This window comes from Pristis pectinata, chromosome 9 (assembly GCF_009764475.1).
Source record: "Pristis pectinata isolate sPriPec2 chromosome 9, sPriPec2.1.pri, whole genome shotgun sequence".
In the NCBI taxonomy this organism is placed as follows: domain Eukaryota; kingdom Metazoa; phylum Chordata; class Chondrichthyes; order Rhinopristiformes; family Pristidae; genus Pristis; species Pristis pectinata.
Window position 1 is genome coordinate 88,716,975 of NC_067413.1, and position 144,179 is coordinate 88,861,153.

The window sequence follows — 144,179 nt, forward strand, 5'->3', positions numbered from 1 at the left end:
TTCCGGCCACTGTCTGTAAAGAGTTTGTATGTTCTCCCTGTGTCTGTGTGGGTTTCCTCCGGGTGCTCCGGTTTCCTCCCACATTCCAAAGGTGTACGAGTTAGGAAGTTGTGGGTGTGCTATGCTGGTGCCGGAAGCGTGGCGACACTTGCAGGCTGTCCCTAGAACACTCTACGCAAGATACATTTCACTGTGTGTTTTGATGTACATGTGACTAATAGAGATATCTCATCTCATCAAGATCTGCAGTGACAAGAATTGACGAGAAAAGTGTTGTGAATACAGTGAGACTGTGCAATACAACAAGTTAAACCACCAGGAGTCAAAAGTGCCTTGATAAAATTGTATTGTATAAAACATCTATTTCACTTGCAGTCATCCTCTACACTCAATCTATATTATTTTTAACATAATGTAAGGGAAGGTGATTGTCAGTGACAGAGCTGTTTTGCACTGTGCTTTCTTGCAAGCCTCTATTGATTATTTTGGATTGCTAGGACTTTGTCACTACAGATGAAAGAGGGCTGGGAAATGATTAAATACCTGCAGTGTATGTTGCCTTGGTATTCCAGGTTGCGTGTTAAATTGTAAAAATATTACAAAAATGTCAGGAATGTTTTTGGGTAATGTGAATGATTGAGTCTGAGAATAGTTTATTTTCATTCCTGTGTGGATTCCTGGATTTGTTCAAACAATGGAAATTCACATGCAATTTGAATTACAGGAGGCATTAGTGGATGTTTACATTCCATTGTGCATATGAAAAACCTTTTCCTTTTGAATCCCCCTTTGAACCCTCATCTGTGAGGGAAGAGATCCTTCCCAGTGGAAATGGCAATCTGAAGACTGGCCCCAAAACACCATTTGGTTTCCTTTTCTGCCCATTGGTCTACATGCAGAATGAATGGTCAGCATTGAGAAATTCAGCTATTCACTCCATGGAGCAGCTTTGTCTTACAATAGCTGATCAGGTAGCACTCCACCTACTTGCCTACATGACAGAAAGATAAGTGAACTGAGGCTGCATTCTATCACCCAAGAGTACAGCAGGTCTCAGAAATTAGTGAGATAAAATATCCACCTCTGTCCTAATGATAGCTAGTCATCGTCACACAGTCCCACCACTCAGGGTAACACCGAGCACAAGAGGTGTATTTGCTTGAGGAGTTTTGACATCTATCAGGAAAACAAGGATTCAGTTGTCTGTCCAGTGCCAATTTTCCATTCCACCTATGATCTCTTACTTGCAGTCTACAGATGATGCAAATTTATACTTCACATTCTCCACCTGATACTGTTTACCTGGTGAATTCCTCCTTTCCAATACTAGAGAACTGCAGCTTGGCCAGGTGGTAGTACAAGACGTTTGGCCCCACACCTAAGGAAGGATATACAAGCCTTGAAGTCAGTGCAACCTAGACTCATGGGATTGTTTCTGGAATGAAGGGATTGCCCAATGTGATTAAGTAAAATTGGACTCTACTAACTTGAGATTAGAAGAATGGAAGGTGTCTCATTTCGGTCCAAGAAGTAAGTTAATAAAGAGATTTAGGATCGTGAGATGGGCTAACAAAATGTATACCAAGAGACTATTTTCTTAGGCTGGAGAATCTGGAACTAGTGGACATAGTCTCAAGATAAAGGGCCTGACAGAAAGTGGCAATTGAACATGTGTTCTTTTAGACCTAACATGAGGAAGAATTCCTTTACAAAGTGGATTGTACTTTGGATTTCTCTATCCCACTGAGCAGTGAATGCTCACTCATTTGGTGCACTCAAGGAAGAGATGAATAGATTTTTGTGTATTAAAAGGATATGAGCTTTAGCCAGGAAAGTGAGCTCGAAATCTAGAATCAATCATTATCTTTTTGAATGGCAGAGTAGGTTGGAGGGACCAAACGGCCTCCTCCTGCTCTTACATTATGTTCCTAAGAGTGAGACAGCCACGATGAAGAGACTCTCTCACTTGAGTTTGCACCCCTGGCTACCATCTGACTTGCAGGCACTGTGCATAATTTTAAGGGTCAGAGGCAGGATCTGTTTATGGTGAGACACAGTAGGATTGAAATGGTCCCAGGGTAAGGTTGTACATGAATTTAAAGGGCAGTCAAGAGGAAAAGGCATTTTGTATGCACAGTGGAATGTTCAGTCTGTTGTCTGGCTTGCCAAAGAGGAGCAAAGCTTGGAGCCCATCTTCTCCAGTTCTGAACTGAAGGGCCATTCCACTGCCACATTTCCCAACCAAGCCATCATATGGCTGATGTCCCTGCTTCCACTGCACTATGAGCAGAAGTCCTGCAGTGTCCGGTCTCTGCAGGGGAAACTCACGTTTATATCATGGAGCCCAGAATGCTGCCATGAAGATTCAGGTTTGTAGCTGTGGGCACCATTTTTCAAAGAGGTTTGTAAGCTCCTCCAGCAACCTGGCCTTCAGTAGATTACTGTGAGTTTGGATGCCCTGCCACAAAAATGTGGTAGCAGCTCCATGAAGCACAAATCTGCTCTCTGTTTTTGGAATGACCAAGTGAGATAGAGGAGCTTGTGAACAGAGCCCTTGATCTAGGTTATGGTCAAGGTTGAACTTCAAATTCTTTACCTTATCAATGTTCTTCCCATCTTTATCGTAGTCTCCTTATCAATTTTAATTCCCATATTTTCCACTCCTCCCCTTCCCTGTTATTACTTCTTTGGTCTGGTCTTTCCCTAACATCCATTATTATGATGGATTAGCAAGAAAGGAAGTTTTTTGTTATTAACATTTAAGCACAAACTGTTTATTGATTGAATAGTGAGACAAAGAAGGAGAAAAAGTGTGATTCACTAATCAGCTACCACCATGCCATCTTTTACAGCAGCTAACTGCATCACTGATGTTTGGTGTATTTAGAAGTATTCATGCCTAGTGTAAACACAATAATCAGATTGACACTGGAGCATTACCTCTGGCAGAGTTTATTTCCAGATTTCATTTATGTTTATGATAGAGACCCATTAATAAGTGTTTGCTATTTATCATTGGTATTGAGTGCAAATGCATTCCTTTAAAACTTTACTCTAGGGTCAAGCATTCTACAAGTGGGGAGTGGGGGTTGGGAGGGAAATTAATAAGACCTCCCACCTTGCTGTTAAGTGGCCAGTAAAAGAGGAAAAGCCCAAGTAGTCAGAAATGTAATCAATAACAAGGAAGTGTGGTGAACTGACAAAGATCAATAAAAAGAGGTTAATGTTCCTGTTATTAAAACCTCTGTAAAATGTCACATAGCAATTCCGCCACATTAAGTGAACAATATTGTAATGCTAAACCAGAGCACAAGGTCTTCATTAGAATATTCAGCATTAAAGTTCAACCATAACAAAGTTCTGAATATTTAATAATCTTATCAGGGAAAGTCTCAGTGATAACAAAGTGTCTGTAGCTGAATTTTCATGATGGTGTAGCAGGCGGGGGGGGGGGGGGGGGTGTGGGTCTTCTCATCATGGTCAGCAATAGAATAACTGCACAAAATCCTAAACAAACAATGATAAAGAGCCCCTGAGAAAATTAACCCCTAATATATTCAGCAAATTCTTAATACAAGGCAGAAAATAGAGAAGTTAACATGTGACTCTTCATCCAAATGACCATTCTCCCCACAGATGTTCATTGATCTGTTGAATATCTGTAGTAAATTATGTTTTTGTTTCTGATTTAGACCCATCGTAGTATTTTGCTTTGTAACTAGGTAGATTTACATCTTTTGCAAAGAGCAAAATTTTAATTACTTGCATTCATTTTGGAAATAACTAAAGCAAAAATATTGATTTAACATCCTTGCACTGATTAAGTATACTTATGTGAGAATTTGTGATTAATCTTTTACAGGAGATTAGTAAAATAAATCGTGTATATTAATTTTTTCTGGCACAGTACTGGACACAACTGAAGATATTACCGCCTAAAAATTCCAATGCAAATGCAATAGCAGTCCTTTGGTAGTGCCTTTCATCTCAGTCCATTGGCCAGGATGAGGTATTCAAGTTCTTCAGTTATTCACTGAAACCACTCATGCTGGTGAATGCATACAGGTTGGGGAAGGGGTAATGGGGTGGTGGAGAGTGTGACGGGAGTGAAGGGAAAGGGTAGCTGCTGAGGATGATAAATTTCCAAGGTGACTGAGTAGGTCTGTGTTTTAAGTCCTTAAAAAAAAACAAATGCTTGCCTCTTTTAAAATGAGGCAGATTTCCTAATGCAGTTGGACACATGGTGATTGATAAGGGAAACTGTCTGTTTAAAATGTAACTATTCCCCTTTGCAGGCCATAACAATACAAGATATGAGTGACACTGTGACATGCCTTGCAGCCTGTGTCACCAGGATTCATGTGATGGAGAATATGTTATGTTACATATCCACATCATTTGCTTCTCATTTCATTATTCCTGCCATACTTAGGCAGTCATATTATTCTGACAAGATAGCTTTCTACTTAAAGTTTCTTCTGCTGCATATCTAGACAAGCCTCATTTAACTAACCAATAACAGTCTACAGTGTTTTTTGGAAGCTTCCTCAATTTTTTTTTCCCCAATATTTCTACAGACCTTCTCCTGTCTGAGTAATCCTTCAGGCACTCAGTTTTCTGCCCATGTGGCTAGTTCTTTAAGTTGTGCTAGACATCTGAATCCCGCTCTGCTCTGGGACTTGCACGTATAAACTTCCCTGCAGGAGTATTTGGACAATGATTATGAATAGAAACATCGGCTAATTTCCTACCACTTCCTACAATCTCAATGAAGGTTACTGTGTTTCTATGGTCATCCCATTTATTATCAATTTGTTCAGTACAGATAGAGGACTGGAATTTATTTATAGTGTGTGGTTCTACATTGGGTAGTTCCCCAGACTTACTGTGGTTCTTGGTTCTTTGTGTAGCATTTGGAGTGAGAAACACTCAGACCTCAATACAACATGACTGTTCCTTCCAAAGGCCTCCCTGGATGAGTTCAGCAAACCTCTACAGACAATGGTGACAACCATAAGACCATAAGATATGGGAGCAGAATTAGGTCAGTCAGCCCAATGGGTCTGCTCCACTATTCAATATGGCTGATTTTTTTAACCCCATACACCCGCCTTCTCCCTGTAACTCTTATCCCCCTTACCAATCAACAACCTATCAATCTCTGCCTAAAATACCCCCAATGATTTGGCCTCCACAGTCTTCTGTGGCAATGAATTCCATAGATTCACCAGCTTCTGGCTGAAGAAATTCTTCCTCATCTCAGTTTTAAAGGGACATCCCTTTATCCTGAGGCTGTGCCATCAGATCCTAGGCTCTCCTACTAATGGAAACATCCTCTCTACGTCCACTCTATCCGGGCCTTTCAGTATCCGGTAGGTTTCAATGAGAAACCGGACAGCAGTCAGTCATAGATTTGAAGACACAGTCATCCTGATACTAAATATGTTGTATTTATTTAACCAAAGAGAGAATCTGCCAGAAGCACTCAGCTTGACCTGCTGAGTGCTTCCAGCATTTCCTATTTTTGTTTTAAATTTTCAGCATCCATAATTCTTTGCTACATTTACTAAGCCACAGGACAAATTCAAATGACTTCAATTCAATTAACAATTAACTCAAATGACTTTAATTAATCTTAAATACGATTAGAAGTTTACAGCTTATTCTGAATTGTACATCAGCTAAAGCCTACATTATTTAATTAGTAATAGTAGACATGGTAAAAGGCTCATCTTAAGTGCAGATGTTGTGGGCCTTCTATACATTTATCCTGTAAAATGTTTTGAAAGAGTGAGGATCACCCTCTTTAAATAATTACTCATCCAACACAGGGTAATTACATTATGATTCGTACCTAGTTTGTAAAGGTCAATATAATTTAACCTCCATGGATTTTAACATCACCTGTTGCCAGATGGCACCTCAAGAAAATATTAGTTACATAATAAAAACGGATAGTGCTGGAAACACTTAGCAAGGCAGGAAACACATAATATTAACACAATCCATCTCAAGGACACCACAGGAGAGGGTTCTGGAGGAATACACTACAGTTACCAGCATTCCCAGTAATACATGGGTAATTTACAAATATGTGGATCTGTGGATGGTAGGTTAGCAGATAATGAGGACTTGGTGTATGCAAAATTTATTATATTGCTTCTATCACCCACAAAAGTAATAAATGTTAAGGAGCAAATTTGATGCTCGAGGAATATTATGTTTGCAGTGCAGTCTCTGTATATTGCCACCAGATGTCCTTCCTGCTCCATTTTTTAACCAATAGGCATGTTGATTATTTCTTCTTTTGCAGACCATGCAAATCGTTAAAATGCTGTAAAGACAGTCCACCTGTAACTGAGAGGCAATCAGAATTTGCACAAAAATACAAATTTTAGCATTTGAAAATGCAGTCCCATGAGAATTGGCCTCTAATATGAAATAGCAACTGCGAATTTGAACTATGAGATCAATTAAAGACCTGTTGTCTTAAAGAAAGAACCAAGACCCCTGTTTTGTGTGGGATAGCCCACTATTTGCAAGGATAAGTTGCTTTCTCTGTATTTCTGAGAATAAACTACAAGAAAATTGGGTTGCCAATTTAAGTGCATTGCGATTTTTCATGATAATTATTTTTGGGTTCCTAAAAGGAAAATTATTTGTAGCTGAAACTGAAGTTGAAATCCTAAAGGATAGTGAATCAGGGTTAATATACTTTTGCCAGCAAATTACATTCAAATTTAGTATGAACATTTGAAAGGCAGTAGTTATTATTCATTATTTCTGTGCTTGTGAATTTATAATAACTACAAATTCATTTTCTGCAGAACATGCCCTTTCTGGGTAATGAACTCTTTACTAGATGATTCAGGAATGGTCATGCACTTTATTTGCCTTATGTCCTTCTTCCTTGGACTGACAGAAATCAGATGAACTTTCTACCAAAATTTACTCTTCTATCATGACATCTTCCAAATGACATGATCCAAACATTCCCAAAGCAAAATACTACAGATGCTGGAAATCCAAAATAAAAACAACATGGAAATACTTGGCAGATCAGATTGCATCTGTGGAGAGAGAAATAGAGCTAAAATTTCAGGTTGGTGACCTATCATCAGATTAGTCATTTTATTGTCTCTCTCCATAGATGCAGCCTGGTACAACCACTGCTGTGAACACAGGAACATTTGTTTATAAATACACAAGGAGACAGTATAGCCTCTCATGCATATGCATTAGGGCTGAAATTACTCAGCTCTCATTGTGCATCCTTTGGAAATCTTGGCATGCATTTGGCAGATGTGACTGACACATGCTTGGAATCTGGACAACATGAAGGCTTGAGCTAAGTGTGACTGCTAAGTGTTCTGTTACTGAAGTGACAAATAATGACCATCTGCCACAAGAGCAAGGCCAGCCATCATCCTGTGGTCTTCAGCCCCACCACTATCCCTGAGCTCACTGTCATTTACGCTTTGAGATCACTACTGACCAGGAACTTAACTAGATCTGACAAACCAATTCTAAGGCTACAAGAGCAGGACAGTCACTGGATATTCTGAGGCAAGTGGCTCATTTCCTCTTCCTTTGAAGGCTCCACTGTTTAGAAGGCTCAATTTATCACTTGGAACTCAAGAACATGGGAGAACTTTGACATTGTCCACTAATCTTCTTGCCTGGTGCCACTGTCAATATCCATCTCCCCACCAACCACTTACAGTGGCTGTGATGTGTAATGCAGCAAGACTATTTTGTTAATATCTCCCAGACTTGTACCTCTACTACTGAGAAGGTCAAATGCAGCAAAACCAAGGGAAAACTGAACAAATAAATTATTCTCCAAGTCACTGACTGATCCTTTTCCTTTGCCATTCCTTCATTGCTACCATGTTAACAACCTGGTTGAATTATCCTATTGTGGAAACACCCTCAGCACAATTAGTCAACTGTCAAGGAGGAACCTCATTACAGCCTGTCTATAGTAATATTAGCAGTCTCTAGTATATAGTATATACAGTCTCTACAGAATCTCCGCTGATCTGCTGGTGAAGTTGCAGTAGGAGATAAGGATTTCGCTGCAGAAATTCATGGTAAGATGATTTTCTTTTATGTCAGGCATTTCAACCTATCCTGTCCCTCAAACACTTGGTTACTTGAGAATTTTATATCAGCCATTTGGTTTCTTCCTATTGCTGACTGTCTGATTCAAAGGGAATTTGAAAACAATCGCAATTGGTTGAAATTTGAAAGCAGAAATATCTATAAGTACACAGCGGGCACCTCAGTTTTAGGGTGCTGACTTTTACACAGAAATAGAAATAGAAGATTTTTTTTAAAAAAGAAACTTAGTTAGCGATGAGCAAGTTAATTCAGAGAAGAAAATTGAAAAAGATTTCACTGAGCTAATGTATAGAAAAACGGACTGATCCTTAAAATTCTCAACAATCCTCCTGTTCAGCTATCACAACATCACAGAGGGATCAAAGAGAAATGGGATAAACTATGGTTTGATGGCAAAAAGATATTTACTTAGTTTCTCTGGGGCATCCTGCTGAAGATACATGAAATTTCAAGGCTACCTTGAGTTGATGTGCTTATAAATTTGTTACACATAGACTGCAGAGGAATCTCTTCCCAGAATTCTGGTACTAATTTAGCCGACAGTGCCGATTACTACCTTGTGTCTCACTAGAACAATAAGCCTATGCCTGGAGTGAAATACAGGAATCAAAAGAGACACTGACCATTACTATACAATCTCTTACTTTCATTTTCAGTTGTAATTCGTGGCAGACTGCGCAGTTGATGCCCCTGCAGTCTTTTCCATCTCTGATTAGCTTTATCTCTCAGGTGCTTGTAGTTTAATTTAACTAAAAGGCACCAAGAGTGATATTGCTGACTGCAATTATTTTTACCGCCTTTGATGCAAAGCTTGATACTGAAAACATTCTCATTAAAACTCACACAGGTCCTTGTATCTTACATGGTCTGCAGTGCAATAATGGTCATGCTCTATACTCTCCTCAGTAGTATACAATATGGCTGCAGAGACTAGTGTTGGCCAACTGAATTGATCTTTGTCTTCTGCTAAATATAATCCTGAAATTCGTTGGTCTCTAGTAATATGTACATTTTATCCTTGTTTAAAAATGTTACAGATAATCTTTGTTATTTAGTGGAAAAAATAACATTCTAGAGATAAGCTGAACTGAGAAAAAGATTTTAAACCTACTTACGTTGAGGTAAATTATAAGCAATCCTTTTGAAAGGAATCCTACACAGCTGGAGCATTTAGAACAGAATGATCATTGTGAATGACACATGAATGATAGAGAAATGGGGGGCTATGTGGGACAGAAGAGTTAGATAGATCTTAGAGCAGGATAAAATGTCGGCACAACATCGTTGGCCGAAGGGCCTGTACTGCGCTGTAATGTTCTATGTTCTATGAAAATGATCAACAGCAAAATATACACAGTGACAAAGTTAAAGAAAATGATTAGCTTCAGTTTCTTGTTATATAACATTACAGGACATTCATTGACTCTAGAAGTCAACCCCAAAATTTAACATCATAGTAAAATTCCAGCTTTTGCTTGTAATCTTATGAAGCTCTCATCTTCTTCAAAGTCTTTCTCATTTGTCCTCCAACCATTGAATTTGGATATTCCAAATGGAATATAGTAAAGATTTACAGTATTTTGTGGGTTCACTCCCGAATTACAGAATTACAGAATACACTCATGTAGAGGGCAGCTGATTGTCCTTTCTCACCTGTCACTTGTCACCACTCTTTGAAACAGCTCTCCAATTGGTTTCATTTTCCTGCTCTTTTCCCATATCTCTGTCGAAGTGAAAGATACTTCCTAATTTCACATCTAAGTGGCCTGGTTTCACTTTCAAGATGGTGATACCCTGTTCTGGATTCTTTGCTTCCAACCCATGAGAATAGTTTCTCTTTGTTTCCCCTATCAAGTTCCTTTGGAGGCAGCGTACAGCGAACAACCAGTATTGTATCGGATATTTAATGCTACTGACTCAGCTCAAGTTGCTAAATATTTAATTTTATCACCTTACCAGAATCATACAGCACGAATACAGGCCATTTGGTCCAACTTGTCCATGCCAACCAGTGGGGTCCCTTTTATATTAATGCCATTGCCCAGCACTTGTTCCATTGCCCTCTATGCCTAAGTGATTCATCTGTTCACCTAGATACTTCTTAAATGCTGTCAGCAACCCAGATTCAATTGCTTTTGCAGGCAGAGCATTCCAGGTACTTAGCACTCTCTTGGTGAAGAAGATTCCCCTTATATCCCCTCTGAATCTTTTCCTCGTACCCGAAACCTATATCTACTTCTGATATGGGAAAAGTTTCCTGCAGTCTGTCCTATCCAGACCCCTCATAATTTTATATAACTCAATCACGTCCCCTCTTAACATCCTCCACTTGGAGAGAAAAGACCCAGCTTCTCTGCTGTCTCCTCATAACTGCTCCATTCCGGGCAACATCTTGGCGAATCTCCTCTGCACCATCTCCAACACTAACGCATCCTTCCTATACCTTGGTGACCAGAACTGCACGCAGTACTCCACCTGAGGTCTGACCAAGAGTTAATAAAGTTGGAGTATAACCTCCTTATTCTATATTCAATGTTCCAACCAATGAAGGCCAGTATCCTAAATGCCTACTGAACCACATTATCTACCTGCATTGCCATCTTCAAGGATCTAAGGACTTGTTCTCTGAGGTCTCTCTATTCTTCAATTCTCCAACGACAAAGTCTGCTTCTTTTGTGAATACTGATGAAAAGTATTTGTTTAGGAGCTTCTCTGTTACTTCTAACTCCATGAACAGGTTGCCCTTGTTGTCTCGAATGGGCCATACTTTTTTTCTAGTTATTCTTCTGCCCCTAATATACTTAAAGAATGCCTTCAAATTTGCTTTAATCATGTCTGCCAATGATTTCTCATGATCCCTCTTTGCCTTCCTAATTTCCTTTTTAAAAGTTCCCTACACTTTTTATACTCTTGACAGGCCTCCCTGCATTAGTTCCCTATACCTATCATGTGCTTCCTTTTTTCTCTTTATTCAACCCTTAATATCCCTCAACATATAGGGTTCCCTATATTTGTTACTTCTGGGTTTTACCCTTACAGGAACATATTCACCTTGAACTCCTGCAATTTCTCCTTTGAATGCTTCCCACTGTGTAGAAGTAGAATTACCCACAAGTAGATGCTCCCAATCTACCTTTGCCAGGTTCTCCCTGATGATAATGAAATTGGCTTTACCCCAATTTAAGACTGTAATTACTTGTCTATCCCTATCCTTTCCGTAACTACTTTAAAATACATGGAATTATGGTCACTATCTTCAAAATGTTCTCCTACCAACATTAACTACGTACATTCCCCAAGGTAAGGTTCAGTACTGCTCCTTCCCTCATTGGTCTATCTACATATTGCATGAAAAAGCTCTCCTGAACATACCTCAACAATCCCACCATTTAAATTTAGGCAATCCCAGTTAATATTTGGGAGACTGAAATCCCCCAGTATTATAACCCTATTTTTATTGCATCTCTCTGATATCTGTCTACATATCTGTTCCTCTATCTTCTGTTGACTGTTTGGAGGCCTGTATATCACCCTCAGCAAAGTGACAACACCCTTTTTGTTTCTAATCTCTAACTCTATGACCTCGTTTGAGGAGCCTTTCAGGATATCCTCCCTTAATACTGAAGTAATCCTCCCCTTTACTCCCCCCTTTGTCTCGTCTGTAAATTCTGTGGTCTGAGACATTGAGTTGCCAGTCCTGCCCATTCTTCAACCATGTCTCAGTGATAGCAACAATATCATAGACCCCTGTGTTCATTAAAACTTTGAGTTCATTTACTTTACTAGTTATACTTCTTGCTTTAAAATAGATGCAATGTAACTTTGAATTCCCTTGATGTTCACTTACTCCTTCTTCTGCCTACTGGACTTACTAACTATTTTTCCTCTAGGTGATTGTACCTCTCCATCTGAACAACTACTCTGAGCCCACTTCCCCTGCCAACTCAGTTTAAACCTTCCCCAACAGCACTAGCAAACCTCCCAGCAAGGATGTTGGTCCCACTCTGATTGAGGTGCAACCCATCTGGCTTGTACAGGTCCCACCTTCCCCAGAAACAGTCCCAGTGATCCTGGAAGCCTAAAGCCCACCCTCCTGCACCATCGCATCGGCCATGCATTCATCTGACCTATTCCTATACTCACTAGCTTGTGGCACTGGAAGTAATCCAAAGTACGACATTTGAGGTTCTGCTCTTCAAATGGCTACTTAGCTCCCAACACTTATGCTGCAGGACTTCACCCCCACCTCCTACCTGTTAACACCCTGAACTCACAGGAACATACACTATGTTTACACGTGACACAAGAAACTGCAGATGCTGGAATCTGGAGCAACACACACAAAAAGCTGGAGGAACTCAGCAGGTCAGTCAGCAGCTATGGAGGGAAATGGAGATGACAGAAGTTGATAGGAGAGGAAGGTGGGTCATGCAATCAGGGGAGGGATATAGGGAGGGCAATGTTCATGCTGTCGGTTTGTAGGCTACCCAGGCGGAATATGAGCTGCTGTTCCTCTAGTTCATGAATGCATGAACATTGAATTCTCCAAATTCCAGTAAACTGCTCCCTCTGTCCCTTTTCTCTCCTCTTGATCCACCCAGTTCTTCCTACACTCACCCCATCACCCTGTTTCTTTCCCCTCCTCCATCTGCCCATCACCAACACCCTCCTCCCACTGGTTCCCCTCCCCAACTACTCCCATCTTCCTTCCCCACCTCCCTTATTTGATTCCAGACTCCACCTTCCTCTCCCATCAGATTCCATCGTCTTCAGCCCTTTGTCACCTCCACCTATCGCCTCCCAGTTTCTGTCGCTACTTCCACTCTCTCTATCACCCCTCCTCACCTGGATCCACCTGTCACCTGCCAGTTTCTGTCGCTACTTCCACTCTCTTTATCACCCCTCCTCACCTGGATCCACCTATCACCTCCCAGTTTCTGTCGCTACTTCCACTCTCTCTATCACCCCTCCTCACCAAATCCACCTATCACCTGCCAGCTCCTGCTCCACACTTTCCCCCGCCTTTTTATATCGGCTATCTCCCCTCTATCTTTCAGTCCAGATGAAGGGTCTCAACCTGAAACTTTGACTGTAGATGCACAATATTTACACCACCTGAATACTTAATCCCTTAGTCCTCAATACAATTTTGCACTGTAACCTCACTCACCTACCTGATGTCTGGTGTCCTGATCTGAACTCAATGGTCTAGAGTGGGGTTGTTGGTGTCCTATATAAATGAAGCAGCTCAACTTCAGTTTTGTATTTCAATCCCATTGGGATAAGAGCTAATGATCTATTAGCATTTTTATTACTTTTTGTACCTGTGTAATTGATATTAATGATTTGTGTATATGGGAGCTTAAATGCATTTCCTTCTCCAGAGGCTCTAAGTCGTCACCATTAAGGCAACATACTGATTTGTTTTTCTCTAAATCAACAAATGTATGCTTTGCCAGACTGAAAAAAATCATGGTTGCTGTATCTTTCCATGCCTTGTTGTAATTTTCTGTTATTAACTCCACCACTTGTGCTGCTTCCCAACATTGAAACACCTGACAGAAAATGATCCTGCCAACTGTTTTCATAATTGTGATACAGTGATCCTGGAGAATTAAGGATCATGGGGGTCCATCCTCTGTCATTTGAAGTGTGGGAATTTTCCCACTGAACATTTTGTGTTGCTCCCACATGTTAGGAAGTCAGAGGATGTATAGTTCATATAGGAATCACTGATACAAGCAAGAACCATCCTTAAAATTACTTCCACTGAATGTCTATATTGTATTCTTGAACCACAATCCTCTGTTGAAACTTACAAGAAGGAATCAAGTTTGAAGTCACATGGTGTAGCACTGTAAACAGGGAACTCTTACTGTTAGAATTGTAGCTGTAATGTTTACACAGAAGGCAGCCATCCAACACAAGTAGAATCTAATTGCCATATTTTGTGCAGACAATGGTTGGTTCCTCAACATATGCATGTATGACGATATATTTGAAAAACACGATGATGCTGGAGGAACTCAGCAGGCCAGGCAGCATCCGTGGAGAAAAGCAGGTGGTCAATGTTTCGGGTCAGCACCCTTCCTCAGGACTGAAGATAGGAAAAGGGAAAGCCCAATATCTAGGAGAGCAGTGATAGGTGGACAAAAGAGGGGAGGCAGGTTGGGCACAAGGTGGTGATTGATAGATGCCGGTAGGCAGGTGCGGGGGAGGAGGGGAGAGAAGATCCACTGGGGGGTGGGTCAAAGGTAAGGAGATAAAGGAAAAAAAGGGGTCGAAATAAGAGTGATAGGCTAGGAAAGGGAAGAAGAGAAGAAGCATGGTGGGGGGGCAGGGTTGTGGGGAAGGGGGAGTGGGGATTACATAAAGTGAGAAAATTCAATGTTCATGCCGTTAGGCTGCAAGGTTCTAAGGTCCCAGCCTCCCCCCTTTTGACCACTTATCACTGCTCTCCTATTTCCCCCTATATATTGGGCTTCCCCTGTCCTGAGGAAGAGTTCTGACCCGAAACGTTGACCGCCTGCTTTTCTCCACAGATGCTACCTGGCCTGCTGAGTTCCTCCAGCATCACCGTGTTTTTCATCTGGATTCCAGCATCTGCAGTCCTTTGTTTCTCTATGACAATATATTTGTTCAATATTATGACAGAACAAATATGACATGACCATGACCTGAGATGCTTGTGCAGATGTGTGGGGAACATAATGAGCCACAATGAGACAGAATGGTGAGAAGAATGTGTTGATTGGATTCCAATCAAACCCTTGAGAGCCCAATTTATACTCCAAGCTATTATGAGATCAGGATAAAGAAAACTATAGACAAATGTCCTGTAAAGTTGAGTGTATTATACTAGATAGCTGAAAAAAGCCATCCATAGAAAACAGGCAAGAAATGAATGATCTGGGCACTTGGACCACGATACATTTCAGAGTTAAGGCATATGGCACCTTTGTAGAGGAGTACCCAGAGGGGTACTGTTTCAAAATGGCCACCTGGCCTCAGCAACAATAGTCATGGCCACATCTGATGGGATAAAAATCACCTCTCGTGTGAAATACTTTTACCTAAAAGGTGTAAAACTCAATGTACTTTGATTGTCAGGGAAACACTGCCATGCTTGTACTGAGATTGATTGAATAAAGACTTGTTTCATCCAAGGCTCTGGTCTTTGGGTGAATCCTTGAGTTAGGAATGATGCCCCCAAGTTACCAGAATATTTAACTGAACCCATGGGACACATAAAACCACTATTATATCCGCAAACAGGACAACAAAGGCATTAAAGGGGAGATAATCACTATCCGATATAACTCACACAGGTTGGATATAGAACTTAACATGGATTTGGTTTGTCTCCTACATCTCTGTAATCAATCAGTTAGTTATAATTATATGCCTCCTTTACAATAACTGCACCATAAGAATGTATGGGATAGTACAGAACACAATAAGGGTATAACAGAGAGCTAAGACAGATGGAGGTTTGTATATGGACAAACTGTTTTAGAGCTGAGGGATGGGTGAAATTTACTGAGGGTCATTGTAGCCGTATTCAACCAGAACTGAATGGAAAACACATGTATGGGGGCAGCAATTCCAAACTGGTGCCCAGTATTTGTCCTCCTTGGGACAGATTCTGTCCAGAGAGCCAAGAGGAGGGTAATGTTAGGAGTAAAGAGACATAGTGAGTGGGTAATACAGTTAATATAGACAAGCAAGAACCAACCTTCAAGATATTTCTATTGAATGTCTATATTGCATTATTGAAACACAATCTTTCACTGATACTTACATGCAGGGACAAGCTTGGAAAACTAAAGGTGCAGAAGTATAAATAAGGACAGTTTTCTGTTAGAAATGCAGCTGCAATGTTTATGCAGAGGGCTGCCACTTAACACACGTGGCCTTGGAAACTTGCCATTTATACAGACCATGATTGGTTCCTCGACATGTACATCTATGTTCAAAGTTGGAACATCTGTGACATTACAATGAAGCATTCCGGAAGGCTTGGCCATATGTACAGAGAACATAATGGGTCACAACTCAGCAGAAAGGCCAAATTAATTGGATTCCAATCAATCACTTAAGAGGCCCATTGAAACTCTAAGCCATGCTCCAAGCCATGGCACACTGAAAATAGCCATCTATAGGAATGCACCAGGCATTTTAAATTTATAGAATATGGCACCAATGAAATGCAAATACCAAAAGGGGCAGTCGGTCTTAAACGTATGCATAAGAGCATGGCAGATTCCGAATAGCTCTCTTGTCATCTGGCCTCACCAAAATTAGTCATGACCTGTCAATCGCCTGTCATTAAAATATCTTTGCATCTAAGTCATATAAAATTCATTCTGCTTTGATTCTTGGGGAAACCCTGTCACCTGATTGCCTCTGCACATATCCTAGTACTGGGAATGATTGAATAAAGGCTTGTTATATCCACAGCTCCAGTCCCCATATGGCTCTTCAACCATAATGGCAGTGATTATTGATCTTTCCCAATGTTCCAGATATATACATAGAAGATAGAAGATAGAACATAGAACAGTACAGCACAGAACAGGTCCTTCGGCCCACAATGTTGTGCCGACAGAGCTAATCCCTCCTACCGACAGAATGCCCATATCCCTCCATTTTCCTCTCATTCATGTGCCCATCCAAGCCCCTCTTAAAAGCCCCCAATGCATTTGCCTCCACCACCCTATCAGGCATCGCATTCCAGGCATCCATCACTCTCTGAGTAAAAAATGTACCCCTAACATCTGTTCTGAACCTACCCCCTCTCACCTTAAATGCATGTCCTCTGGTGTTGGATCGCTCAATGGTGGGAAAAAGATATTGCTTATCCACCCTATCTATGCCCCTCATAATTTTATACACTTCCAACAGATCACCCCTCAGCCTCTGCCACTCCAGAGAAAAGAGCCCAGGTTCGTCCAGCCTCTCCTGATAGCACATGCCCTCTAATCCAGGCAGCTTCCTAGTAAACCTCCTCTGCACCCTCTCTAAAGCCCTGACATCTTTCTTTTGGTGAGGTGACCAGAATTGCAAGCAACACTCTAAATGAAGCCTAACCAGAGTTCTATAGCACAACGTTAACAATAGGGTCACCTCAGTTTCTTTAAACTTTCAAAAGGGATATTTAACAGTTGGCTATTGTGCATTTCACCCAATCTCCCAAAGTCAAAATTATGCCCCTTATCTTAGTTCAGCTGAAAGAACCAGCTTACAAGAAAGTATTTTTAAATTTGTTATTCTACTTTGAACTAGCTACTTCAAGCACGCAAATTTAAACAGATGTCAGAGTGCCATTTTTCATCATGGACTGGCGGAACATGCAAGTCAAATATGTTTTCTGATACATTGCTGACATCCAATGTTATATTACCAACCAGCCTGGGGCAAATTTCTACATCATCATTCACTGAGCAAGTGACCTGCATGAACTGGGTCTTTCTTGTCTGTAACAAAAAATATCAAAGTGATCTGCATCCAACAAAGTTAAAATTAAGGGAGGTTTCCTTGACAAGTCTGTGATTCATTACTGGTTACAAAGGTGGGTTGTTCAGATATATCAAATCAGAATTCATAAGCGTTGTCCAACATGGTTTTTATATAACAATGAAAATTTTTTTTTGACTACATATAATAAGTTTAAAAATGTCCATTTCATTTTAATATCCATTCAGGCACATGAGGAAACACCACCTAGTGGTGTTTGCAAGTCACACTCCATCCTGTCTTGGAAACACATCACCAATTCTTCATCATCCTTGCGTCCAAGTAAAAGGACTTTTTATCCAACAAAGAATGCTAACAATTTAGAAGGCGATGCATCACCTCTTTCTCAAGGGCAATTAAGGATGGACAATAAATACTGGCCTTGCCTGCTAAGCTCATATTCCATAAGTGAAAGGAAGAAGCCTAACACTCTATTGGATATTTCTTGAAGACTCCTTGAGGGATTGAATTGAACTGTTTTAAGTTCTCATTTATTAATATTATTTTTACAAGATAGATTGCAGTTAGCACTAGAATAATTAATGTGTGAGGTGGGAGGCTATGGACTGGGCTGGTGTGGGGTGAACTCAATGACAGAAACTGAATTGAAACACTATTTCCAACATGGAACCTGCCGTCTGTGTCCAGGATAAAATCTGTCATCCGAGAGGTGGGGGAATGGGGTGGCAGTCACTGGGAGGTGGTGTCAGACATTGGGAGTTTGAATCAGAAACCTCAAGAATTTGGATGAGAGCAGATTAGTCGTTGCAGGGGTTGTGACCACAAAAATATTAGGATTGTTTGGACATTGGGAGAGAGGGACAGATCGTGAGAGGCCAGGGATTCACAGGCACCAGGAATGGCTGTCAGTTGGAGTGTCAGTTGGGGTGGAAGGCAGGGTTGATGGAGGTAAATTCAGTCAGATTTTGGATGGGTGGTTTATACATATCACAGCAAAATGGCTTTATAAGGTGTTGGTTAGACCACATTTGGAGTATTGAGAGCAGTTTTGGGCTACATATAGAACCATAGAACAATACAGCACAATACAAGCCCTTCGGCCCACCATGTTGATCCGACATTCAATCCACTCTTAAGACTATCTAACCCTTCCTCCCACATATCCCTCTATCTTAAACTCCTCCATATGCTAATCTAACAATCTCTTGAACTTGACCAACGTATCAGCCTCCACCACCACCCCAGGCAGTGTATTCCATGCACCAACCACTCTCTGGGTGAAAAACCTCCTTCTGACATCTCCCTTGAACTTCCACCCCCCCCCCCCCCATTACCTTAAAGCCATGCCCTCTTGTATTGAGCATTGGCGCCCTGGGAAAGAGGCGCTGGCTATTCCTCTTAATATTTTGTATACCTCTATCATGTCTCCCCTCATCCTCCTTCTCTCCAATGAGTAAAGCCCTAGCTCCTTTAGTCGCTCCTCATATTACATACGCTCTAATCCAGGCAGCATCCTGGTAAATCTCCTCTGCACCCTTTCCAATGCCTCCACATCCTTCCTATAATGAGGCGACCAGAACTGGACAAAGTACTCCAAGTGTGGCCTAACCAGAGTTTTGTAAAGCTGCATCATTACTTCGCGGCTCTTAAACTCGATCCCACTACTTATGAAAGCTAACATCCCATAAGCTTTCTTAACTACCCTATCCATCTGTGTGGCAACTTTCAGTGATCTGTGGATATGAACCTCCAGATCCCTCTGCTCCTCTACACTGCCCAGAATCCTGCCATTTACCTTGTACTCCACCTTGGAGTTTGTCCTTCCAAAGTGTACCACCTCACACTTCTCTGGATTGAACTCCATCTGCCACTTGTCAGCCCAGCTCTGCATCCTATCAATATCCCTCTGTAAGCTTTGACAGCCCTCCAACTATCCACAACACCACCGATCTTTGTGTCATCTGCAAACTTGCTAACCCACCCTTCCACCCCCTCATCTAGGTCATTAATAAATATCACAAAAAGTAGAGATCCCAGAACCAATCCCTGTGGGACACCACTAGTCACAGCCCTCCAATCTGAATGCACTCCCTCCACCACAACCCTCTGCTTTCTACAGGCAAGCCAATTCTGAATCCACACGGCCAAGCCTCCCTGGATCCCTTGGTCTCTGACCTTCTGAAGAAGCCTACCATGTGGAACCTTGTCAAACGCCTTACTAAAATCCATGTAGACCACATCAACTGCACTACCCTCTTCAATCTTCCTGGTCACCTCCTCAAAGAACCCTATCAGGCTACTGAGACAAGATCTTCCCTTCACGAATCCATGCTGGCTGTCCCTAATCAGTCCATGATTCTCTAAATGATCATAGATCATTCTAAGAGATATCTCTTAGAATCCTTTCTAGCAGCTTACCCACCACAGACGTAAGGCTCACTGGTTTGTAATTCCCTGGACTATCCCTACTACCTTTTTAGAATAAGGGGACAACATTTGCCACCCTCCAATCCTCCGGTACCATCCCCGTGGACAACGAGGACTCAAAGATCCTAGCCAATGGTTCAGCAATCTCCTCCATCGCCTCATGAAGCAGCCTGGGGAATATTCTGTCAGGCCCTGGGGACTTATCTGTCCTAATATTTTCTAACAGCTCCGACACCTCCTCTCTCTTGATACCTACATACTCTAGAACATTACCCTTACCAACACTGTCCTCAGCGTCATCAAGACCCCTGTCCCTGGTGAATACTGAAGAGAAGTATTCATACCTAAGCAAGGATGTGCTGACATTGGAGAGGGTCCAGAGGAGGTTTACGAGAATGATCCTGGAAATGAAAGGATTAATACACAAGGAGCATTTGATGGCTCTGGGCCTACACTCGAGCTTAGAAGAATGAGGGGGCATCTCATTGAAACCTGGCGAATATTGAAAGACCTGGATAAAGTGGAGAGAGTCTGGGACCAGAGGGCACAGCCTCAGAATAGAAGAACATCTCTTTAGAACAGACATGAGGAGGAATTCCTTTAGCCCGAGGGTGGTGAATCTGTAGAATTCATTGCCACAGATGGCTGTGGATGCCAAGTCATTGGGTATATTTAAAGTGGAGGTTGATAGGTTCTTGATTAGTAAGGTTGTCAAAGGTTACGGGAAGAAGGCAGGAGAATGGGGTTGAGAGGGAAAAAGAAATCAGCCATGATTGAGTGGTGGAGCAGACTCGAAGGCCCAAATGGCCTAATTTTGCTCCGATGTCTTATGATCTTATGGTATGACCAGATTGAGGGAGAGTGGATGGGTTTCTGGGATCACCAGCAAGATGGGTGTTGAACAGATTTGCACAGATCATGAGCAGATTAAACACACAGATTTAATAACGGTGGACTGGATGGATTGATGGGAGCAAGTGCACTTGGGGAGATTGCAGGGAGGCATGGGTCAGAATGCAGATGGGGTTGGTAGGGGTCATTGCAGACATTGTTTGGGGAGGTTGGTGGATGGCAGATGAGGTTGAAAATATTTTGTGAGTGCTCCAGTTCTTTGTGGAGTGGTGCACGGTGCCAGGAGCATGGTCGGAAAGATTGTGAGTGGAAATGTTGGACAGATTGTGGGATTTTACAACTTTGCAAGAAACTCCTCGTCTTCCTGGCCTTCAGGTGGAACCCTGAAAGTACTCACTGTGCTGATCAGACCTTTCATAAGTCACATGCAACATGTCCCTGGGAGCAGAATGATCACTCGTCCTCCTTATCTACATCCCTTTACACTAGAAGCGGACTGGATTGGAGATGGATTGAGCCTAATTGCCAAGTTTAACATTTTTAAAGGTTCACTTTCTCTGAGAGAGCAGGGCTGTGAGTGAAAACCATTTCCACTGTTTTTCAGAGTTTGGAAAGAACATGACTAATTAATTTGATCTTACATTTAAATTGTCATATGTTTTCTCAGCTAATTAGTTTTTTTGCCTTGGTGTCTAATCGTGTGATGAAATAAAATTTAATACACTATAGAAGTGGTTAATATGTCATTAAATTCATTATTTTCCTGTTATAACTTACTCAGCAATAATTACTAAAAAAAAATCCACTTTAAAATCAAAAGAGAGAATATTTTGAACTAACTCTGTTGTGAAAGTTAGTCCAAACATGTGGAAACATATATTTTTGATGGATTCTGAATTCAGCTAGCTTGTGCTAAGAATAATTAGATCAATTGGAGATTTACAATATCTGTAAATCATAGTGTTCCAAAGTCAGTTTAGGAAAAATATTTAATAAAATATTTTTAAATCATTTGCAAGGCAACATTTTTTTTAATCATCGAAAAAGACTTATTCAATATTTTCACATGATATAGATCCCCTTTCAATAACTTTCCAACTTAGAGGAACGGAGTTGACGACATAATATTGCTCTGTTTCTACTGAGAAATTTTAGTCCAGTCTTTTTTTTATTTGTTTTTTTTTGAAATTTTTCTGTTTAGCTTAGTTTGGTTTGATATATTGTTTATAATTTTTCTTATTGACTTGGGTTTTTTTTCTCTTTTTTTATATAATAAATCTTTTTCTTTCCTTTCTTTTATATTATATTCATTTACTAAGGGATCGTGGGATCTACAGATTTTTTTATATTTTGTTGTTCTTTATGATTATCTATGCCATGACTGTTCTCCTGATCTCTTTGTATTACATGTACAAACAATGATGTTATATATTAATCTGTATTAATTTGAAAACTAATAAAAAGATTGAAAAAGAAAGAAAGAAAGACTAATAATCCATTTATTGGCTGAAGTCATCTTTTTTTGGGGAAGTTGTGGCCACATATTGATGATGCCTGAAAGTAAAATAACATCTTGGAAGTGAGTTCTGAGCTGGTTAGAACCACAGGGGAGCAGAAACTGCATTTTATGTTCAGATCAAAATAGAAACCCCACTAAGTATCCCACTCAGAATTTATATTGTTTTCCTTGAAGTGGCAGTTTGGTTGAAGCATTAATAAGATCTGTGTTGTAATATATAAGTCGAAAAACTAATGGGATACTAAGCTCAGACGTGTTTCCGTCAATGGCATCTCTGGCAACCAGTGTGGGAAGGTGATATGTTTCAATGACTGTGCCCTCCTTTCATTTTCCCAAACTATGACCACTATACCTTATACAAGTTCTTGTAGAGGATGAAGGGTTGGAAGAATGCCAGTACTACAGTTTGACAGCTCCTGGCAGGTGGAAAATTAAGTTAATCAGAGATTTATGAATACGATAAACCTGTACTTTGAAAAATAGCAGCTTCAGAAAATCCAGGGGCTGCGTCAGCATTATTGAAGAACTCATTGAAACATGATTAGATGGCAGCAAATTGTTGTATTGCCGATGACCTTAATGTCTAAACAGAAATTGTGGCACAAAGTTAGAAGCAGAGAAAGCAGTGGGCTCACTGTTCCTGCTGGAAACAGAAGGCTGCTCCAAAAGCAGGATTTGGACCCATCATTATAACTCTAATGGACCCCCTTACACACAACTGGGCAAATGGATCCAGCCTGGGAAGGTGGGTGTGGGAGAGATAAATGGAGTAGAGTGATAATTGGAGAAGCCTGGCATGGTGCTGTAGAAACAGATAGAGCACCATGCCTCTATATTAGTTGAAATACAGAAACTTGCAGTTTCAGTGGTGGTCTCTAACAATTAACGAGGACTTTGCAATGTTCATGACTGCAAGTGAAAGCTGTGGCTCACTGCAGGCAGCCACTCCCGTCCTCCCACCCACTTTCCCAGACTTTCCTCATCTAAGTCAACCGATCTTACTTAGCATGACCTGAGAACTGAATCCTGGGTTACACCCGGCACACACAGATCACAGGTCCTATTCTAGTGAGGCCTGCCGTCAACCTTAAAAACTGCATGCAACGTGTACTGCATTATTTCAGACCAGCCCAATTAGAGGCCCAGATGTTTTCTGTCAGCAAGGCAGGCAGCCAAGTTTTTGGAAAATTTTCTACCTTTAAATTGGAAAACAAAAACTGCTGTATAAACAGAATGTGACACAAAATAGGAATAGTAAATACAGCATGAAAATATTTAATAATGCACAGTGTGGCTGAAATGTAACATTAATTAACTCAAGGAATAATATTTACATGTATATTCATGGATTTATATATATTTTCCAATGACTTTAAGGGGAAAAATCATCCTTTACATCACCCACTGTGGTGTCAAAATTGTCTTTCTGTAAACATGAAAATAGGAATTCAACTGGATCAACTGATAAATTGAAGCACAACTTGACCTGCAGAAACAATTTTTTTAACAGCCCATGCAAGTGATAAATATCTGAAAATTGTTTTGTGCTCAAACTGCTGATTCGGTCATTTTCATACAGGGACTGGAGACCTTACAATCTGAAATTTGTGCCTTTCACTACTTACCCTGCTGGGAAGAAACACCAGATGAAGGGAAGTATTTCTCATTATAATAATTTGCCAAATTAAATTTACAAAGAATTTCCACTTCCACTTTTGTCAATCAAAAAGCAGAACGTAAGAGAAATGCAGTTGTACATATAATTGTAAGTTTATTGCGCATAAATTGTATTAACAAAGAACTTGCCCCATATCAATGACAATGCATTATTGACAAATGATTGTGAACTGCAATCCCTTCTGTTAAAAATGTGAAAACAGTATGGTGAGAGGATAATAAGCAGATAATTGATTATTTGATGTCATCGTAAATATAAACATTTGTCAGTACTCATACCTCTCTTTCAAGGGTGCCACAGGATCTTTTACATTCACTTGAGGGACACATGGGGCCTTACTTTAATGCCTTATCAAAAAGCAGCATCTCACAAACTGCAGTACTCTCTCAGTACTACAATGAAGTATTAGCCTAAGTTATGCACTCAGGTCCTGAATTGGGATGACAAAGTTGCCAGAAAACTAAATATTATAAGAATGAATACAGATCTAATATGGCTACTTGAAAATCCACTGACTGTCTTTGCAGCTGAAATCATACTTCATATTAAGGCTTTACATTTTGAACGCTTCACTTCAGGTATTTTGCTACTTCTGTATCAGAACACAAGAGATCTCCACTGTCCCATGAATTAAATTCTTAAATTCATTTAATTTTATGAATGTTAAGGGCATGTCATTTTTGTCCTGGGAATCCTGCTGTGCAGCATATTTGACACAATGACAGCGTTGTGTGCCTTTGGATACTAAGAGATCTCCTGTAGTTTTTAGCAGCAGGAGGTGCATTTCATGCTGTATTATCTGACTTCTGGCTGTGATTTATATAACTGTTGTTTCATTCTGAATTGAATTTTTCCATCTTACACTATACTTGTATTGGTTCTATATTTTGTTATTTTATCTGACCTGAATTTAACTTTTTCTCCTTTACCATTCAAGGTAGCTTACCTGACATATAGGGAATAGCACTGAAATTCCTTTGGGAATTCACCTAATCCTTAATAAGATGAAGGAGAAGGAGGGACTTACAGCCAGGCCCAGAAACAGATGCATGTCGATCACCTCTGTATTTCTCTCCAGTGACACCAAATCCAGTAGCTTTTCTTTGGCTCATGTTCAATGCTTTGAATCTATTGTCCCCCTCCTATTACGTAAAAGGTCCTTACATTGTGGAATTAGCTTGGCTGCAATAAGGTGGATGATGAAGTGCTTATCATTCTCTCAGGCCTTCCATAGTTACATAATTAACTGTTGTACCTTCTAAAATAAAAGTGTATTATTATCCTCAGGATGCCAGTTGGATATTGGGATTTAATAGCCCTGCCAAGTAGAGGAGAAAAATTGCTTAAAAGCTGAAGATTATGCATTGCATGCATATGTTTGCCTTTTGCTCAAGTCAGGCAGGTTTAGGCTGTGTAAAGATTAAAAATGCATCCATGTGAGTAAACATTTGATTGTGTGTGTGTGTGTGTGTGTGTGTGTGTGTGTGTGTGTGTGTGTGTGCGTGTGTGTGCGTGTGTGTGTGTGCGTGCGCGCATGCGTGCACGCGCGTACTCAAGTACAGAACTCTTGTTAAAATAAAAGTGGTGGATGAAGTTTTTGATGGGGTTTGAATTTCTTCCTCATTCAGAAGGATGACCTCCTGGTGCTTATTTTAATTTAGTACATTTTATTGCTGCTGCTGATGCATTCTCCTTCACAGTGAGGAAACCAAATTGTAATTATATGACTACTTTGCTAACACCTCCATAGAATCAACAAATGGGACCCTGAGCCTCTATGTGCCTGTCCCTTGGATCCTCTGTCCCACTTCCACTTGGTTTTTGACTTTTTTTTAAACAACCTAAGCTTTAGGAAGAACACCTCATTTATCAGTCAGGCACATTACAGCCTTCTGCACTCAAGAATGAGTTGAACTATTTCATTTAATAATTCTGCCACTCCCATTTCCAGTGATCCACCTTTACTTTCCCATTATACTTACTATAGCTTTGCCTTAACATACCCTTTGTCATTAAATCTCTCCTGTTTTCCCTCACAATAAACCTTTCCTTCCTCCCCTCCCTACTTTCTCAACATTTAAAATGCATTTTAATTCTAACTTCAGTCCATCTGGTGCTAAATTTGTTAATTTAATCTCTGTTCTAATTCTTCAGTTATTAGAGTGCTGTCCATGTTACATATTGCGTAATACACATTACAGTCATTGAGTCACACGGCATGGAAACAATTCTTTGGGTCCACCGAGTCTGTACCAACTATTAAGCATCCATTTACGCTAATCCTAAAATAATCCCAGTTTATTCTTCCTACATTCCCATCAATTCATCCTAGGTACTACCAGTCACCTGCACATTGGGGGCAATTGACAGTGGCCAATTAATCCAGCAACCCAAATGCCATTGGGATATAGGAGGAAACAGAAGCACCCGAAAGAAACTTGCGTGATTATAAGGGGGAACATGCACATTCCACACAGATAGTACCAAAGGTTAGGATTGAACCTGGGTCACTGGAGCTGTGAGACTGCCCTTTACTAGCTGCATCACTGTGTCACACTGTAACATGAAACACAAATATTCTTACAACTACAATTCATTTGCTTTCATGTGACTATAAAATAATGTTCTGCTCAACATCTTTCCAACATACCACTGTAGGGTAATTTGTTTGTGCACAGTTTAAAGCAAATTAGGACCAAAAAATTAGGTGCCCATAAATGATTCTTCCACTTAAAAGTTGTTGTGGTCAGACAATTAATTATCTCCAATGATTTCCAAAGAAGAGATGCATCAACCCATCAAAAGAATGTGTGATTGGAGAAGACCAAATAAATACAAAAAACATTTATGTGAATAGCTTCCCTGTGATGTATTGCTAAGCCTTAGAAAGCAATACCTTATGAGGACACTTCTTCCATAATTCCAGTGAAGAGGCACATATCAGGCAGAGGGTGTAGACACTATACTATCAATACTAAGATGGTGCCATATCATTCAGCAGAGTCAATTTACACTTGTATATTAAACGTTATGTACTGGTTCAACTTTGTTTCTGGACAGTATAATGGGTAATATTTTGCAATATTATGAAATCTGATTGTCACAACATAGGACCTGAATGATCACAGTAAGGCACATTTTCTGGAGAATCCCTCAGCCACTCACTACCTTTAGATCTTACTATTCAGACCAACACTTAAACAGACGAAGGGAATTTTGGAAAGTCAGCCAATGGTAGTGTAGATTCCTCTCAAACTTCACTAAACATACAATATGAAATCTGTACATATAAAAAATCTGCACCACGTAATTAATAAGGTATTGATGTTACATATGTTATTGCTTAGCTACCTAAATAAACATGGAAGTACTGGGCCAGATCGAAATGATTGTTGCTGAGGTTTCTGTAGGGAACCATTGGTTTCCAGCCCTTTGGGCTTCTGTATGCCTCAAACTTCCACGTCTGCTCAGACAAGCACAGAATACTGAGGTAAGTGGGAGGCAAAGTGCTGCTAATTACAACTGATCCCTCAGAGCTTTATGCCAGAGATGGCTGACACGCAAAAGATAAACTTGTTTATGTGAAGGAGGGTCACCAAAACTGTGGAAAAATATACATGATGATAAGTGCTGAAGTATGTTGGTTTAATTATTTTAATAAGGTGTTTTTAATTAATTTTACCTCAATTTTCAGGAACTTTTATAAATACTTAAATGTCCATCAATAGTTTTTAGATGTCTTTACCGAGCAGTCGAGGACTGTCAGGGTGATCTAGGGATGAGGCCCTCTCTTAAATTGGGGATCAGTTCATTTGTCTCCTCACATTTGGAAAAGGGAAGTCTAGGTGGCTGGGACTCCAGGTAGTAAATTCAGGCAGGGGATCATTGGTCCCACCCTTAACTCCCACTCATCCTCATCCTCATCCAATTTCATGCTTCTCCTAATATTTATACAGTTGAATCTTAACATTTTATAAAGCAAGGCTACATTCCATGTAACCAGCCATGTTTTTCTATTTATGAAGATCATAACATAATTTCCTTTTACCTTTGAAATAAAAACAGAAAATACTGTGAACACTCAGCAGGTAAAGCAGGATTGAAAAGTTGTTGTACTGAAACATTGGCTTTATTTCTCTATCCGCAGATGCTGTCTGAGCTGCTATTTCTACCATTTTCTATTTTTATATCAGAATTTTAGCATCTGCAGTACTTTACTACTGAATTTCTTATACAATCTAAATAAAGTTATCTTAAATAGGCAGTATTGTTTGATTTGAGTTTAATTTTTTTCTTGTGTTTCAGTTTGGTATGATAGTTTTTCGTTTATATTTACTCTAAAGTTTGTGCTTGAACTTTAAGATTGCAGCAGCTATACAGACTGTTTTGTAGTTCTGTCTTGATTCCTAGCTTTATTATATATTAATGTAGAGGTTGTTATGAATTTTGAAAGCACATTTTTTGCAGATGCTCTTAATACAACATAATAACATTAACGGTTTACAGTATAAAAAATTTAGACATTCACAACATACACAGGAGCTTTTGGTTTATCAACATACTGTAAGTGCCTTCAGTGGGAATGAGTTTCATAATGCATTGTATTATGAATATATTATACTCCTATGCACAAGTCATCTGCCTTTCACTTTATGGATAGTGAAATGTATTTTGAGTAGGCTGGATTTCAGTCAAAGTGCCTTTAATCATAATGAAGACTCAGCCAACTGAAGATCTGATTGAACCTGAAACTTAATACCTGGCCCCATAACATTTTTTTCAAGGCAATGTGGAAAACCATTCTCAGTTCCACATGGCTAATCTGGACTTGTTGTGCCTCATAGTCACTGGAGACATGTTGGGAATGGGGTAGTGGATTGGGAGGAGAGGGGGTGAAGATGATGCGAAATGATATGGGAAGCCTGGAAGTAAGCTTCACCATCTATCTGTGGCAGTTTAACACAGCCAGTAATGGGCATTTTATTTCCAGGTTGGGCATTGATTGGACAGCTGAGGGAGCGCCAAGGTTATGAGACTCAAAAGACCCAAGTCCAGTAGTGAAACTGCAACATGAGGATGACACTTTGAGAAAGTAGAAGGGCTGTCACAGAGGCAACAATATTACAAAAGGGCAAGATATCAAAATCTGCTGCATCCCATGCCCCCACACCTCTCTCAACCAACACCCCCCCCCCCCCCCCCCCACCTTTCACAATGCTTCCCTTGGCATCCCGTTTCGAGCAGTGAGGTGTTGGAGAGAACGTAGAACATAGAACATTACAGCACAGTACAGGCCCTTCGGTCCACGATGTTGTGCCGACATTTTATCCTGCTCTAAGATCTATCTAACCCTTCCCTCCCACATAGCCCTCCATTTCTCTATCATTCATGTGGCTATCTAAGAGTCCCTGAAATATCCCTAATGTATCTGCCCCCGCAACCTCTGCCGGCAGTTCACTCCACACACCCACCATTCTCTGTGTAAAAAACTTACCCCTGACATCCCCCTTCTATCTTCCTGAATCACCTTAAAATTATGTCCCCTCATGTTAGCCATTGTTGCCTTGGGAAAATGTACCTGACTGTCCACTCGACCTATGCCTCTTTTGACCTTGTAGACCTCTATCAAGTCAAATCCAATAGAGATCCTGTAAAAATCTACCGCTACTGTAAAGAAGACATGGTTGAAAGAGGTGCAGGGGATTAGAAGTAAGACCACCGCAAAACATTTCTGGATTCAGAGCATAAAAAGTTTTAATAACCCAACCAGCTCAGGAAAGGTGTGTACAGTACCACATGCACCTAAATTCCACCATGCACATCATTCTCCCTCTGCCTCACCAGCCCTACTCCATCTCATCAGTTATCAAAGTCAAAGTCAAAGTCAAGTTTATTGTTATATGCACAAGTACATGGATGCACAGGTGTAATTAAAAACTTACTTGCAGCAGCATCACAAACACATAACATCAGATTAGCAGCATTCACAAGAAAAACATAAACTAAACATAAATTATACACAATTTTACTAAAAAGGAACACAATTAGAACAAACAAGGACAAAGTCCATTGCAGTGCAAGGTGATGAAAGTGTTGCTGTACTGGGTAGTGACTTGTGCAGGTTGGTTCAAGAACTGAATGGTTGAAGGGAAGTAGCTGTTCCTGAACCTGGTGGTGTGGGACTTCAGGCTTCTGTACCTCCTTTTTCTCTTTTGAAGAAGAGACTATACATGACACACAAAGAAAACATGGCTCACCACAGATTCATAACTGCAGAGGAGAAAGCACTGGAGATTGGCATCGTTTGGTACACGAGATGGTTTTACAGGGATTTACCAGACACCTGGCGACCAAGTTAAGCATCAGTGATCAATATTTCATGCACACCCTGTTAGAAAGATGTTATCAACCGTGAACGAAATATGAAAAGACTGTCATTTATGCATCACCCTTTATATCACTTTCAGAATATTTTGAAGTGTTTTATAGACAGCTAAGTTCTTTTTAAAGAAGAATCATTGTTGTAAAGTTGGATATGAGCAGGGCAGCTAAATTGGAAGCTCAGCAAAATCCTTCAAACTGCAATTTGATAAAGACCAGATCATCTAAGTGATATCGATTGAGAGATAAATATTGGCCAGGACGGTCTCTCTGCTCCTATCTGACCCAAATAGAGTCACAGCTTAACATAGCATCTGAAAGTCAATACTTTTGCCAGTGTATCAGTGTTGCACTCAAGTTCTCAAGCTTGACCTTGTGTTGATTATCATCATAAGGATAACTGGAAATATTCTTATATTGTCTGTACTAATCATACCTTTTCCCTCAAGCAGCCATTCCTCATGTGCGACAGGGCCAGTGACCCTCGACCCTGCAGGTCTACAGAAAGGTTGAAGAAACATCTTCTGTGGGTACAACATCACAACTGTCCAGTTAACTGTGTGCATCTCATACACCTACACCAGTTGGATTTTCACTTTACAATTCATATTTCACATGTGAGAATACCAGAGGATGGTGATGGAGACAGAGATGGAGAGTTCAAAATGGAGTCATACACTCCTTCACTCATCTGCTTAGCTGGACATAGATGTTATACCCCGGAGGCTATTGATATCCTCTTACCTATTGAGGGGTACGTTTTTTACTCAGAGAGTGGTGGATGCCTGGAATGCATTGCCTGATAGGGTGGTGAGGCAAATTCATTGGGGGCTTTTAAGAGAGGCTTGGCTGGGCACATGAATGAGAGGAAGATATAGGGATATGGGCATTCTGTAGGTGGGAGGGATTAGCTATGTCAGCACAACATTGTGGGCCGAAGGACCTGTTCTATGCTGTACTGTTCTATGTTCTATGTTCCATATCCTGAAGAATCAGTGATGAGCTCCAGTAAGTTTGCAGACAGGACCTTCATCCACACTAACCATGCTCACAAAAAAAATGGAAGAGTCTGCCACAAGTGTGACTGAGTGGAACAATTGTGACCATCAAGTGAGTTCAAGTAGCCTGAGCATGGTTTACACACTTTGGATGTCAACATGCCTGCTGCCTTAAACTTAACAACAAACACCTCAGCTTCAACTTTACAGAGCATCAAAATGGTCTTCATCAGTGTGGTGGCTGTGAAGTATGACTGGTTCAGGACAAGGATAACACTGAGGGTGAGCATGGAAGAGAAACTAAGGACTGCAGATGCTGGAATCTAGATGAAAAACATGATGATGCTGGAGGAACTCAGCAGGCCAGGTAGCATCTGTGGAGACAAGCAGGTGGTCAAAGTTTTGGGTCAGGATCCTTCTTCAGGACTAGAGCATGGAAACTTGAACCCCACTCCCAATTTCCACTACCCACCTGTTGTCCTGCCTCAGTCTCTTACCCACATGCTGTCTCCTCTCCTGATTTTGAGGCTTCCCCTGCATAGATGCAGCTGAAGCATAATACTAAGCAGAGTGGAGGCTGATGCGGCCATTCTGGAGACCCTGTCTGGTGTGTGCTGAAGGGCATTTTGACATCTATCTCAGTGCCTGAACACATCATCATGGCATGTCCAATGATACTCTGGTGTTCGTATGGCATCAGGTGTGATGCCTTTGAGTTTCATGGTTTGGGTCCCTGACAGACATCATTCACCAAATGTGAAGTGGGTACCACTTGCCTCTGAGCAGCCAGCTCTAAAGAATATCTTCAGGGTCCAAGGACAGGGAATTTAGACAGCAGCAAGACCACAACTTCATGGTAAATTCCCAGATACATGCAGATGCAGCTGAGAAAATGGTTGATGGTTGCACGCTAGCTGCATTATTAGTGTGCCAGTCCTTGCAGTTTACACATACCTCTGGATTGCCGTGTGCGTGCATCTGATGACCCTGCACCTGAGAAGGAGAAAAATCTAAATGCATTTTCATTCAGATCAGTCCCACTGCGGGCAAAGTTCACACACTTACTGGGCCCAACAAAGAAACCACCTCTCTAGTGTAACTGTGGACAGCTGACTGGGAGAACTTGTGCCCTATATCCCTTATGCGTTTCCTACATTGATTCTAAATCGATATGGTAATCCATTTAAACAAGATCATTTTTCATCACAGCACTGATCTTTTCCCTTTTTAATAATATTGCATCACCTTCTTTTCTTGTTGCCTGTTCTCCTTAAATGTCAAATATCATAACCAGAACTGGTTGTTCAGTTCCTTGGGAATTAAACACCCAGGTTGGGTTAACCAAGTGAATGGGTAAGAGCTAATTGCCACGCTTCAGTAATGGTTATTAATTCATATCCATTTACTTCTGTTTGGACCAATAATTCATTAACCTTCATTTCAGTTACACAGGTAACATGACCACGTCAGGCCCCTGAAACAGGGCCACAAGATTCAGAGCAGGAGGAAGAAGTTAAGATAAGATCTTTATTAGTCACATGTACATCGAAACACACAGTGAAATGCATCTTTTGCATAGAATGTTCTGGGGGCAGCCTGCAAGTGTCGCCATGTTTCCTGTGTCAACATAGCATGCCCACAACTTCCTAACCCGTACGTCTTTGGAATGTGGGAGGAAACTGAAGCACCCAGAGGAAACCCACACAGTCACAGGGAGAACGTACAAAGTCCTTGCAGACAGTGGTGGGAATTGAACCCGGGTCGCTGGTGCTGTAAAGCGTTACACTAACTGCTACACCACCGTGCCTGCCCGTGCACTGCCATAGCATTCTTTACTCCCATCCACCTACTGTCACATTGTGTACGGTGGGCAGTGCCCTGAATACATGTCCAGGGAGGTCCTTTCTTTATTGTCCAGTGGCACCAGCATTCTTTCCTCTGCTGATGTTGTAGATTGCACAACAGTGATTATATGGCATACAGCATGTGACGGCAAGGTGTGAGACCCTTTGTAGAGAATACTGCAGAGCACTGTCCGATAGTCCAGGCTGTGGAGCCTTAAGGAGGATCCTGATGACACTCTCCATTAACGTAGCAGCCCTACAGCCTTCATTGTAATGCGTGCTTCTCAGTGCAACCAGGACCCCATAGAAACATTTAGAATGTTGAAAGGACTAGACAGAGTAGATGTGGTTAAGCTGTTTCCCTTGGTGGGTGAGTCCAGGACTAGAGGGCACAATCTTAGAATTAGAGGGTACCGGTTTAAAACAGAAATGAGGAGAAATTTCTTTAGCCAAAGGGTAGTGAAATTATGGAATTCTTTGCCACGTACAGCTGTGGAGGCCCAGTCATTGGGGGCGTTTAAGGAGGAGATTGATAGGTATCTAATTAGTCAAGGTATCAAGGGATATGGGGATAAGACCAAAAAATGGGGGCTAGATAGGAATAGTTTTAGTTTAGCTCATGGAGCAGACTCAGTGGACTGAATAGCCTACTTCTTTCCTATTCATGCTCGTATTGCATGGTTTGATGGGTGTGGGGTCAGGGGGTGGGGGTGAGGTACTTCAATTACAAGCAGAAAAAGAAGCTAACTTCAGTTCACCCAGACTCCTGTATGACTTCTAACTCGAATCTTGAGTCCCTTGGAATGAAATGGGCTCTGTCCCAACCGACTCCACAGAAATCCTGCATGCAATTCATGGTCTCTTTATGCAGCACAGGTACAAGTCTTGTCCCTGCTTCAAAGACTTGCTTTCATGTAAGTAGTCTACACTCGGCATTAATTACAAATTTATGATGCAATCTCACAGGGGAGCACACAATTGGATTGATGGCTGGTGGACGTGCTCCTTGGTTTCCATACTTAAGCACTTCAAGCAAATGGGAGCAGCTAATCAAAGGCCCAACATTGTGTTAGAAGCACAAGACTTGAGGTGATGAAAATCACTGAAAAAACATTTCTGTGATGCTTAATAAACAGGAGGTACACAATGAACTTCTCAGACATTGTTTTGCCCATCAGGGGCACATTTGTGGCTATGCAATTTGTTTTTACCATACATTAGAAAAATATTAAATGAATCTTTTAATCTCTGACTTTTGTATTAAGGTAAAATTGCTTCTATCGTTCATTGCTCATTTCCAAAGCCATGGACATTCTCCTGGATATACTGACCCCAGATTAGTTTCATTTACTGTTATAATACTTAGCAGCTTTAGTATTTTAGCTCTCATAATTAAATGGCCTGCGGGACTAATTATGAAGTTTGATAGTATTAATTATGCATCAATGATAGAAAAGAAGGTGACCACTGTGTGCGCATTAAATCCTAGGTTAATGAGAAATGGACACAAACACACCTGTGCTGAAGTGTGTCAGTGATGTTATAATTCTAATGTTCACCCATTAATCAACGTGAAAAAAACTGTAATATTGCCATGTCATCCAGCAAAACAACTACTTGGAAAGGATATTGTGTTGACCTCTGTTAGATAGATCAGACAATTACACTGCAATGTGGTTTTTAAAGTTTCAGGTGTGACTTCTCAGTTTTAGACTGTTGTCAGAAAGAAGGAGGATCCAGAAAATTTGCTCCTTGGAAATAAGACAAACAGTCTGGTAATGTAGAGACAGAGGTTGAGAGAGTTGGTGTTGAGGTAGTGCTGAAACTGGTCAATTTATGTACGGAAATGGACAAGTTTTACAGATGCTCTCACCACGGAAAAGATCTTGCAGCTCTAAACTGGGCATCTATGAGGTTTGTTGAATCATTGGCAGCAGTAGAAATGTACACTACCACAATCTGTGTCGTCAGTCTCCAATATATCCCTCTAGCCAGAGGATCTGTCAGGAACATCGCCTGATTTACCTAAAAATGAGGTGCACCTGGCAAAACTGCAGCACAAGACCACAGGTGTGCTAAAGAGCAAAAATAGCTTGCAATAGGCAGAACTAATTGATCTCACAACCAACAAATCAGATCAAAGCTCAGCAGTTCTCCCTCATCTGATCATGAATGACACTGGACAATTAAACGCCTAATGGCAGCAGGAGACTCCAAAAACATCTGCATCCTTGGTGTTGGGAGGGCTCAACATGTGACTGCAAAAGACACGGTCAAAGCATTCCCAACCATCTTCATCCCAAAGTGCCGAGTGGACGGTAATGATACATCTCAACCTTCCCTCGAGGTCCCCACAATCACAAAAGCCAGTTTTCCACATGATGTCAAGAAATGGCTGAAATCTGTGGATAGAATTTAGGACCAGACAACATCAGGGCTGTGGTACTGATCACTTGTCATGCTGAATAAGCCATACCTCCAATCAAGATGTTCCATTAGAGTTACAAGAGCTACACTTACCTGACAATGTTGAAAAGTGCCTTGAGATATCCAATCCTCAACAGCAAAACAAATCAAATCTGCCAAATTACTGCCCAGTCAGTCTATTCTCAATCAACAGCAAAGGTGTTACTGCCAACAACACTCCACAAGCATGACTTAGCGATCTAGACCATCAAGACCATCGGATAAAGCAGTCCACTCGATTGACACTTCACGTATTACCCAAAACATTCAATCCCTCCACCACCAAAGCATCTTGATTGCAAATGTGTCCCATCTATTAAATGCACTGCACTTATTTGCCCAGGCGTTATCTTGACTGGGTTATCGCAAAAGCACCTGCAAAACCCATCACCAAGAAGGATAAAGGCAACAGCCACAGTGTCTCTGGGTCTAAATAATGGAACCCCCCCATCTAATATTCGTTGGAGTACAATCATCAGTAGAATTGGAAAGGTTCAAGAAAGTGGCTCAACATCTTTTTCTGAAGGACAATTAGGGATGGGCCTAGGCCACATTCCCCACATGTTATTAGAGAATAAATAAAGCATGTAATTGAGAAATGGAGGGTTGAAGGGTAAATTATTGTACCACTCGTACATACCTCAAGGTCGAATTCTCAATTCAAATAATAGGAAAAGCATAAGGTTTTTAATCTAAAAAACAAAGAAAAATGACATAAAGTTGCCTCTATTTCAACTTCTATTTAAAGAATAATTAATTTACTTTCTGACCCGATGTTAGTTTCTTAGAGTTTTCATTGAGCTTCCCACGACAACAAAAGTTTCTGAGCTCAGCATTATTCTTTAAAGAAAGGGGGTGAAAATGAAGCAATGTTTTTCACAGAACATACACCTAAAATATTGAGACCAATCTGTCATCCTTTATGTCAGTGAAAATTAATATGAAACTTTATGATGAAAGGACAGAGGAATGGGATTATTGCCATTAGTTTCAATTGAACCTTTGGGAGAAACACAAGTATGACTGTCAAATGATTCTGGTCATGACATTTTAACATAATGTGGATAAAAAAATACAATTAAATGAGTGAAATTATCAGTAAGTGAGACAGCCTCAAATTTTCTCATGGTCACTTGGAGGTTATTGGATTGAGAGGGTTGTGGATGTGTGGGCAAGAGGCCTGGAAGGAAGAGACAATGTAAATGGATATGTAAACACAAATCTCCATCCGGAAGATATCTATGAGAAAATCCCTCTGGGGGAGAGAGAATATTTCCCATGATATCAGAAGAGGTGGGATAATCAGGTAAAGCTCCCCAACCCAAAATTTCTTATTCTTCTATCTCCTTTCTATTCAGCAGTCTGGAGCAACCCAGTATCCAGGTCAGCTTGCTGACCTTCACCTGAAGATGGTCAAAGTGCAGACAAATAAGGGGACTGACTGCGGTGATACCCAGCCAGTGAATCTGCAGGGAACTTCTGGCGAGCTGCAGGGATGCATCAGCATGTTCTGGACTTCTGTGCCTGCTTGCTGTTCACTACAATACTGAATACACAGGAAGTCAGATGAAGGCATATCTAACCTCCCAATTTGCCCTGGACTCACCACCCAACACTCTTGAATGGGATCAATGGTTTTCATTAAAATGTTAGTAAGAGTATTTACTCAGGCACGGTAGTGTAGTGGTTAGTGTAATGCTATTACAGTGCCAGTGACCTGGGTTCAATACCGGCCACTGTCTGTAAGGAGTTTGTACGTTGTCCCCGTGACTGCATGGGTTTGCTCCGGGTGCTCCGGTTTCCACCCACATTCCAAAGACGTACGGGTTAGCAAGTAATGGCCATGCTATGTTGGCGTCGGAAGCGTGGTGGCACTTGCGGGCTGCCCCCAGAACACTTGACGCAAAAAAGATGCATTTCACTGTGTGTTTCGATGTACATGTGACTAATAAAGATATTTTATCTTATCTTATCTAATATTTAAATTAATTTACAATAGTTAATTGTGTTTTTAAGTGAATTCGTTATTTTTATTTTTTAACGTGCCTTCCCAGTGAGCTAATAGGCCTTAACACATTTACCAATCTTGAATCCATTTCTTTTCATCCAGTTTTTTTCTTATTCACCTAACCAATCAAATCATAAAGGCTGAAGTTGCCATATGTAATAATGTTCCCCTGCACACTGTTGTAAATCTCTCACATCTAATGTGGCACTGATGGTTCCTCATTCTGGACTCCTGAGCTGTTGAAGGTAATTTGTTTTATCACGTTGCCTCATTTTCTGCATTATTCCACTGATTAAAATGTCCAACTTTATCAAGCATTTTAACTTAGTTATGGTTCCCCATACCCGACAGCATTGTAGTGCACCAGATAAATCTAGTTCCTGTCCACACCCAGTGGGTACACATTTACATCCAGCAGCATTCAATGCATTGGAAATATGTCTTCAGTTTATACTCATATTGCATTGATCGGACTTCAAAATTCAGCAGAGTTCAATGCACATATTTTTACATTGCAAATTTACCATATGTATGTTGGAGGAAAGAAATTCTTCCTCACTGATTGTCAGAAAAGTACAAGCACCCAGAGCTGTTAAAGCTAGTTGTAATGCTGAATCCTGTTAACTCAAGTCAGTACCTGCTCTGACAGCTCCTCTAAAACCCATGCCTTCTACTACTAAGAAGGGAACTCCACCACCTACATGTTCCCCTCCAAGTCACACACCAGCCTGATTTAGAAATGCATCCCTGGCACTTCATCTTCACTGGGTCTAAATTCTGTTCCTCCCAACCCAAGAGCAGTGTGGGAATACCTTCACCAGATCTCCAGCACTCAGGAAGCTGGCTCACTGCCAGATTTTGAAGGGCAATATGGAAAGGACAATAAATGCTGGCCTTGCCTTCAATGCCCAGATACTAGAAAATGAATAAATATGTTCAAATTCAAATTTCATCCAAACACCTCCCTGCTCGATGTCTAACCTATCTGAACTATTGATTAGAAAATAAAAGTGTTTTAACCAAACTGTCATACCATTTAATAACTGTAATTCAAAGGAAGAAAAGAAATAAATAGAGTAAGTGACTTTTGTGTAATAATTTTAAATTTTCATCTTAAATTTATGAAAAAAGCACACTGTTTGGATATAAGACAGATTCTTTCAACCTATCTGCTTTTGAAAGTAAACTATCAAATGTTTAAAAGAAAATAGTAGTAACGATTTAATAACATTGTAATTTATCTCTGTGTGTTTAATTTTGCATGTAAATATATTTCTTAGCTGAAGATGAATAGGCTACTCTGTATACATTAAAATAGCACAATAAAATACTTAAGACGTCCTGCAGTTATTGCAAATTTATTTTTTCCTGACATAAGAAGAAATTAGATAGTGCAACTCATCAAAGCATGTTGACGTTGATAGAGTGCCGACTCTATGGATTGTGTGTAATGGATCAGAGGAAGAAACAATTCAACGTTTCTGAGGTAATGACCCTTCATTCTTTTCCCATGGCTAGGGAAAAGATTTATTGGAATCTGTGCTTATAGGCTGGTAGTACTTCTAAATAGGTCAGTGATCTTACTTCCCTATTGAGGGCAACACACCAAGTTATGAGTGGAAGGAGGGGGTGATGGGTTTACAACCATGGAGGAGCTGAGCCCAAGCAGAGTTAGTGTCTTTCTCATTTATTTTTGACAATTTATGCTTTGAAGTAGCAGAGGAAGATATAGCATCAAGAGACAACAACAAACATCAGCTTCTTTGAATCCTTGAAAGAAAGAATTTTAGTTTTTTTTCTTATTCATTTTTTGGGATCTGGGTGTCACTGACAGTGCCAGCATTTATTGCTCATCCTTAATTTCCCTTGAGAACTTGGCTGTGAACCATCAGTTTGACTGCTGCAGTGGTACTGTGATAAGGAGTCCCAAGATTCAGACACAACGATGAAAGACAAGGCATGTAATACATATTTATTTAGTTTATTCATGGCGAACCTACAGGTAGTGGTGTTCCCATGTACATGTGGCCTTTGTTCTTCTTGGTGGTAGATATTATGGATTTGGGAGATGTTATTGGAGTAGTCTAGGTGAGTAACTGTAGTGTATTTGTAGATGATGCATAGTGTAGCCATTGTGTGCTGATGCTGTAGGAGTGAATGTTTAGGATGGGGAATGGGGTGCCAATCAATCAGGCTGCCCTTTTCTGGATGGTGCCAAGCTTCTTGAGAGTTATTGGAGCTGCCCTTAGCCAGCCAAGAATAGAATATTTCGTCATCTCTGAGCTCATGACTTGCAGATGGTGGACAGGCTTTGGGGAATGGAAGAGGATACCCAACTACAGTAGTCCAGTATTGTCTATCAAAGGTGGGTGGCTGGTTATCTGTTGGAAATGGCCATTACCTAACATTTTGGTGGCTCAGATGTTACTCGCCACTCATCATCCCATGCCTGAATGTTATTTAGATCTTGTTGCATGGAGTGGTTCATTTGCTGAGGTGTTGTGAAGGGAACTGAGCAGTTATCAGCAGACATCACTACTCTGACCTTACGACTGAAGTAAGATCATTGCTGAAGCTGCTGAAGATGATTGAGATAAGGATGCTAGAGAAACCGAGGGCTACAGATGCTGGAATCTAGATGAAAAACACGATGATGCTGGAGGAACTCAGCAGGCCAGGCAGCATCCGTGGAGAAAATCAGGCAGTCAACATTTTGGGTCAGGGCCCTTCTTCAGGAGATAAGGATGCTTTCCTGCAGAATTACAGCAGTGATTTTCTGGGAGTGGAATGACTGATCTCCAACAACCACAACCATCATCTTTGTGCAAGTTATGATTCTAATCATTGGTGTGTTTTCCCATTGATGTCCATTGACTTGCCATCAGTTTTACCAGCATGCCTTGCTGCTACACTTGGTCAAATGTTGCCTTGATGTCAAAGACAGTCACTCTTAACCCACCTTCAGAAATCAACTCTTTGGTTCATGTTTGGACTTGCACTGTGATGAGGTCTGGAGTTGATGCCCTGGTGAAACCCAACCTAGGCATGGGTGAGCAGGTTATTGCTGAGTAAGTGTCACTTGATAGCACTGTCAACAACAACATTCATCACTTTGCTGATGATTGTAAGTGGAATGATTGGGTGGTAATTAGCTGCATTGGATTTGAACGGGACAAACTTGGATAATTTTCCACATAATTGGGTCGCTATCATTGCTATTATTGCACCGGGACAGATTGACTCGAGATGCAACTAAGTTCTGGAACGCAAATCTCAAAAAGCAATACAACAGGGATTGTCCTGTTGTGTAGCAAAAGAATTTCTCAAACAAATCTATTCTCAGATCAAAAAGAAATGGACTTATTTGACCTATCTGTAGGAAGGAGAGGAGCCTGATTACCTTATAGGTGCAGCCCACATACTGTCCCTGGTTGTACAAAGCATAGCTTTTTTATACATATTTTGAAGCTAGGGTACAATGATTCTATCAATATACAGAGTTTCCTTAATCACAAGATCACAAGACAAGGGAGCAGAAGCAGGCCATTCGGCCTATCGAGTCTGCTCCAAGGAAAAGGGAAAAAATGAGAAATGAGAAATGGGGGGAGGAAGAAGAAGAAAAAAAAACTAATCCCAATTTCCAGCCTTATCCCCATATCCCTTGATACCCCAACTATTTAGATATCTATCTATCTCTTCCTTAAACACCCCCAATGATCTGGCCTCCACTGCTGTACCTGGCAAGGAATTCCACAATTTAACCACCCTCTGGCTAAAGAGGCTAATCATCTCTCAACTAATCCAAACTGAATTACTGGAAGGATTAGCTTCAGGCACCTCACCCAAGGATCTGGATGATCATCATCACAGTAAGGTGGAAAATAGAATTTATGTCCTCCTAATTTGTAGCGTGTACTCAGCACTTACCAGTGTACCCATTGTTTGCCTATCATTCCTAAATTCAATCCTGTCATTGTCCCAAGTTCACAAACAAAAATGGGAATTATCTTGCTGTTTCTGCACCGTCATTAAAATCTTTATGGAAGGGCACTGGATAGCTTATTTATCACGCATAAACATGGGTTGAGTGCTAACAGTTACAGCGGCAGAGGGGGTCCAGATGGGAATCACAGAAGTCTGGGATACCCCATAATTTGTGGAGTTTCAACTCCACAGTGTGTTTCATTGGCCCTGGTGGGCTCCCTGCCTGGAAGTCAACCCAATGAGAGTCTCAGCTACTCAAGTCAATGGTAGTTCTTGCAACATGGTAACATGCAGATTCAGAGCAAATATCAAGATTTGTTCAAGTGCATTGTGGCAAATTGTAACTGTGCCAACTGCAGTCAGATAACTTCTGTTAGCATAATTATGGCAGTGAAAAACCAAGAGACATCGAGAAAAAAATATACATCTCGCTGAAATATACATCTTTGCCAAGTGCAATATCATCATTTTAGAATTTGTTGCAGTTTCAGCTCACCAAACATGTGCTCTGCAATTTAGAAGTCATCAATATTCTGTTTATGACTTGAAGTAAAGGGAATCTAAATGGACAAATATATAACAGCTATTATGCTGCCATATTCCTTATTACTTTAGAATGACTCTAACCTCTCCCGTATTATCCTAATCATTATAAATTAAAGCTTTCGACTGGTCTCAATTGCTAGCATTAATATGGCTTTGAGAAAAAAGACACAGAGAGATGGCAACCTGAAAACACACATGAATAAACTAAATAAATGGGTATTATTTCCAAAGAGACAATTTGAAAACAAACACAAGAACAATTTTAACTGTCATAACCAGTTTAGATTAATAATTTAAATGTTAGTTCAAAAAGATAGAAAACTAATTTTATTGGAGGGTTCTTTCCTTGCAATAAGTGAATTTTATCTGTGCTGCCAAGAAGAAAAATCTGTGGTATGTTTATTACCGCAATAATAAACTTAAATAATTTTAACTTTATTATGTTCTTCCACTGAACTATTGCATTGTTCCCCACATTCCTCCCTCCCACATTCTGCTTCCCACATCCCCACAAAACAGTGGAGAGTAGGAAAGCTGCTGGACATTCTTATTTTGAAGTACATTTAAATTAATGGCTTGGCTCTGGAAATGAACTGTGCCACAGTTTTAAAGGTGGAACAAATTCAGCCCAGTTTCCTGCTATAAGAACAATTCAGTGACGTCTGTTGGAAAAATATGTATCAAGGTAGGGTTTTCCACTCACATAGCGATCATGGGCAATTGACCCTTCTAAATGTGAGAAGTTTAATGTACACTGTGTCTATTAACAACACTGCATTAACAATGAGACGGAGGAGAGAATTGTGTGCTGTATGAGTGGGCTCAGTGCAGTGAGGTCACTAGGTTTGATTGACAAGGGAATTACTTAATTGTCCCCTGTCTTGCTGGATTGGCATCACTTGGGCTCACCATATATGGCATGGCACCTCATTTGCTGGAGACAGAATGTCAGGAAACTGAACACTTGCTGTGCACATTTTTTGTTTAATGATGTTTCATACCTTACAAAATATGTGTCCAAGAATATGAAAAACCTTTAACCCTCTTCACATTTACACCTCACAACAGATGTTGTGGATTCCAAATCTAGAAGTGAGTGAGTGATGCCTGTGTTAGGCTCATTGCATTATTTTGCATTAATCAATTTGGACTCAGGTTAAATTTGCCAACTCTCAGTTGGGGTACCCAAACATTACTGAGAGAATGAATTAATTCTTTCTTCCTAATTTATATAAAAAAAGTTGGACAAATAGATAAGCAATTTATTAATGTCAAAAGTATGATTACCATTACCTAAGTATAAACACTGAATTAAGATAAGATTTCTTTATTAGTCACATGTACATCGAAACACATAGTGAAATGCATCTTCTGTGAAGAGTTTTCTGGGGGCAGCCTACACGTGTTGCCACACTTCCGGCGCCAACATAGCATGGCCACAACTTCCTAACCCGTACGTCTTTGGAATGTGGGAGAAAACTGGAGCACCCAAAGGAAACCCATGCAGTCACATGGAGAATGTACAAACTCCTTACAGACAGAGGCACAGAGTTGTACCAGGGTCGCTAATGTTGTACTAGTGTTACGCTAACTGCTGCAAGGGATTTTGTAGCGATAACAAAAAAATAGTAGATTTACATCTATTCCTTGAAATTCTTAGACACCACAAAAAAGTCAGGAGATTGATTGAACTAGAAAGGTCTTTGATATTTTTCTTCCTTTTATTCAGTTATTCATGTGGACGTCTCTGGCATTTATTGTCTATTTGTAATTGTCCTTCAGGGGAAAGAGGTGAGATGCTTTCTTCAACTGCTCAGTCTATCGAGTGAAGGTAGCCCCACAGTACTCTTGGGTAGGAGATTCCGGGATTTAGATCTTGTGACAGTGAAGGAATGGTGATGCGTTACAAGGCTTGCTTGTCTTGTTTGAGGCTGTTGCAATGATGAGGTTTGAAGATGCTGTTAAGGAATCTTTGGGGGAGTTGCTGCATTGCATTTTCAAGATGATAGTGTTTTGCCAGTGGTAGAGGGAATGAATGTATAGGGAAGAGTGTTGCTTGCCAAACAATCAGGCTGGATTGTCAACCTTCTTGGTTGCTGGAATTTCACCTATTCAGGTAAGTGGAAAGCATTTTATCACTTTTCTCATTTGTGCTTTGTCAATGGTGGAAAGGCTTCGGGTGTCAGGAGGTGAGTGACACACCTCAGGATGCACATCCCTTGGTCTTATGTCAACTGCATTTATATGGCTGGACCTGTCACTGATCACACGTGGATATTGATGATAATGCTGTTAAATGTCAAATAAAATGGTGAGGCTTTATCTTGTTGGAGATGGTCATTACCTGGCACAATTGTTACTGACCACTCATCTGTTTGTGCTTGGATGCCATCCAGGTCTTGTTGCATGCAGCCATGACTATTTCATTATCTGAGGAGTTGCAAATAGAATTAAATCTTGCAGCAGTCCGCATTTCCACTTCTGAGCTAGCAATGGAAGAAAAGTTATTGACGAAGCCGGTGAAGAGCATTGGCCTTAGGACTCTGCCCAGAAGATCACCAGCAGTGGTTTGCAGGGATGATTGGCCTCCAACAAAAATGACTGTCCTCCTTTGTCTCAGCTATGACACCAATTTTCCTCTTGATTTCCAATGACTTCAGCTTACAAGGATGTGACACTCAGTCATACCTCACCTTGATGCATGTAGTAAGACCTGGAGAGCATTCAGGCTCAGGCTGAAAAGTGGTTAGTAACATTTGTGTCAGGCAATAACCATCTCTAAAAGGACAGAGTCCAATCAATTTCTTTGACATTTAATGGCACACCATCACTGAGTCACTTATCAACATCCATTTGTTATCTGGAATTCAGCTCTTTTATTTGTATTTGGACCTTTGTGTGCTCCTGATGGAACCCAAGCTGAATGTAGGTAAAGGAGATTATTGGTAGATGCTGTTGGGCAGCACTGTCAGTGACATCTTCCATAATGATTCTGGCTGATGACTGACAGTGGGTGATAGGAATCAGTAATTAGTAGGCTGCTGGATTGGATTTGTCTTGCATTTTGTGCACAGGATTTCCCAATGGAATTTTCCATGCTGTAGTGTTTCCCATGCACTGGGAGAAGTTGGCTAGAAACAAGGGCAGTTCTGGAGCGCAATTGTTCAACATCTCACTCAGTGAGTATGATGTTGGGAAGTGGCTCTTGATAGCATTGTTGGTGACACCTTCCATAACTTTGCTTATGATTGAGGTAATAATTTGTAATGGCTATGTCCTACATTTTATGAGAAGGACGTACATGGACAACTTTTTTGCAGTGCCAAGTAAACAATAGTGTTTTAGCCATGCTTGGTTAGAGGCATAGCTATTTCTGAAGATGTTTTTAGCATTACAAACCAGGATGTTGTTTTATCCATTTCTCTCTACCATTTCCTATGGTCATGTGGAAAAAATCAAATTGATTCAGATGTAGCTTCTGTGATGGTGTGATGGACCAAATGGTAGGAGGTAGACTGGAGCAGCTGAGCACCATGATCAACAGTCACGAGACAGCGCACACTGATGCCTTCCCGATCGCCATGGGGGACTTCAACCAGGCCAGCTTGAAGAAGTCTCTGACAAACTACCACCAACATGTCACCTGTAGAACCAGAGGAGCCAACACACTCAATCACTGCTACACCACTATCAAGAACACTTACAGTGCCAGCCCGCGCCTGCACTTTGGCAAGTCCAATCACCTGGCTGTACTTCTACTCCTGACATACAGACAGAGACTTGGGGACCACAGCACCAGTGGTGAGGACCGTGAAGGTCTGGTCAAGGGAAGTGGAGGAGCATTTATAGGACTGCTTTGAATCGGTGGACTGGACCATATTCAGGGATTCATCTTTGGATCTGAATGAATATGCCACGGCCGTCACCATCTTCATCAAGATCTGCATAGATAAGTGCATGCCATCGAGAACATAGCGAGTTTTCCCAAACCAGAAGCCCTGGATGAACCAGGAGATTCACAGTCTGCTGAGGGCTAGATCTGTGGTGTTCAAGACCAGCGATCCAGAATCCTACAAGAAGTCCAGGTATGACCTACAGTAGGCCATCATGAAAGCGAAAAGGCAATTCCATGTGAAATTAGAGACGCAATCGGATGCATGACAGCTGTGGCAGTGTTTGCATGCCATTACTTCCCATAAGGCAGAATCTAACAGCATAAATGGCAGTGATGTTTCACACCCTGATGAGCTCAATGCTTTTTATGTACACATTGAAAGGGAGAATAACACTACACCTGTGCAAATCCCCACAGCATCTGGCGAACCTGTGATCTCTGTCTTGGAGGCTGATGTCAGAACATCCTTCAAAAGGGTGAACCCTCACAAGACATCAGGCCCCGACGGTGTACCTGGCTGGGTACTGAAAATCTGTGCCGACCAACTGGCTGGAATGTTCAAGGACATCTTCAACCTCTCACTGCTGCAGTCAGAGTTTCCCACCTGCTTCAAAAGGGCAGCAATCATTCCAGTGCCCAAGAAGAGCAGGGTGAGCTGCCTCAACGACTGTCACCTGGTAGCACATACAGCAACCATAATAAAGTGCTTTGAGAGGTTGGTCATGGCTAGAATTAACTCTTGCCTGAGCAAGGACCTGGACCTGCTGCAATTCGCCTACCACTACAACAGGTCTACAGCAGATGCAATCTCACTGGCTCTTCAATTTGATTTGGAGCACCTAGACAACAGTAAAACATATGTCAGGCCTCTGTTTATTGATTACAGCTCAGCGTTCAACACCATCATCCCCTCAGTACTAATCAACAAGCTTCAAAACCTGGGCGTCTGTACCTCTCCCTGAAACTGGATCCTCGACTTCCTCGTCAGTACAGTCAGTATGGATCAGTGATAACGTCTCCTCCTTGCTGACAATCAACACAGGCGCACCTCAAGGATGCGTGCTTAGCCCACAGCTCTACTCTCTCTACACTCATGACTGTGTGGCTAAGCACAGCTCAAACACTATTTATAAATTTGCTGATGACACCACTGTTGTTGGTAAAAGCTTAGATGACAATGAGGAGGTGTACAGGTGTGAGATAGATCAATTGGTTGTGTGGTGTCTCAACAACAAACTTGCACTCAACGTCAGCAAGACCAAGGAATTGATTGTGGACTTCAGGAAGGGGAAGTCAGGAGAACACACACCAGTCCTCATTGAGGGATCAGCAGTGGAAAGTGTGAGCAGCTTCATGTTACTGGGTGTCAACATCTGAGGATCTATCCTGGGCCCAACACATTGATGCAATCATGAAGAAGGCACGCCAGCGGCTCTACTTCATTAGGAGTTTGAGGAGATTTGGTCTGTCACCAAAGACTCTTGCAAATTTCTATAGATGTACGGTGGAGAGCATTCTGACTGATTGCATCATAATCTAGTATGGAGGCTCCAATGCACAGGATCGAAAGAGGCTGCAGAGAGTTGTAGCCTCAGTCAGCTCCATCACGGGCACAACCCCCCCACCACTGAGGACATCTTCAAGAGGCGATGCCTCAAGAAGGCGGCATCCATCATTAAGGACCCTCACCATCCAGGATATACCCTCTTCTTATTACCATCATCAGGAAGGAGTTACAGGAGCCTGAAGACCCACACTCAAGCAATCAGGGACAGCTTCTTCCCGTCCGTCATCAGATTTTTGAAAGGTCCATGAACCCATGAACACTACCTCATTGTTCCTTTTTATTGCACTATTTATTTATTTTGGAATTTATGGTTTTTTATGTCTTTACACTGTACTGCTGCCGCAAGATAACAAATTTCACGTCATATAAGACAGTGATAATCAACCTGATTCTGATTCAAATGGTACTTTCAAATACAATTTCTCTCATTTATCCTTATTGAAACTGATGAAGTAAAATGAGCCATAAATTGTTAAGCATTATAGATCATGCAGCCAAGTGTAGCTTGCATTTCTTATTGGATGTTATCTTCAGAAGTTCGATCTCATATCATTCTGGTCCTGGACTAAAGAATAAAGAAGAAAAAGGGAAGACTAAAAATAGAGAAAATTATACATCCTATCAGGAAGACCTGAAATGAAAGCAATTTGACAGGTTACCGTTGTCTCTATAGAGTGGAGAAGGTTAAGGGGATATTTAATTGGAGATATTTCAGTTGTTTTAATAACATTAATGAAGATATTAATAATCCTAATTATTGATGAAACCCCAGGATTATCTGGTTTCCATCCAAGAATTTTAAAGGAAATAAGCAAGTAGATTGTAGATATCATAACTATATCCTTCCACACTTCCCCTGAGTTAGGAACTTTTAGATTAGAAAACTACACATAACTGTGTTAATTAAGAAACATGATGGAGGGAATCCAGAAAATTATAGATCAGTTCATTTAACTTCAATCTTTAGGAAATTACTCATTCCATAATTAAGGATAAAATAAATGAACACCTTAAAAATTTACAGTTTGGCTTGTAAAGGGTATGGCATTTCTGACAATGAAGATTGAGTTGTTTAAAGATAACACCAAAGTAATTGGAGTGGAAATGTCTATGGACATTATTTATGAGGACTTTCAGAAGACATTTAATGAAGTCCCTGTTCAGAGACTGTTAGCTAATAGTATAGTTGAATCTGGTTAGCAAATTGGCTAAGCGGAAAAGGCAGGGAGTAGAGACGAGCAGGTACACAAGTTGGCAGGCTGTGATTGTTATACGTTAGGATCACAATTCTTCACTACATTTATAAATTATTTGCATGCTGGGTTAGGAAGCCACATATCGATTTAGGTCTGAAATGGCTGGTCGGCATTTACTACTGTAGTTGCCAATTTTTATGGCCTTTTAAAATCAAAGTTGCTTGGACAACCACAGGAACCCACTTATGATCATCAGCCAGTCTCTTGGCTCACCCTTTACTGTTTGCTTGGGAACCTCGCTCTGCTGCTGAGCTCCTAATAAAGCTCAGAAGACAACATAATCTCTTGGTACTGATGCTAGTAGTTGATCCTCACTATCAGCAATCCAGGCATTGCCCATGATGAGTTAGCACAGTTGAACTGTTCTATTGCAGGAGGTACATCTAAATCTTAGAAGATGTGAACAAAGTTGTAGTCTCCCCAGCCTTCCCGATCTGTGATGTCTCCCTAACCCTACCGAACACCAACTTCTCCCAGCTATCTTGATCTGCAGTGTGACCTCAGCCTTCATATCTGACACTGGTGAAATTCGGAGATAGAGCCAGCCACATGGTGAAAGATTGCACCTTGAAGCATGTGGGAAGAAACATTGCATTCCCTGGGGTTCCCAAGCAGGAAGCTCAGACAGCTCACCAGTCATCAGAAGATTCAACCTATCCAAGTGTGCAAGTGAGATGCTGATAGGTGGCATTGTATGCACTACAGATAAGAGCATGAAATTGCAGAGACATTAGGCCATAGATTGCTGGGAGATTCTGGCAGTTCCATGTCAAACTGCAGATTTTCTTCCATAAGTCTCAACGAACATGATATCCCTGAGTCTTCTGCCAGTTTTATCTCTGGGGGTCTTGTTGACTGTGGATTTGAAACAAACTTGCTAAGAATCTCTGACACTAACTTGCTCTGGGTTAAAACTGGAGCAGGAATATTGAGTTTCAGTGTGAAGAAGAGCAAGAATTAGGTCATTTACTTTTTTTTAATTCAGTGAGTTCACTTAAAAAAATTATCATATAAAAGGACATAAGTGATTTGCGATTTTCATTTACAGTTCTTAACAGAAACTAATGTTTGAAATGTTGTTTAAATGATTTTTGATAATTTTTGAATATTTTTCCATGTCACACGACAGCATCATGTCCCCCATGGCTGGGCCACCAGATAGGGCCCACTACTCAGGAATCGGATGGCTTCAGGGAGCAAGCTGACATCACCAAATGCAGAAATGGTAAGTCCATACCTGTCACTTAGGTCAGCCACAGGCAGTAAGATCTGGCCCAGGTCAGAGAGTTAGGACTGAGGGGCACTCTTCGAAAATTAGATCAGGCCTTTCGGGAGAGTGGTTCAGAAGTATTTGTAAATGCAAAAGGTGCTAGGAATTTTGAATTCTCTTTCTGTGAACAGCAATCATTGCTGGGTCTGTGTTAATTTCAAAGATAGACCTGTTAACAAAGGCATTGAACAAAATGGGGAAAATGTAGGTAGACTGAGATAAGGACTCTGAGCAGAGAAATAGGATTGAATGGCCTTGTTCTGTTCCAATCTTCCTCTATTTGTAGGACAAGGAAGAATTGTTTCCATTGGCAGGAAAATCTGCAATATATGTTGAAGGTCAGCAGTGTGATGAAATGCTCTCCACTATCCTGGACAAGGGCAGTTCTAACAACACTCACAAAGCTCAGTATCATCCAGGGGAATCAATCTACTTGATTGCCACATGACCATCACTCCCTCTACCACAAGTGCAGCCTCATGGCAGACCTAACATCTGCTAAATGTGACTGCTCAAGGATTTTTCAAATGCACAACACCTTTACCCCAGAGAACAAAAGGGCATGGGAACAGCAGTACCTCCGAGTTCTCCAAAATCTAACATTATTCTGATTTGGTCGTTATCATTGTTCTTTCATTGTTACTCGGTCAAAATCCTGAAACCACTTACCTATCAGAATTGAAGGAGTACCTTCAAAACACACGTGCTGCAGTTAATGAATGCTGCTCATGCCCTTCTTCTCAAGCTGTGATGCTCATGTTCCTCGTATTAATTAGCAGAGAATCAAAGGATTTAAAGTAATAGGAAAAAAAGTCAATGGAAAAATTCGCCATCCTGTTATAATCTGGAATGCACTAGATCTGAAAAAAAAATTGTTGGCAGTAAATTAAATTTCAGTAGGGACATATAAAGAAATAAAAAATAATTGTAAAGCTAAACAGTAAAAGTGGAGGAGTGGAGCTGACTGGTTGCTTTTCCTGAGATCTGATAAAGATATGAAGTGCTGATTTGCCACCACTCTGCTCTATGTTCCTATCACTTTATTTGCAGATTTATAAAAATCAGGCCATTGTTTGGCTTTCACAAGTTTCCCAAGTCCATGCTGTTGTGCTTCAGTGCATCAGATAGGGCACTCTATGCTTCTTATGATCATGGTCACAGGGCAAAATTGATATTTCTGATAGATTTCTACCCTTAAGATAGAAGGCACTTGGCACTATAAAGGATTCCATCTGGAGTGAAGCTCAGAGTCTGTGAGATTCACCGATGAAGACAAAACTTGATCTTAGTTCCATTTAGAGGGTTATAACAATAGAATTTCTACAGAATTCTCAGAACATTCTTGTAATAATACAGTAAAACTTGGAATATCCGCTATCCTGCTTGCTTTGAAATCCCAATTGCTCAGCATCTCACTCACTGGGGCCCTGTTCACAGGCTCCATTTCAACTCATGGGGCCCCATTCTTTTTCGCTCTTTAAACTCACTGGGTTCTGAACAAATATTTTCATACTCCTAATGGAGAATGTTACCTTTAGAGACAGGAGTTTTGATAGGTCACCTATCAAGGCAATGTTGTTGTCTGATAAATCCAAATGTTGAAGAGATATGCAGCTATTAACGGCTTCCACAGTCTGCAAGAAGAAAAGAACAAATACTGGATTATGAAGAAGTTTGAATTTTCACTAAGACACAAAGAAATTTGATGAAAGGAGTGCTGCAGATATGATTTACACGGACTTCAGTAAGGTTTTTGACAGGGTCCCACATGTTAGGCTGGTTCTGAAGGTTAAGGCACATGGGATCCAAGGCATGTTGACAAACTGGATTCAAAATTGGCTTGATGATAGGAGAAAGAGGGTAATAGTGGGTGGACATTTTAAAATTTAACAGGGCCTTGGTTTCTCTTGCTCCTCTTAAACTCAGTGGGGCCTTGTTTCCATTGGCCCTTTGAGATTCAATGGAGACTTACCCCAACGCATCCTTTAAACTCACCAAGACCTCATTCCCATGCTCCCATTAAACTCATTGGATTTTTTTTTCCTGCAGTCCCCTTAAAGGCATCTTCTTAACTTTATTATATTAAAAAGGGTGAATTCAAAGTGTGTTCATGTATTAAGAGGAGTAATGTTCAATAGTCCAGAAAATTTGTCAGTTTGGCACCAACAATGTCCTGAGTGTGCTGGATTATCAGAGTTTTACTCTAGTTAGACATTTTTATATTAATGGGACATTGTAGTTGGAGAATTCAGGGAGGGTGAAATTCTAGAACATGTTATATTTAAAAAGGAGGTATTAGTGGTCTTAGTGGCCTTAAAATTGGATAAATGCTCAGAGATTGATGAGCTGTATGCCAGGCTGCTATGAGAGGCATGGAGGGGATTTCTGGGGCCCTGACAAAGATGTTTAAATCTTTGCTGGACACAAGGTGAGGAGCCAGATGACTGGAGGACAGCAAATATGGTAACTTACTCAGTGTAGCAGGGATAAGCCAGGTAAATACAGGCTAATGAATCAAACATCACCATTAGGGAAGTTAATGGAAATCGGATTCAGTACTAGAATCAGATTTATTATCACTGTCTTATATGATATGAAGTTTGTTGCTTTATGGCAGCAGTGCATTGCAAAGACTTAAAAAAATATAAATTACTAAATAAATAAATAATGCAAAAAAAGGAACAATGAGGAAGTGTTCATGGGCTCATGGATCGTTCAGAAATCTGAAGGTGGAGGGGAAGAAGCTCTTCCTGAATCATTGAGTGCGGGTCTTCAGGCTCCTGTACCTCTTCCCTGATGGTAGTAAGGAGAGGAGGGCATGTCCCAGAAGGTGAAGGCTCTTAATGATGGATGCTGCCTTCCTGAGGTACCGCCTCTTGAAGATGTCCTCGATGGTGGGGAGGGTTGTGCCCGTGATGGAGCTGGCTGAGTCTACAACCCTCTGCAGCCTCTTTTGATCCTGTGCATTAGAGCCTCCATACTAGATTGTGATGCAACCATTCAGAATGCTCTCCAATGTAGATCTATAGAAATTCGCAAGAGTCTTTGGTGACATACCAAATCTCCTCAAATTCTTAATGAAGTAGAGCTGCTGGCATGCCTTCTTCATGATTGCATCAATGTGTTGGGCCCAAGATAGATCCTCAGAGATGTTGATGCCCAGGAACTTAAAGTTGCTCACCCTTTCCACCGCTGACCCCTCAATGAAGACCAGTGTGTGTTCTCCCAACTTCCCCTTCCTGAAGTCCACAATCAATTCCTTGGTCTTGCTGATGTTGAGCGCGAGGTTGTTGTGACACCACTCAACCAGCCGATCCATCTCACTCCTGTACGCCTCCTCATTGTCATCTGAGCTTTTACCAACAACAGTGGTGTCATTGGTGAATTTATTAATTGCATTTGAGCTGTGCCTAGCCACACAGTCATGAGTGTAGAGAAAATAGAGTAGAGGGATAAGAAGACATCCTTGATGTGCGCCTGTGTTGATTGTCAGCAAGAAGGAGATGTTATCACCGATCCGTACTGACTGTGGTCTCCTGATGAGTAAGTTGAAGATCCAGTTTCAGAGGGAGGTTTAGAAGACCCAGGTTTAGAAGCACATTCTGAGAAGCAAGATTAATCTAACTTGGAAAGGCAAGGATTAATTAAAGTTAGTCAGTATGGTTTTGTTCGTGAAAGATCCTGTCAGACCAAGTTGATTGAATTTTTTGAAGTGGTAATAAAGTGTGCTGATGTGAACAGTGCAGTTAATGTCGACTACATGGACTTTAGTAAGGAGTCTTACAAGGTCCCAGTTGGAAAGCTGGTCCAAAATGTTTGAGCCCATGGGATTCTGAGTAAGTTGGCAAATTGGATCTATCGTTGGCTTGGTAATAGAAGGCAGTGGGTGATGGTGGAGGGTTGTTTTTGTAATTGGAAGCCTGTAACTAGTGGTGTACCACAGGAATACCCCTATTGTTTATCATATACAGTAACAATTCGGATATGAATGCAGGGGGTATAATTACTAAGTTTGTAGATGACATAAAAATTGATGATGTTGTTGATAGTGAGGAGGATAACTTTGGCTTATTGACATACATAACAGAAGAAATGCAACGAAGGTTCATCTGTTAGTTTCTTGGGATAGTGGATTTGTAAAATAAAGAGATTCATCAAACTGGGCCTATACTCACTTGAGTTCAGCAAAATGAGAGGTGATCCCATCAAAACATACAAAATGCTTTTTAGGTTTGAAAGCATAGACATAGGTATAATGTTTTTCCTGGCTGGAATGTCTAGAACTAAAGGCCACAATCTCAAAACAAGGGACCAATTATTCAGGACTGAGATGAGAAGAAATATTTTTCATCTTGACAGCAGCGAAACTTTGGAATTCTTTATCCAAGAGAGCAGTTCTGAGTTTATTCAAGATGGGTATCAATAGAGTTTTGGATATTAGGGAATCAGGGGAAATGATGTTAGCACAATGGAGTTAGAAGATCAGCCATGATCTTATCAAATGACAGAGCAGTTGTCAATGGCCAAATGGCCTACTCCAGCATCTGTTTCTTATATTCCTAAATGAGACTAGACTTACCTAGTCCATGGTCATTGCATCCAACCCGTAATCTCTTGTAAGACCCCTTTTAGACTTTTGTTTACCCCTCAGCCCCACACTCAAGTTACAGTGAAGTCATTCAACCCTTTCTCATCACTGACCCCAGACAAATTGGGTCTCTGAACCAAGATGGCTTTTCTGGAAAATTGATCTCCTACTGACTCAATTAATACTTTCCTCATTGCACCCAACTCTGGCCTCCTCTCAACTAGATGGCAGCCTTGCCCACACCCTCCACTGACCATCTTTTCCCAGGCTAGCTGCACAATAACAGAGCCAGTGGGGGAAAGGCCTTTGCTCATGCAAGGCTCCTTGTATTGTGGACAAAGGCTTGGGCTTCTTGCACCATTGTCGGGTGGGTTGGGTGGCAGAGCTACAGATATAAACTTCATCAGTGCCCTCCACGGTAGCATTTTAACATGTCTTTTGAGGTGCAGCAGAGTTTCCTGGCCATGTCCTCCATCTCTACCCTTTTGAATCCCTTCATGAAGATTATCCAAATTCTTTACTTCAAGAACCCTGTTGGTTGCGTGTTGATCGTTCCATTTTACAAGGTTGTTTTGTATCTTTACTTTCTAATCTATTACATTTATACTGTGAATCCTCGAACTGCTAATTATATCACTGATCTCACAATCACTTTGTAACGAGAGGGACCAGCTGGAAAGGGGTCAGATTTGTCACAGCTATCCAGCAAAAGGTAGCTCTACCATATGTCTTGGGCTGCAGTAATAAAAGGTCAGGACTGAACTGGGTAATCTCTATTTCTCTTTCAAGAAATGTCGTGTCTATTGTACAGTTCTAGCTTGTTCTTCCCTCTGGTTAATGCCTGTTGAATCATTACTCAGTGATTGATATAATCCTGCGGCAAAGATAGTTCAGGGCAGTTGTAACCTTCACAGTCAAAGCCAGACCTGGTTTGGTCTTGGGAGAGACTCACAAATGGATTGCTCTCATCTGATCGAGTTCAGTAATTGCCCTCTGACATAATTTCAGTCTCTTTCCACACTGCACCTTCAGGCTTCTACTATGTCAGTGAAAACATTCAAAGCTAACCTATCTGTAAGGTTTTGATCTGGTAGAACCTCTGAGCACTGATCATGTTGCATAGTCAGAAAATCTTCTCACCAATCACAGTGCAATGAAACAATGATTCTAAGCTCCTCGCAAGGACTGAGTCTTGGGCTGGAATAATGCTGAATTAATAGGTGGTAAATCTCTCGGCATGAAGTCCTGCCACAGGAATTGAAAGGAATATTGGGAAAAAAAGTGCATATGTGTAAGAACAGCTTTGTGGTTATTGGTATTGGGGTTAGAAGGGCTTACAGCTGAGGTGGTCACTACATTAGAACGTGGTGTTGGTGGCTTCTGGTGTATCTGCCCGTCAGTAACTCAGTAGGTGTCTGGTAATCAAATGAGAAAAAAGTTGCATTATTCTTAATTTGTTCTTGTCATTTTTACAGGCCAGTTTTCACAAGTGCCCATCCCCTCCTCCCCTAAGCCACGAGGGCAAGTGTTGTGGAGCGGGCCACGGATACTTGACTCCATTCCTTCTGAACATTTTAGCAAATTCAACGTGAATTTTAGCAAGTTCCTTCTATTGTCTGTCACATATACTTTTGGAGGACCCTGTGTAGCCAAGATCGTTCTCAACTTTTAAGAAAAATCACTTGAGATGAAAAAGTATCCACATGGTGTAAAAGTGGCTGCACAAGTTGACAGGGTGGTAAGGAATGTATACGGCATGCTTGCCTTTATTAGTTGGGGCATTGAGTTCAAGAGTCAGGAAGTTATGTTGCAACTTTATAAAACCCTGATTAGGCCGCATCTGGAGGATTGCATTCAATTCTCTTCTCCCCGTTATAGGAAGGATGTGAATGCTATGGAGGGAGTTCAGATGAGGGTTTGCTAGGATGCTGTCTGGACTAGGGAGCATGTGCTGTAAGGAGAGGTTGGATAAATGTGGGTTGTTTTCTCTGGAATTGCAGAGGCTGAGGGAAAACCTGATAGAAGTGTATAAAATTATGAGAAACATAGAGCAGAGAGCCAATATCTTTTTCCCAGAGTTGAAATGTTTAATACTAGAGGGTATACATTTAAGATGAGAGGGGGAAAGTTCAAAGGAGATGTGTGTGCCAAGTTTTGTTTTACAGGGAGAGTGGTGGGTGCCTGGAATGCGCTGCCAAGGGTGGTGGTGAGGCAGATATGATAGAGGCATTTAAGATAAGATACAAGATATTTATTTATTAGTCACATGTACTTCGAAACACACAGTGAAGCATGTCTTTTTGCATTACTAAGAATGTGCTGGTGGCATCCCACAAGTGTCGCCACTCTTCCGGTGCCAACATAACATGTCCACAGCTCCTAACCTGTACGTCTTTGGAATGTGGGAGGAAACCAGAGCTCCCGGAGGAAACCCATGCAGACACAGGGAGAACGTACAATCTCCTTAGAGGCAGCAGCGGGAATTGAACCCAGGTTGCTGGTGCTGTAATAGCGTTATGCTAACTACTATGCTACTGTGCCGCCCCTATTAGATAGGCATAAGACTATGTAGAGAATGGAGGGATATGAACCATATGCAGTCAGAAGGTATTAGGTGTCATTAGACTAATTAGTTCAGCAAAACATCATGGGCTGAAGGGCTTGTTCCTTTGTTGTACTGTTCTATGTTCTATGTTCTATGCATACTCCTATCCATTCTGAATAAACATTATTTTGACCATGATCATTTTACCCACATTCTTCTTCCCCTCTGTGCTAGATTTGTCCACTTGAGAGGATAAGCCACATCTCATCATGGTTTCAAGCTGTTGGGTTGGGGGAAGAACTATCCATACATCCAGCAATGTCAATCTCATCTGGTATTGGTGCCTCACATGCAGATGCACAATTATCAGTCAACTCAATGCATCAGCATTCTGCTCATGATATCCACATAGATGTATACACACGACATTAACGCCCAACTTTGTGTTCAGGTTGAGGCAATCCAACGTATTCCCTTGCATTCATTAAGGTACACTGTGGAATCTTATGGCTTGTGAAAATCGTTAACTTCTAGCCACATAATTATTTGTGAAACTTTGTCACTTGTATAAGTTAGCAAAACCTTCTTTGCCCAGTTGTGAGTAATGTTGGAAAGAATCCTTGATACAGAAGCAGTTGCACCTCTCAACAAAGCTAAGACTTTGTTGTAAGGCTAGACATCAGAAGATTGCAGCAACGGCTGTACTGGTTGGTATAGGTGAGATCAAAATGGATTTCTTCTTCCCCACTGCGATCTCATTTGCAGTGAACAAAATGTTCCATCCTTTCCAAAGATTTAGTTCATGACTCAGCTAAACTAGCGAAGTAATGTAAAAAACCATTAATGGCCATCTTAACCATATTATGACACAACCCTGATGAAAGCAGAAAGACTAAAACATTGAAATTCAATTCACTCTCAATACACCATTTGAGCACTTACCCTCCTGAGGGCTTTAATATAATTACAACCCAAGGCTCCCACCAGGGTGCAAAAGTCTGCTTTGGACATTCACCTCCACACCTGAGGAAAGCAACTTCCTTACCTGCTCCTAGACTTCTTCCAGAAGGTTCTCCTGCCTAACAAGCCCATCAACCAGACTGGGCCCTGGACAATGATCCTGTTTAAAAATAAGAAGCAGGCTGTGGAAGGTGAGGAAATAAGAACTATTGCATTTTCCCAACATCTGTTTCCAATTTACGCTCCCAAGTTCCTGCCTAATAGCAGCATAATTCCCCCTCCCCCAATTAAATACTTTCCCATGCCGTCTGCTCCTATCCCTCTCCAAGGCTATGGTAAAGGTCAAGGAGTTATGGTCACTGTCCCCAAAATGCTCTCCCACCGAGAGATCTGAAACCTGATCAGGCTCATTGCCTAGTACCAGGTCCAGTACAGCCTCTCCTCTAGTCGGTCTGTCCACATACTGTGTCAGGAATCCTTCCTGGACACTGCTAACAAATTCTGCCCCATCTATCCCCTTTACACTAAGGAGGTGCCAATCAATATTAGGGAAGTTGAAATCACCCATGACAACAACCTTGTTATTTTTGCACCTCTCCAAAATCTGCCTCCCGATCTGCTCCTCAGCGTCTCTGCTGCTATTGGGGGTCTGTAGAATACTCCCAATAGAGTGATCACTCTCTTCCTGTTTCTGACTTCCACCCACACTGACTCAGTAGATGTTCCCTCTGTATTCTGTTATTGTTTTTACCCTGTACTACCTCAATGCACTGTGTAATGAATTGATCTGTACAAACTGTATGCAAGACAAGTTTTTCACTGTACCTCGGTACTAGTGACAATAATAAACCAATATCAATAATAAACCAATACCAATTTAATTTAAATGTTGTTCAATTTTTGGTTTTTCTATTCCGATGACAGATTGCATTTGAACTCAATACCCCCGACTAATGAAGGCCAACGCTCTATAAGCCTTCTTAACAACCCAATTGACCTGCGCTGCAACCTTAAGGGATCTATGGATGTGGACCCCCAGATCCCTCTGTTCCTCCACACTGCTAAGAGTCCTGCCATTAACCTTTTATTCTGCCTTCAAATTCGATCCCCCGAAGTGTGTCACTTCACACTTATCCAGGTTGAACTCCATCTTCCACTTCTCAGCCCAGCTCTGCATTCTATCAATATCTTGTTGTAATCTACAGCAACCTTCTACACTATCCACAACACCACCAACCTTTGTATCATCAGCAAACTTACTCACCCACCCTTCCACACCCTCATCCAAGTCATTTATAAAAATCACAAAGAGCAGGGGTCTCAGAACAGATCCCTGCAGAACACCACTGGTCACTGACCTCCAGGCAGAATACACTCCATCTACCACCACCCTCTGTCTTCTATGGCCGAGCCAATTCTGAATCCACACAGTCAAGTTTCCCTGGATCTCATGCCTCCTGACTTTCTGAATGAGCCTTCCATGAGGAACCTTATCAAACGCCTTACTAAAATCCATGTACACCACATCCACTGCTCGACCTTCACCAATCTGCTTTGTCATATCCTCAAAGAATTCAATCAGGCTCGTGAGGCATGACCTGCCCCTCACAAAGCCATGCTGACTGTTCCTAATCAGCCTATGCTTCTCCAAATGCCCATAAATCCTGTTGCATCTATCGTCAAAAATCCCCACCATCTGGGCTATGCCATCTTCTTGTAGCTACCATTGGGCAGGAGGTACAGAAGCCTGAAGTCCCACATCACCAGATTCAAGAACATCTTCAACCACTTGGTTCTTGAACCAACCTGCATAACCCCAGTTACTATCTCAGTTAGCAATACCATGACCACTTTGAACACTTTGCACTACAATGGGCTTTTTTTTTTGTTCTAATTGTGTTCTTTCTTTTATAACTTTGTATAATTTATATTTAATTTATGTTTTTCTTGTGAACATTGTGTTTCTAATGCTATGCACCTGTGATACTGCTGCAAGATTTTCATTGCACCTGTGCATGCATGTACCTGTGCATATGACAATAAATTCGATTTTGATGAAACACACAAATGATTTCACCAACATGCCAAAAAGCACAAGTGCTAAATATTACACATGGGTGCCTCAACTTAAAATATCTTTAGTGTTGAATTTAGCAGCCGTTAGGTCTGTTGTCTGTTTGAGTACATAAGAGACACTAATGAAAGCTGACAGGTTTAGCTACAAGCCCCCCAGAGTAAGCAACTTACTTTAAAAGGACTGGAGAAAATACAGCTTATTATAACCTGAATTCATGCTTCAAGCACAGCAACAGTCTTGCACAGATTAAATAAAACTGGAAGCATGCCATGGCTGATGTGAAATTTATAATCACACAGACATGACTGACACTTAATATGCCCAAAACAGATTGGACTTAAAAAGTTTTAACAAGGTCTAAATCCTTTGAGGATATTGTGATCTGCCATTTGATTTGATATTTATTTTTTTTGAAGCTTCCTAAAATTCACATTGCTTTTTTTTTGAAAAGTACCTTTTTGGTGGCAGTCCAAAGACCACAGGTTAAACCATTTGGTTCTTGAACCAACCTGCACAACCCTCATCACTACCTCAGTATTGCAACACAATGCCAAATAATCCCGAGCAGAGCAACCTATCATCTAATGACATATAACTCAAAGCAAACAGAACTGGATTTAAAACAGTCATTGGGTCCTTATTAACATATACAGAGGCCAAATGCCTATTTTGGTAACACACTTGTAGTGCTTCAGTGATTGTCTAATCAATATGGGATCTAATGTCTTCCAGGCAACCTTTCAATGTGGGATACAACCCCACGTCAATGGCCATTTTGTGCCGTTGCCCCAATTTCTGCAGCTTCATCTTCTGAAGTGTTTCTTGCTGTTACTTCAAACAAATGACGAATTCTGATATTACTTTTTTTCTTAAACATCTTTTTTTATTCTCAATATAATTATGAGCATTTTTATAAGACGTTTATTTACACTTTTCAGTTCTGAAGAAGTATTAAATCCTGAAATGTGTTCTACAGATTTTGTTGTGTTTCACCTTTTTCACAATTTTGTTTCAAATTTCTGTGTTTATATTAGTCTGAGGAAAGGACAGATATGTTCGACTATTAATGAATGAGTGAGAGTCTATGACCACACTAACAGGGCACACCTCACAAGGATGACTTCCCAATTTCTAATTTCCTGATCAGAGATGTCTAAAGCTTAATTCCTTCCACAACTGAGCAGGTAACTTCGAACACAATACTTATGGGGTGACATCAGCCTGAGCACAGGAGCAAAATGGCTGATAGTAAATTGGCTGCACAATTGAAGACTGTCCAGTTTTCTTCTGCGTTCAATCAAGTGTCTATAATATAAATGTCACATAACAATAAGTGTGTCAAGTGTTCACACATTAATTTTGTCAAATGGAAGTTCTGAAAAGTAATTTTCAAGTGTTGTACCTGAGGAAAACCACAAAGGATCAAATAGTGCATTGTATTTAGCTATCTGGGAAATGTAGGTTGATCATAAAACAAAAGATGAATTCACAAAGTTTCTATAACTTACAAGTTTAGTAAACTCAATCAATCTCAATGGAAGTGAAATTCAAGAGAGATTGCTATCACTTGCTTTACATAATCGTACAGATTCAAAATACCTCCGAGTGTTAGTGAGAAATACTTAATCAATTTCTACTGCACACACTGCCATGTGATGCATTTGTGTATGCAGACTGAATACCAATACTGAACCTTGGCTTCATTAACTTCAATGGAACCCAAGCTCAGGTGCAAAGTTCAATGTGTATACATAAGCTACAAGTTTAGCTCATACAACAGAGGATGAATTTCTACCCTTCTTGAACTGCCCTGAGCAGGTTCCAATAAGAATAGCAATTGGTTGGTTTCTGAAAAGTGCAGCTTCACATTTTGTAATTGCCTAATTACCCATGCTTAACATTTTGAAAGGATATTGGAAATGTTACTCCAAAGAAGATAAACACGAGACTATAAATCAATAGCTCTGAACTTTGATGAGTAAGTTGTGATGGAAATTTATTGTGTTTAGAATGTGAATCAATTAGTCTATTTATATATAACTGGCCACACATCAATCTATCTGCCACAGATGTTCAGTTCAACATCAAACTTACATCAGTTTATATCAATCAGTTTTGTGAAGGAAGAGGTGAATAATTTACTAAAGCTTCAGCAAGCTGCACTGATTTATCTGTATGCATTTTGCAAATAAGGACATGCCTATCAGGTTCATTTAACGTCAATATATGTTAAAATATATTTAGTGGAGATGCAAAGCATACAGTTTGACATTGACGTTGCCACTGATTCTTCCTGTGAACTATTAGAAACTTCCCCATTATCATAGAGTGCATAGAATCACCATATTTCACATCTCTTCTGTAAGGTAGTGTAGCGGTTAGTGTAACTGTTAGTATTGGGCAGAGACTGAATCATGAAACTTAGGGCAAGTATATTGTATCTGAGCATCAGATCTAGCATGGAAAATAAGGAGGCAACCAATGGGTCTCTTTTACCTCTGGAAGCAGCTGCTCTACTCTGATTGAGCACTGTGAAGTGAAGGTAAGGGATAGACATCCAAGTAAAAGTGCAAAGTAGTAACAAGTTGGGACGTTTCTGGGAGACTCAAAAGATAGCTCCCAAATTAACTCAAAGAGAGGGTGTGGTTAAAGTTGTTTGGAAACAATGATAAGCGACACAAAGACAATGCGAAAGCTATTGCAGGAGAAGTACAAATAGCAGTGGACTTGCACTGGTACTTGAGAAAATGGCAGCCCAGACAAGGAAAGTAGTCAAACAGAATGATGGCAAGGATCAAGTAAATAATGGTTGACAGCTTAAAATGACGATATCCAAAAATAGGGTGTGGTTTCCCGAGGCTTACTGGAAATCCAGATGGAGGGAAAAGGTTCAAGAATTTGCAAAAAGCAATAGATCCTTCTACAGGAATAAAGGACGTGTAGTCACAGTTGCATAAATTGAAAATTGGATAGGAAGTCCGGTTGTATATATTTCAAAACTGAAGCACAACTCGAGAAGATGCCATGTTAATACCATATTGTTAAGTCATTTTTCAGGATCTGGGCATTGCTGGCAAGCTCAGCACTTATTGTCCATCCCCAAATTCCCTGGAGAAGTTTGGTGGTGAACAGCCTTCTTGAACTGCTGCGATCCTTCCAGTGAATGTACTCCCACAACACGGTTGGGTAGGGAGTTCCAGGATTTAGACCCCGTGACAATCAAGGAACAGCAATGTGGTGTGTGACTTGGAGGAGAACCTGCAAGTGATGGCGTGACTGTGTATCTGAAGCCTTTGTCCTTCTTGGTGGTAGAGCTTGTGGGTTTGGAAGTTATTGTCAGAGTAGCCTCTGTAAACAACTGTTGTGCATTTTATAGATTGTACACATAATACTCTGCACTAGTGATGAAGGGGATGAACATTTAGATGTTGGTTGGGGTGGCAACCAAGTAGTCTGCATTGTGCTGGATGCTGTTGAGCTAATTTTGTGTTGTTGGAGCAGCACTCATCCAGGCAAATGCAACCTACACAGCTGATCAAGACATCCACTGAAGTGACCTAAAACGTGGAACATGAAGTATTAAGAAAGCACTCGAGACAAGAGGAGAGTCTATATTGCGATGTTCAGCTTGCAACTATGAAATGAGGAGTGATCTTAGTCTATTTGACAGTTGAGGCTTTGGAATGGGATCTTATGGAGAAATACCCATGGGAATCTGTACAGTCCGGAGAGACAAGAGCAAGAGTGACTTGGGACTTGATTTGACCTGCCAGGGCAGAACAAGTTAGGGAACTTTCCCTAAGTTCCATGATCCAGTCTCTGCCCAATACTAACAGGTTCTTGGTGTAGTCTACAATGGTTATAGACAGATCACTTCCCCTGACATTTTGGGTAATGGTGCATTTAGTTTCCAGCAAATTTAGTTTCCAATTCACTGTTGTTTTAAGTTTTTCTTTGACACCATCTGTGGCATGAATACCATTTTGCATCCATTCTTCCATGTCTTCATTTAGAGTCATAGAGTCAGCATAGATCACAGAAGCAGACCCTTAAGCTTATGGGTCAATACCATCCATCGACCATCCATTTACACTAACCCTACGTTAATCCCATTTTTTTAAATTTTCCCCACATTCACTCATATACACCCTTGGAGCAATTTATAGTAGCTAATTAACCTACCAACCTTCACATTTTTGGGATACGGGAAGAAACTAAAGCATCCAGAGGAAACACATGTGGTCCCAGGGAAAATGTTCCAAACTCCACATAGGCAGAACCTGAAGTCAGGATTGAACCCGGGTCTTTGATGCTGTGAGGCAGCAGTTCTACTTGCTGGGCTACCATGTCGCCAAGTTTCTATTCTATTAGAGATTTCCTTTTGGTTTTTCTCTTGGTGTTTGATTCCCTGCCAATGAGACATGTGGATTACAGCTCTTAATATTTGTTGTAACTTTCCTGCTTTTGTAAACGTGCAAGGCATCGTACTTTGTTGCACTACAGCAGCAGGCTGCTCTGGCAAGTGAACCATTGTCCTGCCCAAAGGACTACAAGACATTCAGCTGTGGTTGTACAAGTTTAAAATGAAACCACATTAAACATCCAATTTCAAATGAAGTTTATTGCTCAAAGCATGTTACTGTATGGATATCTATCTTCCCCTAAGTTATTATTGATCACAGAACACCTTCAAAAGTCGACCAATTATAAATGGAATTGGGCAAGTTGGAAGGAAGTGCTCAGCATTATTGACAGCAGCACTGGGTCTAGTATAGCAGCTGGACTTCAAAGAGATAGAGGCTGGAATACCACGAAGGGTTTTCCTTATAAGTCAGTGCTGTTCATATCTGAGAAAGTATACGTGCTTAGTGTGTGTGAGGAGGAATTAATCTGAAATGATAATTCCCTTCATCGTCAACCTTGTGTGCAATATAATCAAATATGTCTATTATTTACAATGATTTCATTTCGATACAAATAACTCTCAGATCTAAAGTAGCAGTCCTGATGAAGGGTCTTGGCTCAAAACATCGACTGTTCATTTCCCTCCATAGATGCTGCCTGACATGCTGAGTTCCTCCGACATTTTGTGTGTGTTGCTCTCAGATCTAAAGTAATAGGCTTTACAGCACTCATAGATTTTAAGCTTCGTTCACTGTATGCCCAACAGCTGAAACCCAAAAGTAAAATACTGCAGATGCTGGAAATCTGAAGCCCACCAGCTGCAGTGAAACAATGCTAGACAAATATGTTCTGCATTGCATCATGTAATGCTTCCTTCCTTCGCAAATGGTATTTCAAACAATGTACTATGAGTAATAGGACCATAAAGCAGCCAGTGCAAATTGAGTTTTGAGATCTGGATGTCATGCTACAAGGCAATGCAATTTGTCATCTGTGAATTTCTCTCTCACCTCCTTCTCAAAATATAAAAATGAAGGAATGCTGCTCACTTTTTGTAGATTCCCATTTACTTTTGGATTACTGAGCTGTGATTATACAGCCTGGTGATGACACATTTAATCAGTCCGAAACTCAGCTTGAGATCAAGTATGATAACAATTTATTTGCAAACAATCAAATACTATTCCAAAGACAAAAGTCATCCTCCAGAACTTGGCTTCAGTGGACATTATTTAGGTTCAGTGTACATGAGATTTTCAACCGTGAGACGTGGCAGCTGACCTTCAGCAGAAATCACAAACAGCAAAAACAAGCAGCAATTTTGCTTTATTTAACCCAAAGGCAATAACATGAATTGAAATGCCCAAGTATTCAACCAACTCAACACAGACCAGGGATTAACCCATGGATTTCCTTGGTCTAAAAACAGAAAATACTGGAAACACTCATTAAGTCAGGCAGTATCTGTGGAAGGAAAAACAGAGTTAATGTTTTACATCTGAGACCCTTCATCAGAACAACCTAAGACATTAAATGTATCTCTTTCTACAGATGCTGCCTGACCTGCAGAGGATTTCCAACAATTTCTGTTTTTTTTTATTTCTGATTTCCAGTATCTGCAGGTTTTTTGATGTTCAGATTTTCTTTCACTGATTTGGTCTATTTGGCTTTGTTTCTTGTTGAACTATTAAGAAAGACTCATATCTGGAATTGTTTGGGAACTTCTGTATGAAGGTAAGCTTTACTCCAGGAAATTAAGTATGTGTAGACAACATATAATGATCTAAATAGTACATATTCTTAGCTGACATGTGTTTGAATGGCTCACTTTTCTTGTTCATTGTTATCTTCAGTGATAACGTTATCTTCAATTCAGTTGTCTCCTTTATCAGCAGGTCTAATTACCTGTAAATGCTGGGGATATGATTCAGTAGAGCTGGGATATGGACCATGGAGTATACAGTTAAGGTGAAGCACAAACTGGCATTGTGGCAACAGCAAATGTGGGAAAGAACACAGTCATCAGGTGCAAGGTGCTCTCAGGATTGATGTATGTAGGCAGGTATGGACCATACCCTACGTCCGCTCTGCAGCAGTCACCTGAACCCACTTCCAGTTTACAATAAAAGCAGAAAGTGCTGGAAATACTCAGGGGGTCAGGATGCATCTGTAGGAAGACAAAAAGAGTTAATGTTTCAGGTCAAAGACCCCTTGTCAAAACTGGGAAGGAGACAAAGGAGGCGTGTGAAGCTGCAGGGATGGTGGGGGAATGGCTCTGATAGGGTCAAACTAGGGTGACCATGTAGATATGCTGTAAATATGTTATCTGGCAATGTGCGAATGGGAGCAGTTAGAGAGTGAGAACATGGACAAAAGAACCTCGCAAAAGAATGTGGCAATTGCAAAGTGGAGAGAAGGAAGACCTACCTGATAGATCAGGTTTTCAGTTTACCTGCATGTCAAAAATGGTTCATGTTCCCAAAAACTCAATAAGCAAGTCTCCAAAGAAAGGAGAATGTGGCTTTTATTATGCTGGCCATCTCTATGTGTGGCTGCATTGAGCTCTGCAGAGTCCCTTGGTGCTCAAACACCAGGCGTCACTATGTGCTGAGGTCCTTTCTATGGCTGGAGTTGCAAAGGATGGATCTAGCCACGTTGTCGTGGAATGTTTGTTTTGGTTGGACAATGCTACACTGCTTATCCTTGAAAGAAAAGTTTGTGAAGTGGTATGCCTTTGACCACAAGTCAATCAGGCAATAGTCTGCACAGATTGATAAGATAAGATATCTTTATTAGTCACATGTACATCGAAACACACAGTGAAATGCATCTTCTGCGTAGAATGTTCTGGGGGCAGCCCGCAAGTGTCACCATGCTTCCGGTGCCAACATAGCATGCCCACAACTTCCTAACCCGTACGTCTTTGGAATGTGGGAGGAAACCGGAGCACTCGGAGGAAACCCACGCAGACATGGGGAGAAGGTACAAACTCCTTACAGACAGTGGCCAGAATTGAGCCCAGGTCACTGGCGCTGTAATAGCGTTATGCTAGCCACTACACTACCTCTCTTGAGACCCTGCAGGGAAAGGAGAAGATGGATCCTAATGGAAAGTCCTCCAAGCAGATTGGGCAGGTCATTTAGCAGAAAGCCTCATCACCATGACCTTTAAGCAAGCTCCAAGAACTAGCTCGGTTGTTAGTGAGAGGGGACCTTCGTGGCAGATTCTCCTTGCATGGACAAGGTCTCAGTGTCATCCATCTCCTCTGGAATTTGCATTTACGTACCAGGAAGGTCTGGATAGAAATGCAAGGGTCTTTACTGAGGTTCATTCTATATTTCTACATAATACAGGACTCTGTGCAAATTGAGTTAATACTAATATAACCTGCAGCTGCAAGATTGATGCCCTCTGTGATTCACCCGCTGGTCTCCCAGTGCAAAGGAACTGTCAATAGCTGAATGCTGTAGACTAGCATATCCCATGGTTGATATGCCGAAGGATACGCTGAATCACAGTACAGTTTCTGCAAAGGTTCTCTGGGGAAAGGTCACAGTTTAAGGCCATTCCTCCATTACACATTGATAGGATGGAACCTGTGTAAAAAGGGACACTGTCAGACTGCTTGCTCAAGGAGTGCATGAAAAGGAAAACTAATGTTTTGCTAAAGTCAATGCAAATGGAATGATATGACTTATATTGAGAATGGAGGCAGATGAATGGACAGTGCTGAATGGTTGCAACAAAAACAGAACGTGCTGAAAATAGCAGGGCAAGTAGAACTGAAATCCTGTTTCTCCTTCCACAGATGCTGTCTGACCTGCTGAGTGTTTCCAGCATTTTCTGTTTTTGCTTCAGATTTCCAGCATCTTCAATTTGTTTGATTTCTGATATGTTTGCAAATTTTATGATGAAAGCAATATTTTAAAATAAAGAAGATGAAAGTCGGCTGCCTTGATCTTCCTCGTCTTAGTAATGCTCCCCAGTATGAGTACAAGAGCACTCTACAGTCTTAATCCCTTTGTTAACACATCAACATCTACAGACTCATACTGCACCTTTTACTATTGCTGTCTCCAGGAGTAGTCCACATAAACGTTTGAACAATAAAACTTCCTTGGCCTTGTCCAGTCTGGTAGCTTGCCATGGCACACTGTCCTTGAACATAGAACACGACAGCACAGTACATGCCCTTCTGCCCATAATGTTGTGCCGACATTTTATTGTCACCAACTTCTTCAGTGCTCTGTAGGTCTTCTGCAATTTTAAGATCTACTGACATTTTGAACTAATATCTGATGACATTTTCACAATTTCATTAGAACTTCTCCACTGATGGTAGTTGTTCATACAATTCCAGGATCCCAATATTTTAAATGGAAGGCAGCAAGAATGGTGTTCCTGGGAAGGCAATGGTGTCCACCTGGCTGCTGCTTCATGCCCTTGTTCAGAGGTACTGTGTAATTCCTCCGCCCCCCACCCCCCCCCCCCCAACCCACCCCGCCACCCTTCCCCAAGCTGGGGAATTTGAATCAAAATCAAAATTACATTGGAATTCTGGAAATAAATGGAAGGAATTGATTACTTTGTGACAAGAGCTGACACATAGAAGTAAGAAATGATGGGTTATATTGACAAGGGAATTTCTAATAGATCGATATTTGATGGAAGTCTTGTGAAACATAGATGATGTTAAATAAATAGCTTGAATGAGTGGAATGGGGAAGATAATCGAATTTCTAAGTGCCAGAATCTATCACATACTTCACTGGCATTCATTGAAAACAAACTCGCATTTCACTGACTATGGCAGAATGTGTTGGCTCTTTTACATCAGAATTGCAATATAATTCAAAGCTGTTACCTCACTGCTGCTTCAGGAAGGGGAGATACAGGCAACTGTATCAGCAGAGCATTGAGAAAACCATATTTTAAATCTTTGGCATTTCTTTTCCCTAACCCTCTCTGCAAGGTATAGGGGTGTAGAGACTGTGGCTGGGAAATTGTCCTCCACTGTGCTCATACACTCTATAATTATGCAGGCTAGGCAGACCGCAAGGCTAGGTTGGAACTCATTGAGGAAGCTGACATCAGGTGCTCAACTTACAGTGAGTACCCAGTGTTAAAAGCATCTGCTATCTGTATCAGAGACACAAGGGATTCTGCAGATGCTGCAATCTGGAGCAACACACACAAAATGCTGGAGGAACTCAACAGGTCAGGCAGCATCTATGGAAGGAAATAAATAGTTGACATTTCAGGTCGAGACCCTTCATCAGGACCCTTCATCAAGCCCGAAGTCCCACACCACCAGGTTCAAGAATAGCTACTTCCCTTCAACCATTCGGTTCTTGAACCAACCGGCAAAACCCTAATCACCACAGTACAGCAACACCTTGACCACTCTGATCACTTTGCACTAAAGGAGAAATTGATTATTTTTTGTTCTAATTCTATTTTTTCTCATGTAAAAATTGCATATAATTTATGTTTCATTTATGTTGTTCTTGTGAATACTGCTTATCTGACGCTATGTGTCTGTGATGCTGCTGCAAGTAAGTTTTTCATTGCACCTGTGAACACATGTACTTGTGCATATGACAATAAACTCGACTTTGACTTTGTTAGTGACTGACTTGGACATTTTTTTTAAGGGATTTAAAAATACCGGGGATAGTCAGCAGCTCAGGCAGTATCAGTGGAGGGAGAAATGGAGTTAAGTTTTCTAGACTTCGATGCGCTGAGGGTCCCCAGCATTTTCTCTCTTTATCTCAGATTTCCAGCACCTGTAGTTTTTTGCTCTACAGTTGCAAGACAGTTCAGTTTCAATTTGGAAAGCATGTCAGAGTTTCAAGGTTTGATTTTCTCCTGACTTCTGGGCTTTAGGCAAAGTCCTTGCTGAGGACAATGGAGCACTTGCATCCTTTCATCTCAGTCTGCAGCGTAATGTTGTGGAGAGGCTCCAGAGTTCAGGGAGGCCTGTTTGAAAAGGAAGATTGAAGGAGGAGAAAAGGGCCCTTAGCAGGAGAAGCTACCAACCAAAGCTCATTCAGGAGCAACTTTTCTCATGTGCATTGCATCAAGGATCTATGCTCCAGGAGAGTTTGGTGCAGTGCTGCTAAGGGAAATATGCCTCATACTGCAATCACAACCATGACCACAGCCACACTACCTGTGTCTCGGAAGACAGTGCTGAGCATAAATTTCTGATCCCTGAGCTATTGCAAACAAGTGCAGAGTACGCCAGCAATTTCTTGTGATTTGCAGACCAGTCACGTAGGGAGGTCACCTCGATTCTTCGTCTATTTAAGGTGAATTCATCTCCTTCCTTGAAATAAGGCATTGTGTGACATGTGTGCATCACCTTGCCTGATCCGTACAATTTCCAATGGTGCAGAGAGTTGTTGACTCCACTAACATAGCCTTGAGGAGACCACAGCAGAATCCTGACATGTTCTGGAACTGGAATGGATTCTACTTCCTGAATATTCTTGTCGGTGTCTGAACAAATAGAATAGATATTGATGGCTCACTGCTGACTTGTGGGGAGAAACCTTTATTCTTTCATCATGTGACAGATTGTTGTGCCCATTGCCTCTGATTTGTCCCACCAGACCAAAGGCTTGATACTTGGGGAAAGAAACTTTAACCTGACCAGACAGCTCCTCTCCAAAGTCTATGCATGCAAAGAATAATCAAACAATCACCTGCAACCTTACTGAACAAGCTTTGAGCATACAAAGACAATGTTTCCACCACCTGGACTACTCTGCAGACACCTTGCAGTACACTGTAGAATAGATCTCCAAACCCATAGCAGCCTGATATAATCTCTATGACTAGGGAATGAAGCTGACTCAGCCCTGGCCAATGTTGTGCAATGGTATTGGTATTGGCTTTGGTATTGGTTTATTATTGTCATGTCACCGAGATGAAAAACTTGTCTTGCATATTGATCGTAGAGGGAGTAGGAAGGGAAGAGGCAATGTAAGGAGCTCCTTTATAGCCAGATACTCGGGGAACAGTATATCAAACTGATTTCAATGAACAGAATCCCTATTTCTCACTCCACTACAGTTATAAAGTAATACAACATGGAAGCAGTCCCTTCGGCCCAACTCATCGATGCTGACCAAGATGCCCTTCTAAGCTAGACCCATTTGCCTGCATTTGGCCCATATCCCTCTAAACCTTTCCTGTATATGTACCTGTCCAAATGTCTTTTAAATGTTGTTATTGTACTTGCCTCAACCACTTCCTCGGGCAGCTCATTCCATATACGCACTACCCTCTGTGTGACGAAGTTGCCCGCAGATCCCTTTTAAATGTTTCCCCTCTCACCTTAACCCTTTGTCCTCTAGTTTTTGATTCCCCTTCTCTGGGAAAAAGACTGTGTGCATTCACTTATCGATGCTCCTCATGATTTGCAAGAGTTTTTCTCTCTGCTGCACACAATCACATTGACAGAATAAAAGCCTTCATAAAATCAATATTACGGATTATATTCATGCATCCAACCAGGACAAATAAATATCTGTTAATATCCCTTGCGTATTTCCATGCTGCAGGTTGCAGTGTTTCTCCACAGAGCTATCTCCAGGTGGCTGCAGAGACAGGAGAAGGGGTTGCAGATGGTCAGAGGATGAGCTCTGTATGGCTGTGAGTTTCTCTGCATTGTTGAAAGCATAGGGGTAGAGTTATAAATCATTTACTGAAGACAGTAACCTTCAAATAGACATCGTTATCTGGTACGGCAATACATTAAGGTCATACCACATAGTACACCCAGTTCTTAAAGGGAGGCTAACATTTATGTACACTGTCAGCTCGAGCAGCTCAGGGCTGCTGACTTCATCCTCTTGCATTGTGTAGTCTGGGCCGGCTGGCTGTCAGGCAGCTGCAAGAGCAATTGCAGAGCGTCAGTAGTGAGAAGACGAATGCTATCACCCTAAGCATGGACACCAGTTCATGGTCCACAAGAGCCATGCTCTCTTGGTGGTGGCTGTGAAAATCAGATTGAGTGCCAGGGTGCCTTTTTCAATGCTTTAGTATTCCACAGCCACTACCACCTGACCCTGGTGGAGTTCCTGACGATCTAAAAGGAGGGTAAGGTTTCAGTGAGGGGACAGGGCAGCTGCATGCACCTTGACACCAACGTGTAAACCTGAAGAGGTTGTGGGGTTAGAGAGGAGTCAAATGTGAGGAATTAAATTAGGTCTGACAATTCCGCCACTTTCACTCAGTGAAATGCATCTTTTTGCATAGACTGTTCTGTGGGCAGTCCGCAAGTGTCGCCACATTTCTGGCGCCAGCATAGCATGCCCACAACTTCCTAACCCATATGTCTTTGGAATGTGGGAGGAAACCGGAGCACCCGGAGGAAACCCACGCAGACACAGGGAGAACGTACAAACTCCTGACAGACAGCGGCTGGAATTGAACCCAGGTCTCTGGTGCTGTAATAGCATTACGCTAACCGCTACACTACCATACCTGCCCTCATTGATGCTCACAAGGCTCTGTGGAACCCACAAGGTCCTGGGCAGACTCCTCCAGAGGTATGGACCTTGGGAGTCATGCTTGCTCCCTACTGTTTTGCTCTGCTGGCATTTCTCCAGCAAGAGCATGGAAGTATGTTAATGAGTTGTACACAGTGTGTATGAGTGATACGTCTGCTGAAACTGTGTGCAAACCATCAGATGTTGCTGTGAGGGTTGCATTACATATGGACAAACAAATTAGAAGCAGGGTGGGGCCATACAACTGATCTGATTGTAACATCACCTCCATATTCTCACCTGCAAACTATTACTCTTTCTTATCATAGAACATGAAACAGTACAGGACAGAACAGGCCCTTTGGCCCACAATGTTATGCCAACATAGCTAATCCCTCCTATCTACAGAATGCCCATATCCCTCTATTTTCCTCTCATTCATGTGCCCATCCAAGCTCCTCTTAAAAGCCCCCAGTGAATTTGCCTCCACCACCCTATCAGGCAACGCATTTCAGCCATTCACCACTCTCTGAGTAAAAAACTTACCCCTCATGTCTCTTCTGAATTTACCCCCTCATCTTAAATGTATGCCCTCTGGTATTGGATTGCTCAATAATGAGAAAAAGATTTTGTTTGTCCACCCTATCTATGCCACTCATAATTTTATACACTTCCAACAGATCACCCCTCAGCCTCTGCCACTCCAGAGAAAAGAACCCAAGTTTGTCCAGCCTCTCCTGATAGAACATGCCCTGTAATCCAGGCAACATCCTAGTAAACCTCCTCTGCACCTTCTCAGAAGCCTCGACATCCTTCCTATAGTGAGGTGACCAGAATTGCACGCAATACTCTAAATGCGGCCAAGAATCTGTGCTAACTCTGCCTTAAGAACATTCAAAGACTCTGCTTCCACTGTACATGAAAAGTAGACACAGTGGACCAAAAGGCCTGTTACTACGCAGTACAACTCTAGGACTTCATGAGAAAAAAAATGCTCACTTTTAATTTAAATGAGCAACACTGAGTTGGGTAATCTGGGTTTGTAGTCCTGCCTGCATTTTCTCATTTCTAGAAAGCTGCAAGCACAGGGTGGTGGAGTGGTACAGTTCGAGGAACTGCTGCCTCACAACTCCAGTGAGCCGGGTTCAATCCTGACCTTGGCTGGTGTCTGTGTGGAACTTGTATGTTCTCCCTGTGACCACGGATGTTTCCTCCAGGTGCAACAGTTTCTTCCAGCATTCCAAAGCCATGCTGGTTGGTAGATAAGTTGGCTGCTGTAAATTGCCCCTAGCAGATGAGTGGTAGAACCTGGGGGAGTTGGTGGGAAAATGGAAAGAATAAAATGGAGTAGGGTAGGATTAATGTAAATGAGTAGCTGATGGTCAGCAAGGAAATGGTGGACCGAAGGGCCTGCTTCCGTCCTCCTGTTCTCTATGACCCTAGGACCTGAGGAATGCCTTCCAATGGCAGCCAGACAGCATCCCTCTTTCTTTACTGGTCAGGTTGAGCTTTATGCTTGCCACCCACAAACTTTAACCTTGTGACAATACAATTGAGGAAAAATGGTGACAGGTAAAGTTGGCTCCACGGCCTCAGGATTTGGACTGCTTATTGCTTATTCAGCCAATACGAGAAACAAAATAGGCTCATTGGGTCAGGCAGGATCTCTGAGTCAACTAAGTAAGGAGTTTGTACGTTCTCCCTGTGTCTGTGTGGGTTTCCTCTGGGTGCTCTGGTTTCCTCCCGCATTCCAAAGATGTATGGGTTAGGAAGTTGTGGGCATGCTATGTTGACGCCAGAAGCATGGCGACACTTACGGGCTGCCTCCCAGAACACTCTATGCAAAAGATGCATCTCACTGTGTGTTTTAATGTACGTGTGACTACTAAAGAAGACTTAGGACAAAATTGATGAAGTACCATTGACCTGAAATGTTGGCTCTTTTTTTCTCTTCACAGTTACTGTCTGACCTGCTGAGTGTTCCAGTGCTTTTTTTTTGTTCAAATTTCCAGTATCTGGAGTCTTTCTTTGATTTTCTATTTCACATGCAGTTATCTCAATGTGGCACATAATGGGACATGAACTTCTACCAGTCCAATCTGTTCAGTAACACTCAGGGGAAATGGACAGGATGCAGGTATTTCTTCAAATCTTTTAATCAAAAAGGACCAAGGGTGGAAAATTCAAACTCTGGCAACAGATTGCTGAAGGTCATCTGTCTGTTTAATACAGAGGCATTAAAAATGGAGCCATAATCTTCTATTAACTCATTAATAATTAGATTTACTCTCATTCAACAGATCAGTCATGACAAATAGAAAAGTAGCAAAAACATCAAAACTATTCGTTAGATAAGCATTTTCCTAAAAAATACAGATTGCATTATTAACTTCCATTTATTATATCTTTCCTGATAAAAGAGATTTATGTTTTATTATGTTTATAATACAAAAAAAATTATGTTGTAATTCATTTGGTAAGGGATTGCATGGTTCCTTCTGTTTCAATTCTATTTTGAGGTTTAATAATAGTTTCATACTTCTGTCAATGAGAAGGAAACTGCCTAAGTTCCCATTGCATTATAATTCTTCCCATTTTCTTACATGAGCAAAAGCATGTTGGTTATTTCCATCAGGTTGTAAGGTTATATATCATAATACCAATTTCTTATCTTAACATAATACACCAATCAATTTGAACTTCATGTGGAGAACCTTTAACTCAACTTGTGAATAATCACCTGGAAATAACAATAATCACTGTCAGCATGGAAGTTATCATTCTGCACCCCACTGCTTACATTTTGTTTGCAGTGCAATAAATCATTATCCCCTACTCGATAACTGGGATATTTCTGTTTTTTTAAATCTCAAATTAGTATTGACACACTCTGGTGCACCAGATAATAGCTCTAAATATGAGCTGGATAAACATTGCAGCTGCTTCTTTTCAATCTGCTAACTTTAAAAGATGTTTTTGAATGCATGTAATTTAACAGAGGTGTGTGCTGTTGGTAATCGTCAGACAGAATAAATTGCTACTCGATTAGGTCAATCAAATGTATCAATTATTTCACATCTTACCTTATTCTTTAAATAATCGCTGTGATTTTCATCTCAAAGTTTTAAATAACTGGTTAGGCAGAGAAATTATTTAATAGTTATATTGGCCCCACCAGAACTGCAGGAATTTATCAATTTTGTTTCATTGAAGTTGTAAAATGCAATATGCTGTGACTCTTGCATATTTTTACATCGGAAGTGATTAGTATGGGAATAGATGATGGCACAATGGAAAGGAAGCTATTATCACCAAATAATTCTAACTCATGATATATTTGAGGAAACGCTAATGTTTTTACAGGAATGTTGAGCAAGATGTCCTGCATTTCTGGAAAACAGAGCTGCATTGAAGCTCTGTTGTGGATCAATTGCCTGTTATATAAATTGGCCAATTTTCACTGATTAGTAAGTTAAAAATCAACCTGTGTACACAATTAAGGGGTCTCAAAAAGGTAAGATCAATTCTAACCAATGGAAATGCAATAGGGGAACCTTCAAAATGGAATGGGATGCTTTACTGCTTTATTTCCTCTGGAATAAGGCAGTCCATTGCAACTGGCAGCTGAAGTAACCTCATTTTAATTTGTGTCTGATTAGGACCACTGTCATGTTACCCCTTAGAGGAAGGCAGGAGTCTGGAAGAACAGAATCACCACTGAAGTAAGTGGAAAACGTTTCTTTCACAGGAATAGGTGAAGTAATAGATTAAGACTTGAGATGAAGGATTGCATTCTGTGGAGCAGTTGAGTAGAACAGGAATTGACACTAGAATTCAGAAGAATATGAGGTAATCTCTTTGAAACATGTAGAATTCTTGGAGGGATTGACCAGGTATTTCTCCTGGATAGATACTCCAGCGAGATTGGATGAGGAATCAATCATTTAGTGCTGAGACAAAGAGAAAATTCTTCATTCAAACTATTGCAGAACTTTGAAGTTCTTTAGCTCAGAGAGCTTTGAACAATATGCCAGACATTCAAAGGTAAGGTTGACAGTATCTGGGGAATCAAACAGCATAGAGACTGAATCAGAAAGCAATTTGAGATCAAGGATCATATTGAATGGTGTAACAGGGTTGAAAGGCCCTGTTCCTTCCTCATCCCTTCCCTCCTCCCTTTCTATTCTTTTATAAGTACTTGCTTACTCATTATGACAATAAAGCAGGCCATTCAGTCCATCAGTTCCCAGAAGAATAATCCCATCAGTCCCATTCCCCTCTCTTTATTTCCCTGTTGCTCAGCAACTTATTCTCTCTCACATGCCAACTGACTCCCCTCAATTCTTTTTCGGCTCACTTGTAATAAATGAAATTTGCAGTCACCCATTAACCCACCAGCACATTGGGATGTGAGAGGATATGGAAGCTCCAGCAGAAATCCACATGGTCACAAGAAGATTAGGTAAACTACTATGTAAGGTAGTCTTACAAGGAATATCGTGGTTTCCTTCATCCTTTGCAATCCTCCTTTGCATTGGAGTATTCAACATTCCCTCCCTGGCATTTAGCTGGCTTACAGGACAGTCTTCACTGCACTCTGTCCTTGTCAGGTAAGGCTTGCACCATGTATGTGTGGTCCAGGAACTTTATAGTGGGTTTCTCACAGACCCAAGCCCTATCTATCACGGTGATAAAACCACCCATATTATTTCAACACAGGCAGTGGTTATTGTGTAGACATTGCCCATTTATTTCAAGAAATCCAGGAAAGTGGAATTTCAGTACCTTGTCATTGGGGATCAGGAAGTTTTGATGCAGAATTTTTACTTCAGGGCATTAAATAATTAGAATGAAGCTGGTGATAGCAAACATGTTTTGTGAAAGTAAAGACATAAGTCGTCAAGCAGCATTGTACATTCATTAAGGGAGATTTTTGTGGCTCTGTGCCCAGAGTGTATTGGTACAATTATCTGAAAAATAACCTGCCTGATTTAAATAACATAACTGGAGGAAACTTGAACAGCTTCTTTAAAGGCATCTCCCTTAAGCAAGAGATCTTCCCAAAATTGCCCATGGCTGAGTGATTTACTACATCTGGCTGCAGATATGGGAAAATCTCATCTTTTACTTCCAGCTTTGAAACACTTCATCTTGGTTGGCATAATCTGTCAGTGTGGCTGATACCCGCTGAAGTTCTGTGGTGGCTATTAGAAGCTGACGTAAGATCCCTTTACACTCGCAATCACAGGTTTTCTTCTTGCTGGGGTTTGAGACTCCATACGTGTCAACAATAGCCACTGTTGTACAAAAGGATGGCCAAGTGAACTGAGCTTTCCTGCTTTGGGAGCTCCCATGCATTACTGGGATCCAGCCAATCACCACACGAGGCCTATTGATCAGGCCAGATGTATTTCCCCAAGAGAAAGGCAGGAAGTATTAGAAATACTTCCTGTGGAGAAACAAACAAGAGTTAATGTTGCAGACCAAAGACCTTTGAACAGAACTGGAAGCTATCGATCAGGTTTTAAAATACTGAGAGAGGGAAGGTGAGGACAGAAGGAAATGGAAGGTGTGTAAGGCGGGAGAGATTACATGACAAAAGACATGATAGTGCAAGACAGAAAGGAAGGATAAAGGGACAATTAAAGAGGGGAAAAAAAAGATGGGTCTATAGGACGTATAAATGGGAAGAGCAGGATTGTTATGTGAAACTGTTGAACTCAGTGCTAAATCTAGAGGCAGTAATGTGCCTGATTGAAGGACAGCTGCCATGCCTTGAGCTTAGATTAATTGACATTAGAAACCAAGAGCAGAAAATTACGGTGAAAGGTATCCATGACTTGGGTAAACACTAACAGACGGTCTATCCTTTCATTTTTCCTTCTTACCTTTCTTAAAACTTGTTCCAGCTCCAGATGTTTCCCGCTCTGATGAAAAGCCATTGACACAAAAAGTTTAATTTTTTTCCACTCTCTTCAGAGGTTGTCTGAGTATTACCAGCATTTTCAGTTTTTATTTCCAGCATACACAATATCTTACTTTGGCTCTCAAATCTCTTTGAGGAGTAGTACTTGTGTATCGCACCTGGAAGTGCAAGATGGAATTATGGCTTTAAACGCCTGAAGGTTTGGAGGAATTTTACTTCACAACACCCCCCTTATAACTAGTTTTGTGGCTGGGAAAACTGATGGCTTGTTGAAGCCCAGCAAATTTCAGTTGCTTGTGATAGAAGCAATGGAGAAATCCCCATCAGCTTCCCTTTGTCCTTAAAGTCCATTACGATCAATGGAGAGGTCCCTAGTGAGGAATTGTTAAATATATGTAGATATAATTTAAAAGTATGATGTTTATTTGAAATTAGCACTGGGTAATGTACTATTGGATATCATTTCTGTCACTATGCATTTTTCTTGAAGACTATTCATTTTATTTGTATTTTCCCCTTCTCTCTCCTTCAGTTCTGTCCTAAACACAAAGGAGTCTATGCTGCCTTTTTCCTTTCAGCTTTTGGGCCCTAACCAATCTTTGTGAAAAGTCCTCTGACAGAATCAAAATGTAAAATTGAAGGTCAGAGTGAACATCTATGAATTCTGTTATCAAATGGAGAAGAGCTACAACAAAATACAGAAATGTGCATACATGCAGTATTGAACTTGAATCCTAATGCTTTACGGAGGCAAAACAACTTTCTCTGAATGGGTATGTTTTGATCATATTAAAACTTAAATTGAAAAATTATTTACCTTTGCCCTTCCTGATATCTTGCCCTTACTTTTCCTGACAAACATGTTTATTGATGATGCAGATGGTGCAGTGTTTTCACAAGGTAAAGCAATCTCAGCTCGCTTTGAACACAACAACCATGAAAAATCCAATTTAATATTTATTACTTGTGTCACAAATAATTTACCAAGTCAATTAGCTTTCAGTGCTTAGTGTAATTTGTGATGACAACACCAGGCCACAGTCAAGTTCAAAGCAAAAAAAATAGATTAAATTGTGTTAAATGTCAATAGTCAACCTTTCCTATTTAATGCATGTCACCCTTCACAAACTGTTAGACACCAATACATGATTTTCAGATTAGGAGCTAAATTCCTCATCAAGTTCAGTGTCCAGTTGAAAGGAAACATTGATTCCTGAATGTAACTGTGCATGGCAGAACTCAGAACAACATACAAAGCCATGAGCTCAAATGTATGGGCTCAGATTGAGCTTGTATTTAACAAATAGTTTGTTCCATCGAGAATGACTGGTTATCTGCAGTCCATGGCTCACAACATGTTGAATTTGTGAGACCGTGCAGGCAAACCTGGTCAAGTCTGAGATGGACTGCAGGACTGTTTTAAGTGAGTCCAGTGGTGGGACATGCTCATGGCAAAAGTAAGGCAAAAAGCACTTTACACATGGCCCCTCAGTGGTACGCCTGAGAGAAGTGACAAAACAATAACTCAACAGTAAGCTATATGGTTTACTTATTCTGCTTTATTTTACTGTTTTAATTCTTTGTATTTTAATATGTTTTAATTAAGTATTACTGCATAAATATGTTCTACCTTCTGTTCTGCTACTGTAACTTTAGCAGACTTGCATTGGAAATCCTGTCAGCTTATCTAAAGGCTCTTCTGTTTTAGGATATAAAAGTAGAGTGTAGCACGTTCCCAGCCCATCTTGGCTCTGGGTTCTGATTATACAACTGCTTTCAATGTATTCTCCTGAAAACACATTTCTATTGAATTACAGAAGAAAGGCTGTTGTACCTACTGTTTCTTTGTCTCTTTTTTTTCCCCCCTGTTTTGCGTATAGGTACCACTTTTTATCTACCTCTATTATTAACTTTCCTGACCACTTACATTCATCTGTTTCCACATACTAAATTAATTACAATTTATTTGAGATAGTTTTGTTCCTTTTTGACCAGGATACCATAAGTTAATCAGTATTATTTTCTTCCCTGTTTGGAGAAAACATTCCTTCTTTTTATCGAAATACCTGGTTGAAATACTCATCCAGAAAATCAACAACCTCAAGTTTTTCTTCAGTTTCAGCGCTGATGGCATCTTATTGGTTTGAACAAGACTTAGTCAAACTGAGGGCTGTGAGAAAGCCACTGTTAAAAATCTAAAATTGCTATTCTGAGCAGAGCCTCAGCAAGTACACAGCATAGTGATTCCAATCATTGTGCTACACAGACACTGCTCCAGAGTCAACTGAAGTGTCACACAACAATGTGAATAATATAAAAGATTGGCATATTAATAAAATTGTAATATATTCAATGTGGTAAAATCTAATATTCTACAGTTTCTGAAAAATGTAGATAATTCTTTTTGTCTGTTTCTATATGTAATAAAACAAGACATCTGTGAATTCAATTTAAGGTTATCAGAAGTATTGACAGAACAATACTGCAGAGCAAGCTATGTTGTAGGTAAACTGTTGATTTATAATACTGATTAGCTGTCTACTTTTGCAAGCTGCATTTTAAAGGACAAAACATTATTTTGTGGATGTAAAAATATACCTGAATATTAAGGGGAGCTATCAGTTAAAGTCTTCCAGGATTGCAATTAAGTGCTGTTAAGATCAATAAAAGTTCAGATCAATTAAATGCCAATAGCCATTTTGTCTGCAAATATTCAAAGGCTATGTAATTATTCTGCAACTGAGGACCCAGATTTTTCTGAGTTGAGTCCACTGTCTGTTCCTCTTTTCCACAAAATAACCTTCTCCACATCTGGAAACTGAAACTGTCCTGAAGGCAGCTTCTATAGCCCTGAGCAAAGGCAGGCCCTCGAGTTAATTAATTGGGTGACGTAGGCAGGCTAAATAAGCCTTGCCATTGTAACCCCTCTGAAGCCTTTGACTGAAGGCAATGTCCCTTTACCAACTTTACTGTCGGCCAATCCAGTCAATGTTTTCAATGTTTCTGAATGCCTTTGTCTTTTAGGTATGGGGGGGGGGGGGACGTGGAGGGATTGAAAAAATATTAAGAATTATATAAATTACTGCAAATCTTTAAAATTGTTTTAAAGCATAAGAAATATAAAATCAATTAAAAGCTATTTAGATAATTAAAATCATTAAGCAAACCACAAAATTGCAAAGAACTAACATTTTACCCTTATCTTTCTTCTTAAAACCTTCCAGATCATTTTCAAATCAATGGGTCCATGGATTTTGTGTCAGGTTTAACTTGGAGCAGGATCCAAGGGCAGATTGTAACTGATGCAAAATCTCAACAAGCTTCTGCCACACAGGGAGTAGAGCAGCTGAAGGCAGTTGGGAAATCACCAGCAGACCTCTGTCAGTAACTTCAGCACCTCTGCAGTAGGATGGAAGTCCCAAAACATACCTGCAGTTAAACCAAGAAGTTCTGGACAGTGCTGTGCCAAACCGCTGACAACATTTAGCAAAATTTGGGCAATGGTAATTGAAAGTCAAGTCGAGTTTATTGTCATTTGCCCAAAGTATGATGAAGTACAGGTACAATGAAAAACCTGCTTGCAGCAGCATCACAGGCACATAGACTCAGACAACGAGCAGAACAGAAAGTATCCATAAATTATACAAGACAGTGAAGAAAAAGACTAGTTTTTTGCAGTAATGTCTTGATTTGCACGATCAGAGACGTGTCCATGGTGGTGTAAGAGGTGGTCCTTAGTGTTCTGTTGCTGAGGTAGAATTAGTGTTGTACAGGTCAGTTCAAGAACCTGATGATCGTAGGAAAGTAGCTGTTCCTGAACCTGGCAGTGTGGGACCTCAGGCTTCTCTACCTCCTGCTTGTTGGTAGCAGCGAGAAGAGGACGTGACCCGGATAGTGGGGATACTTGATGATGGATGCTGCCTTCTTGAGGCAGTGCCTCCTGTACATGCCGTCACTGGTGTGTAGGGAGCAGTAGACAGTGGGCTAAGGCAGGCTCATTGATACTCAATTCACTTGTAACCTGTTTCAGAATAACTAGGGATAATTGATTTCTGTCTCCAAAGGTTACGTTTTAAAAATCCCTTTCAAAAATATTCTGTTTCCAACAAAAGTGGATCTTCTCTCCACCCCTCTCACTTTCCATCATAAACTGAAAGGTCTGATTCTCTCAATGGCTTTGATGAAGCCAAAAACCCATCGTCTTAGTTCTGTAGCTTCATTTCATTGGCAACTGCAGGTTACCTGACCATAACCGAATTTGACCCTTGTCCTCAAATGTGTCCCACCTCCAAGGATTAAAATCAATCTGTTGTATAAAATTTGGAGTAAGAATCCTGACTGATTTTTAATTTGTTGACCAATTTCCTCTTTAATTCCACTTTCAGCTGAAAGTCATCACTTTAGAATGCTTAGTTATCCTTGTCTTTTGGAGGATAAATTTAACGGCCTTAAGTTGAGTTCTGATTAAGACATCTTCTTTGTTTTCTTCTTCAGTATATTGCTGACTAAATCAGCCTTCTTCCTGCTTTTTCCCTGATCCACAGCTGCTTCACTTTTTCACCCAATGGTTAAAATCAGGGATGGGAGGCGCATCACTGCAACCCCACACTTTGTTTTCCTACCCCAGCTCTGCAGGGAATGCGCAGTCACCCTTAACCTTCCCTATGATGGCTGCTGAACTGCAGCACTGCCTACCTGGCTCACAGTGCCGGGATAACTTTTGTCGACAGGATCAGCCTAGGAATTCCTACCACAAGGTAAACAGTCTCTAACTCAGTAGGTGTTGCTCGTGATGAGGCAGGTTTAGTCATAAGCTGGTCATTCTAGGCAGGGTTGATGAAAATCAGGGCACCTTGTTTAATGATACCTGCATGTATCAACTGTATAACATGGCTATAAACAGAACAAAAATAATCTGCAGTTGCAAGGAATCTGAATCAGCAACAGAAAATGCAGTTAACACTCATCAGGTCGGGCAGCATCAGTGGAAAGAGATACAGAGTTAATATTTCAAGTTGAAGAGTCTTCAAACTAAATTGTTAATTATATTTCTCTTTCCATAAATATCTCCTGACCGGCAGAGTGTCTCCAGCATTTTTTGTTTTCATTACATTGTTTTCCAGCTGAGAATGTTTACTGAATATTAACTTGTCTCTTAGAGGAGAAGCCACATTTATGAAGTATTAGCTTTTGTATTTTCAAGCAGTCATATCAATAATATCAAAAAAAACAATATTTTTAAATTTGTTTAATTTGTTTTGCTTTGTTTTTAAAATATTCTATCCATTTCTAACTGAAGTACAGCCAAGGCATCAATTTATTAAATTATAATTTAAGATGACAGTCACACACTCAAAATAGCTCCTTTTGTACTTTTCTATAGCCGTTGATTTTTTAAACTTCATTGCTTTCAGGTAACACATATTGTTTATTGTCAATAAATCTGATTTAAGGACATTTATCTATCTCAGACGACTGCTGTGAAAGCAAGGACATTTTTTCATTGTGCTCAATCCTGCCACAGGGTCTTTATTCTGAGAGCCAGTTAACCTTGTGTAGTCAAGATTGATCTTGATTATAAATAGCAGAGATGGTTTTCACAAATGACTTTTGATGTTCACTGGCAGCTGAGACCAAACCAATGTCAAAATGAGAATTTTGCTTATTTATATAAATTGGATTGTAGCAGTGATACTTGTTCCTTTAGTATTGTGTTCTGGTGAATGCAGCTGTGAATCACAAGCATAATACAACCTTGCCACTGCACTTCACACAGTCAAATTTTTTCTCTGGTGTACCTTCTCCAGTTGGAACAGTCCCTCCAAATGAAAGAGTTGTTCACTTGCACTTTGTCCAATCTAATATCTTGCATTCAGTGATCACAATGTAGTCTCCTCTGTAATGAGGACCCAATAACAAACATTGGAATAATCCCAGCAACCCTGACCTTAACCTATAAGAGAGATTCTCGTTGCCCTATCATTCTCTTCCCCCCCCCCACCCACCCTCTCTTCAACTTAAAACTAACTTACTTTCTCTCTTTCCCAGTTCTTTATTATTAACTCTGTTTCTCTACACAGATGCTGTCTGATGTACTGAGTGTTTCCAGGTTTCAGCAGGAAGCCCAGGGTGCAATTCTCCAACCTGAACCTCACTGGTCAACAATGTGTGATGTGTCTGTACTTCAACAAAGATGTCCACACAGATATAAGCCGTCTGCTGCAGTCATATCTCTAACATCAGAGTAGGGTATGGGCTGTATTATCTGAGGCTTTCAGGGTGACCATGGCAATGAACTTTGCAATGGTCTTCTTCCAATGGGAGTTTATAATATTATAAACTTATACTTGCATGACAGCACATAAAGTTTCCACTCCATTAGTCAGATACCTAGTGGCTTCTGCTTATGTTTTAATTAAGCCTGAGATATCCCCATTAAATTCTGCACTGTGGTCCGATCTATAAGTGTACAAATGAAGCTGGTTATCAGGCTCTGTCAAAAGACTTGTGCAAATTTGGCACTGGACTCCTTAATGTTGGACCCCGGCTTTCCAGTAGGACTCCCATTGCATTGCCATAAGACTTCCTCTACAGCCCATCTCATGAGCCCCCTGTAGTAGAACTAATAAATTCTTTCCCTCCACTGAGCTGTCATCTTAACTTTCCTCCCCCCTTCTTGGCTGCAGGCAATTTGAACCCAGTTTAAACATGTGCCATTCCTGACTCTCAGCTGTCTTATAAAGAACATGCAATTAAAGCTTTTGAGCTGGTAGCTGTGAGCATGGAACCTGGTCATGGGATGTCTTCACCATCATTGTCTCCTTGATGTTCCTCCTTGTTGGTCAGGTTGCTTTTCTTTGTTGGCTGAAAGAAAAAAGTCACAAGGTTATGGTGAGGTGGGAGGAGAAAATAAATGGTGCAAGGTTACACTTAATGTAGCGTGCAAACTAGAAAAGATTATGGGATAAAAGGAAGTAGAATGTCAGTGAAAGGTTAGGTGTGAGGAAACAGTCATTTTGTGTGAATTTGGTTTCACTACAGGGCAAGAGCTGAGAGGTTGCCTCTGCGATCCTGTCTCCATCATGGGAAATGAGTCATTTGGGTGGTTCTTACTATTTCTGCTGAATTCCTACTTTTTGGGATGTGCATTACCTTGAACAACTGATTCAGAGTTAGTGTGGGGGTGACATCATTACCATGGTTGTATAGCTGGAACTGTGTGTGATTTGTGAGGTGTGTTTGAGGCAGATTGATGGACAGTATTAGTGGATGAACAATGAATGATAGTGAATTAAACAATATTTAGGGCTAATGGTTCAGTTGAAAGGTGATATCTTTTGAAGATGCATTTCCCTCAATCATGCATGTGAGGTCATTGAATTTTTCATGGCATAGCCGCCAGTTTCTCAGATCTTGATGCCTGACATTGACCTCAAAGACTATCTACTCTGTCTGCTTTTTTAACATCTTTCTGAAGGATGATGCAACCCCTTGCAGAATGAAGACTTCATTCGTCCCTTCTACCTACTCTCCCTCCTCTGCCAGGTTAAGATTTTGGGCTAAGAGGATATAATATTCAGCGGTAATGTTGATAGATGAAGCCAATGACCAAAGCAATTAGTGCTGGCTGCACACCAAAATCATTTTATATGAACAGGCAATACAAAATTGGATTGCAGTCAGCAATACACAAGTTATGGATTGTAATCTCCCTCCTGTTTTCAAAGGATGTCCAACTAGCCCTCATGTCATTATATTTTAACCAAGGCATGTAAGTTCATTGGGTTCATCAGGTGGATCTAAACAAGTATTTTCACATCAGATTTGTATTTAAGGATTCCTGAGTCTTTATTCATGGCTATAGACCAGAAATGTGTCAGAAAGGGAAAATAGTATTCTGGGCAGCAATCTTACTTGGTCTGTAGTACCATAGTTAATATTAACACTGATCTCCTTTTATTAATGCATTAGAACCACATTCATTTTGTCAGTATTGATTTTTTTAATACATTAGGAAAACAGTTCCACATGTAACTAGGGAATTGCATTCTTTAAAATACTTAAACTGAAGAGATTAATTACATTAAATCTAATTCAGTAAAGAATAGTGAGTGCTGTTCTGATATAGCAAGGGTCATTTCAGTTGGATTTATTTATTTTTTTTATCTCCATCTAATTAGGTTTGTTGTTTATAGAAAGATATTTTCTCAATTCTATAAGAAGTATCACACTTGTTTGCTTCTATTTTACGTACTTAGTACAGCAGGTCTGAATTTCTGATTTAGAGTGATCGAGTCATAGAGAGATACGGAGTGGAAACAGACCCTTTGGACCACCAGCATCAAGCTGAGTATTGTCCACCAGCTTACACTGATCCCACATTAATCTTATTTTTATTCTATCAGGCCTAAGCCACAATATGCTTAAACCCTCAACTTACAAGCAGCTGCTGTTTGGATTGTGGAAATACGGAATTTTTCTGCAACCTAAAGAACCACAAAATCAGGACAGTTAACAGATGAAAGACAGCACATTTATAAAGACTACAAAGATAAGATTTCTTTATTAGTCACATGTACATCAAAACACACAGTGAAATGCATCTTTTGTGCAGAGTGTTCTGGGGGTAGCCCGTAGGTGTCGCCACACTTCTGGCGCCAACATAGCCCACAACTTCCTAACCCGTACGTCTTTGGAATGTGGGAGGAAGCCGGAGCACCCGGAGGAAACCCACACAGACGCAGGCGAACATACAAACTCTTTACAGACAGCGGCGAGAATTGAACCTGGGTCGCTGGCACTGTAATAACGTTATGCTAACTGCTACACTACTGTGCTGTCCTTAAAATACTGTAGGATATACATCCAGTAAAAAATCCAAAACCCATCTGAGTTTGGTGGCACCAGATGAGTAGATTGTCCATGCTGTTTGGTTATTACACCTATTAATGTTCCAACACACTTTTATTGCAATTTTTTTCCATGTGTATTGAAAGAGAGTGAGAAATTGAGCTTAAATAAAAACATACAAGCACTCCAGACCCCACCTTTGGCCAGGTCACCACATTCTGGGTTTTCCTGCCCTCAACCCTGCTGCACACTCAGATCACAATCTGGATCTCCTGCTCTGGCTGCATACTCCACTTGTACTGTGTACCCCTGGCTCACGTCCCAGGCGAATGAATGAGGCAGATGCCAAAGCATTGGGAATTCTGAATAATCAGATACCAGATCATCAGCAGCTTACTGAATATAGAGAGCTATTCTTTAAATTAAACAGGGAGTGTGTCAGATGCATACACTTCTGAGGATAACTAGAGATATTAACGTTAAACTGTATCTTAGAAAGATACAATAGCTATTACTTAAGATTGACAAAACAAAATAACAGAAAATGCCTTCAAAGTAGATCAGAACATTGTAGGACTGGTGTCTTCCCCCATTTACCTACATTTATGATGGGCCTGTGCAGAAATCCTGATGAAGGAGTATTAATACATTTCAGAATAAAAACAGAATCCCTTATATTGGGGTAAAGCATCTTTAATTGAGGTTGAGGGGCTACAAAATCTTAATGCAATAGCTGGCAGTAGGATAACTTTTCCTTTCTAACTCAAAGCTGAACCGAGCATATGCCCATGAGAATCCCAAGGTTAATCTCTTGACAGTCTAATGTGGGATAATTCTGGTGACTGATCTGGCCATCTCTCCTTCATGGCTGGAAGGTTCTACTTTTAAGATAAAGACCTGTCATAAATAATTGTAATCACATCTTTCCCTTTGATCTAACACTGGGTTTTTCATTTTCCCTTCCCTTCCTAGTCTGAGCAACAGACTTCTCTTCCTTTTCCTGCTAGGTATTTGTGTAAGCTGTATGATACAATCTTAGTCAGAATTCACAGTTCTGAATTACATTCCATGTGGTCAAACACATATGCAATTGTTACAATGTGATCACTTCAATAGTGTTACAAGTGGGAAAACAGTTTTAGTTAGAATACTGTTCTGAACAGGATGTTATGCATTTGTGGAAAATATATGTTTAAATTTCCTAGCACTCGATCATCATTCAAACTTAACTGACCTCATAGTGATATGAAATGCCATTCGTACCACAAATAGTCACTCAGGCATCCTTCTCTGGGTTTTTAAGTGATTCAATAATTTTTGACTATTAGCATATCTGAAGATGGCAGCAGAGAACTCAGATACAGAGATAGTGTTGTGAATATTATACATCAAGGGGCAAGCAAAAAGGAGTTTGGATACGTCTTGCTCTTGCTCTGTCTCTATATTCTCACAGCATGTACATCTACAGAGTTTTGGTTCTCTTAGGGCATGCAAGGGTGTTATATTTTTGGTCAGTTTCTGAAATTGTGAGTCACTGCTTCTGTCCCTGCAACTGCCCAACCCTGTTAATGTGGGGACAATTTAGCCACTGTTCCTGCAAATGTTGCTACAATAGACACATGGAATGCAACAGAGGCTTAACAAATAATATAAATGAAATGAGTTTAGTGAGTATTTAAAAAGTTTAAGATTAGTAATTGTGAGGATAATTGTCTCTCCAAAACAAGGGACAATGGAGACCTTAAATTATTTTACAGTGGAGATCTTAGATTACTTTTTGTATGATATCCAATCAAAATATTGCAGATGCTGGAAATCCAGAATAAAACTCAGAACATGTTTGGTGTACAGTAAAGTCTGATTTATCTGTTTTTTGTGCATCTGGAGTTCTCATGCAGCCAACAACAATTCGTGAACATTTTGTTTTTATGAAAATAAGCTCAAACCATGAATTTTAGTTTTTGTTCTGGAAAATAAGTGTGGTAAGGCACTTTTAGTGTGTTCATAATGGCAGTGTATTTGTAGGCTGATTAGCAGCAACATTCTCTTTGAATACTTGACACTTCAAGTCATGGCGAGTAGTCATTTAATTTATTTTTGTTGATTTTACTTTAATACTGTTTAGTCTTAAAATATAGAATTACAGTGTAAAGCATTACTATTTAAAAGCGTATGGAGGTGACATACAGTTCAGCAGATTATTTAAAGGTTTATGCATAGAGTAGTAGTATGTGATTAAGATTTTATGAGCAATTCTCATGCAATGAGTACATTCATACAACCAGCATCATCCAATCCCCATGGATGCTGAATGGCTGAGGGGCACCGTACATGGAACCAATCTATGGTCATCGACCTTAAATGTCGTCTAGTTCTCTCTGTGTGAATGCTGCCTGACTGGCTGAGTGTTTTCTGCAATTTTTATTTTTATTTAATATTTTGTATGTTTTCTTAGGAGTAGTGGCAAAAAATATAAACATTAGTCTAGTGTCAAAGAATACAGAATGATTTTAGAGATAATTATAGGTATGAAATCTACCCTGAAAAGAAAATAGCCTATATCACTAGGCCTTGGTAACATTCAAGATAGCAGAGCTTTTGTGTCCATTCATTCCTCCTTGAATGAATTCCGACTCGTTGGGCTAAATGGCCTAATTCTGCTCCTATGGTCCTATGGTCTTAAATGTGTATATTGTACCATGTGATTGGAGAATGACCTTTCAGTTCCCCTGATAAACTGGGCAAACACAGAACATGCAAGTGATTAAAATCACATGATCTTGCAACTCACTTAGACAAATTAATGCCATGTTATAGATATGGTTTAGACAAAGGAAAAGTTGGGGTCCAGTGACAACCATTTCAATATAATCTCCATATTGAACAGTGACATTTTGTTGCTGTGAATACAAAAAAAATCAATTCCAATTCTTCTTTATAATTACCAGGCAAAGAGCAGCAAAAAGTGTAAATTTTTCACAAGGTAGAAACAAGGACTGTGGGATCAATTCTCTTAAAACTGCAACATCAGAGAGGACTTACATGGTACTTTCCATTTCCATTGATAAGAGACATTCCACTTTTATGAACAAAATGTGCCAAATTTGTATATAATATCAATGCCTTTTATCCTTGTCCAGGCTCGATGATTGGCACAAATTGATGACAAAAGAATAGAGGTCAGGACCCCGTGAATCAAGCCCATCTGAGACCGCGCAAGATCTTAAATATAATATGGAGAAATACTGCTGCTGCAAAGATAATGTAATTTCTTTCTGAAGCTTTGAATTGTGTGGTAAATCTAAAAAAACTGTAGATTAGAGATATTGCAAACTGAGAGGTGAGTATTGTTATATCTTTATAATTATATAAATCATATAATAATATGACAATTGATGGAGTGCCACATATTAGGCATGGCATCAAGACTGAAGGTCACAGAATAAATATAGCTGCAGTAGTATGTATTAAAAATTGTCCAAGTAAAAGGAGATGGAGACAGTGAAGTTATTTGAATCAGAATCAGATTTATTATCACTGACATATGTTGTGAAATTTGTTGTTTTGCGGCAGCAGTACAGTGCAAAGACATAAAATCTGTAAATCACAAAAATAAATAAATGGTTCAAAGTAAAGGGAATAATGAGGGAGGGTTCATGGATCGTTCAGAAATCTGATGGAGGAGGGGAAGAAGCTGTTCCTGAATCGTTGAGTTTGAGTCTTCAGGCTCCTGTACCTCTTCTCTGGTGGTAACAAGAAGAGGGCATGTCCTGGATGGTGAGGGTCCGCAATGATAGATGCCGCCTTCTTGAGGCACCGTCTCTTGAAGATATCCTCGGTGGTAGGGAGGGTTGCGCCTGTGATAGAGTTGACTGAGTCTACAATCCTCTGCAGCCTCTTGTGATCCTGCGCATTGGAGCTTCCATACTAGGCTGTGATGCAACCTGTCAGAATGCTCTTCACTGTACATCTGTAGAAATTTGTAAGAGCCTTTGATGACATACAAATCTCCTCAAACTCCTAACAAACTAGAGCCACTGGCGTGCCTTCTTCGCAATTGCATCAATGTGTTGGGTACAGGACAGATCCTTGGGGATGTTGACGCCCAGGAACTCTGGTAGTCAGTATTAGCTTTTCCTAATATATTGACGTGGACATGGGTATACAGTGCAGAACTTCATTGAGATATAGACAGTCTGAATGGGAATGTGGGTGGCAGATGAAATGCCATGTTATATTCTGATAGAGAAAATAAGAAGAGACATTATCAACTAGAGAGAACCATTCTAAGAGTGGCTCAAGAATAAAGAGATCTGGGTGGATATATGCTTGGCTCATTGTAAGCGGCAGGGAAGATTGAGAAAGTGGTTAAAGAAGCAGGAATCTTGGGCTTTATAGACAGATACCCAGAATACATGAGCAAGGAATCCATGATGATCCTTTGTTGGATATAATTGGATAGACAATAAAAGCTGAGGTTATTCCCCTTGGAACAGCAAAGGTGGGCTGAAAAAGAACCAAAGGTGAAATGAGGAGAAATAATTTTATGCAGCGAAGGATTGGGTCTGGAGTGCAGTGCTAGGAGTAGCAATGGAGGTAGGTTCAATTATAATGTTCAAAATAGAGCTGGATGACTATCTAAAAGGAAAGAATATTCAGGGCTTTGGGTGAGATTAGCTGAATTGCTCTCATACAGAGCCAGTACACACTTAACAGGCCAAATGGCCTCCATCCAGGTTGTAACTATCCTGCGATTTTTGTCTTTAGTGCAACTCTCAGTACCTATTTTGAGGCAGCAGTAAACTCATGAAATTTAAAGCAGGCCAACATCTCAGCTAAAATTATGGATCCACAGTTATCTTCTGATTGCTGTGTGAACCCAAGTGTTAGTAAATAAGGCATCTAAATCATATAGCTGTTTCCTGCTGTTGACATGTACGGGGTAACAGAAATCATGTCGTGTATATCTGGTAACTATGTCAAGGACAAGGAAAAAAAGGTCATGGGTATTTGGACAAGGTTTGCCCATTACAAAGATATCCTGCCTTACTTCTTTGTACTTCCTACTCCTGTCCTAGTAATTTTGAGCTACGCTGGAAACAATGTGGAAAATTATCTTGCAGGAGGTAGGGAAATCATGTCGGGAATTCATGGGTTTTGTAGTCATAGAACATAGAACGGTACAGCATAGGACGGACCCTTCGGCCCACGATGTTGTGCTGACCTATATAAACCTACTCCATGATCAATCTAAACTTTCCCTCCTACACAGCCCATAACCCTCCATTTTTCTTACATTCATAATCCTATTTAAGAGTGTTTTAAATGTCCCTGTTGTATCAGCCTCTACCATCATCCCCGGCAGTGCATTCCAGGCACCCACCACTCTCTGTGTAAAAACCCAACCTCTGACATCTCCCCTGAACTTTCTTCTACTCACCTTAAATGGCTGTCTTTTGGTATTGGCCATTGCCACGCTGGGGAAAAGGTGCTGGCTGTCCACTCTATCTATGCCTCTCATAATCTTATACACCTCTATCAAGTCCCCTTGTTGCTCCAAAGGGAAAAGCCCTAGCTCACACAACCTTTCCTCATAGAGTCATAGTCATAGGACACTACAGCATAGAAACAGGCCATTCAGCCCATCTAGACCATGCCAGCCTGGCTTTCTGCCTAGTCCCATCTACCTGCACCATAGCCCTCCATACCTCTCTCATCCATGTACCTATCCAAACTTCTCTTAAATGTTACAATTGAACCCACATCCACCACTTCCACTGGCAGCTCATTCCACACTCGCACCACCCTCTGAGCGAAGTAATTCCCCCTCAAATTCTCCTTAACTACTTCAGCTTTCACCCTAAACCTATGACGTCTAGCTCCAGTCTCACTCAACCTGAGGGGGAAAAGCTTGCATGCATTCACCCTTTCTATACCCCTCACAATTTTGTATACCTCTAAGATCTCCCCTCATTCTCCTGCGCTCTAGGGAATAGTCCTAACCTATTCAACCTTTCCCTATAACTCAGGTCCTCAAGGTCCGGCAACATCCTTGTAAATTTTCTCTGTACTCTTTCAAGTTTATTGATATCTTTCTTGTAAGTAGGTGACCAGAACTGCACACAATACTCTTAAGTTTGGCCTCACCAACATCTTGTACAACATCAACATAACATCCCAACTCCTGTACTCAGTGCCCTGATTTATGAAGGCTAATGTGCCAAAAGCTCTCTTTACGACCCTATCCACTTGCGATGCCACTTTCAAGGAATTATGGATCTGTATTCCCAGGTCCCTTTGTTCTGCTGCGCACCTCAATGCCCTACCATAAGACATGTTCTCTAATCCAGGCAGCATCCTGGTAAACTCCTCTGCACTCTCTCTAAAGCTTCCACATCCTTCCTATAATGAGATGACCAGAACTGAACGCGTATTCTAAGCGTGGTCTAACCAAAGTTTTATAGAGCTGCAACATTACCTTGTGGCTCTTGAACTCAGTCCCCTGACTGATGAAGGCCAGCACACCATATGCCTTTTTAACCACCCTCTCAACTTGCGTGGCAACTAGCAAAGTAGAGACCACATGAATACCACTGAGCACATATTGTGTAACATTAGCTAATTCTGTACACTGTCGATAGCAATTGCTAAAAGTACTCAGCAGGCCAAGCAGCATCTATGGAGAGTTTACATTTCAAGCCAATGACCTTGCTACTGAATGTTACAACATCAGAGATAGTTTGAATTTTATGCATGTATGTAACAAGGGTGAGGGGTAAGTGTATTTTGAGGTGGGCAATAGGCTATTCAGGGAATGATGGTAAGTATTAACCACAATAATATCTAAAGGAGCTTCAAAAGGAAGGTGTGTACCTTATTCTGGTCAAATAGAAAGTACATTATGTTGTATGTACACATGATGCCATTATGTTTTATACCCATTATTTATTTAATGTACATAACTGCACCACATAAAGGATGGAAGAACCTTTTCCACCTCCACTGCAACCTCAAAGATCCTGGTAACCAAACTCCTTTTCATCTGGCATCATTTTTCAATGTTTTCCAGGTTAGATTAGTTTCTACATGACTACGCCAAAGACAATGCACTTACCCTTTAAGAGCTACAAGTTAGCTTTAAGCATTCTAGACTAACTTTAACTGGTGCTCTGGTACCATCAAGTTACAATATTGCTGACCTGTGCAACCAATCAACAGCATGGTTAGTGCTACATTCACACAGAAATAATTATAGCCTGCAGGCAACATGATGTTGGCACGCTGATTGCATTGCATTCAATGGGTGCTGGTTAATTGGACATAGTGGACCTGCGCCTGTTTTCAGGAACTATCCAATTACCAATCCCCAAACCTACAGAATTTATTTTTAAACTAAGTTGCCCACTGGAATGTTTCAGGTCAGCCTGCTTCACATCCCATCTGCTTTCATAGAATGATGCAGTGCAGAATGAGGCTATTTGAACTTGTATTATCTTGTTGGAAGAGCTGTCCAATTATTCTTACGCCCCTGCTCTTTCCCCATGGCCCTGCAACTTTTTTCCACCTCAAGTATTTATCTAATTACTTACTGAAAATTTTTGTTGGATCCATTTCAACCTTTCTTCCATGTTAAGTACTTCAGATCACAACAACTCACATGCAAACAAAAATATTCTAATCCCTCTACTGGTTCGTTGCCAATTACTTCATGCATTTTCTGGTAACTGGCCCTTATACTGTTGGGAACTGTTTATTTTTATGAAACTTCTATATGATTCTGAAACAACCCAACTTATTTACTCTCTCCATGCGGTTGAATGAACTATTCCAGCAAAATTGTTTTGCACCTGAGAAACATTCTTTCTAATTTTTTTAAACAGCTTTCTCTATTTACTCTGCCATGTTCAAAGATTTGCATAAGAGCATTCCTTGGTGTTTCTTTTCCTGCCACCCTCTCAGAACACATCTTGTTTTCTGTAACAAACTGCATCACTTTGGAGGCCTCCGCTCTGAACTTTACTTAGCATGTTTGTGCACATTTTACCATTCTCATCATATCCTGCTGGTATCTATTATTATGTTTCATGTGTTTACTACTGCATTTCCTTCAACAACCCTCTTGATATGTCATCAAATAAATGTTATTTTTAATGTTGTGTTCTTACTCTCCATTCAAGTCAACTTACACACATGCTATTAAGAAGATGTAAGGATTCCAAAATATGGTTGTTTAGCTGGCATTGAAGGTATGGCTGATAGGGTTATGGAAAAGGCCTGCTAATGGGTGCCTAAATGTGTCTGGATGCTACACTTCAGGCATCCAACAGCTGGTTCCTTTGAAAATAGAGGTGTGCTGCTGTTTCTGGACCCATAAGGTTAATCTCTCCCTCCCACTTACAAGATTAGGAAGGCTGGTCTTTCTCCAGACCTCCAGTCCCATACTTATGATATGTCACCTGTTCAGTGCATTAAATTTTCTTTTACCAGCAATAAAGTAATGTGCTCCTTGTTGAAAGATGATTGCTGTTTGAGATACTGAAGTCTTCTGGAATTTCCTACGCCATGGGATTGCAGAGGGTAGACATTGCAGGTTTTTAAAGAGGAGGTAGATACATTTTTGAAAGATCAGGGAATTGAGGGTTATGGGGAAATGAACAAAAGGGGAGATGTGGCCTGGGGCAGATCAGCCATGATCATATTGGATGATGGGTCAGACTTGAGTGGCCAGGTAGCCTACTTCTGTACCAATGTTCTTATCTTCTCTCTCCCCACTTATCCAGCTGAAACCCAGGCTGGACCAGTCTCTGGGCTTCATCAGCCGACTTCTCTGCAGGACAAGTTCAAAGACTGGCAGATCTGGACCTTTCATTTTTATGGGTTCTACCTCACCACATCATCTTAATTGATATTCCTTTTTCTCAACACTTCACTGATCCACTCGGAAAGCTGCAGGATAGGAAAGTTTTAAACATTTGATTTCTGAGAATATACATATGATAGTAGATTCTTAATCATGAGGCAGGAACAATCTTTAAGTGAATTTCACACCTTGGCCTTTTATGATATTTAACACAGAAACTACATGCTAGATGGCACTAATTCAATTTTGCTTTTGGAAGGAACATCTAAAATGTGTTAATTTAAGTATTTTGGCAATAAAATTAGCTCCATCTGAATATAATAAGACTGGTGTATTAGAATTCAAACATATAGAAATTGGAAATGTCACTGAGTAAATGACTCAACTTAGTTTACTTGTATTAATCATTTCATGCAACGTTAAATCTACACTAGAATATGTGACATGGCATTAACTGCTGCTCAAAGCACCTTTCAACCTATGATTGACATGTTCTATTTAGCTTTAAAAGATTGGTAAATTTGCTGACACTCCAAATGTTCATGCCTCACTTGTTGCCATTCTTATAACCTTTAACAGGCTTTGATTTATATATTATTTTACAGTTGGAGATATGTGTGAGAAAAGTAAATATTCACCTTCAAATAATACAGAATTGTCTATAGTGAAATCTAAATTTAGGCTTTTCACATCAGTACCAAAACCTGCAACTAAACAGCATATTTATGTAGCAAATATTGTAATGTATTTTACAAGATTGGAAGTGCACTGTAAGCAACAGATCAAAAGGAAAGTGAGGAAGATGACTGAAAGCAAGGTCAGCAGCTTCCATTGAATAAAAGTACAGAAGGTGGACAAAGAGGGAGTGCCTGGTCAATGATATGCCTGTCCAACCAATGACAACAGAATAAGCAAAGGTAAGGCAAAGCTTGGAACATGAGATGTGCAACTTTGGAATAAAATGTGAGAAGAAACAAAAATATATGTATGAGTAGATATTAGAGTCACTTGGAAAGGAATTTGAACATAAGAACATAAGAAATAGGAGCAGTTCTGCCACTCAATAAAATCATGACCGATCTGATTTTTGATGTCAGCTCTGCTTTCTCTCCAAACCCACTAACCTGGCTTTCCCTGTGGTCCAAAAATGGCTTTATGGAGCAGAGAATTCCAAAGATTCACAACCCACTAAGGGAAGAAATTTCTCTTTACAAAAAATTCTTACATGGGCAGATCTTTTATCATGAAGCCCTAGTTCTATACTCTTCCACCAGGGGAAACATTGCAGAATATGACTTTGATACAGTTGTCCAGGTGAGGTTAATGAGGACAGGATGATGGGTCCTTGTTCAGCCTACTTTGTAGAGTTCTGTATACTTTCTTGGCAAACTTTAACATTAATCTCTGAAGACATACAAGAGAATGGTTGCCTGTTGTATTCAGCTACCAAACGTGCGAGAGGTGAGTGCAACTGTTGGCTGACACATTCACAAATGCCTTGACTTTTGAAAGCCACCATTTATATTGTACCAGGTTCTTTTTGTATGTGCACTTAGTCATTCTCCTTGGTATGCAATTGTATATGAGGCGCAAATGAAAGAGTGCATGGAGAATTAAAGATTCTTTGAGAAAAATCATTAAATTTTTTTAAAGACTTTTTTTTGTCTTCAATTCCAATACCGCACACTATAAATAAAATGGAGGTTATCTTGGACCTGAAGCCATTGAACAAGTCTTTGAGGGTTACTAAGCAACACAGCAAATAACCAGGGGCATTGGGTTCTTCTCAGTGTGATGTACTTGCAATCTTTTTTTCTGATTAGCAAGAAATATCAATGGCATTTATAAATGACCTGCAAACAAAAGTAATTGCACTTACAGTGTTTGTCTCCATTTTACCTGATAGTGAGAAACATTTGGCAATGTCAATTTGCGTAAGGCGTCACAATTGTGTCAGGAGAGGTTCATGTGTCTCCAAGATGGTGATTTATGTTTCACCCCCAGAGACCTGAGCACAAAATATGGACTGACAATTCAATGAAATACAGAGGGATTGATGAACTTTTGGCAGTAATGTTCTATTGAGATGTGCACCCCTCCATAAGGTTCTACTTAAAGGAGATTTGATATTCATGGGAACAAATAGTGTGTATTCCACAATCCCAACTAAGACTTCAGAAGGTAATGTTCCCTACATGGTACAAAGGTAAAGTAATTGGGGACAATGTGGAAAAGGAGGAGAAATATTGTGTTGTTATGGTCCATCTTGGTCTGAAAAGCATAGGCGGAAATGTCCTGCTTGGGGGGGGAGGGAGGGGATCAGTAAATAGAAAGGAGCCTTCTTGGCAATAATATTGGGATCATTGCTTGAGTACTGCATTAATTGACATAAAGATAGGCAGATCAAGGAGGTGAAAGCACAGTTAAATGACAGCTGGTCATGACTGGAAACTAAATATTCTAGATGTATTATAATCAGAGAGGTTAGGAGAAGAAAAAAGATATGAAGTCAGATGCTGTTCCAATAATTAGTGATTGAAAAGAAATAGAAGATTGAAAGAATGAAGCAGAATTCATTCATACTTAAGAAGATAACTGCCTTACATTGGAAGATGCAATGTCCATTTGCAAATCATACATAAAATCACTTCTGTGCCAGTTTGAACATAGTTGTGCCTATTTCTTCCTCTCATTGGGAATTTGAAGCAGAATTTTCTGGATGTGATTCACTCTGATGTGGCCGACATTTTTCAGGTGTCATTCACGCACGTAATGATGTCATCAACATTTGCAGCACCCATTTCTGCCTTACTGGCAAAAATTGGGCTAATAAAGTGCAGCCAATTTTTTTTTTTCCCTGTCACAGTCAAATGAGGAGCAAACCTTGCAGCAAGCCATCAAATAGTTGAGAATGGAAGTGCTGTGACTGAACATTGACGTTTTGCTCCCTGTGTGTGCCTATCTATTTCTCCATCCATTGAAAGTGTCATTGCCAGGTCTCACAGTGCTTAATGAACAAAACTGGAGCATAAATGCCTGCTGTAATGTTGCAGGATTATGAGTCCTTGCACCTTGGTGGTATGGTCCAGTCACGACAGAACAAGAAGGAGCAGTTGCCTTAATTGGAGACTTCTCTAAAATGCAGCATTAATTAATGTGCTCTTGTGCTTACAAAGATTCCCTGATGAACTCCTGCCGGGAAAGGCTGACTTTAATCTCGCATGGTCTCCATTGCCCCCATGCACAATGAACATGCTCCCACGAGTGTTGTTCTTCACCTGTCTGTTCCAGTCCCACTGACCTCTTAGGAGAATTCTCTCAGCCGGGTGCCATCATTCCCACATCCATTTAATTCAGTGGCAATCCTACTCCTTTATCATAGAACATAGAACAGCACAGCACAATACAGGCCCTCCGGCCCACAATGTTGTGCCGACCTTTAAACCTCGCCTAAGACTATCTAACCCCTTCCTTCCACATATCCCTCTATTTTAAGTTCCTCCATATGCTTATCTAGTAATCTCTTGAATTTGACCAATGTATCTGCCTCCACCACTGCCCCAGGCAGCACATTACATGCCCCAAGCTCTGGGTAAAAAATCTTCCTCTGATATCTCCCTTGAACTTCCCACCCATTACTTTAAAGCCATGCCCTCTTGTATTGAGCATTGGTGCCCTGGGGAAGAGGTGCTGGCTGTCCACTCTCATGCGAAGAGATTTGAAAGATGGATGCAAAGATCTCACCTGCTGGGCTGCATGCCGACAACTGTGAAAACTTGCGGGGACCACTGAGATGAAATTGAAAATTCAGTCTTGGTGTGACATTATACAAGGCAACACGATAACATGGTTCTGCAAACTTCATAATTGGAGCTCTTCCTGTCCATGCCACTTTCACAAACAGCTGTTCATGGTTTGCTGTTGGAGTAGGAAGTCTATCTCTTCTGCTCTCTTACTTTTAGGCTACCATGTCTTCAGTCTGAGTCTCAACTATACAGCCACCATCTTAGTGTAGGCTATAGCTGTGTAGTGATTACTAGAGTCCTGTGGATCTCTGAGTGTCAAGGAAACATTTCCAGTGCTAGAATGTGGATAGTGTTTATAGGTTCTGTTGAAGCTTTAATTCTTTCTTTTTAATCATAATGTATTGTCACAAAGAATAGGATGGTCAAGTTTTGAGTGCTGATGCTTTCAAAATTTTTCATGGAAGTGCATTAGAAAAACTGCATGAGTACTACAATAACAGTTGAGAATATTAATTCATTCTTGGCAGCTTAGTTACATTTTTGAACACTAAGCAAAAACAGTTGTCATCTAAGAGGAAAAGGGGAAAGAGGTGCTATGGGAGATGCGACAGGTTTGGTGATTGTGGAACATAATAAGCAATGTTGTCCTGATTATCATAGCCTAGCTGTAATTCCAATCACTTCTAGCCCCACATTTTGTATAAATTGCAATTCCTTAAAATTGGTAAATTGGTTTATTATTGTCACTTGTACAGTGAAAAACTTGTCTTGCATACCATTCATACAGATCAATTCATTACAACAGTGCATTGAGGTAGTACAAGGGAAAAACAATAACAGAGTGCTGAATAAAGTGTTACAGTACAGAGAAAGTGCAGTGCAGGGAGATTGTAAGATGCAAGGTTACAACGAAGTAGATTGTGAGGTCAAGAGTCCATATTATTGTACAAGGGAACCACAATAGTCTTTAAAGTGGCTTGAAGAGAAAGTTATTAAATATAACCTGAAATCAAGCTCAATAAGGGAATATTTGAACAAGTGACATGATGGAGTTTTATTCATTTATGGATGTGGACATCATTGGCAAGGTCAACATTTATTGCCCATCCTTAATTGGCCTTGAGGAGGTGGTTCTTGAACTGCTGCAGTCCTTCTGTTGAAGTTATGCACAGTGTTGTTGGGCAGGGAGTTCCAGGAATTAAAGCTGGTGGTGATGAAGGAACGGCAAAATTTTTGGGCAGGGAGTTCCAGGAATTAGAGCTGGTGGTGATGAAGGAATGGTAATATTTTTCCAAATCAGCACAGTGTGTGGCTTGTAGGGGAAACAATAGGTGGAAGCATTTGGAGATTTGGAAGGTGCTGTTGAAGCAGCTGAGGTGAGTAAGTGCAATGCACTATGTAGATGGTAGGAATTGCAGACACTGTGTGCCAGTGGTGGAGGGAATGAATGTTGAGGGTGGTTAATGAAGTGCCAATCAGGTGGACTACTCTGTTCCAGACTTAGCTTGATCTGGTTAGAACATTCCATCGCACTTCTGACTTGTGAATTATAAATTCTGGACAGACTTTTGGGTGTCAGGAGGTGAGTCACTTGCTGGAGGCTAAGTGGCTTCTCCCTAGATTTTGTAGCCACTGTATCTATGTGGCAAGTGCAATTAAGATTCTGATTGATGGAGACGCCCAGGAAGTTGAGGGTGGGGTCTTGCCAAGGTGCTGCTGTTGAAGGTCAAAGGCAGATGTTTGGATTCTCTTTTGTTGATTGAATGCCACTTGTGAAGCCTGAATCTTACTTGTCGTGTATCAGCCCATGCCTGGATGCTGTGTGAGTCTTACAGCATGCAGGCAAGGGCTGCTGAAGTATCTGAGGAGCTGAGAGTAAAACAAAAGATTTGGAGAGGGAGAAGGGTAAGTTCTTATGCAGGGCATTCTAGAGCTTGAGGCCTGGGCAGTTGCAGGCGTAACCACCAGTGGTGTAGAAATTACATTTTTCGGTGACCAAGAAGCCAGAATTAGAAAAGCATAGAGAAACAAAGGACTGTAGATGCTGGAATCGAGATGAAAAACACTATGATGCTGGAGGAACTCAGCAGTCCAGGCAGCATCCTTGGAGAAAAGCAGGCGGTCAACGTTTCAGGTCAGGATTCTTCTTCAGGACTGAAGATAGGAAAAGGGGAAGCCCAATATATAGGAGGGAAAAGCAGAACAGTGATAGATTTCTTCTCTTCTTCCCTTTCTGCAGCATAAACATCACGGAAGGTTGTAAGGTGGAGAGGAAGGCAGAGGGAGGATGGGCTGAGGCAACAGAGAGATTTGAAAACAAGGATAACAGTAGAACCAGGGTATAACAAAATCAATCAAGGTTACTAATAACTCATGCCTCAAAATAGAATTGATTTGATTTAGTCAATTTTCAATATAAATAAAAATTTTAAAAAAACCTTGTTTTATGAGAAAGTTGGCATCTCTGAGTGGCCTCCCCTTTTGGTAGATGATGAATAGGTAGATGATGTGACAGAGACACAAAAGATTCTGAAGATGCTGGTTTCTGGAGCAACACACACAAAAAGTGCTGGAGGAACTCAGCAGGTCAGGCCGCATCTGTGGAGGGAAATAAACAATCGATATTTTTGGGTTGAGGCCCTTCATCAGGAAGAGGGCAGAAGCCAGAATAAGAAGGTGGGGGGAGGCGTAAGAGCACATGCAGGCAGGGGATAGGTGAGTCCAGGTGAGCAGGGCGAAGGTAGGTGGGTAGGAGAGGGGGGAGATGTAAGAAGCTGATAAGTAGAAGAGGCAAAGGTCTGAAGAAGAAGGAATCTGGTAGGAGAGAGCAGTGGACCATGGAATAAAGGGAAGGAGGTGGGGAATAGATGGGCAGGTCATGAGGGTGGGGGAAGGGGATAGAGAAGGGCGTGGGCCACAGGAATGAGGGAAGACAAAGAAGAGGGGGAAGGAGGGAGAATAAAGAGGGGGAGAAGAGGGGAGGGGTTACCGGAAGTTAGAGAAATTGATGTTGAGGCTGTCAGGTTGGAGACTACCAAGGCGGAATATGAGGTGTTGTTCCTCTAAGGAACGTTTGGCCTCAGCGTGGCAGTAGAGGAGCCAAACACATTTACGCATACGGATGTTATAGTTTCCCTTTGTGGGAGGGTCGAGCACAGTACAAAATAGTATAAATGCTGATCATCATTCTCCCATCTTCTCTGGCTCCTGGTATGGTCCTGGAAGTCTGGAAGGTAACTAATGCAGCACCAGTGTTTTTTAAAAAAAGGAGAAAGGAATAGACTGAGTGACAGCAGATCAGAATTCCAGACATTGATGCAGAGGAAATTATTGGGAAAAGGTCTGACAGATAGCAGCTTTTTTTATTTGCATGTGGCAATAAATGTTGCTGGCAATAATGGCTTTCACTGTCCATTCCAATTTGTCCCTGAATTGGGAGGCAGTTAGTAATCAATCACATAGGTGAGTCTAGAGTCAACTTATGCCAGACTGGATAAGTGTGGCAAATTTCTTTTCCTGAAGGACTCAGTGAACCACATGAGTTCCTTACAACAATCCAGTAGTTTCATGGTTACTAGCCAGATTTATTTAATTAATTGGATTTAAATTCCCCAGCTGCCATGATTTGAACTCATGTCTCTGGATCAATGGTCCAGAACTGGCTGCCAGTCCAGTAACTTAATACCATGCTACCGAAGCCAATAAATCAGCATTTATAGAGGCACAGGTCAATCAAGGACAGTCAGCATGGATTTCTTAGGGGAAGGTTATGTCTGACTAACAATTGAATTTCTTGAGGAGGTAATAAAGAGGGTCAATGAGAGTATCACATTTGATATAGCCTTTGGCAAGGTGTTTGACAAAGTCCCACATAGCAGAGTGATTAGGCAAGATAAAAGCCCATGTGATCCAAGGGAAAATAGCAAGTTGAATAGCAGTTTGCAAATAGCAAACTGGCTCAGTTGAAGAAGACAAAGAGCAATGGTTGAAAGGAGTTTTCATGAGTGATGATCTGTGTATAGTGAGATCCAGAGAACACAGTACTAGGTCCCTGATTTTCATGATATATGTCAATGACTTGCTCTTAAATGTAAGAGCTATGATTAGGAAGTTTGCTAATATATTAAAGTTGAATGTGGTTGATGGCAGGGAATGTTCTAGCTTATAGGGAGATATCAGTGGATTAGTCAGGCTGGCTGTTAAGTGGCAATGGAATTCAGTTTTGGGAAGTCTGAGGTTGGTACAAAATGTAAGAGCTGAGAGGTCTTGCTAAATCTGTTAGACCATAGCTAAGATACAGTGTCTGCTGCTCACCAAGCTACAGCCAATATGTGAAAGTATTAGAAAGTAGGACGTTGATGGTGCCAGGGCTGGAAAGTTATAACCATGAGAAGGGAGTCTCTTGGCTGAAGTTGGTAAAAAGGAGACTGAATGATGATTTGGTTAAGGTGCACAAAATTACAAGAGCCCTGGGCCAGGTGAGCAGGAAATTCCCTTGGGAAAGATGTTGATAACCAGTGGATGTAGATTTAAGTCTATTGGATGAAATAAGATAAGATAAGAGATCTTTATTAGTCACATGTACATCGAAACCCACAGTGAAATGCATCTTTTGTGTGGAATATTCTGTGGGCAGCCCACAAGTGACACCACGCTTCCAGCGCCAACATAGCATGCCTACAACTTCCTAACCTGTATGCCTTTGGAATGTGGGAGGAAACCAGAGCACCCAGAGGAAACCCACGCAGACATGGGGAAAACGTACAAACTCCTTACAGACAGTGCCGGAATTGAACCCGGGTCGTTGGTGCTGTAATAGCATTATGCTAACCACTACGCTACCGTGCCTGCTGATGAAAACTAAAATTCTCTCTAAGAATTGTGGGCGTCTGGAACACACTGCCAGATAGATTGGAGGAGGCAGAAATCCACAACATGCATAAAACCTGGATAAGCACTCAAAGAACGATAACCTACAAGGCTGGGGCTAAGATGTGAGTTCTGGGAGCAAACCAAGTAACTTTATTGTTGACCAGCAATGGGCTGTATGTCCCTGTGCCATAAATTTCTATGATTTTATGATGAAGGGGAAGCCACTTAAGAATGTGATAAGAAAGAATTCCTTCTGTCAGAAATTGTGAGTATTTGTAAATTTCTACTTCAAAGAGCTGTGGATGCTTAATCTTTACATACATTCAAGGCTGAGTTAAAAAATGTTTGGGGAATCAAGGGAAATGGGATCAGATAGGAAAATTGTTGAGACCGGCAATCAGATCAGCAATGATCTTAATCAACGGCAAAGAAGGTTTGTAAGACTGTATGACCTAGCCCTGCTCCATTCGTGCTAGTTAATACAAATAATTTTTCATCTAACATTTCCATCTGCAATGTTAATCAGTGCAAGGAATGAGGCTGTTTCACTGGAAGATAGTGTCACAGTGACGATATGTTGACAAATATATCACTATATATTTGGTAGTTCATAACATTAGTTTTGTAAATGGGGGATACAGTTAAGAAAAGAACACCTGATGTTTCAATCTGCAATATTTTTAGTAGTGTCCAAAAAATCTTCAGCAAATATTATTTCTATGGTAATGCACCTTGCCAATGCTAAATTGTTGATTTTCCACATGGTGTCAGTAGAAGCACATTGAACTGAGCACAATTTAGTATTCAGTTACCTTTTTTACTGGTGTCTTACCATGACTTGAAACATTTGGTGTTAGTATCTTCCTCAGTTTTTCCATTCCCCTCTTCTTCTGCAAGCTGGAGTTCTATAGAAAATAACAACTATTCATGTGTGAGCCTTGGTAGTGAATCTCAGTCATCCAGTTTACCAAAGGCAACTTCCAAGCTGCTACTCCTATTACACCTGATATCCAATGCAGGTTGACCGCAGCATCAATCAAAGATTACAGCCAGTGTTAGGACATTCAACCTAATTTTAATTCTCTTGCCTATGAAATTGTTAACCTCAATATGAAAAAAAGTGATCGCATATTTGTCTTTGAAATAAAAACAGAAAATGCTGGAAACACTCAGCAGTCAGGCAGTAACTGTGGGAAGAGAAACAGATTTAATGTTCCAGGTTGAAAACTCTTTGATTGGCCAGGGGATTTGAATGTGTACCAGCAGCATTGTCTGTTTTTATTTGATTTCCACAGTCTAAAGTTGCATCTGTGGTGTGTGCAAAACAATTAGCTCCATAATTGCTTTGCACAATACTGCATTGCGACTTTTCTGGGGCTCCCATGATACCCTCGCTAAAACTGCTGCTGTTAAATTCATGGCCATTGCATGTCTGTCAGCTTGTGAGGCCAACAAAAGGACCATTGGTACTCAGGAACCTCATCCTTGCAATCAGGAAATTGTTCTTGTATTTTCTTTTCTGATTCTCGCAAACTTCCCATTTGCCATTTGGATTCCTGCATGCCCAGGAACAATACCATGAAGACACTTACGTTGTGCATGTATTTGGAGGATGAAAGGATTAAGTGGGAACAAGTTTACCAGCCCCACTTCCTTCCAAGGGTGTAAAGAAAGCAGGTTCATTTGAGACAGTGCCAGGGAATTTGCATATGTACAGACCACAGAGGAAAATAGCCATTGCAAAGTGTTGCAGATCTTAAACTGGGATTTATTTCTCATGTTGGGAATCATGGTGAAGATGGCCCTTGATTTTGGTGGCATTTGTTCATTACAGTCAGGTACTGAAGGTCTGTGCAACATCACCTAAGAATGTAGGTCTGTCCATTCACCTTGACAGGTACTATCTTTTGCTGGAACATCCAATTTCGCTACATATGCCCTGTTGAAAAGCCATGGAGCTTTAGACCCAATGATGAAGGTCCTTTTCTTCACCTCTTCCTGACTCTACAGAACGTCTCTGATAAAGGGGATCTTCAGTGATCAGGAATTATTATTTACAGTGTTTAGACCATTCTTAAATAAATAGTATACAAATATTTAAGAACTGCCAGTTCATGACCTCCTGCTACCATTCCTCATGCTGAGTAATGGTACTTACCTCTGTTCTCTGTGATGGCTCTGAAACATAAGATGTTGCACCGTTACATTTGTTGCTACGTAATCAAATTGATTTTCCAGCAAATTTTGACAAAATATGAAACATGATTGATGAGGGCAACCGTGACTTATTGCAATATTCATAGCAACACTGGCATCAATTTCATTTATTGCAATATTCATAGCAATGCTGGCATCAATTTTATTAGGGCTAAGTCAGCTGATAAAGGTTAGTAAAATATTTGTAATCAATAGAAAAGAGAAATTACTCTTTTTAAAAATCTGCATCTGTAAGATAACTTGGTGAATCGTGCAGGTTTCAACTAAAATTTATACATTGCTTAAAATGTCTGTAAGAGCCAATGAAATATTTTATTTCTTTCATATTATTTGGAGGTATTGCTGTTTTGACTTACAGATGATTTTAGATTTTGCAATCAAATTTAGGATGATTAAAATTATATTTGGCTGATTATTGATGCCTTGATAAATTTATTGATGCTTTGATAAATTTATAAACTAACTCAGCAGTTTTATCTTTTGCCTTCTGTCCTACATTGAGCATGGCCATTTAAGTTTTGGATTCAAGATGATCCACTTCATAAATCTTAGGGATGTTATTCATCAATTAATTCATGCGAGGTACTGTATACACATGGAATAGATCGTTCTGTCCCCTCAAAAACGTTTGTTGCTGCGGTTAGTAATTTGTTCAATAAATGATGAATTGCTTGTTTATGTGATCTGTAAAAGATTAAACAAGAATAATCAAATATTCCTGAAACCAAAATGATCACAGATTGCTGAGGTTGTTAGAGAGACATTCTGTGGAAATGCAGATAAAATGATACAAAATTGTATTCAGCAATATATTAGGGAAAATTTGTTAATTGTCTTTTAGGTCTGGGAACTTTATCATTTTGGAGCATTTGTTTGTAGTTATTTAATCCCTGAGGATATTGAGATGATTGATAACATTTGTGTGGTTCCCTGAATGTCTCTTTTTATTTCTTCATGTTCTGTTTTATCTTGTTCTTATTAGAAATTATGTCTGGCAAATTGGATAAAGAACCAAAGGGCAAATGCTGAGAATTTGTTTTAAGCAGTGAATTGCTAGCTTGGAATTTTCAGTGAGGATAATAGAATGAGTGTTGGCATTTTCCATTTTAATGAAGGAAATCTGACAGCAGTTCTGGAGTGTGAGTTAAATGTGAACATCTAAAAGAGTTTTTCCAGTGTTCTCTGCTCCTCCAAGGGGTCCAATGTTACAGGGTTTTCTGGTTCATTTCAGGTGTTAAAGCACCATTCTTGGTCTGAAAAGCACTGAAAATATTGTCTTGTTACCCTGGGAAGAGTGACATCAGATATCTGCTGCATTTGGATCAAATATTGTGGTTGGTGAAAGAATATGTGGTCCACTTACAATTGCCTTAAAGTTTTATGTTGTCGTTATAAATGTTAATTCCTTGAGATCTGGCAATTTACCTTTTTATTTCCCCTCTTTTAACCCATATTTGGGTTTCCATAGTGATTCACTTTAACCAATTGGAACAAAAAAACTTTTCATGTGTGAGTCACAAAATGACCAATGAAGTTCTCCAATGCTGCATTGTTTAATGGGGTACTACCATAATTTCAATTTAGCAACTTTTCTGGGCTTAAAATGCTAATTTTATATGCGTGGATTGTCATGCCTGAATTCGATTCTTTTTAATAATTAATATTGTATTTTGTTGCAGTATGTTTATGATATTTCACCTTCGAGTTTAATCTTATGCATTCATTCCAATCTGCATATTGCTGTCGAATATACTTAAGAACTTAAACTTTTACTTCATGGTATGCGGGCTTTAAGAGTTCTTCAAATATGATTGATTGCTCAGCCTGCTACCTGATACCACTGCTAAAGGAGGCCAAGGATCACCTGGAGCTGCACCTGCCAACCATTGAGCTTAGGAAAGGGAAAGTGATCACCAGATGTTTGTGAGAAACGATCTTCAAATTCAGTGAAGAGGCCGGTCTCCTCACTTTGTTGCTGCTTGCCAAATCTGGGCAATGGTTACGATCTGCATGTAAAATTGGTGAAGCAAATTCACTGGCAACTTTCAAAAGAAATACTTCAGAGATAAAAAGGAAAAATAATTGTGGAGGTATGAAGAAAGTGTAGAGGAGTTGAACGTACAAAAATATGGTCCCATGCAGGCTGGTATAATGGCACAACTAAAAGGGCCAAAGGGGCTATTTCTTCCCAGCTCCATCGACCTGGGTTTGATCCTGACCTCCGGTGCTGTCTGTGTGGCATTTGCACATTTTCCCTGGGACTGAGGGTTTCCTCCCACATCCCAAAGAGGTACAGGTTGGTAGGTTAATTGGCCACTGTAAATTGTCCCTAGTGTAGGTGAGTGGTAGAATCTGCGGGAGAATTGAGGGGAATGTGGAGAGAATTAAATGGGGTTCAGGGATTCATGGACTTGATGGACTGAAGACCATGTTCCTGTGCTGTAGGACTCAATGATGGGGCAAATACATTCCTTCTGTTCTGCATAACTCTGTGAAGTTTCGTGCAGCAATTTTCCTTTCCACCTTGCCACTTGCTTCTATCTCTAAAGGCTGGTTCATCCTCTGTGCTAGATTTGATAATATTACTGCATGTTCCTCCCCTGATGCTGTCTCTCATAGCCACAGTGCCTTGTTATTCCCCGAGCCTTGATATGCGAGCAGATGAAATAAAGCAGAATTAAAAAGTGTTTCTACTTAATTAAGAGTGAACAGAGTACAAATGTACAACGATGTCATGGGAGATAAAAGCAGGAACTGCTTTTTTTTGAATTGCCCTCTAATGATATGTAAACTGTATGTCCTCCTATGGAGTTCATCCAAATGGATGGCTGCGATGCTGCATTGAAACTTTCCATTAACTGCATTACTCTTGGGTTAAAAAGGTTTCAGTTGCTATCTGTCCATGACCATAAATATCTGCTGCAGTGCAGCCAATTTTCTGGTGATTAGTTTTAATAGGGTGAACAAGGTTTTGGCCAGAAGTCGAGCCCTGCAAAATGTACCCAATAGCATCTTATCACATCAAAACATCCCAAAGCGATTTGCACAGTGAATGATTTTTGAAATTTGGAATACCTGCTAGAAAGGCATATTGATCATAGATTGATCTATTGGTGCAAATTTTCCCTGTGCCTTGGTTCTGAATTAGAAGCAACTAGAAAGATGGGTGTTGCAGCCATCCTGTCCCCTCTACCAGCTTGACTCTACAAGTGTGAGTACTGAGAGATATGTCTTTGTATTGCTCATATACTGATGGTTCTTTTATTTAATAAAGGTTTTGCGAAAGGATATCAACATGCTGTGTTGGAGAGTACAATGCTGTAGAAGTACAGGATGCAAATTCACACAACAAATGTGCATTCCTTTCTGACAAACATATTTCCAGATGAACTTCTTGTCACAGTTGCAAAACTATGCTGCAGTGCAAAGCAAAGGGAAAGGCGTATGCTTGTGCCTGAAATTTGCGCAGACAGCCAAAATCAATTGTCCGAGATCCCAGGTGTAGCACTGTACAGCCAGCTTCACACTTACTATTTTTCTACTGCATTCCTGCTTGAATGGTGGTGGGAACAAGGCTTCACTAATGGGTGTCACTTAGATCCCACCAACTCCACTAAAATGGTAAGTGCCAGGTTGGATTTAGACACTGGGGATAAATTTTTGAACATAAAAATGTCAGGATGATTTCTGGTGGAATGCACCCATGCTCTACAATACCACCATGGAAAATAGAACATAGAAGAATACAGCACAGGAATGGGCCCTTTGGCCCATGATGTTTATGCCAACCATGATGCCAGCTTAAACTAACTCCATCGGACTGCTCCCAGAACACTCTACGCAAAAGATGTATTTCACTGTGTGTTTCGATGTACGTGTGACTAATAAAGATACCTTGTCTTATCTTATATCTGTCCATTCCCTGCCTGTTCATGTGCCTGTCTAAATACCTTTTAAATGTTATCATATCTGCTTCCACTGCTTCCCTGGCAGCATGTTCCAGCCATTTACCATTGTTTGTATAAAAAACCTGCCTCCTAAATCTCCTTTAAACTTTCTCCCTATCACTTTAAGTCTATGCCCTCTAGTATTTGACATTTCCACCCTGGGAAAAAAATTCTGATTAAAAAAACTCTACCCTATATATCATATCTCATAATTTTATATCCTTCTATCTGGTCACCCCTCAAACTCCAACACTCCAGAGCAAACAATCCAAGTTTGTCCAACCTCTCCTTATAGCTAATACTCTCTAATACAGGCAACATCCTGATGAATCTCTTCTGCACCCTCTCCAAAGCCTACACAACCTTCGTATAATGTAGCGACCACAACTGCACACAACAACCAGAACTGCATACAAAAACCTTGGTATCCTTGTGCAAGAGATTAATCCACTGTGAGAATGAAGTGGATGAAGTAAGAGTTAATGGCGGGAGATTAGTCCCAGATTACGGCTGGAAATTCAAAAGAGGTTCAATGAAGTTAAGAATACTGCTTGCTTATTCTCTTCTCAAATCTCTAACCTCACTTTCACTTTCATGTTCACTTTCCTGCATTCTCTGACAATCATCATACTGTATTTCACAGTTTTTTATTAACACAGTAGCCACTATTACCAGCCTCACACCTCTACATACTGCACATGAACTTTCTATCATTATGAACATCGTCTTTGAATACTTCACAAGGTTATTACTGATGCAACAATGTACTTCCTTGCGGGAGATGGTCTGCCACAACTTGTGTCAGGAGGTTGTTGTCGGGGGATTTTAATCCTATCTACACACCCTCTCTCCACCAAACTACTCTGTAAATGTGGGTTAATGGGACTAGTATTGATAAGTATAATGGTCAGCATTGGACATAATGGGTCAAAGAGGCTTTATCTGTGCAATACGACCTCATCACTATGAGTCGGAAGTAAACATCCTGGGCAGGGAGAGAAATATAGCTGTGGAGAAGACTGCACAAGGTTGCTTCAGGGCCCTGACCCTCATTCTTTTCATTACTTCTATTTTCAGTCTAAACACTTTGCACGGTGAACTGTGGCTGCTCTCCTCAGCCACTTCTCACTCTGTCTTGCCTTCATAATGGAAGTGAGATCTTGTTACTCCCTTTCATTTCTGGTGCTGTAATTGTAGACGTCTCACTGTCAGTGGAGGAAGCAAATGCCAGTCTTCCCTGAAGGAGGTGAGAATGGGGACATAGGCTGAAAGGTTAACTTAAATTTTACATTATAAAAGCATAATACAGACTAACCAAGTAAGTCAGATCTTGTCTGTGGAAAAGAGTATGAGATAAAAGATACCTGAAGGCCCCAAAGGGAAATGTAGTTATTAGAGATTACATCTATTGCCATGGTAGCTAAGGGCTTAATTGGACAAAGGGATACTTCAGGCATGAAACCACCAGATTCTCACCAAAGGCAGGAGTCTGTCAACATGAGATGATCACATAAGGAAGGTGATGTTAGAAACAACTGATTGTGTATCTTCTTGCCTTGAGTTGGTCAAGAATTGATAGCTGACTGCCGTATATTGGTGGAGCTGCTTTAACTTCATACAATTTGAGAGAGAGTGTGTGTCGACCACACCAGTAAGATGAGCAGGCCTCTCACTCCTCAAGGTGAAAGTGATTAAATAAGTATGCTTCTATTTGACCTGAGAATTGACATCATCACAAAGGAGCAGCCTCATTCAATCTTGCAAGCTCCAGTTCAGTTACTTGGACCGTTCTATCGCAATGGATCACCAGGCACAATTTGGCAGGATTTGCGCAATTTTCTGCATGCTGCCATGCAGAAGTTCAACATAGTTCTGCAACTAAGATACTTACTTTTCGATTCCAGGTTGCTGAGGGAGATTAATGGATATATAGAAGGAATGCTGGTTTCATTGAACTGTGTCCTAGCAAGCATGTTTTCATTGCTTCAGGACATGAAGGAGTTCAGCTTCACCTTGAGTTGGTGTTCTCCATCGGAAAACAACCTTTTGGTCCCACATGTACTTACCTGTTGAATTTATGAAGAGGACTATGGTGCTCATCATGACAGAGCTCATTCTGACAGTTTGCAACTGTCTTTTAGGCTCTGGGGGCCAGTATTGATATCAGCTTCCGGAGCATCACATCATTCTTGCACTCTATTCACAGGCAGAGCAGAAATCCCAGGAGAATGGTCTTGGTTGCCCTTCCTGTTGATAGCTTGCCCACTCTTTGTCCAACAACTTTGCCAGTGTCTCAATTGGACAAGGTGGCTCCTCCCAGTTGAAGGTAACCATGTCTGCAGCGGGGATTTCAATTTCCAGAGTTGATCAATGTTGTCCACAATCAGTGTGTAAACAATGAAAGCTTGACAGGCTCCTTCCCAATGTATAGTCGCTGGGAAAACACATCATATGGACACAAAGTTAGGTAGATGAGTCGTTCCATATTATACCACTTTTCAAAGATAGAGAAATATTCACACAGAGGTCAGAATAGATCAAATGAACAGAAAAAAAATGTTACATATGTTATTCAGGGTATGTTTCTTCCCTGTTTATTGCCTGTGCCACTGTAATGTTATTATTTGGTGGGCTATAGACAACTCTCACCAGTTATATTTTCCCTTTACTATTCCTAAGGGCAGGCACGGTAGTGTAGTGGTTAGCGTAACGCTATTACAGCGCCAGAGACCCAGTTTCAATTCCGGCCACTGTCTGTAGGGAGTTTGTACGTTCTCCCCGTGTCTGCATGGGTTTCCTCCAGGTGCTCTGGTTTCCTCCCACATTCCAAAGATGTAAGGATTAGGAAGTTGTTGGCATGCTATGTCCGCGCTGGAAGAGTGGCGACACTTGTGGGCTACCTTCAGAACACCCTATGCAGAAGATGCATTTCACTGTGTGTTTTGATGTACATGTGACTAATAAAGATGTCTTGTCTTGTCTTGTCTTATCTTGTTACCATAACCTAATCTGACTATCTGGGTTAGTGAAGATACTTAGAGGTCAAAGGGGTTAGGGCTTGATTATGATTACATTTGAGGATGGAGAGGTCAGGAAGTTTGTTGGAGGATAGAAGAGCTTATGGTTGAAACAAAGAAAGCCTTAGGACTGTGTCAGTATTGAGAAAGGATTTCCTATACTGGAGGAAGTTCAATACTGGGGCAGTCTAGTTAGTTGGAAGCTAATGCTTGAAACTAATTCTCAGAGCATTATAACAAAACATGGAATTGAATACCAACTGTTACCTAATGTTATTACCAGAATAAGTTTGGCTTTGAGTGAAAAATTATATTACTTTGCAAACTTTTCTTCTCAAGTGCAATTATCCAGTGGACTGCCTCTTGATGATTTACACAGCTGTTGCATTGTTAGTTTAAACACCCTTTTTTTGGCTAACTGGTGAGTGCCACATGGTTTGTGGTATGACAATGGGCAGAAGCTGTAAAACAGTTCTGTCTCTTGTGCATTCAACCTCCACCATAGCCATCTGTCAGCCATTGAAAAACTTGGCAAGAAACGCTACATCTGTGCAATCTAAAAGTTTGACACTGGGTTCCCATTCTGTAACACACAAGGATGAAATGCAACAAATCATGCCATTGTGCTAAACTCTGTTGTGATAAAGATAATTTTAAGTGGTTGAAATTACTCAGAATACTGAAGTTCAAATATTTTAACACCAAAATAAATATAGAGATTATTCAACTAACATATCATTTGTCCTTTTCTCAGGCATTTTTAAGCCCAGTTTAGATCACTATTTTTTTTAGATTTCACAGAATTACACAGCACAGTGTGAAGTTATTCATTTTGGCAGAAGAATAAAAACAAAATATTGTTTAAGCAGAATGGCAGTGTACAGAGGAATCTGAGTGGTGTTTACATTCATGAGATACAGAAAATTAGCATCCAGGTATTGCAAGTAATTAGGGGGGCAAATGGAGTGCTGGTGTTCATTGCAAAAATAGGGAAGTTGCTAAAATTATAAAGGATGCTAGTGAAACCACAGTTGGGGCAATCTGTGTGTAACTTTGGTTTCTTACTTTAAGGAAGGATATACTGCATTGGAGGCAGGTCAGATCAGGTCCATTGGTTTGATTGCTGGGCTGAAGTGATTGCTTTATGAGGAAAGGTTGAGTACATTGGACGCTGAAGAATCAGAGGTGATCTTATTGAAACAGAGATTGGGGCCTATCAAGGTGGAGGCTGCGGGGATGTTTTCCTCTCAAGGGAATCTAGAACCAGTGGCCATAGTGTCTGAATAAGGGGTTGTCTATTTATGACAGAATTGAGGAGGGATTTCCTCTCTGAGCGTCTTGAATCTCTATGCAGAGTTAATGATGCTGAATCATTGCACACGTTCAAGACATACGCTGATAGATGGTTGGTTTATAGTGGAAACAAGGGATATGGAACAGGTCGATGAGTGGAACTGAGTCTAAGATCAATACAGTTATAATCTCATTGAATACCCAAATGGACACAAAGGACCATGTGGCCAATTTCTAATCCTATTTCTTATATTTTTACAGCATCTATGCTGTATTTCTGATCAATCTATCAATTAGTATCAACCCTTGCTCTTTCCCCAAAGCTCTGCATTCCTTTTCCATTTTAAATTCACTTTATCAAGTTTCCCATTATTTCTATTATTACAAATGCTGTCATTCAATTTGTTCCAACACTCATTCAGATAAGGCATTCCAGATTATAAAGCATTTATAACCCTCTCTTTCCAACTACATCTTAACTAGTTACCTTAAAACTTTATTCCCTGGTCATTGGCTATTCTGTCAGTAGAAAGAATTTTTCTCTTTTAAATCTTCCCTTCCTGCCATCCATGGATTCAAACACTCCTTCCAGATGAAGCAGTGATTCACTTGCACCTTTTCCAAATTTATGTATCGCACTTGTCCTCATGAAACATTTTTCATCTGCTCTGGAGAAACAGGAGGCAGATTTGGTGACCGTTTTCCGTAATACTTCAGATCAATCTGCAAGAGTGCCCCTGAGCTTCCAGTTGCCAGTCACTTTAGTTCTCCATTCCGCTCCCACACTGAGCTCTCTGCCTTTGGCCTTGTTCACTTTTCCAATGAAGCCCAAAGTGAGCTTGAAGAACAGCATCAATACCTCTGACTTGGCACATTCCAGCCTTCAGGAAGTCAACAATCTCTGACAATCAGCCTATCTTGTTTTGCAACAGAACTGGTCAGTTCTGATGTACCTGTGTCATTAACTCAATTATTCTCTCTCGACTTATGCTGCCTGATCTGCTGGGCGTTTTCAACATTCTGTTTTACTTTCAGTTTGTCTGGAATTGCTATGTTCTGTATCTCACAGTCCTGGCATTGTTTTGTTTTTCTTTTCTCTCTACTCTGTTTTCGTTCATTTACCTTAACGTGTACTGCCCCAGAGAGATCAACAGCAAGTAGCAAATCTTCACCGTCCTTTTTCAGCTGGTGCCGGCATCATTTGTGTTATTCAATTTCTCTTTGTCTCCACCTTATTACACATGCTCCATTCATTTTTTTAACCCCCTACCCTCCTCTTTTATGCAACTGCTCCTTCTCTAACTTTCCCCAGTTCTGATGGATGGTCATTGACCTGAAGTGTTTATTCAGTTTCTCTCAGCACAGTTGCTGCCTGACCTGACGAATATTTCTAGCACCTTCTGTTTTTATTACAGATTTCCAGTATCTGCAGTATTTTTTGCTTTCAAAAAAAATGTCTCAGCACTTATTCTGGCAAAACCACTTGTTATGTTTGTCACCTCTGTTAAATAAGCCCTTAACTTCCTCTAAGCTGAACAAGTCTGGCTTCTTTTGCTTCTCACCATTACTGATTTCCCCATCTTTTGTTGCATTAACATCTGCACCTCTCTGGGGCCTTCACGTTCTTTCAAAACTGTGGTGCTCAGAGCTGGGCACAATAACTCCAGCCGGGGTCTAGGCAGTGATGGAGAAAAACTTAAAATTGTTTATTTGCTTTTGCACTGACGCCTCAGTTTATGAAACCAAATCAACTTATTCTGCACCTTCAAAGCTTTGTCTCTCTCTGTTGGTACTGGTATTGGTATTGGCTTATTATTGTCACTTGTACCGAGGTACAATGAAAAACTTGTCTTGCATACCGATCGTACAGACCGATCATTCTTCTTATCTCTTTAAAATGTATTGATAAACATTCCTTCATGTTTCATTTAATCTACCATTTTGTGCCTGTATACTTCATAATCTGCCTGTATCCTCCTGAAAACTACCAATTGCCACCTTACTGTTGAATGAATTTCTAATCTTTGTCTCTTCTGCAGTCCTTAAAATTATGCCTTTAATGCTTATGTCTAAAAGACTATTTGTCATGATACTGATCACTGTGGGAGCATCACTGTTAACTTCCTCTAGTTTGAAAAACAATGGTCCCAACTGCTCTCTACTTTCTATCTGCTCACCAGTTGCATTTTCATATGTCACTGCCCTGCAATCCCTTAATTGTTGATTTATATAGTACCTTTCATGTCCTTTGCAGGAATTTCCGAAGTGCTTTACAGACAACTTAATATATTTGAATTGTGGTTACATTTGAAATATTGAAATTTTGGCAGCCATATGTGCTCAGCAAACTCCCACACACAACCTTATATTAATCAAGTAATATGTATTTTCGTATTGTTGAGTGAGGGATAAATATAGGTTGGGAAACAAGGTTTGACAACATTTGTCCTTTAAGTCTCAGCATACGTCTTATAGCCATCTGAGAGGTAGATCTTTGTTTAACATCTCATTTGAAAGATAGTAAATGCCAGTGGTACAGTGAGTAGAGCTGCTGCCCCAAGATCCAGTGACCTGAGTTCGATCCTGACTTGCTCTGCTGTCTGTGTGGGCTTCCTTCCTGTGCTCTGGTTTCCTCCCACGTCCCAAACATGTAGGTTGGTCGGTGAATTGGCCACTGTAAATTGCCCTAGTGTGTAACTAAGAGGTAGAATCTGGGGAGGAATTAAAGGGCATGTGGGGAAAATAAAGTGGATTAGTGTAGGATTCACGGAAAAATGGGCAGTTAATGGTTGGCACAGATTCGGTGGGCTGACAGGCCTGTTTCTATCTCTATTACTCTACGGTTCTATCACACCTTCAACAGTACAGCACGGCCTAAATGTTGCACCGGAGTGGCAGCTGGATTGGTCTGCTCAAGTCCCAGAGTGAGAACTATACATAAAAAGTGCTAACTCAGAAGTGACAACTCAACCACGCTGACATTGAAATGATTTGATCACATCCATTATATAGCACTTTCTCAAATTACTTTGCAAAGTCCACATTTGCATTACTTTCATCAGCCCTCGCTCTTACTTTAGAAAAGAGTTCAAGCTAGCTCATTGGACATGACTTGCCTTCAACAAATTTGCACTGTCCATCTCAGTGCTGCTCAACCATTGCCAAGTTCCCCCAGTACAGAACTTGAGGGGAATAACCAAGAGACTGTAAGACCCACTCCTGTTTCTGTATTTTATGCTCTCAAATATATTTGCATTGATACTACAACTGGCAGTGAAGTAGCTTGAATGTCACAGATGAAAACCTGTCACAATACTATTGCTATAATACTACTGCAGCATAAAAGCTTGAGATCAGTAACTAGTTTATTGTAAATGAATTAATAATTTCGTAAAGTAGTGAGCTAATGAACTTGAGATGAGTGAATAAGCATTTGCAAAAAAAACAATCATTTCCATTCATAATTAATAAAAATAAATTGCTTTTATAATTAAACATCTGTTTTCTTTTGGAAGTAAAAATAGAAACTAAACTATAACTGGTGAAGTAGTAGTGCAGACTAAGTTGCTTATGTTACCTTTTGACAGACAGTAAGAATGAAAAAAGCCTAAGTGATTGTAGAATCACAGATTGATCCAGCACAGGAAGGGGCCTCTTGATACATTGTACTGCCTCTTTGAAAGAGGTTTCCTTTACTTCCTCTCCCAGATTTTCCCTCTGGTACTGAATAAAGTATCTCAGATATTTATCCAATTAACATTAATCATCCAAAATTTGTTCTGAGAAATTTTGAGGTGCTATTAACACTTATCACTATCACAGATAAAATCTGATAGCAGCTGATGGAATTGGCAACTATACAATTAATAAGATTCCAAGAATTGCTGTCAATGATTCACTGCTCTTTCACAGGATGCATTGTTGAGAAACTCGGCATTAAAATCACCACAGGAGTTTGAAATTGTGGTCTTTGGCCTTTAGTTTGCCTCTAAACAAACCAGATATAGTTATCACTGGTGCATTCAGGAATAATTGAATTCTTAATCAAATGATTAGAAATAATTACAATCTTTCTGGCTCTGAAAAATTATTTTGCTAATATAGAATCTCACTTCTTTAGAAGTGAATTAGTGTTGGGGATATAAAAAATACTGAAATATTAGTATTTACTTCAAACTATCTTAATCTCATTGGTCTGCATTAATGTTTATTTTGTTTAATACACAATAAAAATCTGATTAAGTTTCCTACTTCAAAATTCCTGATGAACTCATAACTCTCTGACAATTTATGTTGTCAGCCTTTCAGATCCAAAATCCCCTCAATTTATTTTGAAGTCACATTTGTCTGGATCTTAATTTATAAATGATGGCTCCAGAAAATTGATTTAAAGATCTAGACAAGGAGTAACCTATCTGCCACTCGGAGTGTGCATGCTTCTGTGGTCTGATTATCTGCCCTCCACTTTGTTATTAAGTTGTAGAACACTGTATCTCTGTGTAGGCCTGTACATCACTCAGCAGCTAATGAGATCCAGCCACTTGATTCAGTTTGCCTTCTGTCAGGAATATTAAGCCATTCACTACAAAAATAATAAACATAATTAGACTCCATGATAATTCTGTGTTGCTAATGGATTGAGACATATTCCACCAAACAATCTGTTGGTTCCTCCAAAAGCTTCCAAAATGACGTGTAATTACTCAGTGGTACGAAGAATGGTCGATGCAAATACCTATCAATTACCACATCATCTCTACAGTCATACTGCCAGGATTTAACTGACCACACTGTTGCTAGACACTTCTTAAAGTCACTATGTCTATGCTGACCATCAAGTACTGATCTATATTCATCACATTGACCAGTTCTTGGTCCGTAGCCTACTAAACCTTGGTAATTCAAGTGCTCATGCAAATGCTTCTTAAATATTATGAGTACTATTATGAGTAAATATTATAGGGGGCAGGCATGGTAGTGTAGCAGTTAGCGTAATGCTATTACAGCGCCAGCGACCCGGGTTCAATTCTGGCCCCTCTCTTTAAGGAGTTTGTGCATTCTCCCCGTGTCTGCGTGGGTTTCCTCCGGGTGCTCTGGTTTCCTCCCACATTCCAAAGACGTACGGGTTAGGAAGTTGTGGGCATGTTATGTTGGCACCAGAAGCATGGCGACGCTTGCTGGCTGCCCCCAGAACACCCTATGCAAAAGATGCATTTCACTGTGTGTTTCGATGTACATGTGACTAATAAAGATATCTTATCTTACCTTACTTGCCTTCACCACCTTCTCAAGTAGTGCACTTCAAACTGCAATCACCCTCTGAGGCTTCTTCCTCAGATCCTTACTGAACCTCTTGTTCCTATGCCCTCTGTTCTTAGACACTTCTGCAGTGGGCAAAGTTCCTTCCCATTTACCCAATCTATGCCTCTCATAATCTTGTTTACCTCTGTCAGGTCTGCCCTCAGTCTCCTTTGCGCCAAAGGAAATAAGCCCAGCCTATCCAGTCTCTCCTCATAATTGAAATATTCCATCCCAGGTAACATCCTGCTGAATCTCCCCTGCACTCTTCTTTCGTCATTGCGTCCTTCCTTTAGTGTGGCAACAAGAACTGCACACAATATTCCAGATGTGGCCTAACCAATGTTTTATAAAGTTACACCAAGACCTCCCTGCACTTACATTTGATGCCCTGGCTAATGAAGGCAAGCATCCCGTATGACTTCTTCACCATTCTATTTACCAGTGCTGCCGTCTTCGGGGATCTTTGAACTTGTACACCAAAGTCCTAATGTTCTTCAATATTTCCTAGGGCCCTACCATTCATGATATATGTCCTACATTTATTAGACCCCACCCCACCCCAAAAATGTATGACCTCACACATATCAGGATTAAATTCCATCTGTCATTTTACTGCCCAATTTACCATCTGATCAATATCATTCTGCATCCTAAGACTGCTCTCTTCACTATCAGCAACAACAACACACTTAGCTGCACGTGAACAGGACAGGTTTGCTCTGCGGTAAACTTCCACCAACATATCTTCTCAATAACGACAACATCCTTCATGGACAAATTCAAACCACGTCCCATATTGTTGACCTGTGTTTGTTTGCTTCCTGTTAGCCCACAAGATATTCTCCCTGGTGAGGACTTTTACTTAAGATGGCTGAAACAATATGTTGAAAGTGTATCTCCCAAATAAGTAATCCCTGCTTTAGAATCTGCAGAGTTAGATTGGACAGTTCCTTAAAATGAGTGCAATTCACAAACAGCAAACTGATTTCATGTTTCAGGGTGATTTCAAGATATTGCATCTGAGATAATTTTCCCATCGGTTTTTAATGATTGGTAGGTTTCTGAGGATGATTCTGCTAACCGTAAACCTATTGAATACCCATAACTAATAGCTTTGATTGTTGAGCTCTGAACATTGTATAATAACTAGAATTTATTGAACTTAGAAAAAAAGACAGTAAAATGACAACTACAGTCATTACTTTGGAGATTAGTTATGGTTGCTAAAAGCAGTAAAAAAATTTCAAATTGTTATAATTACTGTGTAAAGGAGGATGCTTTTGTTTTAACTACTGTGGTCCACTTTACACATTTATGTTTCTTGGTGCACCCAATTCTTGGAACCTCTTATCCAACACTATGGGAAAATCACCAGCAGGAGGGCTGCAATGGTTCAAGGAAATGGTTTACCACCATTCCCTTAGGGACAATTAAGGATGGACAATAAATGTTGACCTCGGCAACAACACCTACATCCTGCAAATAAATATAAAAGCCTTGATCCAGCTATTACCTTTGTCATTGATAATGGTAAAAATAGAAACAATGAAATAGATCAGTAAGTATTTAAAGAACTAATTTTATTATAACTATCAAGTACTGTATATATTACACCTTTCGGTGCTTGGCAGAAATAATATGTGTAGATTTTTTTAAATGAAACATTTGGTGAGGTATTGTGTAGGATGTTGTGCTCTGCTGGTTTATGATAATGTTGGGTTTGTTTATGCATCCATATCAAATCCTACTCCCCACACATAGACAGGATGGATTACATCATGTTTGTGTGGGTGCTAATTTATATTTGAAACTTTGGAACAGTGACTAATTGTATTGATAGAACATAATGCAGGTAGATTAACAGTACAATATGTTTCTCCCACAAGTACATTCTGTTGACCTAAGTGAGATATTCACTTGTTTGCAGGTATTTAAAAAAATCCAGATTGATACAAAGTATTACTTATTCCTTGTAAACTTTGTTAAACCTGGCAATACAACGGAGATAAAATTCAAAGATAAGTTTATGAAATAATTCAAGTTTTAAACATTAATACAACTGAAGTAAGATTGCGCTTTAGCTTTCCTGTACATTAAGATGAGTTGCTAACACATCCCAAGGCTCTAATTTGGATTTCTGGATGATTAATGGGTAATTAACGAAGAAGGACAATGTCAGAAAGAGTTCACCTATAACAAGGAAATTTGCATTTATAAGCAATAAAACTTGTTCGCCAATTTCATCAGAAAGTTATTGCAATAATAAATAAATAATAGACATTTGATAGCAGATAAAACTGAACTTGGTCAGAGGGTTGCACTTCTGTTTAAAATGGTTTATGAAGAATTACACAGAAAGTACAGCACAATGATTCCACCCCACTGGTCATCCTTGGTGTTTAAATTCCTTCTTCCCACCTTGATTTATCTTTCTTTGAACTATCGTTCTTTGAATTGTTCTGCATGGCACGCATGATAAACTGTGGACAACTAGGTCAAAGTGACAAAGAAAAACGTCAAATTCTACTTTGTACCCAACAATGAAGCTCTGTAGACAAACCAAACTAGTGTGGGGAATAAAAGGATAAATATTTTTCTAAGCAATTTGAACATTTTACTAATAATACTATCTATCTAGCTTCTATCCTGCTTTTATAAGAGTATTGAATGGACCTCTTGTATGATAAGGTAGACTCTTGACCTCAGAAACTGGCTAAATTTCTGTATCACCAGATGAACAAGTTGTCTGGAAACAACTGCATTCCATTGCTAGTTGGTTAACAAAATTCAACAGATCTGGAATTGAATGTCGTCTGTGTCCTCTGACTGGGACCTTGGGCTGTCATCTTAATATTGCACCTGACTTCCCTGTGAGTAATTTAATCCAGAGTAAATGGGTGATACTGATGGGCTGCCTATTTTAATTGAAATGTATGTGACCAGCTGCTCAGAACAGTAGGATCCTTGAGAACGCGGAACCTATCGGACACGGGCGTGTGTATGACATGGTGTGCTTGGTGTTTGTAATTTACCACATTTAATGAAAGGAAGAAAGTTACTGCTTGTATCACCTCTACAGACTGGCCCAAAATCCATTGCAGCCAATGGAATACTTTTCATTTGCTATTATGTTAAAATGTAGGAAATGTGTTGGCCATTTGGTGAATAGCAAGCTGCCATACAAAGTAACGTGACAGTTGTCAAATGACCTGTGTTTACAGTGCTGGCTGAGTGATAAATACCACTGAGGACATCTGAGGTAATTACTTTTCTCCAAAATAGTGCCAAGAAATATTTATGTCCATCAAGAGAGTTGAGTGGGTTTCATTTTAATGTTTTACACATATGTAGGTGGACTTCAGGAAAAAGTTGTTATCCCTGGGAAAAATTGGACATGACGGTGCATTTGCAATCTGTATTTTGCTTCTACAACAGAGATGTTGCATCAGGGATTGCAAATGGCCCCAGTAGCACATGAAAGGAATGCACATAGTGTAGTATAAAAACAAACTCTACAGGAGAATGAGATATTAAATGCATTATTAATATAAAGGTTAATGGTTTACTGCTGTTTGGGGTTAATTACACAATATCTCATCAGCAATACGAAAGAGTGTTACATTGACTAGATGCTACCTAATTATAAGCAGCTTTGTGGAAGTCATTTGGGATTTTAAGCCAGCACTACACTTCTTAAAGTAGAAAAAGGCTGGAGATAAATTAAACTAAGTCACTGAAACAAGGAGAAATCAATCAAAATAAGCCCACTCTTCTCCAACATGGTCCCGGAAGACAACTGTGCCTGAGGCGGTCCCAGAAGATGCAGCCTTCACTCAGATCAAAGCTAGGATTCTGGCACTGATCTTACAAAGATACAGTAAAGTGTGGCAGTTTCTGTGTGGAATTGTTTGGTTCAAATTGTTTGTACCGGCAAGATTATTTTTTAGAAGCCTTATTACTATTTATTTCGCCAAGGAGAAAGTTTTTGCATATAAGTCCTTGATTAATAAGCATTGCAGTAGGTAGGAAAATAACACTTAACAAAGGAGGACTTATCATTCACCAAGAATGAATACAATGGATAAAAATAAATAATATCCATCTTCCTTGAGAAAAAATGAAATTTAGGTAGATTGCTTCACTCCATTATGTCTGTTGACATAATGCTTAATTCCAAATGAATTTGCTCAAAAAATATGGTTATATGAAAGGAATTTTCACTAATTCAAGTAAAGGATATCTGTGGTGGGGGAAGAACAGGTTAGATGATAGATGCTACTTTGAATTCATAACAGTTCTTTAGTTCTGGAAGTTGAGTTAGCTCCATTTTTAATGACCATTCCTTCATTAACGATGGGAGCTATTCATATGGAGTGGCTGTGAGAGATTGGTGGGCCCTTTGATGTCACCAAATGGCCATCCTTCATATATGAACCTAGCTGGTGAACATTGGCAAGCTCTTCATGGAAGACACCATAGCTCAGCTCAACCCTGACCTTGTTTGACAAGTAAAGGCACACGCATCCAGAAAGGCTTGCCAAATTCCATGCAAAACTAAGTGACTGTCCTTCCAATAACAGGTTATTAATCTTGGACAGATATTACAGCACTGTGTTCACAAATCTTTCCCAGCTTATTCCTAGCCATTTGCTATACTCCACCCTTTCATTTCTCCACCTCTGGATTCTTTTTCATTCTCTCTTTCTCTGTCATTGATAGAAGAGCTATCTGCAATCTAGAATCTGTTTTGTGAGTCTTTCCTCAAATCCTTCCACTGAGCTGCTCCAATTACTCCTTTTTCCACCCTGAAACACCTGCCAGAAACCGATCCTTCCAATCTTGCTTTAGTCATCTCTACTATCTAGTTTACCATTTTTCTCTTATGAAGCAGCTTGGGACAGATGGATTCAAATTAAAACTTGAACGATACATTGGTGGAGTAAATCAATATTGTATATCTCACATTATTGCCCAAACTAAAAATTACCCAACAATGTTCAAGACATCATTCAAATGCAAATTGTTGTTCTCAGTAAAAACAGATAAAACTGCATTGTACTCAATGGATCAATGGTGCACATGGTTGTATAATTACCGATAGATAATGCATCACAACGGTTAAGATTCTGTTAGAGATATGCAGAAAATGAAACTAGTGGAAACCTGCTGAAAGTGTTGTCATAAAATATTACATCCCCTACTCACCCTGGTTCCAAGCACCTCATGCATCCATTTCCCCCTCCTCCCCACCCCCCCCCCCCACCCCCCAACCCCACAAACACGATCTAAGGAGGATTAGGTCTTTTCAATATTATATGTAAAAGCAAAATATTGGTAATACAGAAGAGGTCAAGATAGAATATGTGGGGAGAGAAACATGGTGTCAGAATTGAGCTCAGTCACATTTGTTGAGCTCCAAAGTGGATTTTGATTAACACATATGCGTTTCAATCGAATAACATTAGACATGTGCATCAGATGATTTACTGAGTAGGCAGCTCATGAGTCTTATCATATTCAACATGGATTTGGTTCCAACACAGTCAACTTAGAGCTCAGTGCTTCAGCTAATGAGCTCCCTTAGCCTTGCATGACTGACCATGTCTTAAGCAGCATGAAGAAAGCTGAGACAAATCTATTTAAAGGGATTATCACCATCTTATAGGTTAGTGGCTGACTGATTTATTTTGGTTGTTGACATAGTTCTACAAGGGTTTGGTGGTTTCAATACCTGTTTCAAAATATAAGTACTTCAGGTCTTCCAACTAAATGCTCTCTGTCATGAGTGAATTAGCAGGCATTCCCTTGGAGTATGAATGACCGAGGGGATGGGCAGAGGTTGTATGGAGCAGGCGAAGCCAAAAGGAGGAAAAGGCCTTTGCAGATGACCATCTCCATTGAATCCACCTCGACTACTCAGGGAACAATTCTCTAACCTGAGCCCAATCTCATGAGGAAACATGTGGATGTCTGTGCTTTACCAAGGATGTCATCTGGTGTCATCCACTGACAGAACTACAATTGCAAAGCAGAGCAAGGATTGCTATGCCAGATACTTTCAAGATGATTGTGGTCCTGCAGTTTTAGGTATACAAATCTTTCTAAGTTAGAGATGAAGATGTTTGCAACATCTCCTGACTTGCTGTACACTGTTGTGTAACAGAGGTTACATAAACTCTCTCTTTAAAAAGGGTTAACTACATCTCATTTTCTCCTGCTGCCATCAGCCAGGGTATGTAGCTTGCATGGGATAGGAGACTTCCCCACTGTGTATGGTCTCAATGACCATATGTATAGTGCACCATGAGCACAACATTTAACTTCTACACTATACAGGATATGAAAAATGTTCCACTCCCTTAATGTTCACCAGATGTTTGATCATACAGCACATCATTGCAAGTCAGTGTACTGCCACTAGCGGCCATGATGCCTTCTTTCGGTGGCAGTCTGCTATGCCAGCTTCACTTAAGCCACTACAGCAAATTGAAAGATGGCTACTGTCTGACAAGGGCTATGCTTTCATGACATTGACATCCAAACTAACTTTAAGCTGTCCAGGCTATCCTTAACTGGAGCCAGCCACTCAGAGTATTGATCCTTTTTGATGTGTCCATCCAATCAATTGATTGGAAACTGAAATAATTCTAATGAGCAAAAGATCTCATACTACCCTACACTACAATCAACACACAATCACAATCCCCGGTGTTGTTATGGGAACTATTGAGTTTAAACCCTGGGATAACACTTCAGTAGCATCAGTTTAACATCTTAGCACAACTACAAAGTATTAGTAAGTTGGTGAACTTATTTTGCAAGTACAGGGCAGAGAAATGAAAATATTAAATGTTCATTTCATTTCCTTTTAGCCCTATTTTAGTTTTCAAGGGTTCCTGCAATGCATATACTAATGTGTGACAATTTAACCAGTATTTTCAGTACAGAGAAGTAGTTCTCATTCTTTCCTTTCTTCTGTCCATCCTACTTTCCTATTTTCCAGCAACATTAAATTGAGATATTAACTGTGCCATACATGTGGTATTGCAGCCAAAGCCCTACCAATAATGGATGTAAGTTTGGATATGCCATCTTTGCCTGTACAATCAGAACATTTACGTCTTCAAAGCAGCACAAATGTCTCAGTTTCCTGACCTACCAGGCATGTACTCCTGCTCTGTATTTCACAGCTCCCACATACTTTTGTCCATGTTCTTCTGTCCAGCAGATATGATAATAATGTTTAAGAGGCATTTAGACAGGCACATGAACAGCCGGGAATGGAGAGATATAGACGATGTGCAGGCAAATGAGGTCTGCTTAAATTGGCATCGTCAGCACAGACATGGTGGGCTGAAGGGCCTGTTGTATGTTCTATGTCCATGTTCTCACCCTCTAGTTGCTCCCATTCACTCATAGACCAGATGACCTTGTTTACAGCTTATCACCATGGTCACCCCAGTTTTACCCTATCAGAGACATACCCCTTCCCCACCTGCTCTAGAACTTTACAAATTTCTTTTCTCTCCCTTTCAGTTTTGATGAAGGGTCTCCAACCTGAAACATTGATTCTATTTCCTTTTCCAAAGATGAGGGCTGAGTGTTTCCGGCATTTTTTTGTTTTATTTAGATTTCCAGCATCTTCAGTTTTTTTTGATTTCCTGTAACTTTTTAGCACATGGATCGCAGGCATTTGACTCAACAGAAGTAAAAGCTCCCCCTAACAATTTTAATGAGGATGTTCACGTCAAACTACCTATCACAGAAATTTGTGAAACATAGATTAATTTTGAAAATAAAATAATCTCCCAGCTCTCGAGTATTAATATTAGAATACACACAATCTAAATAAGCTTTCATATTTCCATCTGTTGCCTGGAGATATATATTTGACACCTCATTAGGAGTACGTTATCGCAGATGTCTTTCAGTTATCTGACCCATGGTGAACTAGCCAAGAAATGTTCTGTTTGACATATTAACTTTCAGATTTAAACAAGATAGTTTACCACATGTCAAAAAACTGTTTTACACAATTTTGTGAGTTCCAAATGATCTAGAACATGAAGTATAGAACAGTATAGCATAGAAAAGGGCCCTTTGGCCCACTATGTTGTGCTGAACTAATTAAACTAGTAATTAAATACCTAACTAACCTAATCCCTTCTACCTACACCATGTCCCTATTCCTGTGGTTTTCAGTTTAAATAAAGAATGCACTATTACTTTTAGTAGTTCTCAGTGGGCCAGGCACCATCTGTGGATAAGGAAACAGACTTAACATTTCAGGTCGGTGACCTTTCAGCAAAACTGGAAAAAGATAGAAATTAAAGGTGTTTAAATTTGCAGAGGAGGGGGAGGCTGCAGAGAACATCGGATATGTCTGTGATTCGGTGGGAAGTGAGAATGAGGAACATAGATAATGTTAGTACCAGCTGAGCGAGTGTGGTGAAAGCTTGTTAATCACAGCTGATTGGTCTGGAAGAGATAGAATTAGAAGGAGAATTAATGACCTTTGGAAATTTTCACTAATTATATTCATTTATGGGCAATTAAAGTAGCTGCAAAATTTATGTTTGTTCGTTTGTGTATAAGGGAAAAGGACACTTAATGGCACGATTTAAAAAGTTCTGGACTTTGAATTTACTAAAACACTTAGAAAGTAATTTTCAGTGATTTAAAGTCTAGTTCCTCATGGTGGGAAACTAACATTGCGATAAAAGACATTTACTTTTGCTAATTTCAATTGTGTAAATCAAAATGAAACAAATACTATTTTCATTGGCTGTGCAGGAGAAGACAGAGGGTGGTAGTGGATGATTGTTTCTCAGACTGGAGGCCTGTGACTAGTGGTGTGCCTCAGGGATCGGTGCTGGGACCATTGTAGTTTGTTGTCTATATCAATGATCTAGATGATAATGTGGTAAATTGGATCAGCAAGTTTGCTGATGACACTAAGATTGGAGGCATTGTGGACAGTGATGAAGGCTTTCAAAGCTTGCAGAGGGATCTGGACCAACCGGAAAAATGGGCCAGAAAATGGCAGATGGAATTTTTTGCAGACAAGTGTGAGATGTTGCATTTTGGAAGGACAAATCAATGTAGGACATACACAGTAAATGGTAGGGCACTGAGGAGTACGGAGGGACAAAGGGATCTGGGAGTGCAGATACATAATTCCCTGAAAGTGGCATCACAGGTAGACAGGCTTGTAAAGAAGGCTTTTGGCATCCTGGCTTTCATAAATCAAAGTATTGAGTATAGGAATTGGGATGTTATGGTGAGGTTGTATAAGACATTGGTGAGGCCAAATTTGGAGTATTGTGTGCAGTTCTGGTCACCTAACTATAGGAAGGATATCAGTAAGATTGAAAGAGTGCAGAGAAGATTTACTAGAATGTTGCCAGGTCTTCAGGAGTTGAGTTACAGGGAAAGATTGAACAGGTTAGGACTTTATTCCTTGGAGTGTAGAAGAATGAGGGGAGATTTGATAGATGTTTACAAAATTATGAGGGGTATAGACAGAGTAAATGCGAGTAGGCTCTTTCCACTTAGAATAGGAGAGATAAGTACGAGAGGACATAACTTTAGGGTGAAAGGGGAAAGGTTTAGGGGAACATTAGGGGAAACTTCTTCACTCAGAGAGTGGTGGGAGTGTGGAACGAGCTGCCATCTGACGTGGTAAATGGGGGCTCACTCTTAAGTTTTAAGAATAAATTGGATAGATACATGGATGGGAGAGGTCTGAAGGGTTATGGACTGGATGCAGGTCAATGGGACTAGCGGAATAAAGTTTCAGCACAGAATAAAAGGGCCAAATGGCCTGTTTTCTGTGCTGTAGTGTTCTATGGTTCTATGGTTCAAATATTTCAAGCAATATTTTTAGCAATTGTAATTGTTTTAAAGCACTTATCAAAACTCAACCATTTAGATATTGAGTTCCCACATGGCAAAAGTTGCCTGCAGCCCTGCAGCGGTTGGCAAATCCATCCCGCTGGCCTCCCAAGCATTCGTGCGTATGTACGGGCTGTACACGAGTCGAGTGCTTGTGACCTGGGGAGGTCCTGTATTATATGATTACAGGCTGTCTCCAGGTTACTGACTTATGGACACCCATACATATGAACGAGCTCCCATAATAGTATTAAATTCAAAAGTCCGACAGATATTTGTTCCTACGAAAGGCAGAACTCTGTTTTTCTGGTACGGTCACATTCAGTCACATGGAATTTTGAAATATAGTCTACCACTTTATTAATAATTCCCCACTTTTAGTAAATGCTTCTTTTAATCAGTAGTATGCACTTTTGATGACATTTTTTACAATACTGTGGAGGTATGGTTATCACATCAAGCGATTTTCCTACTTATGGACAAAATCGACATATGGAGATCTGTATAAACAGAATCATTCATTCCCTGGTGATGGCCTTTATTGCAGGAGAGCTGTGATTTTGATGCGTAACTTTGTTCTTATTTTTATTTTCAGGATGTTGGTTTCATAGGCAAGGCCAACATTTAATGTTCATCTCTCATTGTCTTTGAGAAGGCAATAGCAAACTGGCTTCTTTCACCACTTAAATCCTTGCAGTCACGGTTTGATGGTACAGCCTAGTTAGACCCTTTCAGTGCCAGCTAAGAGTTAAAGACATCGGTGAGTCTAGAGTCACATATTGGTGGGACCAATTATGGCAGATTTCCTTTCCTAGATGAGATTTGTAAACCAGTTGGATTTTTATGACCATCAGATACTTCCATGGTTACCTTTCCTGATTTTTATTCCAGATTATTTAATTCGCTGAATGCAAATTTCCCAACTCCAATGAGAAGCTCATGTCTGTGAGTTTTTAATACAGGTCTCACGATTATCTGAACAAAACATGATCACTGTCTCACTGTATTCCCTTTGTACTTTGTACTTTGTACTTTGCATTATTTATTGATACACATTTTAAAAAGTCCGTTAATCTGTAGCGATCAAGTATCATGGATTCATGATATTGATGGAAATAATACTTATGCCATTGAAGGAAACAGCAGGGAAAATGCTTTAAACTTCAGATCTAGGCTGCATCTTCACTTCTGTGGAATCATTATTTCATGCCCCTGAAATTCTTATATACACAATGAGATTATGAATATATAGCCTATTTCTGATTCCAAATATTTGAGTGAAAAATCACACTGTACACAGTGTCCAGATAATGTGATCATGTTTATTAAAATCCATGTTCAAGCAGGGAGGGCTAGGTCCAATTACTGAGGGTATCCTTTCTAATAATATATTGACTAATTACGAGGGGGAGAAAAATCATCCTTTTAACGCTGTACCAGCTGAAGTTTAATGAAATTAATTCTGTGCCTGGAATTCTCTTTACTCAATAATGCAAGTCTCTTCATTAGGTTATCAAGAGACATAAAGCAAAGGTGGCTTAATGGAGATACAAATCATCTAATTTAACTGAATGGAAGAACAGACTTGAGGGACTGAGTAGCTTCCTATGCGTTTCCTTAGATAGTATGTCCACTCTTCCTTGCTGCAACACAAAATCCAGGTAGAATTTCTTCATCACAAAGCTACTTCTGAGTTAATTCAATACTAATTTTTGTTCAGATTGTGATTTCAATGAATAAAGCAAAACAAGATCCCTTTTGCTTTATTTCAATTTTAGTTAGTAAATAATAATGTGGTAAACTATATTTCAAAAATCCATGTGAAAGTCTGAATGTGACCTTACCATAAAACCTGAATAAATTAATTCAACTAATAGTTGACCAACCATGAGATGGATCTTAATATTAGAATACCAGAATACCTCTGGAAAATGATTAATCATCAGGCCAAAATGTTTTACCTCTTCCACTTTGCTAAACAAAACCTTTGCATTGTCTACACATATTTACTGCTGATGATTTCAATACCTATTACCATAACATTTATATGGTGTAAAAGCTTATCTTACTTCATAGCTTTATGTTTAATTGGTCCATTGATAACTCCAGATTTCTGTTTAATACTATAACAAAAAGTACTCCCTCCAAGCCATTTACGAATTGTGTGAATAACAGCTGCTCTAAATTAGACTCTTGTGGAAGTCCCTTCATGAAGCACTTGGAATTTTCATGATCTCTGATTTCTACATCATTTTGACTTGTATCCCTAATTGAATATTTTTAACTTGTAGCAAATTAACGTGAGTTTTGTCCTCAGCACATGAACCAAATCAGAGCAATCACTTGGCAACAGATTGCTCAAATGTATTTTATTAGAACATCTGACAAGTGGTGGTGGGTCAAAGAATCAAATGGCCAATCACACAGGCTCATTGTTAACAAACTAAAAATAGTTGTGCTTTCACCTTTAATCACAGAGGTGAAAGGACGAAAACCACAATCAGTTTTGACACCTGCAAAATGTAATAAAAAGGGCAGGAATAAGAAGCAGAAATTTGTGAGTTTCCTCCCACTGGTCATCATGAGCAGCAGCCTTACAATCTTCATTCTACTTTAAGCGGGAATAGTAAGTTTTCTGATCTCAATAATAATCTGGAATGGGACACTTATTGACTTCCCAGTTAATGATATTTCAAAGGAGCAACCTTCTTGCTCTTCATTTCTATGGTAGCCAGGAATAGGAATCTTCCTGACCTTCCTCACAGTAGTACTTTGAATGTTACTGATCTTCCTCTTTATGTTACTCAGGTGCAGGAAAATTGATGACCTTCCTCTTAATGATAACCATAATAACCAATAAAAATGGAAAACATTGGGGATACCCAGCAGGTCAAGCAGCATCTGTGAAGCAAAAAGCAGTTTTAACTTTTCAACTGGATGACATTCACTAGCCAACATACTGATTCTTCTTTCTCCCCTCACCACATTTCTTTATGACATAGAAGGAGGCAATAGTGCCCTATGAATCTATCCAGGCACACAGAGCAGTACAGCTCTGCCATTAATTTTTCATGTATCCATTCTCCCCACATTCACGTTAACCCCTCCCAGATCCTACATTCACCTGCCCATTAGGAGCAATTTACAGCAGCCCAGTAACCTACCAGCCTGAATGTCTTTGGGACGCGGGAGGAAGACGGAGCACCCGAAGGAACTGCACATGGAGAACATGCAAACTCCACGTAAACAGCATTGGATTTATGACTGAACTCAGGTCTCTGGAGCTATGAAGCAACATCTCTGTAAGCTGTGTCACTGTGCCACCTCAGCTGTACTTCTGTGGCACATTTTAATATAATTTTAATGTCTCCCCTACTCTTTTGGTTCCCTTGCACTAATGTGTAATTTAGTAATGAGTACATAGTGTACTCCTTGAATTCATCACAGTCAATGAAACTGAAATTTGAAACGGGAGAACGATGTGCAGCTGCTGTTGTATTACAAATTTAACGTAAATGACAGGGGAATATTTCTACCCATAACAGGTTTATTCATCATTTCAGCCAGTTCCAAACTTCATACATAAATTCACAGATGGTAGAATCTTGTAAATTACAGCATCAAAGAAGATGTGCAGCTCAATGGGCTGGCTTTTTAATTGCAACTATCAGCAAAATGCCATTTGTCTGTCCTTCTAATACTTTCAAAATGATGTCAGCTTCCATGTCAATAGGCACTCATGGTTTTAATAACTCAATATGTTTGAATGTTTCTTCTAATTTCTCATAGTGAACATTTTGAGACCATGTTCTCTTGTTAACAAGTCACTGAAAATAAATGCAATCAATTTTTAAATATCTATTAGGTCATCGTAACTTTTAATGTTCTGTGAAACAAAAGTTCACATTTTTAGGTTTTTCTTTGAGTTTATCTTCTGGTATTATTATATGAAATCTTCAATGTACCTTTTGGATGGTTCTAATATCCTTTCCCTGACAGGATGGTCAGAATTGCACCTAATACTTCAGTTACGATGCAACCAATGCAACATATATTTGCGTGAGGACTCGCTTGCTTTTATGTTCAATGTCCCCAAATATAAAACTAATATTTTTGTGCCATGTTCTCCTGGCATTCCCATATTAGTGCCAGCCTGGACTCAGTAATAGTTCTTGCCTCTGTTAGAAAATTGGGGATTCAAGCCTCACTTCAGAGATAGGTTTGCAATTAAGATTGACTCAGCTTGTTATTCCTCTTTTGCACTATTTATTTAATTTTGTTATTTATAGTAATTTTTATGTTTTTATGTCTTGCAACTGTACTGCTGCCACTAAACAACAAATTTCACAGCATATGTCAGTGATAATAAACCTAATTCTCATTCTGATTCAATATGCATTGAGGAGGCTCTGCACTCCCAGTGGGACCATATTTCATATGTATTGTGGCAATGTGTGTAGAAGATCAGTGAATAGTTTTCAAGTTATTCTCACCAATAGCTTCCCCTCAGCCACTAAACTGGATTATTTAAATATTTCCTGATTTGGGGACCTTGTGAGAAAATTTTCGGTCATGTTTCTCCACATTATGACAGTGATTGCATTTACAAGTATTTCACTAGATGTGAAGCAGTTTGGGATAATCTGAGATTGTGTTAATGCATATTCCTTCATTGTTTTACTATTTAAATTTCTATGAATAAATAAATAAAAATTCTTTGTTCTTTCTCCCTTTTAACGATCTTATTTGATTACTTTCATGTTCTAAAATGATGCTACTTGATCTTGAATGAATGTTCCAACTAGCTGCCCATTCCACTAAACAGACTATATCCTCCTATTCTGTTTATCATGCCCTCTTTTCACTTATCCACAAACGTATTTACTAAAGGAAAACAAAGGAGACTACAAAAGATTACATTGCTATCCACTCACAAAGTCATAACAACCTCAAATCAAATAAGGATTCAACTACTTAAGACCCATCTTCCATTTTTTTCCTGTCATCTCTACTTTTGTCTTGCATCAGCATCCCTCCTGATGTTTAATCTCACCTGTCCTTCACTCCTTCACAGACATGATTATTCTGCTTCTGCCCTCATCCATCTGAAAGCCTATTTGTCTCTTACTTTACCCAGATGAAAGATCGTTGACCTGCAATGTTAACTGTTTCTCTCTCCACAGTTGATCTGCTGAGTACTTCCAGCACCTTTGTTTTTCAGGTTTTCTGAAATCATAGTTTATTGCTTCTTCCCTTACTCTTTGCTTCCTTCCAAAGCACCTCAAATACTTTAACTTCTCTGACAACTTCATTATATGAATCCACATGGATATTCTGGATCAATCAGGTCTGGAAAGGTGTTTACTAGGCATTTACCCAGGAGTACTGTGACTAACTATTTGGTCTCCCTAGCTCTCAACTTATACAATAAAAAAGTAGATTCAAATTTAAGACTTTCCTGGTCTCTGTAAATCATCTTCACACAGAATGAAGCTGAGCTGTTGACAGAGATTGTACCTAAAACTGAATATGGTCCGTGGGGAAATCATGAAATGTTGGATATTTAATTATTAACAGTTGCCTAAGAAATAGTAGGGCATTTTCAGCATTTTATGATTGAGTTCCAATGTTATTATGCAAAAACACAGACATAATGTGAGAAATGCACAGCTTGTGAAATTGGACCCAGTGCTTTCAGTTGCATGCTGCACGAGGGCACACCACAGTGGATATCATTTGTGGTGCAAAGCACATTTGGAGGGACAAGCACTGGGGTCGGAGCCAAGGGAACAGAGGAAGAAGGGCTGCCTTTGTCGAGCTTATCCTCTATTAGAGATCAGGGATTCATGTTCCAATATATAGGTCTCTTTTGAGCTATGAATCAATATGTTTATTCTAAGGCAGTACTGATCACAAGATCACAAGACAAGGGAGCAGAAGCAGGCCATTTGGCCCATCGAGTCTGCTCCAAGGAAAGGGAAATAGAAATGAGAAATGGGGAATGGGGGAAGAAGAAGAAGAAAAAAAAAATTATTCTAATCCCAATTACGGGCCTTATCCCCATATCCCTTGATATCCTGACTATTTAGATATCTATCTATCTCCTCCTTGAACGCCCCCACTGATCTGGCCTCCACTGCTGTACGTGGCAAGGAGTTCCACAAATTCACCACCCTCTGGCTAAAGAAATTTTTCCTCATCTCTGTTTTGAAATTGTACCCTCTAATTCTAAGATTGTGCCCTCTGGTCCTGGACTCACTCACCAAGGGAAACAGCCTAGCCACATTTACTCTGTCCTTTCCTATCAATATTTTAAATGTCGCTATGAGGTCCCCTGTCATTCTTCTGTACTCCAGCGAGTACAGTCCAAGAGCCGACAAACGCTCCTCATACGTAAGCCTTTTCATTCCTGGAATCATCCTCGTAAATCTCCTCTGAACCCTCTCCAACGTCAAAACATCCTTCCTAAGATGTGGGGCCCAAAACGGCGCACAATATTCCAAATGAGGCCTCACTAGTGCCCCGTAGAGCATCATCAACACTTCCTTACTTTTATACACTATACCTCTCGAAATGAATGCCAACATAGCATTCGCTTTCTTTACCCACCGATCCGACCAGGTGGTTAACCTTTAAGGTATCCTGCACGAGTACCCCCAAGTCCCTTTGTACTTCTGTGCTTTGGATTTTCTCTCCTCCTAGATAATAATCTGCCCGCTTATTTCTGCTTCCAAAGTGTACAACTGCACATTTCCCTACATTGAATCTCATCTGCCATTCCTTGCCCATTCTCCTAAACTGTCTAGGTCCCTCTGCAACCTTCCTATCTCTTCAATACTCCCTACTCCTCCTCCTATCTTGGTGTCATCCGCAAACTTAGCCATGAAACCATTTATTCCATCATCCAAATCGTTAATGTACAAGGTAAAAAGGAGTGGTCCCAACACCGAACCCTGCGGCACACCACTAGTAACCGGTAACCAACCAGAACGAGATCCTTTTAGTTTCCACTCTTTGCCTCCTGTCAACCAGCCAATGCTCCACCCATTCTGTTATCCTACCCGTAATTCCATGATCTCTCATCTTATAATCAGTCTCTTGTGAGGCACCTTATCAAAGGCCTTTTGAAAGTCTAAATACACAACATCTACCTCCTCTCCCTTATCCACCTTACCTGTGATTTCTTCAAAAAACTCCAATAGGTTGGTCAGGCAGGATCTTCCCTTCACAAAACCATGTTGGCTAGGACCTATCCTGCCCTGCGCCTCTAGGTATTCTGTAACCCTGTCTTTGAGGATAGATTCCAATAACTTTCCCACCACTGATGTCAGACTAATAGGTCTGTAATTTCCTTTATGCTGCCTCCCACCTTTCTTATACAACGGAACTACATTTGCGACCCTCCAGTCCTCCGGAACCACGACGGAATCTATCGATTTCTGGAAAAATTATCGCCAATGCCTCCGCTATCTCTAAAGCCACCTCCTTCAGAACCCGGGGATGCACCTCATCCGGTCCGGGAGACTTATCAGTCTTTAGTCCATTTAGTTTTCCTAGCACCTTCTCCCTAGTAATCTTAACTGAACTCAATTCCATTTCGTGAGACTCCTGACTAACCGGCACATTGCTGAAGTCCTCCACGGTGAAGACAGATGCAAAATATTCATTCAGTTCCTCTGCCATCTCTCTATCGTCCATTATAATAGCTCCTGCACCGTTATCAATTGGTCCTTTATCAACCCGTGTCTCTCTTTTACACCTTATGTATTTAAAAAAACTCTTAGTATCCTTTCGAATGTTATCTGCCAACTTCCTTTCATAATTTATCTTTTCTTTCCTAATGATCTTCTTAGTTTCTCTCTGCAGGTTTTTAAAAGCTTCCCAGTGTTCTGTTTTCCCACTAATTTTTGCTTCTTAGTACGCCGCCCCTTTTGCTTTTATTTTAGCCTTCACCTCTCTCGTTATCCACATTTGTGCCTTTTTTCCATTAAAAACCTTTTTTCTTGGAATATATCTATCCTGCAATTTCCTTATTTCCTGTAGAAATTCCTTCCATTTCTCCTCTGCCGTCCCTCCAGCCAGCTTACTCTTCCAATCAATTAGGGCCAACTCCTCTCTCATACCATTGTAATTTCCTTTGTTCCACTGAAATATCGATACACCAGTTATCAGTTTCTCCTTCTCAAACTTGAAACTGAACTCAATCATATTGTGATCACTGGTTCCCAGTGGTTCCTTTACCTTTAGTTCCCTAATCACCTCCGGTTCATTACACAGCACCCAATCCAAAACAGCCGATCCCCTGGTGGGCTCTTCAACAAGTTGCTCTAGAAAAAACGTCCCTTAGACATTCCACAAACTCCCTCTCCTGAGTACTACCGCCATTCTGGATTTCCCAGTCCACCTTCATGTTAAAATCCCCCATAATTATCTTCACATTGTCACTCTGGCATGCTTTTTCTATCTCAAACTGCAACTTATCGTCCACTTGCTGACTGCTATTAGGGGGCCTATATATGACTGCTACTATTGTCCTTTTACCCTTGCTATTCCTTAGCTCCACCCACAAGGATTCCACCTCCTCTGACCCAATATCCTTCCTTTCTATCGATTTTATATCACTACTAACCATCATGGCCACACCTCCCCCTCTGCCTACCCGCCTATCCTTCCTATACACTGTGTACCCCTGGACATTCAGTTCCCAATCACATCCATCATAAAGCCATGAATTGGTGATTGCCACAATGTCGTATTTATTAACCTGTAGTTGTGCCACTAGGTCATCTACTTTATTCCTAATGCTAAGTGCATTTAAATATAGTACGTTTAGTCCGGTATCTGCTATTAATTTTGTTGTACTTCTATTGTTTAGCAGATTATCCTGGCTTTCCACCTGTCTATCCTTCTTACCATCTTCACTACATACTACCTTAGACATGTTCCTATATACCTCATCCCCTATCCTAACGTTCTGTATCCTAACATCCTGACTTGTTGTACTTCTATTATTCAGCAAATTATCCTGACTTCTCACCTGCCTGTCCTTCTTGCCATTCTCATTGGACTTGTTTCTATAAACTCTCTCCTTTACCTTAGCATCTTGTAACCTAACATCATGGTTTCCATCCCCCTGCCAGATCAGTTTAAACCCTCCCCTACAACTAAATCAAACATTCCCGCCAAGATATTGGAACCTCTGGAGTTTAGGTGCAACCCATCCTTAGCGAATAGGTCATGCCTCCCCCAGAAAAGGTCCCAATTATCCAAAAATCTGAAGCCCTGCCCCCTGCACCAGTCACTCAGCCACGCATTCATCTGCCAGAGCTTTCTATTCTTCCTATCATTGACACGTGGCACAGGTAGTAATCCTGAGATTACTACCCTTGAGGTTCTACTTCTCAACCTTCTCCCCAATGCCTTGTATTCCTCCTTCAGGACCTCTTCTCTTTTTCTACCTATGTCATTGGTACCTACATGTACCAAGACTTCTGGCTGCTCACCCTCTCCCCTCAGAATATTCTGGACCCGGTCCGTGATATCCCGTACCCTGGCACCAGGGAGGCAACACACCATCTGAGACTCATGGTCGCTATCGCAGAATCTGCTATCCGTACCCCTTACTATAGAATCCCCAATAACCACTGCATTTCGCTTCCTCCGCTGGACCACAGTACCAGGCACGGTGCCAAGGTCTCGGTTGCTGAGGTCTTCCTCTATCAGGTCATCCTCTCCAACCGAATCTAAAATGAGATATCGGTTTTTGAGGGGGACCGCCACAGAGGTGCTGTCTACAAACTCTTTATAACTCCTATCTATTTCCTGCTCGCTCTCCCTAACCAACTGAAGGTCATCGAGCTGCAGCTCCAGACTCTCAATCCGTTCCTTGAGGAGCCGCATCTCGGTGCACTTTGCGCAGATGTAATTATCGGGGAGTCTGGTAGTCTCCCAGGGTCCCCACATCTGACACTCCAAACATAAGACCAACCCTAGATGCATCTTGCTGAATACCACTGAGTTCAACAAATAAACTAATAACTTACCCCCTCTCTATTAGTCTCGCCTCTTTCCCGCTCTCGCCGAAGCCCGTTGAGCCAAAGCCTAACCCACTCTGCTCCCTCTCACTCAGCTGCCCGTTCTGATGCTGCCCGCTAGATATGTTGGTCTGCTACTTAAATCGCCCGCGCGCTGCCGAGTGACGTCACACGCCTGCGCAGTCACTCGCCGCTATCCCGAACGCTAGAAAGAAAAAAAAATCGCTCCTCGTTAATTTCCGGCACTCTCCGCTCTCTGGTCGCTGGAATAGCAGGGGTCCAGCCACTTGTATGAGCTAGTCCACCCATCAGGGTCAGTGTCACTCTTATCCTGAACTTCCAGGCCTGCAGATCATTCCAGGTTGAGTCACCCATTCGATACAACACATCTCGGTTTGCTGAGTACCACATCATCCCAGATAATCCCTTTTCCCTGGGTAAAGATTTTGTCTTTTGAGCAATTATCAGGCTGAATGGATTGCATATCTGAGAAAATTGCAGGCTTTTTGAAGCTTGAGGGAGTGATAGGTCCAATCCATGTGCTGCAATGCATTCCCATTGAGAATCCAGTTCTCTTTGTGAATCACTGGAATTATCACCTTCTGAATATAGAGCTTGTGGGTGATCATTTGAAAAGAAAGTACCATGGCCATTGCTCTGTATCTGGGGGATACAGAGCTGTTTTATTCTTGGACAGTCCTTGTTGTACTGGTATTGGTATTAGTATTGGTTTATTATTGTCACTTGTACCAAGGTACAGTGAAAAACTTGTCTTGCATACCAATCGTACAGGTCAATTCACTACACAGCGCAGTTACATTGGGTTAGTACAGAGTGCATTGATGTAGTACAGGTAAAAACAATAACAGTACAGAGTAAAGTGTCACAGCTACAGAGAAAGTGCAGTGCAATGAGGTGCAAGGTCACAACAAGGTAGATTGTGAGGTCATAGTCCATCTCATCGTATAAGGGAACCGTTCAATAGTCTTATCACAGTGGGGTAGAAGTTGTCTTTAAGTCCAGTGGAAGAGGAGAGAATAGAGAATGACCTGGGTGGGTGGGGTCTTTGATTGTGCTGGCTCCAAGGAGGGGAGGCTGGTGTCCATGATGCGCTGGGCTGTGTCCACAACTATCTGCAGTTTCTTGTGGTCCTGGGCAGAGCAGTTGCCATACCAAGCCGTGATACATCCAGATAAGATGCTTTCTATGGTGCATTGATAAAAGTTGGTGAGAGTCAAAGGGGAAAAAACAAATTTCTTTAGCCTCCTGAGGAAGTAGAGGCACTAGTGAGCTTTTTTGGCTGTGGCATCTACGTGATTTGACCAGGACAGGCTGTTGGTGATGTTCACTCCCAGGAACTTGAACCTCTCAACCCTCTCGACCTCAGCACCATTGATGTAGACAGGAGCATGTACACTGCCCCCTTTCCTGAAGTCAATGACCTGCCCTTTTGTTTTGTTGACATTGAGGGAAAGGTTGTTGTCATGACACCATTCCACTAAGCTCTCTATCTCCTTCCTGTATGTTGCACAGATTTTCAGGATAGGTTGCATTCTCTCCCTGCTTGGCTCCTGGCTCCACTCCATGACTCCAGTTGGTGTAGCAGATGGCTTTTATAACAATTGCTGTAGGAAAACCACATGCCTCTGAGATGATGCAGTCAGGGTCCTCAGCTGAGATCCAAATGTCTGTCATGTTCAGGAGGGTCAGATCCTTCACTGCTGTTTGCGGCATCTTCCATTACTGCTTCATCATATGGGCTTGGTCTTTGCCCGATCTTCTCAAGCAGGAGGAACAGGTAGAGGCAGAGGCAGAGGAGCAGGGGGATGAGGTACAGAAGAACAAGAAGACAGGGCAGGTGACAGAGGCAGAGGGTGTCTGTAGAGGATGAATGATCCTGAGGAGACCACTCAGTGAGTTCTGTGCCTAACTAGGATAAGATATGATGAGATAAGATAACATAAGATTTCTTTATTAGTCACATATACATCGAAACACACAGTGAAATACATCGTTTTGCGTAGAGTGTTCTGGGGGGAAGCCCGCAAGTGTCGCCATGCTTCTGGTGCCAACATAGCATTCCCACAAATTCCTAACCCGTACGTCTTTGGAAAGTGGGAGGAAACCGGAGCACCCAGAGGAAACACACACAGATACGGGGAGAACGTACAAACTCCTCACAGACGGTGGCTGGAATAGAACCTGGGTCACTGTTGCTGTAATGATGTTACACTAACTGCTACATGGCGGTAATGTGGTGAAATAATGGGTCACCATTACACCACTAAACTTTGGCATTCAAAATTACGAGGGTCCCAGAGGAAGTAACTAAGAAGGATCTATATACCACAGCAGAGGGCATAGATTTAATGTAATTGGTAGAAGAAGGAGATGAAATGTCACCTCACGCAGGACAGGGTGGAGATCTGGAGATCATTGATTAAAAGGACGGCAGAGGCAGAAACTCTCTTCATGTCTAAAAGATAGTTAGATGTGCATTTGAAGAACCGTGATTTTCAGGGCCACACTAAGGGTTGGAAGGTAGGTTGAGGATGGGTAGTTCTTTCTAGATTGGCATGCGTATGAAGGGACAAATGGTCTTGTGCTTTGCAAAGGAACATGAATGTTAGATCAAGGGAAACTCAATAATGTTACCATGATCATTGCTTTTATCCTTTATGATAGCCTTCCTTCTTGGTTTTCAGGTCCTACTGCTTTTAAGTCGTGCCCTCCCCATCCAGTTCTCCCTCCCTGCTCCTCATGCCCCAACACCATTACCATCCATGGCTGCACCTAGGCTGCAGGGTGGCTGCTCCCTTTGTCTGGGTACAGCTGTAGATGGTTGTGACGATGGGTGC